General features: G+C 35.9%; 1 long non-coding RNA gene and 11 gene segments (V, D, J or C); all 12 read right to left on the bottom strand.

Annotated features, from left to right (window-relative positions):
* Nucleotides 1-25,491: 25,491 nt before the first annotated feature.
* LOC127501352 (T cell receptor delta variable 3-like) lies at nt 25,492-97,422 on the bottom strand. The segment is given in 2 exon segments: nt 25,492-25,919; nt 97,348-97,422. Coding segments are annotated over 2 exon segments (390 nt in total).
* LOC127501270 (T cell receptor alpha variable 19-like) lies at nt 43,389-44,494 on the bottom strand. The segment is given in 2 exon segments: nt 43,389-44,133; nt 44,426-44,494. Coding segments are annotated over 2 exon segments (438 nt in total).
* LOC127501208 (T cell receptor alpha variable 18-like) lies at nt 57,594-58,506 on the bottom strand. The segment is given in 2 exon segments: nt 57,594-58,200; nt 58,374-58,506. Coding segments are annotated over 2 exon segments (444 nt in total).
* LOC127501385 (T cell receptor alpha variable 12-2-like) lies at nt 77,611-78,214 on the bottom strand. The segment is given in 2 exon segments: nt 77,611-77,974; nt 78,144-78,214. Coding segments are annotated over 2 exon segments (384 nt in total).
* LOC127501245 (T cell receptor alpha variable 9-2-like) lies at nt 80,839-81,935 on the bottom strand. The segment is given in 2 exon segments: nt 80,839-81,530; nt 81,782-81,935. Coding segments are annotated over 2 exon segments (444 nt in total).
* Nucleotides 97,423-112,230: 14,808 nt separating the features above from the next.
* On the bottom strand, nt 112,231-113,487 carry LOC127498960 (T cell receptor alpha variable 9-1-like). The segment is given in 3 exon segments: nt 112,231-112,324; nt 112,931-113,285; nt 113,443-113,487. Coding segments are annotated over 3 exon segments (489 nt in total).
* A 5,641-nt stretch (nt 113,488-119,128) lies between these two features.
* LOC127501460 (uncharacterized) lies at nt 119,129-120,643 on the bottom strand. The gene is made up of 3 exons (XR_007926604.1): nt 120,532-120,643; nt 119,348-120,382; nt 119,129-119,266 (listed from the first exon to the last, which is right to left on the bottom strand). It is a non-coding gene; the product is annotated as an uncharacterized LOC127501460 (long non-coding RNA).
* A 109-nt stretch (nt 120,644-120,752) lies between these two features.
* LOC127501368 (T cell receptor alpha variable 12-2-like) lies at nt 120,753-122,353 on the bottom strand. The segment is given in 2 exon segments: nt 120,753-121,498; nt 121,668-122,353. Coding segments are annotated over 2 exon segments (384 nt in total).
* Nucleotides 122,354-123,370: 1,017 nt separating this feature from the next.
* LOC127498954 (T cell receptor alpha variable 18-like) lies at nt 123,371-123,891 on the bottom strand. The segment is given in 2 exon segments: nt 123,371-123,678; nt 123,787-123,891. Coding segments are annotated over 2 exon segments (348 nt in total).
* A 729-nt stretch (nt 123,892-124,620) lies between these two features.
* LOC127501283 (T cell receptor alpha variable 9-2-like) lies at nt 124,621-125,445 on the bottom strand. The segment is given in 2 exon segments: nt 124,621-125,139; nt 125,391-125,445. Coding segments are annotated over 2 exon segments (438 nt in total).
* A 7,272-nt stretch (nt 125,446-132,717) lies between these two features.
* LOC127501226 (T cell receptor alpha variable 18-like) lies at nt 132,718-134,104 on the bottom strand. The segment is given in 2 exon segments: nt 132,718-133,253; nt 133,427-134,104. Coding segments are annotated over 2 exon segments (444 nt in total).
* An 8,691-nt stretch (nt 134,105-142,795) lies between these two features.
* On the bottom strand, nt 142,796-143,593 carry LOC127501263 (T cell receptor alpha variable 13-2-like). The segment is given in 2 exon segments: nt 142,796-143,349; nt 143,459-143,593. Coding segments are annotated over 2 exon segments (441 nt in total).
* Between the last annotated feature and the right edge of the window lie 586 nt (nt 143,594-144,179).

Here is a 144,179-nt window from a genome sequence, read left to right as displayed (position 1 = left end):
ACAATAATAGAGAGCTGAATCTGACAGACGTACATCAGTAATAGTGAGTTCAGTGGATGTTTGTGATGTAGTCGACTGAAACCGACTATCAGAGGTGTGTTCACCACCCTGTGATCGGGCTCCTTTGCGTAATAAATATTGTGGTTCTTTGTTTGGATATTGTCTGTACCAGTAAAGCAGAACATATTGATTATTTGTACTATATGAGCAGCTCAGCTTGACAGTTTCTGTTTCTTTAGTGTATTTTTCTGTCTCTTTATCTGGCTCAATGTTGTCTCCAGTCACCAAACCTGTAAACAATAAAAATGATTTTTGATTTGTGAAAGCAAGTTAGACAAAATGATATTTCAAGCACAATTTACTTTTTACAAAAAAATGCTGTTTGATGCTTTAAAATTGTAATTGTTTATGTACAGAATTGTATTAATTAATAAATACCTGTTCCCACAATGAGAATAAGTATGAAGCATGTGTCCATGTTGAATCAGATCAGATCAGTTCTCTGTTGAGGCTCTCAGTGCTTGAGCTGTAAGTCACTGCAGATCAGTCACAAACACACACAGGAACTTCCTGCTTTATAAAGGCATGGCTTAAATAGATGTCATTTTTCAGTCTGTCTAATTTCCTCTCATTTCTCATGAACATGAAAATATTAACAGATGGAAATATGAAGAATATTTACTTTATAGTTACACAGATATTTAGCTATTTTTGTATATATAACCATAATTTAGAACAAGCAAGAGCTCCATTTGAATGTGTGTGCTTTATATTACATGAGAATCATTTGAGATATTTTAACTTTTGTTACATTTGACAGTATGTTTAATTAAATTGATTTGTCAGCTAGGACAGTAAGACAATATTGGTTTTAATGTGATTCATCTTTATATTGCCAAACATTCACTCACTTTAGAATATATTTTGTTTATATTTGATCACTTTTACAATAAGCTGATCTTTCTTGTCTCTCATTGTAACAGGTTTTTGTATAGATCTGATGTGTTTCCTGTGACTGTGTCAGCATCCTACCTCCTGTAGTTTGTCTCCGTGCCTCTAGAGGTCCCCTGTGTTCCCTGCTGCCTTAGTTCTTCCTCGTGTGTCCTTGTTAGGATTATCCAGGTCACCTGTGCCTTGTTTCTCCTAGGGTATTTTAGTTGTGTTTTTTCCCCTCGTTCCTCACTTGGTTTTTGAGTCTTGGCTGTGTGCTTCCTGCTTTGTTTCTTCAAGTCCTTCCAAGCTACCTCAAGTAAGGTGTTCTGAGTTATTTGGTTGTTAATGTTCTCTAGTTTTGCTTTCTCCCCTTGTGGAGTTTTTATTTTTCCCATGTGGTTTTTCCATTATCTCTTATGTTATTAATACCTCTGTCTGAGAGGAACTTTTGTTGGACCTTTTTTTTTTTTTTTTTTTTTTTTTTTATAAATCTACATTGCCTGGAGTACTGCCTTGAGTGTTTCGTTTGGGTCCAACATTACAGCCTCTGTGGCCTAGTGGCAGATATCTCAACCACCACACCAGAGACCCAAGTTATAGCCCAGCTTGTGACACTGTGGGCCTCGGAGCACAGTAATACAGAGCAGAGTCTGATACTGCAGCAGAGGAGATCTCCAGATACACATGTTCCCTTCTTGTAATGTTAGCAGAAAATCTTGGATCTACATTAGACACCTGAGCTTCTTTTGCATTACTGTAGGTGAGTACAAGAAATTCAGGTTTTCATCTTCCATACTGACGGTACCAGTGGAGATAATCTGAAGCTCCAGAGGCAGAAAAACTACAGGATAATGTAACACTTGAACCCTCCTCAGCAAAAACATCTGTTTTGTTTGGTTTGATGACATTTTCAAATACAGCAGCTGAAACAGAAAAGATACATTTGTAAGTTTTTAGTGAGATGTTTTTAATAAAAACAAAATTAACAAATATTATAATTAACAGAATAACATACCAGCTGAAGCACAGAACAGAATACGTGAATGAAGATTCATTGTACAAGTGTTCACTCTGAGAAGAGTCAGACTGAATGGTTTCATCCACAGTCTCTTTCAGACACGATTAGATCATGTCAGATCTGTGAACTCTGAGTCCCTCCTCTCTGAGAACATCTGACAATGAATTTCAAGAAGACAAGAAAGATCCAATCACATGAACTGCTATTATGACCATATGATTGTGCCAAAAACAAGCAAGGTTGAATTGATCTGTGTTCCTTATTTGAGTATATGAATGGTTAGAAAGTTATTGTAATGATTTACTACATTTGAGGGGGTGTGACAGCTTTCATTTAAAGGATTTTGAGTATTTAGTGATGATTTTCTTCCATTAGTCACATTTTGAACGTTATTTTGGACTCGTCTCACAACAGCGTACCGTCGTTTAAACAATTTATCTGTCCATCAGTGTTAAGAATAATAAATAATATGCTGTACAATTTTTTTTTTTTTTTTTTTTTTCATGTTCAAGATCAGTTTTACTGTGCACAGCCTTTTAATCAAGAAAACACTATTGGATGATTAAAATGATATTGAAATCATTCAATTAAAATAAATCATGTAATCAATGTAATAATGATTGCATGATCATAATGTAGTTCATGATGATTTTATTACAGTTTTTAAATATCAAAAATGCTTTCATCACAGTCACATATGTTTATGCTTGTGTGTTTTGTATGTGGTTCGACTTCAGTTTTGTCACAGTGGTCCTCAGAGCACAGTAGTACACAGCAGAGTCAGACACACACATCCTTGATCATCAGAGGAACTGAATTTGATGAAAGTTTTCTTCTGAAACTCAGTGTCCTGATCTCCTCCATATTTGTTTTTCCTCAGCATGTATTTAGGAATGTCATTTTCTCTCTGGATGTACCAGAAGAGGTCTGGTGGTGTTGTAGATGCAGTATATTTGCACTGTAATGTGACTGATCCTCCTTCAGGTTTAGTTGCATGTTTATCTGGCTGATCAACTCTATCTGGTCTGCATTCTGAAAATATATTATATTAATGTTAAAAATGGTATTATTCAATAAAAACATAACTTTACATGAAGTATACATACCCTGAATAAATAATGCAAATATTAACGCTTCCAGCCATAGTTGCATTGTTTGATAGTGATATCTAAGCAGTTTGATTCAGTTGGTCTGAGAGAGAAGTCTGTTATTCCACACATCGTATATTAATACTGATAGCTGCTTTCCTTTTGAAAATTATTGGTTTCCAGGGGAATATTTCCAGCACATGGGTCTGAATCTAATACAGTCAGAATATGAACATTACACTTTTCATTGTTTTGTATAAATAAATAATAAACTGAAAACTGTTAATGGATTTCAGGTCAATGATAGGCAGAAACAGAAGTTATTCCTGAATATTATTTGGAAGCATAATATAATTTGTTTCATTATTTTTTTTTTTTTATATTTTTAATGTCTGTTCTTTTTTCATGATCAGTTATTTATTCTTCCTTAATTTACAATTAAAATGTATAACCATTAATGCAGCATAAAACAGTGTTATATATATACTGTAGGTAAACGTATACTGTAGGTACTGAACCATTTTTTGATATTCAACAGGTGTTACCAACAGTCTCTGTGGTTTACAAAAGAGATGTCTGTGGTTTGATACTCATGTGATTGCTGTTGATCAAAGCAGTAATAGTGTGTGTGAGTTTTTGTAAAGCTTCTCAGGCATTTTGTATCACTGGGCTCCTACTCTAAGAGCACAATAATAGAGAGCTGAATCTGACAGAGCTGCTGCTTTAATAATGAGTTCAGTGGATGACTGGGATGTTTTCGACTGAAACCGATTGTCTGGTATATTAGAATATGTGCTGTATGATCGAGCACCTTTATACAGTAAATATTCTGGTTCTCTGTTTGGATACTGTCTGTACCAGTAAAGTCTAACATTATTGCTGCTTGTATCATATGAGCATCTCAGTGTCACAGACTCTCCTTCTCTTCTGATCATATTAGTATCCTTGTCAACTGGACCAATGCTATCAGCAAATGCACCTGCAATAAAATTTGAGAAATCACAATAGAACATTAAACCATCAGCCAGTTTCTCTTGCCAAAAACACCATGAGATTTTAAAAGTGTAAATTATATCCACCTGAAACTGTAATGGCAATCACTAATAGACATCTGTCCATGTTGATTCCTCAGTTTAAACAGGTTTTGATAATGGTTTAAGGTTAGCTGTGTATCTTTCTTTAAGGTTTATACATGTGCACTAAACTGAATGTGATTAATGATAAAAAACATTGAATAGATAAACGACTGCAGTGGGAGGGGCTCTGCTGTTTATGAATAGTGTGGGTGTGGTCAGTTACATCACAATCAATACAAGATCCTTTTTGTTTCATATTTTAAAATATAACAAGGAACAATGTCTGTTTATGAAAATCGCTATTCCTTTTTTAATTCAGAGTTTAATAACTAAATGTAATCAAAACTTTCATGCTCACCATCTGTGTTTTTAAGGCAATAATAACTTCTCATTAAGTGTAATAAGTGTTTAGGTTCTCAGAGACCTTATTACAGTGGAAGTAATCACGTAATATGTGAGTTAAAACAATTAAAATTAACAGAGTTCCTATATGCAGTTTGGAAAACTTGAGTAATTTCCAGGTTTGGATAAGTATGGAAAAAAGAAAGTATGAGTATAGGAAAATATATTTCTGTTTCAAGACTATTGCCCCTATTCAGTTTTCTAAAATATAAAATTAAGAATTTCTAAAATGTATCATACAAGCAGAGTGTTTTCATGACCGAAGTTTAGTGATTATTGAGTGATTGTCAAAAAGGACTGAATGAATTCAAGGCGCACAATTTCATTATATTTCATTATGTGTGTGTGCCACTCAAATGATCATCTGTTACAAAACTGCTCTGAAGCACAGGTTGAAGATCCAAGTGCAGCTTTTGTTTAGTGTAATCCATAAACAGGCACAGGGTCAAAAACATCGACAAATGATGATGGTGCAACATCAAACCACGATTATTAAACCAATGTGTCAGAGGTGAATATGCACATTTAAGGCTTCTTTTCATCATTTTAAGCATGTTATCACTTCGAGAAAACCACTGGAAGAAAAAAAAAAAAAAAAAAAAAATCAAAATTAAAAATATTTTGAGATGACTGTATTATATACCAAAAACAATGCTGTACGAACCAGTACGAACCATGTTAAATATGGTCTGAAAAATCTACAGAGAGGTTTGGAAATTTTAGTGTCGAAAAGTATGGGATTTTGAAATGGAAAATGTGCAGGAAGTTAAACAACATCACTTAAATGCTCACACGAGGTTTTTGTGTTTATGTTGAGTGTGTTTGAGTCACAGTGGGCCTAGTGGGGTCAGACATTTAATTTTTCTTTCAATTTCCCTTTGTAACTTGAATAAATTTTCCTTTGTAACCACACACAGGTGTTTCCACTGGTGTAATTATATTATGTGAATTATAGATTGTGGGTTTGATGTGGCTTGAGATCAAAGGGAAAAGTAAATTTGAGTTTTTGTACAGCTTCACATAGACTTTGTATCACTGGGCTCCAACTCTTAGAGCACAATAATAGAGAGCTGAATCTGACAGAGTCACACTGTTAATAATGAGTTCAGTGGATGTTTGAGATGCAGTCGACTGAAAGCGAGGATCAGAGGGGTTCCCAGTACCACTATATAAACGAGCCTCTTTCCATATTAAATACTGAGGCTCTCCATTAAGATACTGTCTGTACCAGTAAAGTATAACATTATTGCTGTCTGTTTCATATGAGCAGCTGAGGGTCACAGTCTCGTCTTCCTTATTTATAACAGTTTCTTTATTAGGCCAAATCTTGTCTGCAGTCATCACACCTAAAACAAAGAAATAAGAAAATTAAGAGTCAAGTTGCACACAATAATTTCTTACACAGTTTTTCTGCATCACTAGAATAAATAAAGGTAATCATTTTGTACCTGAAGTCAGAAATAAAATCAGAAACAGGTGTTTTTCCATGTTTTCTACAGATCTGTTCATGTTCTCTGTGCTCCGATGCTAATGCTTTAGTTCAGAGCTCACAGAAGAGGTGTGTCTTCAGTGTCTTCATCTTTGGTTCAGATGCAGGTGATTGGTTGGAAGTGACAGTTTTGAACACAAGAGCCTTGAAAGAAAGAAATCAGAAAGTGTGTGATGGGGACCTATATGTGCTGGTTAAAAACCAGACACACCAGCACATTCTGGATTATATAGAACTGCACTCTGTTAAAATTAAAGAGATAAAAATAATGAAAACAATTTAAATACTGTAGATCTGCTCTGCTTGAGTTAAACTTCACAAAGAGCACATTATGTATTGTTTATTACTGACAGGATTCTCACTTCATGAAATATGATTTTTCAGAGTTCTTAACAGTGGAAGTAATCACATCACTTATGAGTTTAAACAACACTACTCAGATGCTCACACAGTGTTTTTGTGTGAGTGTTGAGTGTGTTTGAGTCACAGTGGGCTTCAGAGCACACACTGTAAAAAAGAATTATTGGTTTAACTTAAAAAAGTAAGTTACCTGGTTGCCCTAAAATGTTGAGTTCACTGAAATGAAAAATTTGAGTTAATACAATGAAGGTGATTTGTTTAATCAACAGAAACTCAAAATATTATGTTATCTGAACTACATTAATTATCTAAGTTGATTTGGCAAAAGAACAAATGTTATGATAACAAATCATGAAAATATTTTTTACAGTGCAGTAGCACACAGCAGAGTCAGACACACACACATCCTGGATCATCAGAGGAACTGATCTTGTTAATGTGTTTAGACTTGCGTTAAATCTCTTCTTGAACTCTTCCTCGTTATCTCCATAAGCACTGACTCTGTTCAGCATGTATTTTGGGAATCCGTTCACTTTTTGCTGGTACCAGAAGAGAGTTTGGGATGGATCGGTGGTTGTAAATGTACAATTGATTGTTACAGCTGCACCTTCAACAGCAGTTTGAACTCTCATATTCTGGTGGACGGCATCCTCAGATTTACACCCTGAAATTTAGAAAACCATTTACCAATTTAAATCATTTAATAATTTATTCTCAAATTAAATATGTTTAAAAATCTATTTACCCAAGAAATATGAGATAAACAACACAATATTTTTTCCAGTGTGTCATCATAATACTGTATTTGTACTGTATAAATTAAACTAAATTGAATGAACAGCAGTTTTAACCCCCTTGTTGCTTCAGACTCTCTTTGCTAAAGTTACACTGAAGACATTTACAAACACCTGGAGGAGGAGACGGACTAAACCACAGTATCTGAATGCAGAGAGCTTAAAGGATTTGTGATTCATTTGGACAATTATGTCATAATATTAAATATTTTGCATAAAGTTTGAGAATATGATATTTTAATATTTTTGCATTCCTCAATTATATGGAAAAAGTGCAGATGAATTAAACAGATAAAAAGAAATGGAATAAAGTTATTAGTTGAACAGTTTTGTCATAATTTTTTTGCCTCATGTTTGTTCCAAACCGGCATGACTTTCTTTCCTCTTTTTAACATGAAAGGATATTTTCAGAAATGTCTCAGTGTTTTTTGTCAATGGGAACCGAAACTGTTTGGGTACCAACATATTTCAAAATATCTTATTTTGTGTTCCACAGAAGAAAGTAAGTCATGTAGGTTTAGGACAAGATGAGGGTGAGTAAATCATGGGAGAATTTTCATTTTGGTGTGAACTGTCCCTTTAATATCATGCTTATGAAACTCTTTTTACATTGTAATTTATTTTCTCTTTTTTTATATTTATTGTATTTGGTGTTAGTGAATGTATTATGATGGCAGGATCTGTTTGTGGTTGATCTCAGTGTTCTTGTGTGAGAGTGAAGTGTTCTGTTGTCACAGCGGCTTCAGATCACAGCAGAGTCAGACACACATCCTGGATCATCAGAGGAACTGATCTTGATGTGGAACATAATATGGATTGGTCCAATTTTACAGTTGAGATAATAACTTTAAAACATGACATAAAGAAACTGCATTCACCTTATTTTTAAAGTAAAAAATATGGGTACGGCCATTTGTAACTTGAATGTGTTGGGCTTCCCGTCTCATCTGCTTTGCAAAATGAGGTGGATAAACATCCCATACAACAAGTTCTTCTAGTGTGATGTCATATCCTCTCTTCTCCGCTCTCTTCATGTACTTTGTTCAACAGGTGTTACCACATACAGTCACTGTGGTTTAGAAATATAAATGTAGTGTGATAAACATTTGATAACTGGCTTTTAAAGCAAGAATTGTGTGTGTGAGTTTTTGTAAAGCTTCTCAGGCATTTTGTATCACTGGGCTCCTACTCTTAGAGCACAATAATAGAGAGCTGAATCTGACAGAGCTGCTGCTTTAATAATGAGTTCAGTGGATGACTGGGATGTTTTCGATTGAAACCGGTCTGGTATATCAGAGTATCTATCATCACTCCATGTTCGAGCACCTTTATACAGTAAATATTCTGGTTCTCTGTTTGGATACTGTCTGTACCAGTAAAGCCAAACATCATTGCTGCTAGCATCATATGAGCATCTCAGTGTCACAGACTCTCCTTCTCTTCTGATCATATTAGTATCCTTGTCAACTGGACCAATGCTATCAGCAAATGCACCTGCAATACAATTTGAGAAATCACAATAGAACATTAAACCATCAGCCAGTTTCTCTTGCCAAAAACACCATGAGATTTTAAAAGTGTAAATTATATCCACCTGAAACTGTAATGGCAATCACTAGTAGACATCTGTCCATGTTGATTCCTCAGTTTAAACAGGTTTTGATAATGGTTTAAGGTTAGCTATGTATCTTTCTTTAAGGTTTATACATGTGCACTAAACTGATTGTGATAAATGATAAAAAACATTGAATAGATAAATGACTGCAGTGGGAGGGGCTCTGCAGGAGGAGTCTGACTGAACCACAGTTCCTGAATACTGAACGTCTCTTCCTCCTTAAGGATTCTGGATGTACTTTTAATACTTTTCAATGTTCTGAAGTTTGTTTTATCAGTCTCTTCCAATCTGTGATTCAAGCACTGATTTTTTTTTTTTTCTTTTTTTTTTTAATTTGATGAACTAAACTAATGCTAGAAGATCATTTGGCATAGTTATTGTACTTGGCTATATTATTAGAAGAAGCTTTAAAAGAGAGACTTTTACCATTAAATGATTGTATATTTTATGTTGTTATTCTCAACTACTATATTATTTTATTATTATTTGATTCATTATAGTTATGCATTTTTATCAATGTCTGAGAATTGTTTTTGTGTGAGTGTTGAGTGTGTTTGAGTCACAGTGGGGTTCAGAGCACAGTAGTACACAGCAGAGTCAGACACACGCAGGTCCTTGATTGTCAGTGAAACTGAATTTGAGTCCAAACTGGCATTAAATCTCTCTTCAAATTCAGAACTGCTACTCGATCCAAACTTGTATTTCATCAGTATATATTCAGGAAGGCCATTGAAGCGTTGAATGTACCAGAAAAGATATGGAGCAGACTGAAGTGTTTCATATTCACAGCTCAGGGTAACCTGATGTCCTTCGGTGGCAGTTTTTGTCTCACTTGACTGATTAACAGTGTCTTTCCCAAAGCATCCTGTGAATGCATAATAACATAATTATACAAGCAATATCATTTTAATAATGCAGTTATTTACAGCAATAAAGATTTGATTACTTACCATAGAAATTAAAGACCAAAATGAATAAAACAGGCATTCTGAGAGACATCTTTGTTTATCTATGAAAGGAAATGGGAAAATGTCATTTATAGCAGCGTTCCACAGCTGTAGGAGAAGCTTTGTCTTCTGCTTGTCATGTTGATATAGTGATGATGTTCAACCGCAGATGTTTCTTTTCAATCAAGACTTACAATAATAAAAATGAGGTGGTGTCATGTGTATGTAGATATCGCTATCTTCAGGCTAAAAAATAAAAATAAAAAACTTCTGTGTCCTAACTTCCATTGTAACAAAATCCAAAACCATTTTAAAATAAAATAAAATAAACAGCTGTTGTTGGTATAGATCAGATCACATTATCAGCTAAAAAACAACAACGACTTCTCGGTTGTTTTGTTTTTTGTTGTTTGAAGGTTCAATACAGTCTCTTCTGACTTACACCTGAATATGAATTAAAGAAATGTTTTAAAAAGTAATGTACATTTTTGTTGTTTTAAGAGGTTTTCATAAAGGAAGAAATAAAAGTAGCAATTGGCAAAGCATTTTGATAGCGTTTATGGCAAATGTGAATCTGTTTTTTTTTTAGGTTAATAAGTAATAAGTAGGTTCACAGGGTCCTTATAACAGTGTAAGTAATCACATCACATCAGAGGTTGAACAGGGTTTTTGTGTGAGTGTTGAGTGTGTTTGAGTCACAGTGGGGTTCAGAGCACAGCAGTACACAGCAGAGTCAGACACATGTAGGTTCTTGATTGTCAGAGGAACTGATTTTGATGTGGAGTCCAATGTTGCAGAAAATCTGTCTCTAAATTCATCCTCAGTAGTTCCTTTACCAACTGTAAATTTACTCAGAATGAATGTTGGTGATTTGTTTGGTAGTTGTTTGTACCAGAAGAGATATGCATTTGTAGCTGTGGTAGAATAATTGCACAGGAGAGTAACTTGATCTTGTTCATTTACAGTCATTTCTCTGTAAGGCTGTTCAACTCTGTCTTGTCCCCAGCACACTGAAAAATATATAAAACTATTTATAATTTACACACACACACACACACACACACATATATATATATATATATATATTTACAGATACTGAAGTGTAATTGATTGTCTTTGTCTTTCTTACCAAAGTCCCGTGTTATGAAGAAAAGAGTAATAATAATCAGTTTTTGCATTGCTGAAATGAAGAGATTATTTTAACATATATTGAATGAATGTGTCTCTGTCTCTTTACTGAAGCTCTCTGTTTCCTCTCTGCTGCTCTTCTCTTGATATTTCAAGTCTTCAAGTAGCTCTAGGTCCTCACATGGCACACTGCTGATGACACTTTAAGTGATGCTGCCCCCCAGTGGTGAAATTATGTATTTCTAACACATGACCACATTATGTTTACATGTTGTAGCAGTGGACATACAGAGGACACAATTTTTGATATGAAGCCACAGGGCCAGATTTACTAACAGCTTGCACCAGCACAAACCATGCAACGTGATTTACTAAGGTTTGCAGTAGTCAATTTACTGGCATTTGAACTATTATTTAATGATTGCAGTCTCATGCTAATTTGCCCTGTTTAGTAAATCTGGCCTTATTTCTTTATAACTGCCTTTACCATCCAGAAACTTTTCAAAAGAGCTGCATCTGACAGAGTCACATCATCATTAATGAGGTTATTGGTTGATCGGGATATCGACACCTGAAACATTAAATACTGAAGTTCCCATTCAGTCGGTCACGTTCGACGTACGTCCGACAGACCGACGAATAGGAATCTCGCTAGAGAGGCCAATCTACTTCGAGTGTAACTACAACGAGCCAATGCATATTGGCATGCAATCATATGCATCAGCTGCTCGCCTCGCAGCACGGGTATATAATGAGCAGCAGGTGCGTTGCATCTTCAGCTTTTCGCTTCGGAGCCGAACGGTGTTTGTTCCTGTTCTCTGCAAGCAAGTGTCTGCTAGAAGACGAGTCAAGCTTTTTGGTTGAAATTCTCTTTTTTTTCGAGTGCAGGCGAACAGCACAGCAGCGGGGTCGAAGTCCTCTCTTTATTTTCTGTTTTTTGTTTCGTTTGCCATTATAGAGTAAATAACTGTTTTGACAGCGTCAGAAGGCTGTTCTCACGGCCGGTACGGTGCGCTTCGAGCGCTGAAAGCCGTTTTTACGGCTGGTAAGAGTGAGCGCCTTCAAAGAGAGAAAAGAGCACACGACAGGCTGCACACAATCCCTGTCTGTGTTGCGGCGGCCGTTCCCCTGCGTGCTTCAGCACTCTAAAAGAGTAAAGTCCCTAAAAGAGCTTACACAAATAGAGCTTGCGTCTTTTTAAAGATGACATTCTATTTGTGTGTTTCTGGATGCGGTCGTTTCCTGTCCTCACTGACGGCCACGATCACTGTTTCACATGTCTGGGCGCGTGCTGAAACGATGTTCGTGGGTGGTTCATGTTTTCGTATGAGAACATGATCACGTCGACACGCCGGTCGTGACTCTTCTTTCTCCGGGAAGCTTGAGTCCCCTCTGTTGTTGGCCAGCTGCCGCTTGTGTGTAAAAGCACAGCCGCGGGTCTGCCCGACACTCTGGGAGACCGCGGAGATCAGCGAGAGCAAACCTCTCGCTCCTCTGCGTGTCGTGTGCCGTCGAGCTGTCGGGCTGTAGCGCGGGTTGTCACTGCAACCCAGCGCTCGCTCGGCGCTCTAGATGCGCGGTCTCCTTGCCTAATCTCCATTGTAGCGCCCTCTCTGGTGCACCAGAAGAGGTCTACTTTGGGGAAATGGCTTGGGTGTCTTGAGGTTGAGGGGTTCCTTCGGGGAACCAACCCCCTAGGGCCCCTCCCTCTCTAGCGCATTACATGCTGTGCAGTTTCTGGATTGGATTGCTGGTCCTTTTCATAGGGGAACCTAGCATTTCATTCAGGGCTCCAGCTGAGGGTCAGATGTCAATTGCAGCATCGGAGAGAGGGCTGTTATGCTCTGGAAATGAGGGTGACACTGCCCACTGTAATGATGTGTGCTTATGCTGACTCAGATTCAGAGTTTACAGCCATGCTTTCCCGGGTGTTCCGGATGTGCATGAAAAACTTGGCAGTATGGAGCTATATTGGTGCCGTAAATATGGAATGCCAAAATCTGCATAAGTTTTTACTCTCTCACTACCCTTATGGGTGGGGTGGCTGTTCACAGACCACACCCACCCTGCATGTGAGGCCAAGGCACTCTTTATGCATGAGGGTAGTTCTGAGCCGGGGTTGAGCTGCGCTTGTTGACTAACCGTGATCAAAGTCACGGCGCAGGCCTTCGGCCAGACGATGTCCACCTCAGTGGTCCAGAAGCGCCCCCCTGGCTTACCTTGCTGAGGTGCAAGAGGTCGTCAAGCTAAACGCTTTCTCGATACTCCCATCTCACAAGGTGGCCTTTTCGGTGACACTGTCGGGGACTGAGTCCAGCGGTTCTCCTCAGATGACGCCTCCCGTCTCTGCTACTGTTTAAGTGGTTAGTGAAAAATCACCCCTGAGACGGGTGACCCAGAGATGGGTCCCCCCCCCCGAGGAGGGCCGGGTGGTAAATCCTGTTGGTTGGGTTTGTTTCTGTTCTCCCGCTGGTCCAACAGCCAGCGGTACCCAAATTTTCAAAAAGAGAGCAGTTCCTCCATCTCTGGGTCTGAAGAGGGCTCGGAGAGCAGTGGGAGGAGAAAAGCCTCACCACTCTCATCCCCCTCTTCCTTCGCCAGAGGGCAGCAGCGTGCAGTCGAGAAGGCAGCAAAGCCTATCCTGCGCCCCCTGCCCAACCGTGGAACCAGGTAGGTGTTGCACAGCACACTCTGACCCCGCTTCGGGCCGCCTCGCAGAGAGAGCCTCTCGAGCTGCGTCCCTGTGTTCCACCTCGCTGCCTCACTGCGGGTACGCCTGCGGTCCCTTTGATCCCGCTTGTACAGTCTCTGTGAGCCTGGTTAGCGCTCCCAGTCCGTCTCGCTGGCTCATTCGGACCATCGGGCTCGGCTATGCGATTCAGTTCGCCCGGCGTCCCCCCCCCCCCAAGTTCAGGGGTGTCCACCTCACTGCAGTGAAGGCTGTCGATGCCCGTGTCTTGCGTGCAGAGATCGCGGTCCTACTGGCGAAGGACGCGATAGAGCCGGTCCCTCCAGCTGATATGAGGTCAGGGTTCTACAGTCCCTACTTCATTGTACCCAAGAAAAGCGGTGGGTTACGACCGATCCTGGATCTGCGAGTTTTGAATCGGAGCCTTCACAAGCTACCGTTCAAAATGCTCACGCAGAAATGCATTTTCGAGTGCATCCGTCCCCAGGATTGGTTTGCAGCGATCGACCTGAAGGACGCGTACTTTCATGTTTCGATTCTTCCGCGACACAGGCCATTCCTGCGTTTTGCGTTCAAAGGTCAAGCATATCAGTACAAGTCCTACCCTTCGGGCTGGCCCTGTCTCCCCGCGTCTTCACGAAGGTCGTGGAGGGAGCCCTTGTTCCCATGAGAGAACAGGGTGTTCGCATCCTCAACTATCTCGACGACTGGCTCATTCTGGCACAGTCCCGGGATCAGTTGTGCGAACACAGGGATTTGGTGCTCAGACACCTCAGCCAGTTGGGTCTTCAGGTCAACTGGGAAAAGAGCAAACTTGCCCCGGTGCAGAGGATCTCTTTTCTCGGTATGGAGTTGGATTCGGTCGAACAGATAGCACGCCTCACAGAGGAACGTGCTCGGTCGGTGTTGAACTGCCTGAATACGTTCAACGGCAGGACAGCGGTTCCACTGAAATTTTTTCAGAGGCTCCTGGGGCATATGGCAGCCGCAGCGGCAGTAACCCCGCTCGGTCTGCTTCATATGAGACCGCTTCAACACTGGCTCCACGGCCGGGTCCCGAGATGGGCGTGGCAACGCTGCACGTTCCGGGTGGCAATCACTCAGGAGTGCCGCCAAACCTTCAGCCCATGGTCGGACCCCTTGTTTCTTCGGGCTGGAGTACTCCTAGAGCAGGTGTCCCGGCATGCTGTGGTATTCACAGATGCCTCTGCCACAGGCTGGGGTGCCACGTACAACGGGCATGCAGTGTCAGGGGTTGGACGGGCCCCCATCTGCATTGGCACATCAACTGCCTCGAGTTGCTAGCGGTACGCCTTGCCCTGAGCCGCCTCAAAGGGCCGCTACGGGGCAAGCATGTACTGGTCCGTACGGACAACACTGCGACCGTTGCGTACATCAACCGTCAAGGTGGTCTACGCTCCCGTCGCATGTCGCAACTCGCCCGCCATCTCCTCCTCTGGAGTCGGAAGCATCTGAGGTCGCTTCGTGCCATTCATATTCCCGGTGTGCTCAACCGTGTGGCCGACGAGCTATCACGAGCTGCGCGGCCAGGAGAGTGGCGACTCCACCCCCAGGTGGTCCAGCTGATTTGGAGAGAGTTCAGAGAGGCTCAGGTAGACCTGTTTGCCTCACCAGAAACCTCCCATTGCCGGTTGTTTTACTCCCTGTCCGGGGGAACACTCGGAACAGACGCACTGGCGCACAGCTGGCCCCGGGGCCTTCGCAAATATGCGTTTCCCCCAGTGAGCCTACTGTCAGGGAGGACGAGGAGCAGGTCCTGCTAGTTGCGCCCTATTGGCCCAACCGGACCTGGTTCCCAGAACTCTCACTCCTCGCGATAGCCCCTCCCTGGCCCATTCCTCTGAGGAAGGACCTTCTTTCTCAGAGACGGGGCACTCTCTGGCACCCGCGTCCAGACCTCTGGAAACTCCATGTCTGGTCCCTGGACGGGACGCGGAGGTTCTAGGTGACTTACCCCCCGAGGTACTTAACACCATCACTTCGGCACGTGCACCGTCTACGAGACGGGCTTACGCCTTGAAGTGGAACCTGTTCGTCGAGTGGTGTTCTTCTCGTCGAGAGGACCCCTGAAGATGCTCGATCGGTGTCGTGCTTTCCTTCTTGCAGCAGGGGTTGGAGCGTAGGCTGTCCCCCTCCACCCTCAAAGTCCATACTGCTGCTATCTCCGCATATCATGACCACATAGATGGCAAGTCTGTTGGTCAGCACGACCTGGTCGTCAGGTTCCTTAGGGGGGCGAGGCGGTTGAATCCTCCTCATCCTCCTTCCATACCCTCTTGGGACCTTGCTCTGGTACTGAGAGCACTTCAGATTGCTCCCTTTGAGCCCTTGCAATCAGCAGACTTAAAGATTCTGTCTATGAAGACTTTGCTGCTGGTTGCATTGGCCTCCATCAAGAGGGTAGGGGACCTGCAGTCTTTTTCGGTCGACGAATCGTGCCTAGAGTTCGGGCCGGGTGACGGCCACGTGGTACTGAGACCCCGGCCTGGCTATGTGCCCAAGGTTCCTACCACTCCCTTCAGGGACCAGGTAGTGAACCTGCAAGCGCTGCCCCCGGAGGAGGCAGACCCAGCCCTGGCTTTGCTCTGTCCAGTTCGCGCTTTGCGACTGTACATAGACAGAACTCAAAGCTTCAGGACCTCAGACCAGCTCTTTGTCTGTTACGGACGCCAGCAGAAGGGAAAGGCTGTCTCCAAGCAGAGGATGGCCCACTGGATAGTGGACGCCATCGCCCTGGCTTACCAAGCTCAGGGCGTGCCCTGCCCGCTCAGGTTGCATGCGCACTCCACGAGAGGCGTCGCATCTTCCGGGGCGCTGGCTCCTGGCGCCTCGCTAACAGACATCTGTAGAGCTGCGGGCTGGGCGACACCTAACACGTTCGCTAGATTCTATAGCCTTCGTGTCGAGCCGGTCTCCTCCCGTGTTCTCACCTCAGGTCAGAGGCACGGAGAGGCCCCGGCTTAGTGTCAGCTTGCTGCGCTTACATGCGCTTTTTCTCCAGAGAGTCCCTACAAGGCAGACCCTGTTGAGTCCACCGATCTCCCTTCGGCAGCCGACGTGGCGGAGCGTCTGGCGCTAGGCCTATACTCCGTTGTATCCTTGAGAACCGGGTTTAGGCTGGGTACCATATGTGTGACCCTATTGGGATCCCATATGTCTAGTTCCACGGTTGCTCCTAAACGAAGCCCGTGTCTTTCCCTCTGGGAGAACCCACCTCTCATCGAGTTGGAGTCACCCCAGTTCTTCCATATGTAGTACAGCCTACGGGTTAGTCCATATGTACTTCTGGGGAAGGATGTGGCTTCCGCAGCGTTCCTTTCCCAGCGGAAGGGTACGCTTTCCCAGCGTTATCCAATAGTCTCACTGAATGGGTTTTGGGGAACAGCAGTGATCGACACTCTCTGTGTTAGCCCTGTCCCACCGTCCGTAGGCAAGGGGGTTCAGGTGACTTACAACAGAGCGCTGGAAGGGGGCAGCCCCTGTGGCGCTTTGGTAGGGATTCCTATTCGTCGGTCTGTCCGACGTACGTCGAACGTGACCGACTGAATGGGAACGTCTCGGTTACAAAGGTAACCCTCGTTCCCCTGAAGGAGGGAACGGAGACGTACGTCCCGTCGCCACAGTCGCTGTACCCCGCTGATGCTGCCGCCTATCCGGTTCGGCTCCTCAGCGAAAACCTGAAGATGCAACGCACCTGCTGCTCGTTATATACCCGCGCTGCGAGGCGAGCAGCTGATGCATATGATTGCATGCCAATATGCATTGGCTCGTTGTAGTTACACTCGAAGTAGATTGGCCTCTCTAGCGAGATTCCTATTCGTCGGTCTGTCCGACGTACGTCTCCGTTCCCTCCTTCAGGGAACGAGGGTTACCTTTGTAACCGAGACGTTCTCTGTTTGGATACTGTCTGTACCAATAAAGTCTGACATAACTGCTGCTTGTGTCACATGAGCATCTCAGTGTCACAGACTCTCCTTCTCTAATGATGAGATTTGAACCCATATTTGGCCAAATCAGGTCCTCCGCAATCACACCTGCAAACATGAACAAAGAAATGTGTTACAAACATGTGAGATCATGCACACATTATAAATAAATTGATACACATTACATTTGAATAATCCATATCACTATACTGTCTTCAGTGTCTTCATCTTTGGTTCAGATGCAGGTGATTGTTTGGAAGTGACAGTTTTCAACACAAGAGCCTTGAAAGAAAGAAATCAGAAAGTGTGTGATGGGGACCTATATGTGCTGGTTAAAAACCCAAATACACCAACACCTTCTGGATTAAATAGAACTGTACTCTAAAAAGTTGAAGAAATAAAAATAAACTAAATGAAAATATTGTAGAGATGCTCTGCTTGAGTAGAACTTTGGGGTTTCACATCTTGCAGGTTCATCTTGAACTTTAAATGACATGATTCATCATGGTTCCCCACAAAGAGCACTTTATTGCTTATTACTGATATGCTTCTCACTTCTTCTCACTGATATGTGAAATGTCATTTTATGTTTCCATTTGGTTTATAGTGTTGCTTTGGCAAAGTTGGAGAGTTTTTATTTGTTTTGCATGTTTTTGTGTGAGTGTTGAGTGTGTTTGAGTCACAGTGGGCTGCAGAGCACAGTAGTACACAGCAGAGTCAGACACACACAGATCCTGGATCATCAGAGGAACTGATGTTGATGTGGAGTCCAATGTTGCAGAAAATCTCTTCTTAAAATCAGGCTCAGTATTTCCTTCACCGACTGTGTATTTATTTAGAATGAATGTTGGTGATTTGTTTGGTAGCTGTTTGTACCAGAAGAGATATGGACTTCTATCACTTGTAGTATAATTACACCTTAAAATAACTTGATCTCCTTCACTTGCAGTCATTTCTCTTGAAGACTGTTCAACTCTGTCTTGTCCCAAAGACACTGAAAAAAGTATGTCATTAACATGAATTATTTGCAGAGTAAACTTAAACGTAATAATCTAAATGAAAGTAAACCTTGTTCTGTTAAAATGTTCCGAAAAACAGAAAAAAAATATGCTTACCATCATAATGTGCTGCAATGAGACACAGGGAAATCAAAGCCCAGCTAAACATAGTTGTTCTGTGAGGTAAAATAACTGAAATTCGCTCAACGTTGCTCTTAAAGACTCTCTGTCTGTCTCAGAGCTTAATGATCTACTTATACATGAAGAGAGCAATGCTGACCCCTTGTGGAAAAAAGTTTGAAATGACTTAAAATGTGTTATTTTGAATCATTTCTCGTAAAATTAGGATTAGCCTAAAATGTTTTTGAACACATGCTTGATCCCCTTTACCCATAATTCTGTGTGTATGTCGTGAAGCCATTTACTCACTGCATATACCCATGGGCTTCATGAACCTGTTTTGTTGTTGTTGTTTTTCCTGCAGTGTTAAAGTAAAGTTTATCTGAAGAGGTGCCTTGATTGTGTATTGATCACATTTGTACATGCGAATGAGTAAACTAACACTACAATAATCATGCATTTGTGTTTCATATGGCTCCTTTGAATGGGCAAGATGCTTCTACTGTAGATAGAGGGGTCTGTCTATAATTCAAGATTTAAGGGTCCCATTTCTCCTGAACTGTGGAGCACCATAGTGTCATTTTTAGCACAAGCAGGTTTTTGTACAGTGTTCTTGTGTTTCCTGTGACTGTGGGCCTCAGAGCACAGTAATACAGAGCAGAGTCTGATACTGCAGCAGAGGAGATCTCCAGATCCACACGTTTGATCTCTTTTGTAGCTTTTGAAAACAGACGAAGATCAGGCTCAGATTTGTTTGAATATTCAGTGACAAGAAGTAGGAACTCTGGTTTTGCTCCAGGATACTGCCGATACCACTGGAGAGAGGGACACTGACACCCCCAGTTGTACTGTAGTTACAGAAGAGAATCACATTTTCACCCTGAAAAACATGTTTTTCTGAAGTGAATGGATGTATTGTATCAACCAAAGAAGTTTCTGTGAAAAAGAAAAGGGCATCAATTAACCAAGCAATAAAGTTAAACTATCAGAATCTATACAGTCACAGACAATTGTTATTATTATTTTGACTGACATAATGCTGAAATTATTTCTTACCAATGCAAAGTTGGATTATTATCCAGGTAAAAGGAAACATGTTGTCCTCAGAGAGATGATGATGGCAAAAACAGTAGTTCAGTTTTCACCCAGTCATCATCTCTCACTGTCAGCATCAGTGTGAATCAGCTCCACCCACTGCTGGAGTCTTTTATTCTGAAATACATGAGCCAGATCTTTGTGGAAAGGGGAAATATGATCTATAAATGTCATAACAAAAAATCATAATACATTATAACAAAAATGTTCATAGTAAATGTTTGCATTAGCAGTGAGCAGCACTTTAAAGTGGTATACCATTATATCTTTACTGATGTCACACCGATGCATTCAAAGAAGAGTAAAGCAGTTTTTGTTAATTATTTGTTTATTTATTAAAAAAAATAACATAGAATATGCATATTGAGGGAAACATCATGTTAAAAACTGCACGAGTCCGAGCTCTTGGTTCTTGTCAGGATGTTGAAGTGTTTCAGTCTCAGTGGGCTTCAGAGCACAGTAGTAAACAGCAGAGTCAGACACACACACACATCCTGGATTGACAGAGAAACTGAGCTTGAGGATTTGTTGAGATCTGCATGAAATCTTTCCTCAAATTCTTTTTCACTGCTGCTTGATCCAGTTGAGAGTTTATGGAGCATGTAAACTGGGAATCCATTGGTTTTCTGTTGGTACCAGTAAAGATAAGGGTATTGGTCACTGGTACTGTAAGTGCAGTGAAGTGTGACCACGTCATGTTTAGACGCTGTTTGAACTCTTGTTGGCTGATTAACAGAATCTTGTGTACTGCACTCTGTCAGGAAATATAAAAGGAAAGAAACACATCAGTTTTCAAGAGTATTCTGATGTAAGGATAATAAGGAATAATTCAAAGTTACTTTACCTAGAACTGCAGCCAACAGAAGTAAACTCTTCAGCCAGATTAACATAGTTTACATACAAGCATATAAAACTGCAAACGTGATATTAGTGAGTTATGATGATGATGAACATGAGCCAGCCTGAGTTTAGATTTCACTGTGACTATATGTTTGCACAGGTTAAACACATATAGGAGGAACTTGATAGCATAATAGGCTACAATACTGCCACAGTGTGGCCAGTTTCTGCAATTACATTAAAATAAAAACAGAAACCCCTTAAAGCAGAACTGGTTGCAGTTTTTACTGTTGGACATTTAATATCTTTTAATTTATTTGTAACATACACAATTTTCAACATTTACTGTACGATCTCAAAAGTTTAATTCTAAAGGTTAAAAGGATCAGGCCTACCTTGAATTTAAAGTAGAGGAATTTGCTGACTAAATGTAAGTTAATTTGATGCTGCATTCACGGAAACTAATGAAACAATATTTTTATGCTTTTAATGTTTTGTTTTTTTTTAATGCTTTTAAAGTTGTTATGCCTTTAATGTTTTAATGTTTCTGGCTTTCTTTTATGGCTTATAATCTACTTCACACAGGTGTCACCACATATTTTATTACATTTGGGGCTGGATAGATTGTGGTTTTGATTGTGGTTTTCACTAGATCGGTTCAAAGTGAAAAGAGCTTCAGGTTTTTGTACGACGTGTTTCATGTTTTGTATCACTGGGCTACAACTCTTAGAGCACAATAATAGAGAGCTGAATCTGACAGACGTACATCAGTAATAGTGAGTTCAGTGGATGTTCCTGATGTAGTCGACTGAAACCGACGATCAGATGTTTGTGCATCACTCCATTGCGGAGCTTTGTGTAATAAATACTGAGGTTCTCTGTTTGGATATTGTCTGTACCAGTAAAGCAGAACATTATTGCTGGTTGTACTATATGAGCAGCTCAGCTTGACAGTTCCTCTTTCTTCTGTGATAACATTTTTCTCTTTATCTGGCTCAATATTGTCCCCAGACACCAAACCTGTGAACAATAAGCAGAATAATAAACAATTATTTGTCATAGCAAGGCTGACCAAAAACATTTCAAACACATGACACAATGGAAACAGCAAAAATTGGTAAAATAAGATTGTTAAATCATTGTTTTCCAATCTCCATTGTTTCATCATCATTTACTGAATAATGAATGTACCTGTTCCCATAATTACAATCATCAGAAAGCATCTGTCCATGTTGAATAAGATCAGCAGTTCTTTGTTGAGACTTTCGATGTTCTGCACTGTGTGTGAGACACTGAAGGACGTAAAGACACCCATGAACTTCCTGTTCACTGTCACATGATGTCTGTCTGTCTGTCTAGGCCTTTTACAACAATTTTAGTCAAATCTTTGTCAAAATAATAAGTAAATGCTACCATCTTGTCTGTCCTTCTGAGATACAGACAAAATGAAATATGTGTATTGCCCGAAATGTTGTGAATATTTTATGTCATGTTTTTGTATTTACTTATATTATTATTTATAATAGTGCAGTTTTTCTGGAGCATGTAAACTGGGAATCCATTGGTTTTCTGTTGGTACCAGTAAAGATAAGGGTATGGATCACTGGTACTGTAAGTGCAGTGAAGTGTGACCACGTCATGTTCAGACGCTGTTTGTGTCATGTTTTTGTATTACTTATATTATTATTTATAATAGTGCAGTTTTTCTCATTAAGAAAAAGAAAGAAAGAAAGAAAGAAAGAAACAAACAAACAAACAAACAAACAAACAAAGATCCATGTGTGCAGTTTCTGAAGAACATTTTACAACACTGCAGCCCTGTGGTGGAAATGTGCCTGTACAATTTGATTATCATTTAACACTTTTATGTGTCAGAATTTATTAAATTACTTGGAAAAAGTAGAGTGCATAAGTGAAGGACAGTACTGTATGTTGTATGGATGTAATATCATTGTATAGATCTGATGTGTTTCCTGTGACTGTGGGCCTCAGAGCACAGTAATACAGAGCAGAGTCTGATACTGCAGCAGAGGAGATCTCCAGATCCACATGAGTTTGTTTCCATTTAGTGAGTTTAACAGAAAGTCTTGGATCTACATCAGACGTTTCGGTGGTTGTTTTACCATCAAAGATGAACACAAGAAATTCAGGAGCTGATCCGGGATACTGACGGTACCAGAATAGATAATCTGCAGAGGAATAACTACAGGATAATGTAACATTTGAACCCTCCTCAGCAAAAAGCTCTGTTTTGTTCGGTGTGATGTTTCCAGAGACAGCAGCTGAAAAAGAAAATGGAAAAGGTACATTAGATTTGTTTAATTAAACTCATTATTACCAACAGATAATACATATAACATGATTATACATACATGCCAGACTGTAGAAGAGAATAACTGAATAAATCTCCATTGTGCAGTGCGCTGTGTTCACTTTAAGATGATTCAGACTGAATTGTTTCTAACTGAAGTGATCAGATTGTGTCAGATCTGTGTAGTCCCTCCTCTCTGAGAAACATCATGGCCAAGTTTTACATTTCACACCTGGAGAAGAGAAGAAAGATCCAGTTACAATCACTAATGTTTTTGTCTAATTCATCTATGATTATTATTTGAATATTTGAGAATATATAGCACAATAGTAAAGTGCTGGATGTGAGAGTGACATCTTTAATAATGAGTTCAGTTTTTTTATTGTTTATTATTATTATTATTGCATTATAATCAAACATGTTAGTATGCAGATACCATGACTGTCTTTGAACACAAATAAAACAGAGAGATTTGATCTACTGTAATCAGGGCTCGATTTGAGTGGGGATGTGGGGGGATGGCATCCCCCTTGTTGAAAACAAAAATGACAAAATAGCATCTCCTTTCACATTCAATGTTTGTGTTTTAACAGTATATTGATCACTGTGGATTGTTTTGACATGAAATGCCTGTCTAAATATAATTTATTTTAGGCTAAAGTTAAAATTTTAAAAATTGGCTAATCGATTATAATTTGAAGTGGAATAGTGTGAAATGATAGACTTTCATATAATCCAAAAGTCAGTAATGATTTAATTTAGGGCTCGTGTATTTGCAGTGTTTTTGTGTGAGTGTTGAGTGTGTTTGAGTCACAGTGGGGTTCAGAGCACAGTAGTACACAGCAGAGTCAGACACACGCAGGTCCTGGATTGTCAGAGGAACTGATCTTGAAGAGGTGTTGAGATTAGCATCAAATCTCACTTTAAACTGTTCATCAATCTCACCAGATCCAATATATTTCTTCAGCATATATTTAGGGAGTCCATTTATTTCTTGCTGGTACCAGAAGAGATATGGAAATGAATCAGTGGTTGAATATGTACAGTTGAGTGACTCTTGTTTTCTGTTCAACACTGTCCAGAGAATCACAGCCTAAAATAGAATTTCAAAAACAGTTTATTTTCTAATGAAATGTAAAACACTCACACACACACACACACACACACACACACACACACACACACACACACACACACACAGGGAATAGCCCATAAAAATGAATCTAAATCTACACATATTTCATGATGTCACTTACCCCACAAATATGTGAAGAGAATGAGAACCACCCTTTTCCAGTATGTCATTATGTCTGTTGTGCTTTCCAAATTAAATCACCAAAGTCATAAAAAATAAACTGAGGAGTTTTGAGTCTCTTCTTGTTTTTGCGTCTCTGTGATGTAGTCGACCTACAAAACTTTATAGGAGGAGCTTCTTCTGTTGAGATCATCATCATCATCAGGTTTATAGTTAAAAAATCTGTAGGATTTACATCTGTGTGCTGTAATCATTTGCATTTTTAAAATATTTAAAAATAATTGCTCTTCCCTTTACCTTTGTGGTTTCTGTATTTATTAAGCAGGTTGCAGTGGATCCCAATTCTATTTGAACATCTGCATCATTACTGGTGTGATTTTTACTGTTTACTGGACAGAATATATCAAAATCATTAGTGTCATTAAATAATGATTATCAACATATACATGACTGTCTGTGAGGTCTGTTACCAAATTAGCTTATTTTATTATTATTATTTTTAACATCAATTTCACTTGCTTTCTCATATCTGTTTATCAATTTATGCATTTATTGATGCATTTCTTTATTACTTCTTTTTTCCATGAGATGTTTAGATGCATTACTGCTACTTTTCTTTCTTCATACCACCACTGTCCCCTGCAAGACAACCATTAAACTTTTGATCAAACTTACCCAAAGAAAGAATCGTGCTGATGCATTAGTCAGTTAAATCAGTTTCAAGCAATATAAAAAAAGAGATGAAACTCCAAACATTGTACAAAACAAGAAAGCATGTGATTAAAGGTCTAGAATCAGTAAATTTCTCTTACTTTTCATCAACAATAGCAGAAGCAGAACACAAAGGATCGTCATGTTTGCACTGTAGGAAGAAAGAGAGTTTAGTTTGCTCTATATCAGATCTCCACAGGCTCCTCCTATCTGTCAGTGTAAGAGGATGAGAACAGCATTAAAATTACATCAGTTCATGAACACTGAAAACATATGAAACCATAATATACCATAACCATACTATAATGCTGTGCTGTAAGACTATCAGAGCTCATCTAATCATTAAGATTATTTTCTTCATTATAATTTAACTCCTTAAAGAAGAATGAACATCATTAAATGTCAATGTTGAGTGTATATCGCCCTCTTCTGGTCTTTCATAGCTTTAATACATAATACATCTTCACAAAATCTAGATTTTAATGGCAATAACCAGATTTATGGTGATATATATTATTGTAACAGTATGAGCAATATGAAATCAATTGAAACCAACTGTAAGGGAAAACTGATACAAATGTAAATATAACTGATGTAAATTAGATCATGTAAACTGAGTGTTAACTTTTAAATGAATATATCCATATATATTTTTATCCATATATGTGGATAAAAAGGTTTTTAAAAATGAAATCATAGAATAAGAATAATTATTCTAATACAAACTGAAATTGTATAATGATGTAATTGATGCTGTTGCTGTCAGAGTTTTTGTGTGAGTGTTGAGTGTGTTTGAGTCACAGTGGGGTTCAGAGCACAGTAGTACACAGCAGAGTCAGACACACGCAGGTTCTTGATTGTCAGAGGAACTGAAGTTTTGCTGAGATTTGCTTGAAATCTCTCCTCGAATTCATCCTCATTTTTTCCAGTGTTAGAGAATCTATTCAACATGTACTTGGGGATCCCATTTACTTTCTGCTGGTACCAGAAGAGAGTCGGGTTTGGGTAAGAAGTCTGATATGTACAGTTGATTGTTACATCATCACCTTCAAAAGCAGACTGAATCTTTGTATGCTGATCAACTTTGTCTTCAGATTTACATCCTGAAATAGAATTGAAACAATATGAATAAAAATTTTGCCCATTGGCTGCAAGGAATGTGCACAAAGATATATAAGGAAAATTCATTTTAAATAGTCTATTTGAAAAGAATCATTATTTAATAGTGTTACTCACCCCAGATATATAAAAATATGATCACAATGACACTTATATACATTATATATCATTATATACAACTGAAATCACCAAGGATATATGCAGAGATGTTGTGATCTTCTTCCTCTTTCTGTATCTGTTAAAGCAGCAGTAAATTCAAGTCATTTGGTCTGACTGCTGGGAGGAGCCTGTGCTACAGTAAGTGCCAATGAAGACGAGTATGAGGTCTCTGCGGAACAAAAGTGGGCGTTTCTGAATTTGTGGGTGATTTCAAACTGGTGGGTGTTTATAAATCATGCAATGACAATGATCCCTTTCATCCGACCCCACCCCTAAACCCTACACACACTCTGACGTGGGCAAATCAGGTAACGCTCTCAAAAACGCTATGTTTATGATGGCCTCGTTCACTGATCTGGTAACTCCTATTACTGTCCTGCAGAGACTGATGAAGACTGTAGTATATGTAATATATTGAAGTGCTATATCACTTCATTATACATTTTATATGTATAATAATGAATCTACGTATATATGTATTTAATTAGCTTATATCACTTTTTATTCACTGAAAAACACAGTATCTTATTACACTTTAGAATGCTTGATTCTGATTGGTCAATCGTTGCATTCAGCAGCAGTCTGATATTTCCATATATTTGCCATCATCCATAGCAACATTGTATATGTATTCTGTATGTTGTTGTGAATTTTAAGGTAATATAGCTACAGGTCAGATTATAAACTGAATTTGCAGACTTTAACTGTAAAATCAATTTCATATTCACATACCCTTACAAAAAATAAGTATACTTCAAGTTCATTTTATTAAGTATACATAACATTACATTTAACATGTACATTACATACCAAGATGTGTGTTTGTGCATTGGAGGAACCACATGGGACGTGATATCCTGAACATATTGTTTCTTTGAAGTTTTATAGCAGGCCTAATTCAGCCTCACACAGGTGTTAGCACATATTTTATTACATTTGAGGCTGGATAGATTGTGGTTTTGATTGTGGTTTTCAGAAGATCGGTTCAAAGTGAAAAGAGCTTCAGGTTTTTGTACGACGTGTTTCATGTTTTGTATCACTGGGCTACAACTCTTAGAGCACAATAATAGAGAGCTGAATCTGACAGACGTACATCAGTAATAGTGAGTTCAGTGGATGTTCCTGATGCAGTCGACTGAAATCGATCATCAGAGGTGTGTTCATCAGAACTAAGTGATCCGGCTCCTTTGCGTAATAAATACTGTGGTTCTTTGTTTGGATATTGTCTGTACCAGTAAAGCAGAACAAACTGACTATTTGTAGTATATGAGCAGCTTAGCTTGACAGTTTCTGTTTCTTTACTGTTCTTTTCTCTCTCTTTATCTGGCTCAATGTTGTCTCCAGTCACCAAACCTGTCAACAAGCACATGGATTTTTGATTTGTGAAAGTTGGCAAAATAATACTTAAAGCACATTCACAGCACATTTTACAAAATAAATAAATAAATAAATAAAAATTACATCAATAGGCCATTGGGGTTTGAGGGGTTTACTTTCTTCCTTTTTTCCATTTAAAAATCAATACAATTAAATGTACCTGTTCCCACAATGAGAATAAGTATGAAGCATGTGTCCATGTTGAATCAGATCAGTTCTCTGTTGAGGCTCTCAGTGCTTGAGCTGTAAGTCACTGCAGATCAGTCACAAACACACACAGGAACTTCCTGCTTTATAAAGGCATGGCTTAAATACTAGATGTCTTTGTATTTTTTAGTCTGTATAATTTCCTCTCAATTCTCATGAAAATATTAACTGTTGGAAATATGAAGAATATTTACTTTATAGTTATATAGATATTTAGCTAGTTATTTTAGTATATATACCATAATTTAGGACAAGCAAGAGCTCCATTTGAATGTGTGTGCTTTATATTACATGAGAAACATTTGAGATATTTTAACGTTTGTTACATTTAACTTTTTTTTTTTTTAAATGATTTGTCAAATAGGACAATAAGACAATATTGGTTTCAATGTGATTCAGCTTTATATTGCCAAACATTTACTTTGTTTACATTTTGTTTATATTTGATCACTTTTACATTAAGCTGATCTTTCTTGTCTCTCATTGTAACAGGTTTTTGTATAGATCTGATGTGTTTCCTGTGACTGTGGGGTTCAGAGCACAGTAATACACAGCAGAGTCAGACACACACAGATCCTTGATCATCAGAGGAACTGAGTCTGATGACACATCAGAGTGAAATCTCTCCGGGAACTCAGTGTCCTGATCTCCTACATATTTGTTTTTCCTCAACATGTATTTAGGAATGTTGTTTTCTCTCTGGATGTACCAGAAGAGGTCTGGTGTTGTTGTAGATGCAGTATATTTGCACTGTAATGTGACTGATCCTCCTTCAGGTTTAGTCTGCATTCTGAAAATAAGATATTAATGTTACAAATGGTATTATTCAATAAAAAAATAACTTTACATGAAGTATACATACCATGAATAAATAATGCAAATATTAATGCTTGATTCAGTCGGTCTGAGAGAGAAGTCTGTTATTCCACACATCGCATATTAATACCGATAGCTGCTTTCCTTTTGAAAATTATTGGTTTCCAGGGGAATATTTCCAGCACATGGGTCTGAATCTAATACAGTCAGAATATGAACATTACACTTTTCATTTTTTGTATAAATAAATAATAAACTGAAAATTGTTAATGGATTCCAGGTCAATGATAGTCCATGTAGTTAAAACAGAAGTTATTCCAGAATGTTATTTGGAAGCATAATATAATTTGTTTCATTATTATTTTTTTTTTAATATTTTTAATGTCTGTTCTTTTTTTTTTTTTTTTTAATCAGTTATTTATTCTTCCTTAATTTACATTTAAAATGTATAATCATTAATGCTGCATAAAACATAAACAGTGTTATATATACTGTAGGTAAACGTTTACTGTAGGTACTGAACCACTTTTTGATATTCAACAGGTGTTACCATATCCTCTCATTTATAGTCTCTGTGGTTTACAAAAGAGATGTCTGTGGTTTGATACTCATGTGATTGCTGTTGTTCAAAGCAGTAATAGTGTGTGTGAGTTTTTGTAAAGCTTCTCAGGCATTTTGTATCACTGGGCTCCTACTCTAAGAGCACAATAATAGAGAGCTGAATCTGACAGAGCTGCTGCTTTAATAATGAGTTCAGTGGATGACTGGGATGTTGTTGACTGAAACCGATTGTCTGGTATATCATAATGTGTGCTGTATGATCGAGCACCTTTATACAGTAAATATTCTGGTTCTCTGTTTGGATACTGTCTGTACCAGTAAAGCCAAACATTATTGCTGCTTGTATCATATGAGCATCTCAGTGTCACAGACTCTCCTTCTCTTCTGATCATATCAGTATCCTTGTCAACTGGACCAATGCTATCAGCAAATGCACCTGCAATAAAATTTGAGAAATCACAATAGAACATTAAACCATCAGCCAGTTTCTCTTGCCAAAAACAGCATGAGATTTTAAAAGTGTAAATTATATCCACCTGAAACTGTAATGGCAATCACTAGTAGACATCTGTCCATGTTGATTCCTCAGTTTAAACAGGTTTTGATAATGGTTTAAGGTTAGCTGTGTATCTTTCTTTAAGGTTTATACATGTGCACTAAACTGAATGTGATTAATGATAAAAAACATTGAATAGATAAACGACTGCAGTGGGAGGGGCTCTGCTGTTTATGAATAGTGTGGGTGTGGTCAGTGACATCACAATCAATACGAGATCCTTTTTGTTTCATATTTTAAAATATAACAAGGAACAATGTCTGTTTATGAATATCGCTATTCCTTTTTTAATTCAGAGTTTAATAACTAAATGTAATCAAAACTTTCTTGCTCACCATCTGTGTTTTTAAGGCAATAATAACTTCTCATTAAGTGTAATAAGTGTTTAGGTTCTCAGAGACCTTATTACAGTGGAAGTAATCACGTAATATGTGAGTTAAAACAATTAAAATTAACAGAGTTCCTATATGCAGTTTGGAAAACTTGAGTAATTTCCAGGTTTGGGTAAGTATGGAAAAAAGAAAGTATGAGTAGGAAAATATATTTCTGTTTCCAGACTATTGCCCCTATTCAGTTTTCTAAAATATAAAATTAAGAATTTCTAAAATGTATCATACAAGCAGAGTGTTTTCATGACCGAAGTTTAGTGATTATTTAGTGATTGTCAAAAAGGACTGAATGAATTTAGTGTGCAAAATTTTATTATATTTCATTATGTGTGTGTGCCACTCAAATGATCATCTGTTACAAAACTGCTCTGAAGCACAGGTTGAAGATCCAAGTGCAGATTTTATTTAGTGTAATCCATAAACAGGCACAGGGTCAAAAACATTGGCAAACGATGATGGTGCAACATCAAACCACGATTATTAAACCAATGTGTCAGAGGTGAATATGCACATTTAAGGCTTCTTTTCATCATTTTAAGCATGTTATCACTTCGAGAAAACCACTGGAAGAAAAAAAAAAAAAAAAAATCAAAATTAAAAATATTTTGAGATGACTGTATTATATACCAAAAACAATGCTGTACGAACCAGTACGAACCATGTTAAATATGGTCTGAAAAATCTACAGAGAGGTTTGGAAATTTTAGTGTCGAAAAGTATGGGATTTTGAAATGGAAAATGTGCAGGAAGTTAAACAACACCACTTAAATGCTCACACGAGGTTTTTGTGTTTATGTTGAGTGTGTTTGAGTCACAGTAGTACACAGCAGAGTCAGACACACACACATCCATGTTTTTTGATCCCTTTTTAATTTTTCTTTCAATTTCCCTTTGTAACTTGAATAAAATGTCATTTGTAACCACACACAGGTGTTTCCACTGGTGTAATTATATTATGTGAATTATAGATTGTGGGTTTGATGTGGCTTGAGATCAAAGTGAAAAATGAATTTGAGTTTTTGTACAGCTTCACATAGACTTTGTATCACTGGGCTCCAACTAATAGAGCACAATAATAGAGAGCTGAATCTGACAGAGTCACACTGTTAATAATGAGTTCAGTGGATGTTTGAGATGTAGTCGACTGAAAGCGAGGATCAGAGGGGTTCCCAGTGCCACTATATGAACGAGCCTCTTTCCATATTAAATACTGAGGCTCTCCATTAAGATACTGTCTGTACCAGTAAAGTGTAACTGTATTGCTGTCTGTTTCATATGAGCAGCTGAGGGTCACAGTCTCGTCTTCCTTCTTTATAACAGTTTCTTTATTTGGCCAAATCTTGTCTGCAGTCATCACACCTAAAACAAAGAAATAAGAAAATTAAGAGTCAAGTTGCACACAATCATTTCTTATACAGTTTTTCTGCATCACTAGAATGAATAAAGTGAATCATTTTGTACCTGAAGTCAGAAATAAAATCAGAAACAGGTGTTTTTCCATGTTTTCTACAGATCTGTTCATGTTCTCTGTGCTCCGATGCTAATGCTTTAGTTCAGAGCTCACAGAAGAGGTGTGTCTTCAGTGTCTTCATCTTTGGTTCAGATGCAGGTGATTGGTTGGAAGTGACAGTTTTCAACACAAGAGCCTTGAAAGAAAGAAATCAGAAAGTGTGTGATGGGGACCTATATGTGCTGGTTAAAAAACCAAATACACCAATACATTCTGGATCATATAGAATTATACTCTGTTAAAACTGAAGAAATAAAAATAATGAAAACAATTTAAATACTGTAGATCTGCTCTGCTTGAGTTAAACTTCACAAAAAACACATATGAGTTTAAACAACACTACTCAGATGCTCACACAGTCTTTTTGTGTGAGTGTTGTGTGTGTTTGAGTCACAGTGGGCCTCAGAGCACAGTAGTACACAGCAGAGTCAGACACACACACATCCTGGATCATCAGAGGAACTGATCTTGTTAATGTGTTTAGACTTGCGTTAAATCTCTTCTTGAACTCTTCCTCGTTATCTCCATAAGCACTGACTCTGTTCAGCATGTATTTTGGGAATCCGTTCACTTTTTGCTGGTACCAGAAGAGAGTTTGGGATGGATCGGTGGTTGTAAATGTACAATTGATTGTTACAGCTGCACCTTCAACAGCAGTTTGAACTCTCATATTCTGGTGGACGGCTTCCTCAGATTTACACCCTGAAATTTAGAAAACCATTTACCAATTTAAATCATTTAATAATTTATTCTCAAATTAAATATGTTTAAAAATCTACTTACCCAAGAAATATGAGATAAACAACGTAAAATATTTTTTCCAGTGTGTCATCATAATACTGTATTTGTACTGTATAAATTAAACTAAATTGAATGAACAGCAGTTTTAACCCCCTTGTTGATTCAGACTCTCTTTGCTAAAGTTACACTGAAGACATTTAAAACACCTGGAGGAGGAGACGGACTAAACCACAGTATCTGAATGCAGAGAGCATAAAGGATTTGTGATTCATTTGGACAATTATGTCATAATATTAAATATTTTGCATAAAGTTTGAGAATATGATATTTTAATATTTTTGCATTCCTCAATTATATGGAAAAAGTGCAGATGAATTAAACAGATAAAAAGAAATGGAATAAAGTTATTAGTTGAACAGTTTTGTCATCATTTTTTTGCCTCATGTTTGTTCCAAACCGGCATGACTTTCTTTCCTCTGTTTAACACGAAAGGATATTTTCAGAAATGTCTCAGTGTTTTTTGTCAATGGGAACCGAAACTGTTTGGGTACCAACATATTTCAAAATATCTTATTTTGTGTTCCACAGAAGAAAGTAAGTCATGTAGGTTTAGGACAAGATGAGGGTGAGTAAATCATGGGAGAATTTTCATTTTGGTGTGAACTGTCCCTTTAATATCATGCTTATGAAACTCTTTTTACATTGTAATTTATTTTCTCTTTTTTATATTTATTGTATTTGGTGTTAGTGAATGTATTATGATGGCAGGATCTGTTTGTGGTTGATCTCAGTGTTCTTGTGTGAGAGTGAAGTGTTCTGTTGTCACAGCGGCTTCAGATCACAGCAGAGTCAGACACACATCCTGGATCATCAGAGGAACTGATCTTGATGTGGAACATAAGATGGATTGGCCCAATTTTACAGTTGAGATAATAACTTTAAAACATGACATAAAGAAACTGCATTCACCTTATTTTTAAAGTAAAAAATATGGGTATGGCCATTTGTAACTTGAATGTGTTGGGCTTCTGGTCTCATCTGCTTTGCAAAATAAGATGGATAAACATCCCATACAACAAGTTCTTCTAGTGTGATGTCATATCCTCTCTTCTCCGCTCTCTTCATTACTCCAGAATTGTTCAACAGGTGTTACCACATACAGTCACTGTGGTTTAGAAATATAAATGTGGTGTGATAAACATTTGATAACTGGCTTTTAAAGCAGTAATAGTGTGTGTGAGTTTTTGTAAAGCTTCTCAGGCATTTTGTATCACTGGGGTAACTATTCTAAGAGCACAATAATAGAGAGCTGAATCTGACAGAGCTGCTGCTTTAATAATGAGTTCAGTGGATGATTGGGATTGTAAATATTCTGGTTCTCTGTTTGGATACTGTCTGTACCAGTAAAGTCTATAACTGCTGCTTGTATCATGTGAGCATCTCAGTGTCACAGACTCTCCTTCTCTTCTGATCATATTAGTATCCTTGTCAACTGGACCAATGCTATCAGCAAATGCACCTGCAATACAATTTGAGAAATCACAATAGAACATTAAACCATCAGCCAGTTTCGCTTGCCAAAAACAGCATGAGATTTTAAAAGTGTAAATTATATCCACCTGAAACTGTAATGGCAATCACTAGTAGACATCTGTCCATGTTGATTCCTCAGTTTAAACAGGTTTTGATAATGGTTTAAGGTTAGCTGTGTATCTTTCTTTAAGGTTTATACATGTGCACTAAACTAATTGTGATAAATGATTAAAAAAAAAACATTGAATAGATAAATGACTGCAGTGGGAGGGGCGCTGCAGGAGGAGTCTGACTGAACCACAGTTCCTGAATACTGAACGTCTCTTCCTCCTTAAGGATTCTGGATGTACTTTTAATACTTTTCAATGTTCTGAAGTTTGTTTTATCAGTCTCTTCAAATACATTGATTCAAGCACTGCCAACAAAATTAGTTTGATGAACTAAACTAATGCTAGTAGATCATTTGGCATAGTTATTGTACTTGGCTATATTATTAGAAGAAGCTTTAAAAAAGAGACTTTTACCATTAAATGATTGTATATTTTATGTTGTTATTCTCAAATTATTTTATTATTATTTGATTCATTATAGTTATGCATTTTTATCAGTGTCAGAGAATTGTTTTTGTGTGAGTGTTGAGTGTGTTTGAGTCACAGTGGGGTTCAGAGCACAGTAGTACACAGCAGAGTCAGACACACGCAGGTTCTTGATTGTCAGTGAAACTGAATTTGAGTCCAAACTGGCATTAAATCTCTCTTCAAATTCAGAACTGCTACTCGATCCAAACTTGTATTTCATCAGTATATATTCAGGAAGGTCATTAAAGCGTTGAATGTACCAGAAAAGATATGGATCAGACCGAAGTGTTTCATATTCACAGCTCAGGGTAACCTGATGTCCTTCAGTGGCAGTTTTTGTCTCACTTGACTGATTAACAGTGTCTTTCCCAAAGCACCCTGTGAATGCATAATAACATAATTATACAAGCAATATCATTTTAATAATGCAGTTATTTACAGCAATAAAGATTTGATTACTTACCATAGAAATTAAAGGCCAAAATGAATAAAACAGGCATTCTGAGAGACATCTTTGTTTATCTATGAAAGGAAATAGGAAAATGTAATTCATAGCAGCGTTCCACAGCTGTAGGAGAAGCTTTGTCTTCTGCTTGTCATGTTGATATAGTGATGATGTTCAACCGCAGATGTTTCTTTTCAATCAAGACTTACAATAATAAACATGAGGTGGTGTCATGTGTATGTAGATATCGCCATCTTCAGGCTAAAAAATAAAAATAAAAAACTTCTGTGTCCTAACTTCCACTGTAACAAAATCCAAAACCATTTTAAAATAAAATAAAATAAACAGCTGTTGTTGGTATAGATCAGATCACATTATCACCTAAAAAACAACAACGACTTCTCGATTGTTTTGTTTTTTGTTTTGTTTGACGGTTCAATACAGTCTCTTCTGACTTACACCTGAATATGAATTAAAGAAATGTTTTAAAAAGTAATGTACATTCATGTTGTTTTAAGAGGTTTTCATAAAAGAAGAAATAAAAGTAGCAATTGGCAAAGCATTTTCATAGTGTTTATGGCAAATGTGAATCTGTTTTTTTTTTAGGTTAATAAGTAATAAGTAGGTTCACAGGGTCCTTATAACAGTGTAAGTAATCACATCACATCAGAGGTTGAACAGGGTTTTTGTGTGAGTGTTGAGTGTGTTTGAGTCACAGTGGGCCTCAGAGCACAGTAGTACACAGCAGAGTCAGACACACACACATCCTGGATCATCAGAGGAACTGATCTTGATGTGGGGTCCAATGTTGCAGAAAATCTGTCTCTAAATTCATCCTCAGTAGTTCCTTTACCAACTGTAAATTTACTCAGAATAAATATTGGTGATTTGTTTGGTAGTTGTTTGTACCAGAAGAGATATGCAGTTGTAGCTGTGGTAGAATAATTGCACAGGAGAGTAACTTGATCTTGTTCATTTGCAGTCATTTTTCTGTAAGGCTGTTCAACTCTGTCTTGTCCCCAGCACACTGAAAAATATATATAAAACTATTTATAATTTACACACACACACACACACACACACACACATATATATATATATATATATATATATATTTACAGACACTGAAGTGTAATTGATTGTCTTTCTTACCAAAGTCCCGTGTTATGAAGAAAAGAGTAATAATAATCAGTTTTTGCATTGCTGAAATGAAGAGATTATTTTAACATATGTTCAATGAATGTGTCTCTGTATCTTTACTGAAGCTCTCTGTTTCCTCTCTGCTGCTCTTCTCTTGATATTCAAGTCTTCAAATAGCTCTAGGTCCTCACATGGCACACTGCTGATGACACTTTAAGTGATGCTGCCCCCCAGTGGTGAAATTATGTATTTCTAACACATGACCACATTATGTTTACATTTTGTAGCAGTGGACATACAGAGGACACACTTTTTGATATGAAGACTCAGGGCCAGATTTACTAACAGCTTGCACCAGCACAAACCATGCAACGTGATTTACTAAGGTTTGCAGTAGTCAGTTTACTGGCATTTGAACTATTATTTAATGATTGCAGTCTCATGCTAATTTGCCCTGTTTAGTAAATCTGGCCTTATTTCTTTATAACTGCCTTTACCATCCAGAAACTTTTCAAAAGAGCTGCATCTGACAGAGTCACATCATCATTAATGAGGTTATTGGTTGATCGGGATATCGACACCTGAAACATTAAATACTGAAGTTCTCTGTTTGGATACTGCCTGTACCAGTAAAGTCTGACATAACTGCTGCTTGTGTCACATGAGCATCTCAGTGTCACAGACTCTCCTTCTCTAATGATGAGATTTGAACCCATATTTGGCCAAATCAGGTCCTCAGCTATCACACCTGCAAACATGAACAAAGAAATGTGTTACAAACATGTGAGATCATGCACACATTATAAATAAATTGATACACATTACATTTGAATAATCCATATCACTATACTGTAGTGGAAAAAACGTGTGGTTGCTTACCATAGGACATAATTAAAATCAAACTTAGATGTTTCTCCATGTTTAAAAGCTGATATGAGTTTGTTAGTGCTCTCAGCGCTCTGTTCTGCAGTTTCTCACAGTGACTCTCTGATATTCAGTCTTTGACACTTGGTTGTGAGAAGAAGGAGAATAAAATCAATAAAAAACATTTAATAATAATCTTAAAAAAAACAAAAAAACAATGATAAATATGACGCTATTAGCTGAAATGACTGAATTTATTATGTAGTCTGTGAATGTCAAAATTGCTCACAAACTTATCTTTTGTGAATTGTTTCACTTCTATTGCTACCTCTTTTTTAAAGGAACACTCCACTTTTTTTGATAATAGGCTCATTTTCCAACTCCCCTAGAGTTAAACAGTTGAGTTTTAAAACTTGACTCTTCTGTAGTTACATCGTGTACGAAGACCAACGGAAAATTAAAAGTTGCGATTTTCTAGGCCGATATGGCTAGGAACTATACTCTCATTCCGGCGTAATAATCAAGGAACTTTGCTGGCGTACCATGGGTGCAGCAGGCGCAATGATATTATGCAGCGCCTCTCACAAATGTCTCCATGGTTGCAAGGCACGCTCCCTGTTCAAGCAGGTGATCACAGGCGCTGCGTAATATCATTGCGCCTGCTTTTCATTTTCCGTCGGTCTTAATACACAATGTAACTACAGAAGAGTCAAGTTTTAAATAGGAAAAATATTGAAACTCTTTGGTCATTTTTTAACGAGATGCTAACGGTCTAATCAGATTCAATGAACTATGCTAAGCTATGCTAAAAGTGGTACCGCCAGACCCGGAGATCGGCTGAATGGATTCGAAAATGGAAAAAAACTCAACTGTTTAACTCTAGGGGAGTTGGAAAATTAGCCTATTTTCAAAAAAAGTGGAGTGTTCCTTTAACATATACTGTATATCTGGATAAAATTTCTTATTACACTCACATGCAGGTGTTTCCACTTTTTTTAAAAAAATTCTGTGTATAATAGATTGTGGTTTTGATGTGGTTTAGTTTCAAAGAGTAAAATGAATTTGAGTTTTTGTACAGCTTCACATAGACTTTGTATCACTGGGCTCCAACTCTTAGAGCACAATAATAGAGAGCTGAATCTGACAGAGTTACTCCATTAATCTTGAGTTCAGTGGTTGTACGTGATGTAGTCGACTGAAAGCGAGGATCAGAGGGGTTCCCAGTACCACTATATGAACGAGCATATTTCCATATTAAATACTGAGGTTCACTATTAGGATACTGTCTGTACCAGTAAAGTGTAACTTGATTGCTGTCTGTTTCATATGAGCAGCTCAATGTCACAGACTCTCCTTCTGTATGGATGAAATCTGCACCCTTATTTGGCCCAATCTGATCTGCAGCCATTATACCTGCAAACATAAACATAAACATAAAAAATGTGCATATGTTTTAAAACACATGTGGGTTTCAGTCACATTACACTTGATTATCTATTGTCCATACCTCTGGAATCAAATGATATTTTACCTGAAGTCATGATTAAAATCAGAACCAAGTGTCTGTCCATGTTCACTAAGTCAGATCAGTTGTGTTGATGCTCTGAGTTTCTACAGTTACTCAGGAGGAACTGAGTCATAAAGTCACTCAGAAACTTCCTGCTCTCTGTTGAGATGATGCTGTTCGTCAGTTTACAATTGAGCAAAAACATCAATGTAATATAGAAACAAAATGTTCAAAAATATTTGAAGAGTAAAAACTATTCAAAAAATATTTGCAAATACTGATAAAACCGAAGACTCGTTTTTATTGTATAGACAAATAAATGAACGAACGAGTGAACAAGAGCTGTAAATGAGATATCTGTTATTTTGTAAATAGAAAAGGAGGAGCTAATGATCCTGTAATGAGGCGTGATAATATGAATATGTGGTGCATATTGCCATCTTATGGTTACCAAAAAGCATTATAAACTGATTAATTTTAGTAGTTTCCTCCAAAATAAAAAAAATAAAAAAGTCTGCATTCTGTTTCTTTTCTCCTTGTATATTTTAATTTGTTTTATTCTTTATAAATGCTTCTAGCAGTTACACTGTGAAACTCACCTTTCATTACAGCACATATAATACCTTTAATGTTGGGTTTGTACAAAGTTATTATATCTCATTGTAAACGTGTCTTTGTGTTTCATCAGACTTTTGTTCTGTGTCTGAATTGGCAGTTTGGGAATGTAATTATTTCTATTGTTATGTGCTTCAATCTGTTTAGAAGGCATAATTATATGCCTTTTCAGCTGTGTCAGGTTTTTGTACAGTGTTCTTGTGTTTCCTGTGACTGTGGGCTGTAGAGCACAGTAATACAGAGCAGAGTCTGATACTGCAGCAGAGGAGATCTCCAGATACACAGAGTTTTCTTTGACTTTAGTGACTTTGGCAGTGAATCTGGAATCTACATAAGACTCCTGAGCTTGTTTTGAACCGTCTGAGATGAGCACAAGGAATTAAGGAGCTGATCCAGGATACTGACGGTACCAGTGAAGAGTATTTGCAGTTGAATAACTGCAGGATAATTTAACATTTGAACCCTCAACAGCGAACTCCTCTGTTTTGGTTGGTTTAATTTCATTTCCATGTGTTGCATCTGCAAAAGTATCAAATCTTTTATTAACTTGTGTTTGAATTGAATTTATTTTAGATGTATCAGCATAAAATGCAATATACAAAATACACTTTATACATATTCTGACTGCTCAGAATAGTTACTGTAAATGCAAAACACAAAACACTTCAATACTTACATGCAAAAGCAGAAAGCAGAATGACAGATTGGAGCATCATTGTGTTTGTTCCTTATGATCTGTCTGAAGTTTAACAATATCTCACCAGATATCAATGTTTTAAACCCTCCCTGTTCCAGAGAGCAGATCAGTTTCATCTTCATATAGTCCACAGTGTCATCTCTATTGCTATAGTTCATAGCTCCCTCTTGTGGTTACTTACTATCTCTGTCAAATGATATAAATCATCAGATATCAACATATAAAATATGATAAATTGCTCATACTTTGGTTGTTATAGTATTTTAGAAACATAAACCAGATTATCATCAGATATTCTCTGTTTAGATGCATGAATTTCAGTGCTACTAAAACAGGAATTCATCTGGTTCTGTACAGTTCACACAGCTTAGACAAAAAAAAAGCAAGTCGAACTATATATAAATTAACATTTAGTCAGTGATTTACATCCTAGAGTACAGTGTGAATAAATATCGTTATTAGTATTCAGAAAGATAAGCATACTTTATCATACCACTGCTGCAACTATAGTGTTCACCTTCACATATTTATATATTATGAATTCATAATCTAACTTTAATTCAAATAGATTTTTATGGAAGGAAATTAGTTGTACATCTTCAGTTTTGTCAGGTTTTTGTACAGTGTTCTTGTGTTTCCTGTGACTGTGGGCCTCAGAGCACAGTAATACAGAGCAGAGTCTGACACACGCAGATCCTGGATTGTCAATGGAAATGATTTTGTAGTTGTGTTGAGATTGCTGCTAAATCTATCTTCGAACTGTTTATCATTCGTACTGAATTTGCCCAGCACGTATTCTGGAAATCCATTCACTTTTTTCTGGTACCATAAGAGATTTGGTGATAAATCAGTGGTTTCATATTGACAGTTGATTGTTACAGCTGCACCTTCAACAGCAGTTTGAACTCCTGGATTTTGTTCAACGCTGTCCAGAGAATCACATCCTGTAATGTATAACATCACTGATGAGGATCTCATATTCATATTAGAAGAATATTACAGCATGAATACTTACAGAATCTGACTTACCCCAGAAATATGTGATAAAGAAGACTACAATTCTTTGCCAGTTTGCCATCACAGAAATTGTTAAAATAATACTTTAGATAAAATGAAGTTGTTGAAATCTACAGTAGACTCTTGTTTCAGCCTCTCTTTGATAAAGTTGTACTAACACTGTCACATATCAGAGACCTGCAGGAGGAGTCTGACTGAACCACAGTTCCTCAATACTGAATGTCTCCTCTTCCTTAAGGATTCATTATGGTTATGTATCTGTCATCAATGTCAGAGAAATGTGTTTTTGTGTGAGTGTTGAGTGTGTTTGAGTCACAGTGGTCCTCAGAGCACAGTAGTACACAGCGGAGTCAGACACACACACATCCTGGATCATCAGAGGAACTGTTCCTAATGTGGAATCCAGTTTTGCATGATATCTCTCCTCAAATTCAGGCTCTGTCTTTCCTTTCCCAATGGAAAAGACACTCAGAATGAATGTTGGTGATCTGTTTGGTAGCTGTTTGTACCAGAAGAGATAAGCATTTGCAGCGCTCATGAGGGTATAATTACACAATAAAGTCACTTGATTTCCCTCAGCAGAAGTCTTTTCTCTTGAAGGCTGATCAACACTGTCCTGTCCCCAGCACACTGGAAGAGATGGGACAAAAATTAACAATCATTTACAGATACTCAAATAAATAAAGTGTAAATAATGAAAGATTGTCCTTACCTAAATCATGTGCCGTGAAGAAAAGAGCAATAATCACCCATTTTGTCATTGTTGCTCTGAGTTGAAGAGAGTGAGAGAAAAACTACTAATGTGAGTCTCTCCTTATGGTGAATCTCTCTTTAGTAGCTTCTCTTGATCATTTTCAGCAACTGCGCGAGAATTTAAGTGATGCTTCCCCCTGGTGGTGAATTTATTGAATTAAACACCTCACGTTTGAAGTTCATTTGTAACCTTTGAAATCATTTGTGATTTTTTAAAGTATATAAATGATATAGTGTCCTATGACTGATTGATTGTGTAACATGTTATTACATATAATCATCTCTGTGTATCTCAATCAAGACGAGTAGTCAGGTGAGAGGATAATGTGATTTTTCTAGTCGTTTTAGATTCTTCATAAGGTTCAGCCTTATATAATAATTTGAGGAATGATACTTTCTTCTTAATACATTTGCTGAGCTGGACATTACACAACATTACATATTTTCATGCCACCAGCATCTAAATCAGGTTTCAAAGTTTATTTAATTTTAAAATATGTATGTTATATTGTTTTTGATATATGTCCACATGTATTTTGGTTAATGGTTTTGCATATGATTTGCATATTAATAACAATCCACAAAATGCAACATTAGCCTATGTTGTGAAATAATTAAATACTGTAACTAAAGTCAGAATTAATTAATCAAAAGTAAAATGACATTTATTGGATTGATCAGACTTTTTCAGGCAGACTCAAGCAGAGGAGATATCAGATGATAATGTAATGTTTAATCAAATGTATCAAGCTGTGATGTACTAAAGTCATGTTATATATCTAATAGAATATGTATTGTTTATCTGTTATTTTGATCTCTTTCACTTTCTTTCATTTAGCTTTATAACTTGAACTTTCTAACTTGTAACCACACACAGGTGTTTCCACTGGTGTAATTATATTATGTGAATTATAGATTGTGGGTTTGATGTGGCTTGAGATCAAAGTGAAAAATGAATTTGAGTTTTTGTACAGCTTCACATAGACTTTGTATCACTGGGCTCCAACTCTTAGAGCACAATAATAGAGAGCTGAATCTGACAGAGTTACTCCATTAATCTTGAGTTCAGTGGTTGTACGTGATGTGGTCGACTGAAAGCGAGGATCAGAGGGGTTCCCAGTACCACTCAATGACCGAGCATTTTTCCATATTAAATACTGAGGCTCTCCATTAAGATACTGTCTGTACCAGTAAAGTCTAACATTATTGCTGTCTGTTTCATATGAGCAGCTGAGGGTCACAGTCTCGCCTTCCTTCTTTATAACAGTTTTTTCATTTGGCCCAATCTTGTCTGCAGTCATCACACCTAAAACAAAGAAACAACATAATTTGAGAGTCAAGTTGCACAAAATTTCTCAAATAGCATTTAGATGTTTCTGACCACAGTAATAATAAAAAATCATATTGTACCTGAAATCAGAAATAAAATCAGAAACAGGTGTTTTTCCATGTTTACTCGGTCATATGAATTGTGTATTAATGTTCTCCGTGCTCTGAGCTGTAGCTCTGTGTTACTGTGAGTCTCTGCAGTTTCACACATAAACACGCTGGAACTTCCTGCTTTCAATGTGATGCTCCGCTTCTCATGATTTTGCTCTGCCATTGCCTAGAGGACAACTTTTGCAACTGCAAGAAATTATAGATATAAATATTTATTTATTTAGCAGATGATTTTGCCTAAGAAAAATATGAATGAGCCAATAATATGAATAGTGCTATGATATGGGAAAATTATGTCATTATGTGAAATTATGTTGTGCCAATTAAAATGGCTTTGAGAAATGTGGGATCTGTAACAAACAAAACTTTTCTGTTGAATGACTTTTTTTCACATCAAATAACTTGGACTTTCTGTTTATCACTGAAACATGACTTGCACCAGATGAATAAGTTCTCTATATCTGAACTCACCCCTATGAACTGCAACTATCTTAGCTGCTCTAGACTTTCAGTCATTTATATTAAATAATAAATGAACAAACGAGTAATCTGTAAATGAGATATATATTTTATTATGCAAATAGAAAAGAAGGAGCTAGTGATCCTGTAATAAGGCTTGACAATAAATATGTGGTTCAAACGGCATTACAAAATGAAAACCAAGAAAATAAAGTCTGCATACTGTTTTTTTGTTCTCCTTGCACATTTTATTTTCTTTATGTAAATGCTGGTAGCAGTTACATCACATATAATGACTTTAATTTGGGGGTTTTACAAGTTATTATATCTAATTTCAAACATGGGTCTTTGAATGTGTTCCATCAAACTTGTTCTCAGTGTCTGAATTGGCAGTTTGGGAATCTGATTGTTTCGATTGTTATGTGCTTCAGTCTGTTTAGTAGAAGGCATAATTATAGCTATGCCTTTTCAGTTGTGTCAGGTTTTTGTACAGAGTTACAGTGTTTCCTGTGACTGTGGGCCTCAGAGCACAGTAATACAGAGCAGAGTCTGATACTGCAGCAGAGGAGATGATCAGATCCACACGTTTGATCTCTTTTGTGGCTTGTTTTTCTTTTCTGATCTTAGAAGAGAACCTGCCATCTACCTCTGATGTCTTAGTGTCTTTCACACTCTCTATTTTAAGCACAAGAAATTGAGGAGCTGATCCAGGATACTGACGGTACCAGAGAAGTGAATCTGCAGATGAATAACTGCAGGATAATGTAACAGTTGAACCCTCTGCAGCAGACTCTTCAGTGCTGTCTGGTGTGATTTCATCTCCAAAACTCACACCTGAAAAGAGCAAAATATCAACTTTTAATGTTCAAATAGTTTTAGTTTTGAATTGATTATAGTGATCAGTGATTTGAGATTGTATACATACAGAAAATCAAAAGCTAGTTAACAATTACATTTTAATGTTTTATTTGTTGTTGTGAAAAAGTCTATATTTAGGATGCAATAAATACTTTCAATTAAATAAAAAGCTCATTTAGCATTTAAGAGAAAATTATTAAAAAAAAAAAAAAGTATATTCTCAAATTAGAAATGCAAATGCATGAAAAACATACACAAATGCACTTACATGTCAAAGCAGAGAGCAGAATGACTGAATGAAGTATCATTGTACATGTGTGTGTTCACTGCAGCAGGACTGAGCTTTGTGACAGTCAAATGTAACAAGATCATGTTAAAGATCATGTGAGATGTTAAACTCCTCCTCTTTCATCATGATGCCATAAAAAATCTTCACATACACAGTTTAAAACCAAGCATTACCTTTAATCTAATAAATGTGATATCTGCTCATGCATGTCAAGAAATAATCATTTTTATACAAGCTCACAAAAGAATATGAAGACAATTTTTCGGCACATTAAGTAAATCTAAAATGTATAGTAATGAGTGGATGTACTTTAACAAAATTGCAGTGCTTTGATGTTTTATCATATGTTGGTTCAAGCACTGACCCCTTATTTCAATTCGATGAACTAAACTAATTCGAGACAGAGCACTTGACATTGTTATTGTACTTGGGTATATTATTAGAAGAAACTTTCAAAAATAAGACATTTTTTCAAATGTATTTTTTGTTATTTATTCTTAAAATATGTTTTATTGTTTGTGATATACAGTCTGTCCACATCTATTAGGATTGGTTTTGCATGCTTTGCATATTAATAGCAATCCACAAAATGTTAATTTCCCTTTATAACTTGAACTAAATTTCATTCGTAACCACACACAGGTGTTTCCACTGGTGTAATTGTATTATGTGAATTATAGATTGTGGGTTTGATGTGGCTTGAGATCAAAGTGAAAAATGAATTTGAGTTTTTGTACAGCTTCACATAGACTTTGTATCACTGGGCTCCAACTAATAGAGCACAATAATAGAGAGCTGAATCTGACAGAGTTACTCCATTAATCTTGAGTTCAGTGGATGTTTGAGATGTAGTCGACTGAAAGCGAGGATCAGAGGGGTTCCCAGTTGTAGTACCTGATCGGGCAGGTTTAAATATTAAATACTGAGGTTCACTATTAGGATACTGTCTGTACCAGTAAAGATAAACATAATTGCTGTCTGTTTCATATGAGCAGCTGAGGGTCACAGTCTTGTCTTCCTTCTTTATAACGCTAGTTTCTTTATTTGGCCAAATCTTGTCTGCAGTCATCACACCTAAATCAAGGAAATAAGAAAATTACTGAGTCAAATTGCATAAAAAATATTTCTTACACTGTTTTTCTGCATCATTAGAATGAATAAAGTGAATCATTTTGTACCTGAAGTCAGAAATAAAATCAGAAACAGGTGTTTTTCCATGTTTTCTACAGATGTGTTCATGTTCTCTGTGCTCCGATGCTAATGCTTTAGTTCAGAGCTCACAGAAGAGGCGTGTCTTCAGTGTCTTCATCTTTGGTTCAGATGCAGGTGATTGGTTGGAAGTGACAGTTTTGAACACAAGAGCCTTGAAAGAAAGAAATCAGAAAGTGTGTGATGGGGACCTATATGTGCTGGTTAAAAACCCAGACACACCGGCACATTCTGGATCATATAAAACTCTACTCCAAAAAGCTGAAGAAATAAAAATAAACTAAACGAAAATATATGCTCTGCTTGAGTAGAACTTTGCAGCTTCATAACTTGCAGGTTCATCTTGAACTTTAAATGATGTGATTCTTCATGGTTCCCCAGAAAGAGCATTTATTGCATATTACTGATATGCTTCTCACTTCTTCTCACTGATATGTGAAATGTTATTTTATAATATGTTTCTACTTGGTTTATAGTGTTGCTTTGGCAAAGTTGGAGAGTTTTTATTTATTTAGCATGTTTTTGTGTGAGTGTTGAGTGTGTTTGAGTCACAGTGGTCCTCAGAGCACAGTAGTACACAGCAGAGTCAGACACACACACATCCTGGATCATCAGAGGAACTGATCTTGATGTGGAGTCCAATGTTGCAGAAAATCTCTTCTTAAAATCAGGCTCAATAGTTTCTTCACCATATATATATTTATTCAGAATAAATGTTGGTGATTTGTTTGGTAGCTGTTTGTACCAGAAAAGATAAACATTATTATCTGCAGCTTTGGTAGAGTAATTACACATTAAAGTTATTTGATCCTCTTCATTTGCAGTCATTTCTCTTGAAGGCTGTTCAACTCTGTCTTGCCCCCAGCACACTGAAAAATAGATTTAACTATTGCTCATTTACATATATTAATTAACTCACATATAAACTAAAATAATAAAGTGTAAATTCTTACCAAAAATCTGTGCTGTGAGGAAAAGAGTACTAATCAGCCATTTTTCCATTGCTGAGATAAAGATATTAATATTTTAACATGTATTCTGTCTCTCTGTCTTAGATCTGACTGAAGCTCTCTGTTTCATCTGTGCTTCTCTTCTCTAGATATTTCAAGTCTTCAAGCGTTCACATGACTCATGTCTCTTTGATGACACTTTGAGGAATGCTGCCTCCCTGTGGTGAATTTGGGTATTTCTAACATTTTTAACCAAAGTGACTTACAAATATGAAATAAAATCAGAAACAGTAAACCAAAGCAGTAACACAATACACCTATCATGCAGAACCTGATTTCACCAAGTGCAACATGTTCCTGGATCAACATTCCAATCAACCAATCAGATTTGAAGGTTTACAGTTTATGTCAAGTTTAGGCTTAGAAGTAGGGTTAGTTGCTTGCAGCAGAGGAGATCTCCAGATACACACGTTTGATCTCTTTTGTGGCTTGTTTTTCTTTTCTGGTCTTAGTAGAGAACCTGCCATCTACCTCAGAAGCCTCTTTCACACTCTCTTTTTTAAGCACAAGTAATTGAGGAGCTGATCCGAGATACTGACGGTACCAGAGAAGTGAATCTGCAGATGAATAACTGCAGGATAATGTAACAGTTGAACCCTCTGCAGCAGACTCTTCAGTGCTGTCTGGTGTGATTTCATCTCCAAAACTCACACCTGAAAAGAGCAAAATATCAACTTTTAATGTTCAAATAGTTTTAGTTTTGAAATTGATTATAGTGATCAGTGATTTGAGATTGTATGCATACAGAACATCAAAAGCTATATTACATTTTAATGTTTTATTTGTCGTGAAAAAAGTCTACATTTAGGATGTAATAAATATTTTCAATTAAATAAAAAGCTCATTTAGCATTTAAGAGAAAATTATTTGAAAAAAAAAAAAGTATATGTATATTCTCAAATTAGAAATGCACATACGTACAAAACATACGCAAATACACTTACATGCCAAAGAAAATCTTCACATACACAGTTTAAAACCAAGCATTACCTTTAATCTAATAAATGTGATATCTGCTCATGCATGTCAAGAAATAATCATTTTTATACAAGCTCACAAAAGAATATGAAGACAATTTTTCGGCACATTAAGTAAATCTAAAATGTATAGTGATGAGTGGATGTACTTTAACAAAATTGCAGTGCTCTGATGTTTTATCATATATTGGTTCAAGCACTGACCCCTTATTTCAATTCGATGAACTAAACTAATTCTAGCAGAGCACTTGACATTGTTATTGTACTTGGGTGTATTATTAGAAGAAACTTTCAAAAATAAGACACTCAAAGAAATGTTTTTAAAATTATTTTTTTTGTTATTTATTCCTAAAATATGTTTAATTGTTTGTGATATACAGTCTGTCCACATCTATTAGGATTGGTTTTCATGCTTTGCATATTAATAGCAATCAACAAAATGTTATTTTGATCTCTTTCACTTTTTCTTTCAATTTCCCTTTATAACTTGAACTAAATGTCATTCGTAACCACACACAGGTGTTTCCACTGGTGTAATTATATTATGTGAATTATAGATTGTGGATTTAATGTGGCTTGAGATCAAAGTGAAAAATGAATTTGAGTTTTTGTACAGCTTCACATAGACTTTGTATCACTGGGCTTCTACTTCAAGAGCACAATAATAGAGAGCTGAATCTGACAGAGTTACTCCATTAATCTTGAGTTCAGTGGATGTTTGTAATGCAGTCGACTGAAAGCGAGGATCAGAGGGGTTCCCAGTTACAGTAGCTGATCGGGCAGGTTTAAATATTAAATGCTGAGGTTCACTATTAGGATACTGTCTGTACCAGTGAAGATAAACATAACTGCCATCTGTTTCATATGAGCAGCTGAGGGTCACAGTCTCGTCTTCCTTCTTTATAACGCTAGTTTCTTTATTTGGCCAAATCTTGTCTGCAGTCATCACACCTAAAACTGAGTCAAATTGCATAAAAAATATTTCTTACACTGTTTTTCTGCATCACTAGAATGAATAAAGTGAATCATTTTGTACCTGAAGTCAGAAATAAAATCAGAAACAGGTGTTTTTCCATGTTTTCTACAGATGTGTTCATGTTCTCTGTGCTCCGATGCTAATGCTTTAGTTCAGAGCTCACAGAAGAGGTGTGTCTTCAGTGTCTTCATCTTTGGTTCAGATGCAGGTGATTGGTTGGAAGTGACAGTTTTGAACACAAGAGCCTTGAAAGAAAGAAATCAGAAAGTGTGTGATGGGGACCTATATGTGCTGGTTAAAAACCCAGACACACCGGCACATTCTGGATCATATAAAACTGTACTCTAAAAAGCTGAAGAAATTAAAATAAACTAAACGAAAATATATGCTCTGCTTGAGTAGAACTTTGCAGTTTCAAATCTTGCAGGTTCATCTTGAACTTTAAATGACGTGATTCTTCATGGTTCCCCACAAAGAGCATTTATTGCATATTACTGATATGCTTCTCACTTCTTCTCACTGATATGTGAAATGTCATTTTATTGTAAGAATTGAAAATATCTAAAGATATTTTAAAATGAACAAAGACATTTGCTTTACTGTCTCAACCCCCTCTGTCTTGCTACAAGGGCCATTTGGAAGGCTCAAAAGGTGTTGACAGTGATCAAGCCCTGTAGGCCAAGATGTGTGTACATCGGGGGTCTACAAATGGTCACACCTTTAGTACAGTGGGGGAAGTTTTAATTTCCTGATTGGTCAGTTTGAATGTCTCATATTTTGGTTTCAGTCACATGGTCAAGGAAGGGATAAAAGAGGATTGTAACTGTTGCTCTGGGTCTTTGATTCTTGGCTTTTCTTGGGCACTCTCTCTGGCCCCCTCTCTCTCTTTCTCTCTCTTTCTCTTTCACTCTCTGTCTCTCTATTTCTCTGGTAACTTTTGACATACATGCTGGGTACGATTAATGGTATATGATTTTATCATCTCATACATCTATTTTGTAACTATGTTAAGTGTAACCATAACCAGATATTGTCATTAAACTCTTTCATTTACAAATGATGCGCTAACTAGTTTTGATTTAGTATTAACATTAATGTGCTCCATATTGCAATACAATATTGTCACACTATAGCAACGCTCTCCCACATATTTTGCTATTGTAACTGCGCTTATTTCTGTCGTTGGTATAAGTTGCAGTGGGTGGTAATTGAAAAGAAATGTACGGTTTTCTACCATCTTGCTGATAACGTTTCTTTAGTCGCTCGGCAACCCTACAGCCTGAACCCCTGTAGGAGGTCCACCCTTACATTATAATATGTTTCCATTTGGTTTATAGTGTTGCTTTGGCAAAGTTGGAGAGTTTTTATTTGTTTTGCATGTTTTTGTATGAGTGTTGAGTGTGTTTGAGTCACAGTGGGCCTCAGAGCACAGTAGTACACAGCAGAGTCAGACACACACACATCCTGGATCATCAGAGAAACTGATCTTGATGTGGAGTCCAGTGTTGCAGAAAATCTCTTCTTAAAATCAGGCTCAGTAGTTCCTTCACCGACTGTGTATTTATTTAGAATGAATGTTGGTGATTTGTTTGGTAGCTGTTTGTACCAGAAGAGATACGGACTTGTAGCAGTTGTAGTATAATTACACCTTAAAATAACTTGATCTCCTTCACTTGCAGTCATTTCTCTTGAAGACTGTTCAACTCTGTCCTGTCCAAAAGACACTGAAAAAAAGTATGTCATTAACGTGAATTATTTGCAGAGTAAACTTAAACATTTAATAATCTAAATGAAAGTAAACATTGTTCTGTTAAAATGTTCTGAAAAACAGAAAAAAAAAATGTGCTTACCATCATAATGTGCTGCTATGAGACACAGGGAAATCAAAGCCCAGCTAAACATAGTTGTTCTGTGAGGTAAAATAACTGAAATTCACTCAGAGGTGCTCTTAGAGACTCTCTGTCTGTCTCAGAGCTTGATGATCTACTCATACATGAAGAGAGCAATGCTGACCCCTTGTGGAAAAAAGTTAGAAATGACTTAAAATGTGTTATTTTGAATAATTTCTCGTAAAATTAGGATTAGCCTAAAATGTTTTTGAACACATGCTTGATCCCCTCTACCCATAATTCTGTGTGTATGTCGTGAAGCCATTTACTCACTGCATATACCCATGGGCTTCATGCACCTGTTTTGTTGTTGTTGTTTTTCCTGCAGTGTTAAAGTAAAGTTTATCTGAAGGTGTGCCTTGATTGTGTATTGATCGCATTTGTACATGTGTATGAGTAAACTAACACTACACTAATCATGCATTTGTGTTTCATATGGCTCCTTTGAATGGCAAGATGCTTCTACTGTAGGTAGAGGGGTCTGTCTATAATTCAAGATTTAAGGGTCCCATTTCTCCTGAACTGTGGAACACCATAGTGTCATTTTTAGCACAAGCAGGTTTTTGTACAGTGTTCTTGTGTTTCCTGTGACTGTGGGCTCCAGAGCACAGTAATACAGAGCAGAGTCTGATACTGCAGCAGAGGAGATCTCCAGATCCACAGAGTTTTGTTTTTCTTTTCTGATCTTACTAGAGAATCGTTGATCTACAGCAGATGTCTGAACTTGTTTTTCACTGTCTGAGATGAGCACAAGGAATTCAGGAGCTGATCCAGGATACTGACGGTACCAAAGTAAAGACCATGCAGAAGAATAACTGCAGGATAACGTAACATTTGAACCTTCGGCAGCAAACTCCTGTGTTTTGTCTGGTGTAATCGTATCTCCATTACTGGCACCTGCAAAGAAAAGTGAAATGTTAGTTTTCACTCTCAAAAGGCGCAAATATTACGAGACTATGCTGATAAAATGTGAGCATTTCAGTTTTTCAGTCACTTATAGTGCACTTTTATATATTAAGCCCACAAACAAGACCATATATTTAATTATAAAAAAAAATTACATGGCATCTGTATTGTAATAATAAAGGACAGCATTGAATTGATGGTACTTACATGCTAAAGCAGAGATCAGAATAACTGAATGGACTATCATTGTATGTGTGCTTACAGCCTCAGCTTGAATGATCTTATGAAAGTCTCTGTCAGGTTCAGCAAAATACCCTCAGATATACATTAAGCTCCTCCTTCCTCACCATCTGGGAAAAGGAGTGCATCTAAAAATCATTTCATCACTGTCATCTTTTTGAACATGGTTTCCTCATAAAATGTCCCAAAGACTGAGTACCATCTTTTGTTTTAATTTTGTAGTGAAATTAATCTTAGAGTGAAATTGACTAACAGACAGAGGAGCCGAATACGTGTAATGTACTGTATAGATGCAATATTGTGTGTCAGGTTTTTGTACAGTGTTCTTGTGTTTCCTGTGACTGTGGGCCTCAGAGCACAGTAATACAGAGCAGAGTCTGATACTGCAGCAGAGGAGATCTCCAGATACACACGTTTGATCTCTTTTGTAGCTTTTGAAAACAGATGAAGATCAGGCTCAGATTTGTTTGAATATTCAGTGACAAGAAGTAGGAACTCTGGTTTTGCTCCAGGATACTGCCGATACCACTGGAGAGAGTTAACACTGACACCACCAGTTGTACTGTAGTTACAGAAGAGAGTCACATTTTCACCCTGAAAAACATGTTTTTCTGATGTGAATGGTTGTTTATTCTGGAATACATGAGCCAGATCTTTGTGGAAATATGATCTATGAATGTCATAACAACAATTCATAATACATTATAACAAAAATGTTCATAGTAAATGTTTGCATTAGCAGTGAGCAGCACTTTAAAGTGGTATACCATTATATCTTTACTGATGTCACACCGATGCATTCAAAGAAGAGTAAAGCAGTTTTTGTTAATTATTTGTTTATTTATAAAAAAAAATTTAAAAAAATAACATAGAATATGCATATTGAGGGAAACATCATGTTAAAAACTGCACGAGTCCGAGCTCTTGGTTCTTGTCAGGATGTTGAAGTGTTTCAGTCTCAGTGGGCTTCAGAGCACAGTAGTAAACAGCAGAGTCAGACACACACACATCCTGGATTGACAGAGAAACTGAGCTTGAGGATTTGTTGAGATCTGCATGAAATCTTTCCTCAAATTCTTTTTCACTGCTGCTTGATCCAGTTGAGAGCATGTAAACTGGGAATCCATTGGTTTTCTGTTGGTACCAGTAAAGATAAGGGTATTGGTCACTGGTACTGTAAGTGCAGTGAAGTGTGACCACGTCATGTTCAGACGCTGTTTGAACTCTTGTTGGCTGATCAACAGAATCTTGTGTACTGCACTCTGTCAGGAAATATAAAAGGAAAGAAACACATCAGTTTTCAAGAGTATTCTGATGTGAAGATAATAAGGAATAATTCAATTTAAAAGTAAAGTTACTTTACCTAGAACTGCAGGGAATATAAACTCTTCAGCCACATTAACATAGTTTACATACAAACATATAAAACTGCAAACGTGATATTAGTGAGTTATGATGATGATGAACATGAGCCAGCCTGAGTTTAGATTTCACTGTGACTATATGTTTGCACAGGTTAAACACATATAGGAGGAGCTTGAATGCATAGTAGGCTACAATCCTGCCACAGTGTGGCCAGTTTCTGCAATTACATTAAAATAAAAACAGAAACCCCTTAAAGCAGAACTGGTTGCAGTTTTTACTGTTGGACTTTTAATATCTTTTAATTTATTTGTAACATACACAATTTTCAACATTTACTGTACGATCTCAAAAGTTTAATTCTAAAGGTTAAAAGGATCAGGCCTACCTTTAATTTAAAGTAGAGGAATTTGCTGACTAAATGTAAGTTAATTTGATGCTGCATTCATGGAATGAAACAATATTTTTATGCTTTTAATGTTTTTTATGCTTTTAAAGTCTTTATGCCTTTAATGTTTTAATGTTTATGGTTTTCTTTTATGCCTTAACTCTACTTCACACAGGTGTTACCACATATTTTATTACATTTAGAGCTGGATAGATTGTGGTTTTGATTGTGGTTTTCACTAGATCGGTTCAAAGTGAAAAGAGCTTCAGGTTTTTGTACGACATGTTTCATGTTTTGTATCACTGGGCTCCAACTCTTAGAGCACAATAATAGAGAGCTGAATCTGACAGACGTACATCAGTAATAGTGAGTTCAGTGGATGTTTGTGATGTAGTCGACTGAAACCGACGATCAGAGCTGTCTGCAGCACTCAGTGATCGTGCTCCTCTATATGTTAAAAACAAGGGTTCTGCATGTGGATATTGTCTGTACCAGTAAAGCCGAACTTCATCACTGGTTGTACTATATGAGCAGCTCAGCTTGACAGTTCCTCTTTCTTCTGTGATAACATTTTTCTCTTTATCTGGCCAAATATTGTCCCCAGACACCAAACCTGTGAACAATAAAGCAAGGCTGACCAAAAACATTGCAAACACTGAAAATGCAAACAGTAAGAATTTGTCAAATAAGATTGTTAAATCATTGTTTTTTTTTTAGGTTTTCCAATCTCTACTGTTTCATCATTTACTGAATAATGAATGTACCTGTTCCCATAATTACAATCATCAGAAAGCATCTGTCCATGTTGAATCAGATCAGCAGTTCTTTGTTGAGTCTTTCGATGTTCTGCACTGTGTGTGAGACACCAAAGGACGTAAAGACACCCATGAACTTCCTGCTCACTGTCACATGATGTCTGTCTATCTGTCTAGGCCTTTAACAACAATTTTAGTAAAAAAAACTTTCTTTATCAAAATTGCCAGAAAATTCTACCGTCTTTTCTGTCCTTCTGAGATATAGACAACATGACATATGTGTATTGCCTGAAATGTTGTTAATATTTTATATTCTATTATGTCATGTTTGTACTATTTACATTATATCATCCGTGCAGCTGCTGTTTTTCTCCTTAAAGGAAAGAAAGAAAGAAAGAAAGAAAGAAAGAAAGAAAGAAAGAAAGAAAGAAAGATCCAGTTACAATCACTAATGTTTTTTTCTAATTGATCTATGATTATTATTTGAATATTTGAGAATATACAGGTGCTGGTCATATAATTAGAATATCATCAAAAAGTTGATTTATTTCACTAATTCCATTCAAAAAGTGAAACTTGTATATTATATTCATTCATTACACACAGACTGATATGTTTCAAATGTTTATTTCTTTTAATTTTGATGATTATAACTGACAACTAAGGAAAATCCCAAATTCAGTATCTCAGAAAATTAGAATATTGTGAAAAGGTTCAATATTGAAGACACCTGGTGCCACACTCTAATCAGCTAATTAACTCAAAACACCTGCAAAGTCTAGTTCTGTAGGCTACACAATCATGGGGAAGACTGCTGACTTGACAGTTGTCCAAAAGACGACCACTGACACCTTGCACAAGGAGGGCAAGACACAAAAGGTCATTGCAAAATAGGCTGGCTGTTCACAGAGCTCTGTGTCCAAGCACATTAATAGAGAGGCGAAGGGAAGGAAAAGATGTGGTCGAAAAAAGCGTACAAGCAATAGGGATAACCGCACCCTGGAGAGGATTGTGAAACAAAACCCATTCAAAAATGTGGGGGAGATTCACAAAGAGTGGACTGCAGCTGGAGTCAGTGCTTCAAGAACCACTATGCACAGACGTATGCAAGACATGGGTTTCAGCTGTCGCATTCCTTGTGTCAAGCCACTCTTGAACAACAGACAGCGTCAGAAGCGTCTCGCCTGGGCTAAAGACAAAAAGGACTGGACTGCTGCTGAGTGGTCCAAAGTTATGTTCTCTGATGAAAGTAAATTTTGCATTTCCTTTGGAAATCAGGGTCCCAGAGTCTGGAGGAAGAGAGGAGAGGCACACAATCCACGTTGCTTGAGGTCCAGTGTAAAGTTTCCACAGTCAGTGATGGTTTGGGGTGCCATGTCATCTGCTGGTGTTGGTCCACTGTGTTTTCTGAGGTCCAAGATCAACGTAGCCGTATACCAGGAAGTTTTAGAGCACTTCATGCTTCCTGCTGCTGACCAACTTTATGGAGATGCAGATTTGACTTTCCAACAGGACTTGGCACCTGCACACAGTGCCAAAGCTACCAGTACCTGGTTTAAGGACCATGGTATCCCTGTTCTTAGTTGGCCAGCAAACTCGCCTGACCTTAACCCCATAGAAAATCTATGGGGTATTGTAAAGAGGAAGATGCGATAAGCCAGACCCAACAATGCAGAAGAGCTGAAGGCCACTATCAGAGCAACCTGGGCTCTTATAACACCTGAGCAGTGCCACAGACTGATCGACTCCATGCCACGCCGCATTGCTGCAGTAATTCATGCAAAAGGAGCCCCAACTAAGTATTGAGTGCTGTACATGCTCATACTTTTCATGTTCATACTTTTCAGTTGGCCAAGATTTCTAAAAATCCTTTCTTTGTATTGGTCTTAAGTAATATTCTAATTTTCTGACATACTGAATTTGGGATTTTCCTTAGTTGTCAGTTATAATCATCAAAATTAAAAGAAATAAACATTTAAAATATATATGTCTCTGTGTAATGAATGAATATAATATACAAGTTTCACTTTTTGAATGGAATTAGTGAAATAAATCAACTTTTTGATGATATTCTAATTATATGACCAGCACCTGTATAGCACAATAGTAAAGTGCTGGATGTGAGAGTGACATCTTTAATAATGAGTTCAGTTTTTTATTGTTTATTATTATTATTATTATTGCATTATAATCAAACATGTTAGTATGCAGATACCATGACTGTCTTTGAACAGAGAGATTTGATCTACTGTAATCAGGGCTCGATTTGAGGGTGAATGCAGGGGGATTGCGTCCCCCTTGTTGAAAACAAAAATGACAAAATAGCATCTCCTTTCACATTCAATGTATGTGTTTTACCAGCATATTGATCACTGAGGATTGTTTTGACATGAAATGCCTGTCTAAATATAATTTATTATAGGCTAAAGTTAATGTCAAATTTAAAAATTGGGTAATTGATTATAATATGAAGTGGAATAGTGTGAAATGATAGACTTTCATGTAATCCAAAGACAAGTCAGTAATTATTTAATTTAGGGCTCATGTATTTGCAGTGTTTTTGTGTGAGTGTTGAGTGTGTTTGAGTCACAGTGGGCCTCAGAGCACAGTAGTACACAGCAGAGTCAGACACACACACATCCTGGATCATCAGAGGAACTGATCTTGAAGAGGTGTTGAGATTAGCATCAAATCTCACTTTAAACTGTTCATCAATCTCACCAGATCCGGGAAATGAATCAGTGGTTGAATATGTACAGTTGATTGTTACTGATTCACCTTCAAAAGCAATCTGAACTCTTGTTTTCTGTTCAACACTCTCCAGAGAATCACAGCCTAAAATAGAATTATAAAAACAGTATATTTTCTAATGAAATGTAAAACACACACACACACACACACACACACACACACACACACACACACACACACACACACAGGGAATAGCCTATAAAAATTAATCTAAACCCACACATATTTCATGATGTCACTTACCCCACAAATATGTGAAGAGAATGAGAACCACCCTTTTCCAGTATGTCATTATGTCTGTTGTGCTTTCCAAATGAAATCACTAAAGTCATAAAAAATAAACTGAGGAGTTTTGAGTCTCTTCTTGTTTTTGCGTCTCTGTGATGTAGTCGACCTACAAAACTTTATAGGAGGAGCTTCTTCTGTTGAGATCATCACCATCATCAGGTTTATAGTTAGAAAAGACCTTTATGATTTACATCTGTGTGCTGTAATCATATACATTTTTAAAATATTTCAGAATAATTGCTCTTCCCTTTACCTTTGTGGTTTCTGTATTTGTTAAGCAGGTTGCAGTGGATCCCAGGTCCATTTGAACATCTGCATCATTACTGGTGTGTTTTTTACTGTTTACTGGAGGGAATATATCAAAATCATTAGCGTCATTAAATAATAACATATACATGACTGTCTGTGAGGTCTGTTACCAAATTAGCTTATTTTATTATTATTTTTAACATCACTTTCACTTGCTTTCTCATATCTGTTTATCAATTCATGCATTTATTGATGCATTTCTTTATTACTTCTTTTGTCCATGAGATGTTTAGATGCATTACTGCTACTTTTCTTTCTTTATACCACCACTGTCTGAACTGCTGTATGATATTTTAAGTGTTTTGTGATGCACTGGCCCTTTTCTGAATCTTTAGTTTATGAGGAGATTTATTGTTGAGGATGTTTTTGTACAGTGAGGATGAGTTTCCTGTCACTGTGGGCGTCAGTGCGCAGTAATACAGAGCAGAGTCTGATACTTCAGCAGAGGAGATCTCCAGGCTCACAAGATTGTTGTTTTTATCCACTTTAGGTAAAAGACGAGGAGGAAGAGGGTTACTTGTGGCTCCATGTGGATAAATGAATGCGAGGAACTCTGGTTTGGATCCCGGATACTGACGATACCAGTGCAGGTTACTTACAGCTCCATCATATTTACAGGACAGAGTGACTTCGTCTCCTGCAGATTTAAGCACCTTGTTTTCCAGCGGTGTTATTGACTGTCCAAATGTCTCCCCTGCAGGACAACCATTAAACTTTTGATCAAACTTACCCAAAGAAAGAATCGTGCTGATGCATTAGTCAGTTAAATCAGTTTCAAGCAATATAAAAAAAGAGATGAAACTCCAAACATTGTACAAAACAAGAAAGCATGTGATTAAAGGTCTAGAATCAGTACATTTCTCTTACTTTTCATCAACAATAGCAGAAGCAGAACACAAAGGATCGTCATGTTTGCACTGTAGGAAGAAAAAGAGTTTAGTTTGCTCTATATCAGATCTCCACAGGCTCCTCCTATCTGTCAGTGTAAGAGGATGAGAACAACATTAAAATTACATAAGTTCATGAACACTGAAAACATATGAAACCATAATATACCATAACCATACTATAATGCTGTGCTGTAAGACTATCAGAGCTCATCTAATCATTAAGATTATTTTCTTAATTATAATTTAACTCCTTAAAGAAGAATGAACATCATTAAATGTCAATGTTGAGTGTATATCGCCCTCTTCTGGTCTTTCATAGCTTTCTGCACATAATACATCTTCACAAAATCTAGATTTTAATGGCAATAACCAGATTTATGGTGATATATATTATTGTAACGGTATGAGCAATATGAAATCAGTTGAAACCAACTGTAAGGCAAAACTGATACAAATGTAAATATAACTGATGTAAATCAGATAATGTAAACTGAGTGTTAACATTTAAATGAATATATCCATATATATTTTATCCATATATATATATATATATATATATACATGGATAAAAAGGTTTTTAAAAATGAAATCATAGAATAAGAATAATTATTCTAATACAAATTGAAATTGTATAATGGTGTAATTGATGCTGTTGCACTGTCAGAGTTTTTGTGTGAGTGTTGAGTGTGTTTGAGTCACAGTGGGGTTCAGAGCACAGTAGTACACAGCAGAGTCAGACACACACAGGTTCTTGATTGTCAGAGGAACTGAAGTTTTGCTGAGATTTGCTTGAAATCTCTCCTTGAATTCATCCTCATTTTCTCCAGTGTTAGAGAATTTTTTCAGCATGTACTTGGGGATCCCATTTACTTTCTGCTGGTACCAGAAGAGAGTCGGGTTTGTGTAAGAAGTCTGATATGTACAGTTGATTGTTACATCATCACCTTCAAAAGCAGACTGAATCTTTGTATGCTGATCAACTTTGTCTTGAGATTTACATTCTAAAAAGGAATTGAAATATGAATAAAAATTTTGTCCATTAGCCGCAAGGAATATACACATAGACACGTAAGGAAAATTCATTTTAAATAAGCTATTTGAAAAGAATCATTATTTAATAGCACTACTCACCCCAGATATATAAAAATATGATCACAATGACACTTTTCCAGAGTGTCATTATATACAACTGAAATCACCAAGGATATATTCAGAGATGTTGTGATCTTCTTCCTCTTTCTGTATCTGTTAAAGCAGCAGTAAATTCAAGTCATTTGGTCTGACTGCTGGGAGGAGCCTGTGCTACAGTAAGTGCCAATGAAGACTGTAGTTTATGTAATATATAGTGCTGTATCACTTTATTTTACTTATATGTATAATAATGAATCTTAAGATGTATGTATACATGTATTTGATTAGCTTATATCACTTTTTATTCACTGAAAAACACAGTATCTTATTACACTTTAGAACGCTTGATTCTGATTGGTCATTCGTGGCATTCAGCAGCAGTCTGATATTTCCTTATATTTGCCATCATTCATAGCAACATTGTATATCAGTCCGCTTATCTGAGTAACTGAAACTGGATCTACTTTCATGTCTCTCTTTTATCACAACTCTTGCTCTCTTGTTCCAAACAAACACAACTTGCATCTCAGGCCCTGTTTCCACCTCGTATTGTAAATCATCTTGCAAATGACCTCAGATGATTTTTGTCTTGTTGCTCGGCCAATTGTTCTTGTTGTTGTGGACTTTAAGATAACATAGCTACAGGTCAGATCATAAACTAAATTTGCTAACTTGAACTGTAAAATCGATAACACTTTACAATACACTAATATGCATTAATTCATGCTTAACTAATGCACAGATAATCATGAGTTAATGTATGACTCATGAAGAACTAAACCATTAATTAATGATTACTGCATCAGCAACTAATGAAGTTTCTATATGATTAATAGATTAAGTAATATATGAATTGTTATTAATTAAATGTGTCATACTGTATTAATTCCTTAATAACATATTTTATTAATTAAAAGTGTAAATGAATGTGTTCATTAATTAATTCTTAGTTATTATTAATTAATCATTAACTAATGATTTGTAAATGTATTATTATGACTTTACTTGTTGAGGCACATGACTATTAACTAACTGTTAAGTAATATGTCATTAATGGGTTTTGACAGTTGCACATGCAGTGAGTGTAATGACAGAGAATGTGTTTGAAGGATGGGTAAGTTGGGCTGCACACAAATATCAGCACACCAGAATCTGAACTGCAGATTGATGTTGTACTGTGTTTGAACTGGATGTGACCATTATCGAGTCATGCCGCAATAGCTGTCTACACTGGACATGACAGATCATTGCAAGTCCATTTGTCCTTCATAACAGAAGTGATGTTTTGATGTGTTGTGTTGCGTTGTGCCGCATCCAGTGTAGAATCACTATCACTAATAATAATGGGTTCTATTCTCTTTGTCTGGTCTTGACACAGTGTTATGAAATAGCAGTGCCATGGCTGCATGTTCTCAGTGTTCTGCCTTTGAATCCTAGACCTCAAGCTTAACCTGACACAATCCTGTGCCATGAACAACAGGGTTCTGGATGCAGCAGTTCATCTGGTACAGTGGAATCATGGTTGTAAATGGCTGGAAAATGAAATCCATGGCTTAGTGTTGATGTCAAAACCATAATGACATATTACTTAACAATTAGTTAATAGTCATGTGCCTCAATAAGTAAAGTCATAACATAATGATACATTTTCAAATCATTAGTTAATGATTAATTAAAGCAGACAACTGGAAGTTGAAGTACATGGCTTCAAACCATTGTGGTAATTAACACATTAACTTACACTATTAGTTAATAAACTATGTTATTAAGGAATTAATACATTATGACACATTTAATTAATAACAATTCATATATTACTTAATCTATTAATCATATAGACTCTTTATTAGTTGCTGATGCAGTTATCATTAATTAATGAGTGATACATTAACTCATGATTATCTGTGCATTAGTTAAGCATGAATTAATGCATATTAGTGCACCAGTATATAAAATCCATTTCATATCCACATACCCTTACAAAAAATAAGTATACTTCATGTTCATTTTATTAAGCATACACAACAGTACATTTAACAGTTAAGTTGAATACCAAGAACTGCAACCATTAAAAGTAAATTCCTCAGCCAGATTAACAGATTATAAGAGGCTAATAAGTATTCCAGAGCAGTTTAAGAATATTTAATGTAAAATCTGATATAAAATGTAAACAATTGATATGAACAGCTGCTGTATTGTCAAAGGTAATATTGAGTAACTACTGCCCTCTTATGGTTAACTGCAAGTATTGCACAACTGAAACAGCGCCATCTCATTGTGTAACAAATTAAAAAAATATGACTCACTTTTAGAATGTTGCTTTGTTTTACGTTGTATCATTTTTGTATTTGATTGTGTAATTATTTGTACACTAGGTTCTTTCTCACATTTTTTTCTCTCTGTCTCTCTGTCTCGTCTCTCACTGTAATGGGTTTTTTGTACAGTGTTCTTGTGTTTTCTGTGACTGTGGGCCTCAGAGCACAGTAATACAGAGCAGAGTCTGATACTGCAGCAGACGAGATCTCCAGATCCACGTGGATTTGTTCCTTTTTTGTTACTTTAACAGAGAATCTTGAATCTACTTCAGATACTTTAGGCTTTTTTTCAGTACTGAAGGTGAGGACAAGAAATTCAGGTTTTGATCTTCCATACTGACGGTACCAGAAGAGATCATCTGAACCTCCAGTGGAGGAATAACTACAGGACAACTTAACATTTTGTCCCTCATCAGCACCAACATCTGTTGTGTCTGGTTTGATGGTATTTCCAAAGACAGCAGCTGAAACAGAAGAGGAATGGGTTGATTTATAGAAAGATTTCTTTGTAATCAGGCAATGAATGAATCAATCAATCAATCAATTAATCAATCAATCAGAGAAATACACACCTGCTGAGACACAGAACAGAATAAGTGAATGAAGATTCATTGTACAAGTGTTCACTCTGAGAAGAGTCAGACTGAATGGTTTCATCCACAGTCTCTTTCATCCACGATTAGATCATGTCAGATCTGTGAACTCTGAGTCCCTCCTCTCTGAGAACATCATGTCTATATTTCACACTTGGGGAACTGAAGAAAGAGTCAATCACACTCACTGTTTTCTCTTGTTTTCTCTGTGCTGTGTTTTGTGTGTGATTTTGAAAGATTTTATATAGGAAATATATTAATGTCCTGCAAATTAAAATTCTAAAATTTGCCTTTCAGTTTCCACTGCATTTACAAGAAATGCTATATTTGAAAAGAAATTTCAACTTTCAAATTTCAAATTTCACTTTGTTTATTTAATTTTCCATTCCCAACATGATATTAGATATATAAAAATTTGGTGTGTATTAAGTCAAATTATATCAAGCAGCATTAGGAAAAATTCTGAATTTAAAAAACTGGCTCCCTTTTGTCACAGACACGCCAGGCTCCACCACTCACCAATCACAGCGCACCGATTCCCCAGAGTACTGATCACCTGCACCTGCACCTCATCAGCACCGCAATCACCCACAGTATATAACACCCACACTCACACACAGTCTTCGTCCGGTCTCATTTGCATCAAGACTTACCTGTATGCTTACCTCAAGGACTCCTACAAACCTACTTACCTGTCTCCGGCGTCTCCTGTTTTCCTCGTGTGAATCCCATCTGTGTGCGAGTGTTCTCCTTCTCCAACGTCAAGTTTCTCCAACGTCATTCAAGTTTCCCCGCTTCTACAATCAACAAGGACAGTATTACTTATCTGCACTCTCTCCATCTTCAATTACTTCACGTTATATTCACCTGCACTGCTGTTTCACGATTGCTGGTATCAATAAACATCCTTGCTAGTTATATCTGCCTCAGTCCCTTCTGTGTTGTAACATCTTTCATGAATTTGAATTGAATTGTTCACATCCCACTGGAAACTGAATTGGAATTTGAATTAGAACATCTTAATATATGACAATCCATACAATTAATGTTACACTTTTTTTTTTTTCTTTTTTTTTTTAGGTATCTTTGTTACTGTGTAATTATACATTTAAGTACAGAGTAATATTTATTTAACTAAATGTACTTAATATAGGGTAAGATTAGGGTTTGGTTTAGGCTAGTTGTGTGTAAATGAAATTATTCCTAATTTACAGTTATTACTAGAGTAACATGTGTAACAAGGACACTAAAATAAAGTGTTACCAAAGTTAATATATTAATTTTAAAGGAATTATAAAAACTGTATTACATCTAAGAAAGAGAGAAAGTTTCTGAGAGAGAATGCAGATTAAATGGCCATAAAAAAGTGGTCATGTGGTTTGAACATGTGGAATATGATATGTGGTCATGTTGTTAATGCTTCTTTTCTGAAATTTCTAATTTATGCCTTATAACAATCATCTAATTCAGCCTCACACAGGTGTTACCACATATTTTATTACATTTGGAGCTGGATAGATTGTGGTTTTGATTGTGGTTTTCACTAGATCGGTTCAAAGTGAAAAGAGCTTCAGGTTTGTGTACGACGTGTTTCATGTTTTGTATCACTGGGCTCCAACTCTTAGAGCACAATAATAGAGAGCTGAATCTGACAGACGTACATCAGTAATAGTGAGTTCAGTGGATGATCGTGATGTAGTCGACTGAAACCGACTATCAGAGGTGTGTTCACCACCCTGTGATCGGGCTCCTTTGCGTAATAAATATTGTGGTTCTTTGTTTGGATATTGTCTGTACCAGTAAAGCAGAACATATTGATTATTTGTACTATATGAGCAGCTCAGCTTGACAGTTTCTGTTTCTTTAGTGTATTTTTCTGTCTCTTTATCTGGCTCAATGTTGTCTCCAGTCACCAAACCTGTAAACAATAAAAATGATTTTTGATTTGTGAAAGCAAGTTAGACAAAATGATATTTCAAGCACAATTTACTTTTTACAAAAAAATGCTGTTTGATGCTTTAAAATTGTAATTGTTTATGTACAGAATTGTATTAATTAATAAATACCTGTTCCCACAATGAGAATAAGTATGAAGCATGTGTCCATGTTGAATCAGATCAGATCAGTTCTCTGTTGAGGCTCTCAGTGCTTGAGCTGTAAGTCACTGCAGATCAGTCACAAACACACACAGGAACTTCCTGCTTTATAAAGGCATGGCTTAAATAGTAGATGTCATTTTTCGGTCTGTCTAATTTCCTCTCATTTCTCATGAACATGAAAATATTAACAGATGGAAATATGAAGAATATTTACTTTATAGTTACACAGATATTTAGCTATTTTTGTATATATAACCATAATTTAGAACAAGCAAGAGCTCCATTTGAATGTGTGTGCTTTATATTACATGAGAATCATGTGAGATATTTTAACTTTTGTTACATTTGACAGTATGTTTAATTAAATTGATTTGTCAGCTAGGACAGTAAGACAATATTGGTTTTAATGTGATTCATCTTTATATTGCCAAACATTCACTCACTTTAGAATATATTTTGTTTATATTTGATCACTTTTACAATAAGCTGATCTTTCTTGTCTCTCATTGTAACAGGTTTTTGTATAGATCTGATGTGTTTCCTGTGACTGTGTCAGCATCCTACCTCCTGTAGTTTGTCTCCGTGCCTCTAGAGGTCCCCTGTGTTCCCCGCTGCCTTAGTTCTTCCTTGTGTGTCCTTGTTAGGATTATCCAGGTCACCTGTGCCTTGTTTCTCCTAGGGTATTTTAGTTGTGTTTTTTCCCCTTGTTCCTCACTTGGTTTTTGAGTCTTGGCTGCATGCTTCCTACTTTGTTTCTTCAAGTCCTTCCAAGCGACCTCAAGTAAGGTGTTCTGAGTTATTTGGTTGTTAATGTTCTCTAGTTTTGCTTTCTCTCCTCGTGGAGTTTTTATTTTTCCCATGTGGTTTTTCCATTATCTCTTATGTTATTAATACCTCTGTTTGAGAGGAACTTTTGTTGGACCTTTTTTTTTTTTTTTTTTTTTTTTTTTTTTTTAATAAATCTACATTGCCTGGAGTACTGCCTTGAGTGTTTCGTTTGGGTCCAGCATTACAGCCTCTGTGGCCTAGTGGCAGGTATCTCAACCACCACACCAGAGACCCAAGTTATAGCCCAGCTTGTGACACTGTGGGCCTCAGAGCACAGTAATACAGAGCAGAGTCTGATACTGCAGCAGAGGAGATCTCCAGATCCACATGTTCCCTTCTTGTAATGTTAGCAGAAAATCTTTGATCTACATTAGATGGCTGAGCTTCTTTTACTGAAGATGAGTACAAGAAATTCAGGTTTTGATCTTCCATACTGACGGTACCAGTGGAGATAATCTTGAGCTCCAGAGGCAGAAAAACTACAGGATAATGTAACACTTGAACCCTCCTCAGCAAAAACATCTGTTTTGTTTGGTTTGATGACATTTCCAAATACAGCAGCTGAAACAGAAAAGATACATTTGTACATTTTTAGTGAGATGTTTTTAATAAAAACTAAATTTTAACAGAAATATTATAATAATTAACAGAATAACATACCAGCTGAAGCACAGAGTAGAATAATTGAATGAAGATTCATTGTACAAGTGTTCACTCGGAGAAGAGTCAGACTGAATGGTTTCATCCACAGTCTCTTTCAGACACGATTAGATCATGTCAGATCTGTGAACTCTGAGTCCCTCCTCTCTGAGAACATCTGACAATGAATTTCAAGAAGACAAAGATCCAATCACATGAACTGCTATTATGACTATATGATTGTGCCAAAAACAAGTAAGGCTGAATTGATCTGTGTTCCTTATTTGAGTATATGAATGGTTAGAAAGTTATTGTAATGATTTATTGCATTTGAGGGGGTGTGACAGCTTTCATTTAAAGGATTTTGAGTATTTAGTGATGATTTTCTTCCATTACAGTCACCTTTTAAACATTATTTTGGACTCTTCTCACAACAGCATACCATAATTTAAACAATTTATCTGTCCATCGGTGTTAAGAATAATAAATAATATGCTGTACAATTATGTCACAAGATCTGTGCACAGCCTTTTAATCAAGAAAACACTATTGGATGATTAAAATGATATTGAAATCATTCAATTAAAATAAATCATGTAATCAATGTAATAATGATTGCATGATCATAATGTAGTTCATGATGATTTTATTACAGTTTTTAAATATCAAAAATGCTTTAATCACAGTCACATATATGTTTATGCTTGTGTGTTTTGTATGTGGTTTGACTTCGGTTTTGTCACAGTGGTCCTCAGAGCACAGTAGTACACAGCAGAGTCAGACACACGCAGGTCCTGGATCATCAGAGGAACTGAGTCTGATGACACTTCAGAGTGAAATCTCTCCTGGAACTCAGTGTCCTGATCTCCTCCATATTTGTTTTTCCTCAGCATGTATTTAGGAATGTCATTTTCTCTCTGGATGTACCAGAAGAGGTCTGGTGTTTTTGTTGTAGATGCAGTATATTTGCACTGTAATGTGACTGATCCTCCTTCAGGTTTAGTTACATGTTTATCTGGCTGATCAACTCTATCTGGTCTGCATTCTGAAAATATATTATATTAATGATAAAAATGGTATTATTCAATAAGAAAATAACTTTACATGAAGTATACATACCCTGAATAAATAATGCAAATATTAATGCTTCCAGCCATAGTTGCATTGTTTGATAGAGTGATATCTAAGCAGTTTGATTCAGTCGGTCTGAGAGAGAAGTCTGTTATTCCACACATCGCATATTAATACCGATAGCTGCTTTCCTTTTGAAAATTATTGGTTTCCAGGGGAATATTTCCAGCACATGGGTCTGAATCTAATACAGTCAGATAATATGAACATTACACTTTTCATTGTTTTGTATAAATAAATAATAAACTGAAAACTGTTAATGGATTCCAGGTCAATGATAGGCAGAAACAGAAGTTATTCCTGAATGTTATTTGGAAGCATAATATAATTTGTTTCATTATTTTTTTTAAATGTCTGTTCTTGTTTTTTCATAATCAGTTATTTATTCTTCCTTAATTTACAATTAAAATGTATAACCATTATTGCAGCATAAAGCATAAACAGTGTTATATATACTGTAGGTAAACGTTTACTGTAGGTACTGAACCACTTTTTGATATTCAACAGGTGTTACCATATCCTCTCATTTATAGTCTCTGTGGTTTACAAAAGAGATGTCTGTGGTTTGATACTCATGTGATTGCTGTTGTTCAAAGCAGTAATAGTGTGTGTGAGTTTTTGTAAAGCTTCTCAGGCATTTTGTATCACTGGGCTCCTACTCTAAGAGCACAATAATAGAGAGCTGAATCTGACAGAGCTGCTGCTTTAATAATGAGTTCAGTGGATGACTGGGATGTTGTTGACTGAAACCGATTGTCTGGTATATCATAATGTGTGCTGTATGATCGAGCACCTTTATACAGTAAATATTCTGGTTCTCTGTTTGGATACTGTCTGTACCAGTAAAGTCTAACATAATTGCTGCTAGCATCATATGAACATCTCAGTGTCACAGACTCTCCTTCTCTTCTGATCATATTAGTATCCTTGTCAACTGGACCAATGCTATCAGCAAATGCACCTGCAATAAAATTTGAGAAATCACAATAAACCATCAGCCAGTTTCTCTTGCCAAAAACAGCATGAGATTTTAAAAGTGTAAATTATATCCACCTGAAACTGTAATGGCAATCACTAGTAGACATCTGTCCATGTTGATTCCTCAGTTTAAACAGGTTTTGATAATGGTTTAAGGTTAGCTGTGTATCTTTAAGGTTTATACATGTGCACTAAACTGAATGTGATTAATGATAAAAAACGTTGAATAGATAAACGACTGCAGTGGGAGGGGCTCTGCTGTTTATGAATAGTGTGGGTGTGGTCAGTGACATCACAATCAATGCAAGATCCTTTTTGTTTCACATTGTAAAATATAACAAGGAACAATGTCTGTTTAACTTACATGAATATAGTTATTTCTTTTTTAATTCAGAATTTAATAACTAAATGTAATCAAAACTTTCTTGCTCACCATCTGTGTTTTTAAGGCAATAATAACTTCTCATTAAGTGTAATAAGTGTTTAGGTTCTCAGAGACCTTATTACAGTGGAAGTAATCACGTAATATGTGAGTTAAAACAATTAAAATTAACAGAGTTCCTATATGCAGTTTGGAAAACTTGAGTAATTTCCAGGTTTGGGTAAGTATTGAAAAAAGAAAGTATGAGTCGGAAAATATATTTCTGTTTCCAGACTATTAACCCTATTCAGTTTTCTAAAATATAAAATTAAGAATTTCTAAAAATAAATGTATCATACAAGCAGAGTGTTTTCATGACTGAAGTTTAGTGATTATTTAGTGATTGTCAAAAAGGACTGAATGAATTTAAGGCGCACAATTTCATTATATTTCATTATGTGTGTGTGCCACTCAAACGATCATCTGTTACAAAACTGCTCTGAAGCACAGGTTGAAGATCCAAGTGCAGATTTTATTTAGTGTAATCCATAAACAGGCACAGGGTCAAAAACATTGGCAAACGATGATGGTGCAACATCAAACCACGATTATTAAACCAATGTGTCAGAGGTGAATATGTACATTTAAGGCTTCTTTTCATCATTTTAAGCATGTTATCACTTCAAGAAAACCACTGGAAAAAAACAAAAAAAAAAACTGAAAATTAAAAATATTTTGAGATGACTGAGAATATAATTCAGTTTTGATTATCTACATCACCGTATGGAGTTATGCTGAGGAATAACTTTAAAACATGACAAAGAAACTGCGTTCACCTTATTTTTAACATAAAAGAAACATCCCATACAACAAGTTCTTCTAGTGTGATGTCAAATCCTCTCTTCTCTGCTCTCTTCATGTATTGTTCAGCAGGTGTTACCACATACAGTCGCAGTGGTTTAGAAATATAAATGTGGTGTGATAAATATTTGATAACTGGCTTTTAAAGCAAGAATTTGAGATGTGAGTTTTTGTAAAGCCTCTCAGGCACTTTGTATCACTGGGCGTCAACTCTTAGAGCACAATAATAGAGAGCTGAATCTGACAGAGTCACACTGTTAATAGTGAGTTCAGTGGATGATTGGGATGAAGTTGGCTGAAAACGCTGGTCTGTTTTATCCAGCTCTCCTTCATTTGATCGAGCACCTTGCCTCAGTAAATATGTCGGTTCTGTATCAGGATACTGTCTGTACCAGTAAAGATAGACATAACTGCTGCTAGCATCATATGAGCATCTCAGTGTCACAGACTCTCCTTCTCTAATAATCATATTAGTGTCCTTGTCATTTGGTCCAATGCTGTCAGAAAACACACCTGCAATAAAATGTAGCAATTGCACACTAAACATCAGCCTTTTCCATAAATCAAAACATCATAAAACATAATTTGATCTTTAAAGCATAAAATATATTCACCTGAAATTGTGAGAATCACTATCAGACATGCCTCCATGTTAATAGCTTAGATTAAATATGTTTTAATTGGGTTTTGATCACAGCTTTAGGAGGTTTTGCTGTTTATTATTTTTGAGATTCATACATATGCACAGCTATAAACTTTTGATAAATGAAATCAATGATGTAGATGATGCATGGATTTATTCTGCAGTGGGAGGGGCTCTGCTGTTCATGAATAGTGTGGGTGTGGTCAGTGACATCACAGCCAATCCTCTATCCCTTTTTCTTTCATAATGTAAATATACAGAGGAACAGTGTATATCAATTTAACTGATGTGAATTACTGTAAATGTAATCAATGCTTATCAACATTGTTATGATAAGTTGACTTTTTATGCAATTTATTGTTACTGTGGCTCTTAGAATAATCTACAAGGCAAATTGTTTTCTGATTTGTATTAAACAATCATTGTTCTCCCTTACAGTTCATATTAAATCCATTTGGAACAACTAGTTTATGATTCCCCTTTCTTATTGGATATATTTCAGTTCACATGAGAAGTCAGATAACAGAGTGTTAGTTTTGTGTATCTATAGATTAAGATTTTTTGCCTGATTATAATTTAAACTTTAAACAAAAGTAAAGGTTTCACTTTTTTTATATAAAATGTCACATTTATTTAGCTGTAAAACACATGTACAGCAACTTGTTTTAGTTCATTATCATATCACCCCTCTCTACTCTCTTCTTGCATTGTTCAGCAGGTGTCACCACATTCTGTTATTTACAGTCTCAGTGGTACATGTGGTATTATACACATTTGATTACTGACTTTTAAAGCAAGAATTGTTTGTGTGAGTTTTTGTAAAGCCTCTCAGGCACCTTGTATCACTGGGCGTCAACTCTTAGAGCACAATAATAGAGAGCTGAATCTGACAGAGTCACACTGTTAATAATGAGTTCAGTGGATGTTTGGGATGTAGTCGACTGAAAGTGAGGATCTGGTATATTGTCAAGTCTGCTGTATGATCGAGCACCTTTATATAGTAAATATTTTGGTTCACTATTAAGATACTGTCTGTACCAGTAAAGCAAAATATTATTGCTGCTTGTTTCATATGAGCATCTCAGTGTCACAGACTCTCCTTCTCTCCTGGTTATATTCGTATCTTCTTCTTTTGGTCCAATGCTGTCAGAAAACACACCTGGAAGTAATATAAGACACTTCACAAATACAATCCTTTCAATGAAACTAAAAAGGAGACATAAAAAACACACATGCATATAATTGATGTAAAATGTACTCTGTACTCATACAGATATGATGCACTCCTTAACATGTGTTTAAGAATTGCTAATAATGTGTGATTTACCTGATATAATTATGAGGATCAATAAATACCTCTCCATGTTGATATTTCAGACCTGAAATGTTTTAAAAATTGCACTATGCTGTTTTGAATGATAAATTATACCATAATTAATAGTGTACATAAATCATAGGTAAATGAATGCCCTAGAGAACTGATATGCTTTATATTAATAATGTGGGTGTTAACTGTGATAACAAAACCTGCCCCCTTTCCTGCCAATACACATCAGGCATCACTTTTGATCTGCTGACAGTCATTGAACGTTTTTCTATTTTTTGTTGGTAATACAGTATATGGTAAATATCAAAACAATGATAAAATAAATCTTTTGTATATATACATGACTGTCAATTAATGAAATAAAAAATGAATGAATGTGTCAGAATGGGGATCAACACTGATGAAGGTTTCTGTCTAAGAGCTGAGTGTGTTTGAGTCACAGTGGTCCTCAGAGCACAGTAGTACACAGCAGAGTCAGACACACACACATCCTGGATTGTCAGTGGAAATGATTTTGAAATTGTGTTGAGATCGCTGCTAAATCGATCCTTGAACCGCATGTCATTATTATCAAATCTTTCAAGTCAAGTTGCATAAAAAAATATTTCTTACACTATTTTTCTACATCACTAGAATGAATAAAGTGAAACATTTTGTACCTGTAGTCAGAAATAAAATCAGAAACAGGTGTTTTTCCATGTTTTCTACAGATCTGTTTATGTTCTCTGTGCTCTGATGCTAATGCTTTAGTTCAGAGCTCACAGAAGAGGCGTGTCTTCAGTGTCTTCATCTTTGGTTCAGATACAGGTGATTGGTTGGAAGTGACAGTTTTGAACACAAGAGCCTTGAAAGAAAGAAATCAGAAAGTGTGTGATGGGGACCTATATGTGCTGGTTAAAAACCAAATACACCAACACATTCTGGATCATATAAAACTGTACTCTAAAAAGCTGAAGAAATTAAAATAAACTAAACGAAAATATATGCTCTGCTTGAGTAGAACTTTGCAGTTTCAAATCTTGCAGGTTCATCTTGAACTTTAAATGACGTGATTCTTCATGGTTCCCCAGAAAGAGCATTTATTGCATATTACTGATATGCTTCTCACTTCTTCTCACTGATATGTGAAATATTATTTTATAATATGTTTCCACTTAGTTTATAGTGTTGCTTTGGCAAAGTTGGAGAGTTTTTATTTATTTTGCATGTTTTTGTGTGAGTGTTGAGTGTGTTTGAGTCACAGTGGGCCTCAGAGCACAGTAGTACACAGCAGAGTCAGACACACACACATCCTGGATCATCAGAGGAACTGATCTTGATGTGGAGTCCAATGTTGCAGAAAATCTCTTCTTAAAATCAGGCTCAGTAGTTCCTTCACCGACTGTGTATTTATTTAGAATGAATGTTGGTGATTTGTTTGGTAGCTGTTTGTACCAGAAGAGATACGGACTTGTAGCAGTTGTAGTATAATTACACCTTAAAATAACTTGATCTCCTTCACTTGCAGTCATTTCTCTTGAAGACTGTTCAACTTTGTCCTGTCCCAAAGACACTGAAAAAAGTATGTCATTAACATGAATTATTTGCAGAGTAAACTTAAACATTTAATAATCTAAATGAAAGTAAACCTTGTTCTGTTAAAATGTTCAGAAAAAAAACAGAAAAAAATGTGCTTACCATCATAATGTGCTGCTATGAGACACAGGGAAATCAAAGCCCAGCTAAACATAGTTGTTCTGTGAGGTAAAATAACTGAAATTCACTCAAGTTGCTCTTAAAGACTCTAAATGTTTGTATCATGTCACATGATCTACTCATACATGAAGAGAGCAATGCTGACCCCTTGTGGAAAAAAGTTTGAAATGACTTAAAATGTGTTATTTTGAATAATTTCTCGTAAAATTAGGATTAGCCTAAAATGTTTTTGAACACATGCTTGATCCCCTCTACTCATAATTCTGTGTGTATGTCGTGAAGCCATTTACTCACTGCATATACCCATGGGCTTCATGCACCTGTTTTGTTGTTGTTGTTTTTCCATTGCAGTGTTAAAGTAAAGTTTATATGAAGGTGTGCCTTGATTGTGTATTGATCACATTTGTACATGCGAATGAGTAAACTAACACTACAATAATCATGCATTTGTGTTTCATATGGCTCCTTTGAATGGGCAAGATGCTTCTACTGTAGATAGAGGGGTCTGTGTATAATTCAAGATTTAAGGGTCCCATTTCTCCCGAACTGTGGAGCACCATAGTGTCATTTTTAGCACAAGCAGGTTTTTGTACAGTGTTCTTGTGTTTCCTGTGACTGTGGGCTCCAGAGCACAGTAATACAGAGCAGAGTCTGATACTGCAGCAGAGGAGATCTCCAGATACACAGAGTTTTGTTTTTCTTTCCTGATCTTGGTAGAGAATCATTGATCTACAGCAGATGTATGAACTTGTTTTTCACTGTCTGAGATGAGCACAAGGAATTCAGGAGCTGATCCGGGATACTGACGGCACCAAAGTAAAGACCATGCAGAAGAATAACTGCAGGATAACGTAACATTTGAACCCTCGGCAGCAAACTCCTGTGTTTTGTCTGGTGTAATCGTATCTCCATTACTGGCACCTGCAAAGAAAAGTGAAATGTTAGTTTTCAGTCTCAAAAGGCGCAAATATTACGAGACTATGCTGATAAAATGTGAGCATTTCAGTTTTTCAGTCACTTATAGTGCACTTTTATATATTAAGCCCACAAACAAGACCATATATTTAATTATAAAAAAATTACATGGCATCTGTATTGTAATAATAAAGGACAGCATTGAATTGATGGTACTTACATGCTAAAGCAGAGATCAGAATAACTGAATGGAGGATCATTGTATGTGTGCTTACAGCCTCAGCTTGAATGTTCTTATGAAAATCTCTGTCAGGTTCAGCAAAAATACCGTCAGATATACATTAAGCTCCTCCTTCCTCACCATCTGGGAAAAGGGAGTGCATATAAAAATTATTTCATCACTGTCATCTTTTTGAACATAGTTTCCTCATAAAATGTCCCAAAGACTGAGTACCATCTTTTGTTTCAATTTTGTAGTGAAATTAATCTTAGAGTGAAATTGACTAATAGACAGAGGAGCCGAATATGTGTAATGTACTGTATAGATGCAATATTGTGTGTCAGGTTTTTGTACAGTGTTCTTGTGTTTCCTGTGACTGTGGGCTCCAGAGCACAGTAATACAGAGCAGAGTCTGATACTGCAGCAGAGGAGATCTCCAGATACACACGTTTGATCTCTTTTGTAGCTTTTGAAAACAGACGAAGATCAGGCTCAGATTTGTTTGAATATTCAGTGACAAGAAGTAGGAACTCTGGTTTTGCTCCAGGATACTGCCGATACCACTGGAGAGAGTTAACACTGACACCCCCAGTTGTACTGTAGTTACAGGAGAGAATCACATTTTCACCCTGAAAAACATGTTTTTCTGAAGTGAATGGATGTATTGTATCAGCCAAAGAAGTTTCTGTGAAAAAGAAAAGGGTATCGATTAACCAAGCAATAAAGTTAAACTATCAGAATCTATACAGTCACAGACATTTTTTATTATTATTTTGACTGACATAATGCTGAAATTATTTCTTACCAATGCAAAGTTGGATTATTATCCAGGTAAAAGGAAACATGTTGTCCTCAGAGAGATGATGATGGCAAAAACAGTAGTTCAGTTTTCACCCAGTCATCATCTCTCACTGTCAGCATCAGTGTGAATCAGCTCCACCCACTGCTGGAGTCTTTTATTCTGGAATACATGAGCCAGATCTTTGTGGAAATATGATCTATGAATGTCATAACAACAATTCATAATACAGTATAACAAAAATGTTCATAGTAAATGTTTGCATTAGCAGTGAGTAGAACTTTAAAGTGGTATACCATTATATCTTTACTGATGTCACAGCGATGCATTCAAAGAAGAGTAAAGCAGTTTTTGTTAATTATTTGTTTATTTATTTAAAAAAAATAACATAGAATATGCATATTGAGGGAAACATCATGTTAAAAACTGCACGAGTCCGAGCTCTTGGTTCTTGTCAGGATGTTGAAGTGTTTCAGTCTCAGTGGGCTTCAGAGCACAGTAGTAAACAGCAGAGTCAGACACACACACATCCTGGATTGACAGAGAAACTGAGCTTGAGGATTTGTTGAGATCTGCATGAAATCTTTCCTCAAATTCTTTTTCACTGCTGCTTGATCCAGTTGAGAGTTTATGGAGCATGTAAACTGGGAATCCATTGGTTTTCTGTTGGTACCAGTAAAGATAAGGGTATTGGTCACTGGTACTGTAAGTGCAGTGAAGTGTGACCACGTCATGTTCAGACGCTGTTTGAACTCTTGTTGGCTGATTAACAGAATCTTGTGTACTGCACTCTGTCAGGAAATATAAAAGGAAAGACACATATCAGTTTTCAAATGTATTCTGAATTCAATTTAAAAGCAAAGTTACTTTACCTAGAACTGCAGCCAATAGAAGTAAACTCTTCAGCCAGATTAACATAGTTTACATACAAGCATATAAAACTGCAAACGTGATATTAGTGAGTTAATATGATGATGAACATGAGCCAGCCTGAGTTTAGATTTCACTGTGACTATATGTTTGCACAGGTTAAACACATATAGGAGGAGATTGAATGCATAATAGGCTACAATACTGCCACAGTGTGGCCAGTTTCTGCAATTACATTAAAATAAAAACAGAAACCCCTTAAAGCAGAACTGGTTGCAGTTTTTACTGTTGGGGGCAGATGTATTAAAGACATTTAATATCTTTTAATTTATTTGTAACATACACAATTTTCAACATTTACTGTACGATCTCAAAAGTTTAATTCTAAAGGTTAAAAGGATCAGGCCTACCTTTAATTTAAAGTAGAGGAATTTGCTGACTAAATGTAAGTTAATTTGATGCTGCATTCATGGAATGAAACAATATTTTTATGCTTTTAATGTTTTTTTTTTTATGCTTTTAAAGTCTTTATGCCTTTAATGTTTTAATATTTCTGGCTTTCTTTTATGGCTTATAATCTACTTCACACAGGTGTTAGCACATATTTTATTACATTTGGAGCTGGATAGATTGTGGTTTTGATTGTGGTTTTCACTAGATCGGTTCAAAGTGAAAAGAGCTTCAGGTTTTTGTACGACGTGTTTCATGTTTTGTATCACTGGGCTTCAACTCTTAGAGCACAATAATAGAGAGCTGAATCTGACAGACGTACATCAGTAATAGTGAGTTCAGTGGATGTTCGTGATGTAGTCGACTGAAACCGATCATCAGAGCTGTCTGCAGAACTCCATGATGGAGCTTTGTGTAATAAATACTGAGGTTCTCTGTTTGGATATTGTCTGTACCAGTAAAGCGGAACATTATTGCTGGTTGTACTATATGAGCAGCTCAGCTTTACGGTTTCTCTTTCTTGTGTGGAAACATTTTCTTTATCTGGCTCAATATTGTCCCCAGACACCAAACCTGAGAACAATAAGCAGAATAATAAACAAGTATTTGTCATAGCAATGCTGACCAAAAACATTTCAAACACATGACACAATGGAAACAGCAAAAATTGGTAAAATAAGATTGTTAAATCATTGTTTTTTTTAGGTTTTCCAATCTCTACTGTTTCATCATTTACTGAATAATTAATGTACCTGTTCCCATAATTACAATTATCAGAAAGTATCTGTCCATGTTGAATCAGATCAGCAGTTCTTTTTTGAGCCTTTCGATGTTCTGCACTATGAGACACTGAAGGATGTAAAGACACCCATGAACTTCCTGCTCACTGTCACATGATGTCTGTCCGTCTAGGCCTTTTACAACAATTTTAGTCAAATCTTTGTCAAAATAATAAGTAAATGCTACCATCTTTTCTGTCCTTCTGAGATACAGACAACATGAAATATGTGTATTGCCTGAAATGTTGTGAATATTTTATATTCTATTATTTGATGTCATGTTTTTGTATTACTTATATTATTATTTATAATAGTGCAGTTTTTCTCATTAAGAAAAAGAAAGAAAGAAAGAAAGAAAGAAAGATCCATGTGTGCAGTTTCTGAAGAACATTTTACAACACTGCAGCCCTGTGGTGGAAATGTTTCTGCACAATGTGATTATCATTTAACACTTTTATGTGTCAGAATTTATTAAATTACTTGGAAAAAGCAGAGTGCATAAGTGAAGGACGGTACTGTATGTTGTATGGATGTAATATCATTGTCAGTTTAAGACTGTTTGACTCTCTGTATCAGCTCTTCTTGTTCTCTCTCACTGTGTCACAGGTTTTTGTACAGTGTTACAGTGTTTTCTGTGACTGTGGGCCTCAGAGCACAGTAATACAGAGCAGAGTCTGATACTGCAGCAGAGGAGATCTCCAGATCCACATGGTTTTTCTTTTCTTTGTTGTGTTTAGCAGTGAATCTGGGATTTACATCAGAATTCTTGTCTTCTTTTGCACCATATACGATAACTACAAGGAATTCAGGAGCTGATCCGGGATACTGACGGTACCAGAATAAAGTTTGTGCAGAAGAATAACTGCAGGATAATGTAACATTTGAACCCTCAACAGCAAACTCTTCAGTTTTGGTTGGTCTAATTTCATTTCCACACGTAGCACCTGCAAAAGTAAAACAGCTTTTAATCCTTTATGATTTTTTTATTTAGAATGAATCACGAAAAGTGTGATTTGCAGTTTTTCAATGTCATGAATACTGCCTTAATTAAAATTCCTCACATTGTGGTTGTTTAGAATATTTATATGCTGTACAATAAAATGAAATACTTACATGCAAAGACAAAGAGCAGAATAACAGAGCGGAGCACCATTGTCTGTGTTCACTGATGCAGCTGAACTGAGCTCTGTAACAGACTCTGAAGAGTTCGACAGGATCACAGTAGAGCCACACCTCTACCCAACATTACAATGATTGTGTGTTTTGAAACAGTGATTATGTAGAAATATGTACAACTAGAATGAAAGCATGAGATCAGGTTTTAAAAGAATGACTGTTACAAGTGTGTGAAGTTTGGATTTTTGTACTAAGAGTTTTGAAAATGTACACCTTACTTGTGAAAATAGTACCAAAAAAAAAAAAAAAAACCTATTCATAAACCAAAGAGTGCAGTGTCCTTTTTTTGTCCAAATTATGGATAATATGACATTACTGTGTAAAAAGATGTTGCATAGAATACTCCTCTCTGTATTTGAATTGAGATGTAGTCAGATGAGATGAGAGGATAATGTGATTTTCAATCAAATGTCTCTGTTTCTCTGAGTCCTTTTTGATTCTTCATAAGGTTCAGCATTATATAAGAATTTGAGGAATGATGCATTCTTCTTAAATTCTCTGAGCTGGACAGTCTACATTACATATTTTCATGATACCAGCAACTAATGTTTACAAATGTCCATGTCCACGTCTATGATAAAAACTTTTACACAGTGGGCCTCAGAGCACAGTAGTACACAGCAGAGTCAGACACACACACATCCTGGATCATCAGAGAAACATGTTGATGTGGAGTCCAATGTTGCAGAAAAATTTTCCTTAAATTCAGGCTCCTTAGTTCCTTTCCCAAAGGAAAATTCCCTCAGAATGAATGTTGGTGATTTGTTTGGTAGTTGTTTGTACCAGTAAAGATATGCAGTTGTAGTTGTGGTAGAATAATTGCACAGGAGAGTAACTTGATCTTGTTCATTTGCAGTCATTTCTCTGTAAGGCTGTTCAACTCTGTCTTGTCCCCAGCACATTGAAAAATATATATAAAACTATTTATAATTTACATACATTGAGTACTGTAATAATAATAATAATCAGTTTTTGCATTGCTGAGATGAATAGATTATTTTAAAATATATTCAATGAATGTGTCTCTGTATCTTTACTAAAGCTCTCTGTTTCCTCTCTGTTGCTCTTCTCTTGATATTTCACCTGGCACACTGCTGATGACACTTTAAGGGATGCTGCCCCCAAGTGGTGAAATTATGTATTTCTAACACATGACCACATCATTAAAACACAACCTAATGCAAACCTTAATTCAAAATACAGGTAAATCACCTGTAAAATACAAATACGGAAAATGTCTTCATATTTATACAGTACATTGTGCCTTATTTTTAATGACTTTTTAAGAGTGTACAGAGAACACACTTTTTGATATAAAGCCTCAGGGCCAGATTTACTAACAGCATGCACCAGCGCAAAAACCTTGCAACATTAGCCGATGTTGTGAAATAATTCAACACTGTAACTAAAGTCAGAATTTGTAACCACACACAGGTGTTTCCACTGGTGTAATTATATTATGTGAATTATAGATTGTGGGTTTGATGTGGCTTGAGATCAAAGTGAAAAATGAATTTGAGTTTTTGTACAGCTTCACATAAACTTTGTATCACTGGGCTCCACAGAGCACAATAATAGAGAGCTGAATCTGACAGAGTCACACTGTTAATAATGAGTTCAGTGGTTGTACGTGATGTAGTCGACTGAAAGCGAGGATCAGAGGGGCTTCCAGTATTACTATATGAACGAGCATTTTTCCATATTAAATACTGAGGCTCTCCATTAAGATACTGTCTGTACCAGTAAAGTCTAACATTACTGCTGTCTGTATCATATGAGCAGCTGAGGGTCACAGTCTCGCCTTCCTTCTTTATAACAGTTTCTTCATTTGGCCCAATCTTGTCTGCAGTCATCACACCTAAAACAAAGAAACAAAATAATTTGAGAATCAAGTTGCACAAAATTTCTCAAATCTCATTTAGATGTTTCTGACCACAGTAATAAAAAAAAAAATCATATTGTACCTGAAGTCAGAAATAAAATCAGAAACAGGTGTTTTTCCATGTTTACTCGGTCATATGAATTGTGTATTAATGTTCTCCGTGCTCTGAGCTGTAGCTCTGTGTTACTGTGAGTCTCTGCAGTTTCACACATAAACACACTGGAACTTCCTGCTTTCAATGCGATGTTCCACTTCTCATGTTTTTGCTCTGCCATTGCCTAGAGGACAACTTTTGCAACTGCAAGAAATGACAGATATACTTATTTATTTATTTATTTAGCAGATGATTTTGCCTAAGAAAAAATATGAATGATTAATGAGGCAATAATATTAACAGCGCTATATGGGAAGATTATGTCATTATGTGAAATTATGGTGCCAATTAAAATGGCTTTGATAAATGTGAGATCTGTAACAAACAAAACTTTTCTGTTGAATGACTTTTCAGGTCAAATAACTTTCTGTTTATCACTGAAACATGACTTGCACCAGATGAACTAAGTTCTCTATATCTGAACTCACCCCTATGAATTGCAACTATCTTAGCTGCTCTAGACTTTCAGTCATTTATATTAAATAATAAATGAACAAACGAGTAATCTGTAAATGAGATAAATTTTATTATGCAAATAGAAAAGAAGGAGCTAGTGATCCTGTAATAAGGCTTGACAATAAATATGTGGTGCAAATGGTTACCTAAAAGCATTACAAAATGAAAACCAAGTTTAATTTTAGTAGTTTCCTCCACAGAAAATAAAGTCTGCATACTGGTTTTCATTCCTCATTGCACATTTTATTTTCTTTATGTAAATGCTGGTAGCAGTTACATCACATATAATGACTTTAATTTTGGGTTTGTACAAAGTTATTGTAATTATAAACATGGGTCTTTGAATGTGTTCCATCAGACTTTTGTTCTGTGTCTGAATTGGCAGTTTGGGAATGTGATTCTTTCGATTGTTATGTGCTTCAGTCTGTTTAGTAGAAGGCATAATTATAGCTATGCCTTTTCAGCTGTGTCAGGTTTTTGTACAGAGTTACAGTGTTTCCTGTGACTGTGGGCCTCAGAGCACAGTAATACAGAGCAGAGTCTGATACTACAGCAGAGGAGATGATCAGATCCACATGTTTGATCTCTTTTTGGGCTTGTTTTTCTTTTCTGGTCTTAGTAGAGAATCTGGGATCTACCTCCGATGTCTTTATCTTGGTCTCTTTCACACTCTCTATTTTAAGCACAAGAAATTGAGGAGCTGATCCAGGATACTGACGGTACCAGAGAAGTGAATCTGCAGATGAATAACTGCAGGATAATGTAACAGTTGAACCCTCTGCAGCAGACTCTTCAGTGCTGTCTGGTGTGATTTCATCTCCAAAACTCACACCTGAAAAGAGCAAAATAACAACTTTTAATGTTCAAATAGTTTTAGTTTTAGAAATTGATTACTGTGATTTGAATCAATTCATAGTTTAATTATATTAACAATTATATTAAATTTTAATGTTACTTTGTTGTTGCATTTTCAATTAAATAAAAAAATTCATTTAGCATTTAAGAAGAGAAAATTATTTGAAAAATTATATATTCTCACATTAGAAATACAAATGCATGCAAAACATACACAAATGCACTTACATGTCAAGGCAGAGAGCAGAATGACTGAATGAAGTATCATTGTACATGTGTGTGTTCACTGCAGCAGGACTGAGCTTTGTGACAGTCAAATGTAACAAGATCATCTGAGATGTTAAACTCCTCCTCTTTCATCCTCTGTAAGTTTGATGACAAAAAAAAACCTCATATATACACACAATTTAAATGGTTAGTTCACCCAAAAATGAAAATAATATAATTTATTACTCACCCTCATGTCGTTCTACACCTGTATCTTTGTTCATCTTCAGCACACAAGTTAAGATGTAGTGATTAAATCCGATGGCTCAGTGAGGCCTATATACAGCAATGCCATTGAAAATCTCAAGATCCATAATAAAAACATATTTAAAACAGTTAATGTGAGTTCAGTGGTTCTACCTTAATATTATAAAGCAACAAGAAACAAAATAATGACTTTTCAACAATATAGTGATGGGCCGATTTCAAAACACTGCTTCGGAGCTTTACAAATTGAATCAGTGATTCGGATCTCCTATCAAACGGCTAAACTGCTGAAATCACGTGACTTCGGTGCTCTGAATCACTGACATTATTTTCATTTTTGGGTGAACTAACCCTTTAAAACCAAACACTATATTTAGTCTAATAAATGTTAGATCTGCACATGCAGGTCAAAAAAAACAAAAACATTTTTATGCAGATTCAAGATAATTTTAACACATAGATATGTAAATCTGAAATACAGGGTGACATGCACTTTGCACAGTTAAATTATACAGTATGCATGTTATTGTCATGGGACAAAAGTCAATAGCATGTGGATTTACACCTTTTCATATAACTGAGCACTTCCTCTGTTTTTGTGTGAGTGTTGAGTGTGTTTGAGTCACAGTGGGCTTCAGAGCACAGTAGTACACAGCAGAGTCAGACACACGCAGGTCCTGGATTGTCAGAGGAACTGAATCTGATGACACTTTAGAGTGAAATCTCTCCAGAAACTGAGGATCATTATCTTCTCCTCCATATTTGTTTCTCCTCAGGATATATTTAGGAAAGTCATTTGCTCTCTGGATGTACCAGAAAAGTTCTGGTTGCGGTGAAGCTGTTTTAAATTTGCATTGTATTGTTACTGATCTTCCTTCAAATTCGGCGATGTGTTTATCTGGCTGATCAACACTCTCTTCTCCACGACACTCTGTAAACACGTTAAAATGTAATGATAAACTGTAAAAATTAAGGTTTAAAACTGTTTGAATAAGAAAATTCCCCCACTTACCATGATAAACTGATGCAAAAATGAACAAGTTCAACAACCTAAGAATTATCATATTTTATGTGGTGACTGAAACAGGAGAAAAAGAGAGTAATTCAGTCAGTTGTGTCAGTAAGAATAAGGATGGTGTATAACAGGGAGGGGAGGTTAAACAGATTTAAAATAAGAAAATAACAGATTTTAAGTGTCTACACTGCCCTCTTCAGGATATTATTGTAAATAGATTTTACAATTGGAAGTCAATTTTTCAGTTATTATTCATGAAGCACATGACAGAATACTGTAGTGTCAATATTTGAAGTTACTGATAATCTTTACTTCAGACACTTAAACATGTATGATTGTATTTAAAATATTTTCACCATTTATTTTAGTGTGTATCAGGATTAACAACATACACCCTAATTAATGTAACATTGATGTATATGGAAATACCATATCGGGTAACACTTTAGTATAGAGAACACATATAAACTATTAACTATGACGTTTCCCTCAATAAACTCCTAACAGCACATGCATGAGCAAATGTAACTGCTGTATCACTGCATCAGCAACTACACAGTTACTGTCTTTAAATAAAGCAACATGCAGCAGAACATCAGTGTTTCTGGATCATCACTGACTGAAGCACAGGCTCTACTCTCCAGCACGATGGTAACATCACAAAACTCAGATAACAGAAAGAGAACATTAAACACTAACAGATCTCTCTAGATCTCAGCATCTTCACTTATTACAAACCGCTCTGATTTTATTTCTTTCATTCAAAACTTCTTAACGAGGTGTTGATGTTTTATCAAAATGTATAAATGTCACCATTACGGAGGAAAGCGCTTGTTTTAGTTGGGCTCCTGACACTTGATGTTTTAACTTTACTTGTTCTCCAATTGTTATAACTCTGTGTTCCTAAAGCACATTTGTTACCAAAAAAAAACCGAAAATCTGATCGAAAGGCGTTGGTTGTTCATTGGGGATTTTATCATCATACTGTTGCTTTATTCACTGATCTCTGAGTGATGTGCTCCATTCATGTCATTGTAGTCCTATGAAAATGCGTAAAATCCCGTCCTGCTGCGATATTTGGAAAGTTTTTATCATTGTGCAGAAATTATTCAGACAGGATCATGTAGACTCACACAGACATCAAGATTCTGCGTATGAACCTCAACAATGGTGACAAAATTTTCAGATAAACAGATCAGTTCTGAGCATCACAAAACAAGCTACTAAAGTCACAAAAAATTTTTTTTTTTTTTATCGTCACCATTGTTGAGGTTCATACGCAGAATCTTGATGTCTGTGTGAGTCTAAGAGACACTGCTCAAAACTCTTTTTTTTTTTTTTTTTAAATGTTACAAAAGAAAAAAAGCTAACCATTAATTATCGCAAAACAAACAATTAACACACTCAGAGTTCAGACCCTAGAGCAGATCAGTGAATCACCATCACTAAATAACCAAATTCATCTGATCAGAAATTCTCTTGCAATTAAAGCAGCCAGAGAAAATCTAATGTTAAAATGTCAAGAATCAAGAGCCCATCTAAAGCAAACGCTCACCTCCATAACGGTGACTTCAAACTTTATTATTTTCTATAAAACACCCACATAGAAAGCAACGTTCTCGTGACCTTGGGCATTTGGGAAGTTAACAGAACGTCCTATAGTAATAGTCCCCTAAACATTCCCAGAACGTCCTGAATGTTCCCTGAAGGTCCACCAAATAACGTCCCCCAAACCTTAAAAGAACTCCACATCGTGACCGTCTCGGAACGTACTGGGAACGTTACTAGACAACGTCCTTAACACCAGTGGGGACATTCTGAGAATGTTCTGGGAACGTAAAATTTCTAGCAGGGTAACCTGTCACCTAGTAACGTTCCCAGAACGTTCAGAGACGGTCACGATGTGGAGTTCTTTTAAGGGTTGGAGGACGTTATTTGGTGGACCTTCACATAACATTCAGGACGTTCTGGGAATGTTTAGGCAACTATTACTATAGAACGTTCTGTTAACTTCCCAAATGTCCTCTTTGTAACGTTCTTTTTTGACCATAAAATAACCAAAATGGAACGTCCCCCTAAAGTCATATAAGGAACCTTGAACTGCAGCACTTTCATTACCAAAAGAGGACGTTTTAGGAACGTCCCAAATGTTCTGTAAAGATCCGGAATTTTAATCACCTTTAGAGAACTTTTACGGAACGTTGCGCAAGGTCCCGAGAACGTCGCCTTCTACGTGGGTAGAAGTAAATGCCTCATCCAGATTAACATAGTTTACATACAAGCATATGAAACTGCACACGTGATATTAGTGAGTTATGATGATGATGAACATGAGCCAGCCTGAGTTTAGATTTCACTGTGACTATATGTTTGCACAGGTTAAACACATATAGGAGGAGCTTGAATGCATAATAGGCTACAATTCTGCCACAGTGTGGCCAGTTTCTGCAATTACATTAAAATATAAACAGAAAACAATATTTTTATGCTTCTTTTATGCCCTATAATCTACTTCACACAGGTGTTAGCACATATTTTATTACATTTGGGGCTGGATAGATTGTGGTTTTGATTGTGGTTTTCACTAGATCGGTTCAAAGTGAAAAGAGCTTCAGGTTTTTGTACGATGTGTTTCATGTTTTGTATCACTGGGCTTCAACTCTTAGAGCACAATAATAGAGAGCTGAATCTGACAGACGTGCATCAGTAATAGTGAGTTCAGTGGATGTTTCTGATGTAGTCGACTGAAACCGACGATCAGAGCTGTCTGCAGCACTCAGTGATCGTGCTCCTCTATATGTTAAAAACAAGGGTTCTGCATGTGGATATTGTCTGTACCAGTAAAGCCGAACATTATTGCTCGTTGTACTATATGAGCAGCTCAGCTTGACAGTTTCTGTTTCTTTAGTGGTAACATATTTCTCTTTATCTGGCTCAATATTGTCCCCAGACACCAAACCTGTGAACAATAAGCAGAGTAACAATAAAGCAAGGCTGATCAAAAACATTGCCGACATTAACTACAATGCAAACAGTAAAATAAGATTGTTAAATTTTTTTAGGTTTTCCACTCTCTACTGTTTAATCATTTTTTGAATAATGAATGTACCTGTTCCCATAATTACAATCATCAGAAAGCATCTGTCCATGTTGAATAAGATCAGCAGTTCTTTGTTGAGACTTTCGATGTTCTGCACTATGAGACACTGAAGGACGTAAAGACACCCATGAACTTCCTGCTCACTGTCACATGATGTCTGTCTGTCTGTCTAGGCCTTTTACAACAATTTCGGTAAAAAAAAATTCTTTGTCAAAATTGACAGTAAATGCTACCATCTTTTCTGTCCTTCTGAGATATGGACAACATGACATATGTGTATTGCCTGAAATGTTGTTAATATTTTATATTCTATTATGTCATGTTTTGTTCTATTTACATTACATCATCCATGCAGCTGCTTTTTTTCGCCTTAAAGGAAAGAAAGAAAGAAAGAAAGAAAGAAAGACTAATGTTTGCATTTTCTTACACTGCAGCCCTGTGGTGAAAATGTGTCTGCACAATATGATTATCATTTAATCATTTTTATAGCATATTTGTGTCAGAATCTACTAAAGTACTTGGAAAAAGAAAAGTGAAGGACAGTACTGTATGTTGTATGGATGTAATGTCAATTTAAGACTGTTTGACTCTCTGTATCAGCTCTTCTTGCTCTCTCTCACTGTGTCACAGGTTTTTGTATAGATCTGATGTGTTTCCTGTGACTGTGGGCCTCAGAGCACAGTAATACAGAGCAGAGTCTGATACTGCAGCAGAGGAGATCTCCAGATACACATGAGTTTGTTCCCATTTAGTGAGTTTAACAGACAGTCTTGGATCTACATCAGACGTTTCGGTGGTTGTTGTACCATCATAGATGAGCACAAGAAATTCAGGAGCTGATCCGGGATACTGACGGTACCAGAATAGATAATCTGCAGAGGAATAACTACAGGATAATGTAACATTTGAACCCTCCTCAGCAAAAAGCTCTGTTTTGTTCGGTGTGATGTTTCCAGAGACAGCAGCTGAAAAAGAAAACGGAAAAGGTACATTAGATTTGTTTAATTAAACTCATTATTAACAACAGATAATACATATAACAATCACACATACATGCCAGACTGTAGAAGAGAATAACTGAATAAATCTCCATTGTGCAGTGCGCTGTGTTCACTTTAAGATGATTCAGACTGAATTGTTTCTAACTGAAGTGATCAGATTGTGTCAGATCTGTGTAGTCCCTCCTCTCTGAGAAACATCATGGCCAAGTTTTACATTTCACACCTGGAAAAGAGAAGAAAGATCCAGTTACAATCACTAATGTTTTTTTCTAATTGATCTATGATTACTATTTGAATATTTGAGAATATATAGCACAATAGTAAAGTGCTGGATGTGAGAGTGACATCTTTAATAATGAGTTCAGTTTTTTTATTGTTTATTATTATTATTATTGCATTATAATCAAACATGTTAGTATGCAGATACCATGACTGTCTTTGAACACAAATAAAACAGAGAGATTTGATCTACTGTAATCAGGGCTCGATTTGAGTGGGGATGCGGGGGGGTGGCGTCCCCCTTGTTGAAAACAAAAATGACAAAATAGCATCTCCTTTCACATTCAATGTTTGTGTTTTAACAGCATATTGATCACTGTGGATTGTTTTGACATGAAATGCCTGTCTAAATATTATTTATTGTAGGCTAAAGTTACAATTTTAAAAATTGGTTAATCGATTATAATATGAAGTGGAATAGTGTGAAATGATAGACTTTCATGTAATCCAAAGATAAGTCAGTAATGATTTAGTTTAGGGCTCGTGTATTTGCAGTGTTTTTGTGTGAGTGTTGAGTGTGTTTGAGTCACAGTGGGCCTCAGAGCACAGTAGTACACAGCAGAGTCAGACACACACACATCCTGGATCATCAGAGGAACTGATCTTGAAGAGGTGTTGAGATCAGCATCAAATCTCACTTTAAACTGTTCATCAATCTCACCAGATCCGGGATATTTCTTCAGCATATATTTAGAGAGTCCATTTATTTCTTGCTGGTACCAAAAGAGATATGGAAATGAATCAGTGGTTGAATATGTACAGTTGATTGTTACTGATTCACCTTCAAAAGCAATCTGAACTCTTGTTTTCTGCTCAACACTGTCCAGAGAATCACAGCCTAAAATAGAATTTCAAAAACAGTATATTTTCTAATGAAATGTAAAACACACACACACACACACACACACACAGGGAATAGCCTATAAAAATGAATCTAAATCCACACATATTTCATGATGTCACTTACCCCACAAATATGTGAAGAGAATGAGAACCACCCTTTTCCAGTATGTCATTATGTCTGTTGTGCTTTCCAAATGAAATCAACAAAGTCATAAAAAATAAACTGAGGAGTTTTGAGTCTCTTCTTGTTTTTGCGTCTCTGTGATGTAGTCGACCTACAAAACTTTATAGGAGGAGCTTCTTCTGTTGAGATCATCACCATCATCAGGTTTATAGTTAAAAAATCTGTAGGATTTACATCTGTGTGCTGTAATCATTTGCATTTTTAAAATATTTAAAAATAATTGCTCTTCCCTTTACCTTTGTGGTTTCTGTATTTGTTAAGCAGGTTGCAGTGGATCCCATTTCTATTTGAACATCTGCATCATTACTGGTGTGATTTTTACTGTTTACTGGACAGAATATATCAAAATCATTAGTGTCATTAAATAATGATTATCAACATATACATGACTGTCTGTGAGGTCTGTTACCAAATTAGCTTATTTTATTATTATTATTTTTAACATCAATTTCACTTGCTTTCTCATATCTGTTTATCAATTCATGCATTTATTGATGCATTTCTTTATTACTTCTTTTTTCCATGAGATGTTTAGATGCATTACTGCTACGTTTCTTTCTTCATACCACCACTGTCTGAACTGCTGTATGATATTTTAAGTGTTTTGTGATGCACTGGCCCTTTTCTGAAACTTTAGTTTATGAGGAGATTTATTGTTGAGGATGTTTTTGTACAGTGAGGATGAGTTTCCTGTGACTGTGGGCCTCAGAGCACAGTAATACAGAGCAGAGTCTGATACTTCAGCAGAGGAGATCTCCAGGAGATCTCACAAGATTGTTGTTTTTATCCACTTTAGGTAAAAGACGAGGAGGAAGAGGGTTACTTGTGGCTCCATGTGGATAAATTAATGCGAGGAACTCTGGTTTGGATCCCAGATACTGACGATACCAGTGCAGGTTATTTACAGATCCATTATATTTACAGGACAGAGTGACTTCGTCTCCTGCAGATTTAAGCACCTTGTTTTCCAGCGGTGTTATTGACTGTGCAAATGTCTCCCCTGCAAGACAACCATTAAACTTTTGATCAAACTTACCCAAAGAAAGAATCGTGCTGATGCATTAGTCAGTTAAATCAGTTTCAAGCAATATAAAAAAAGAGATGAAACTCCAAACATTGTACAAAACAAGAAAGCATGTGATTAAAGGTCTAGAATCAGTAAATTTCTCTTACTTTTCATCAACAATAGCAGAAGCAGAACACAAAGGATCGTCATGTTTGCACTGTAGGAAGAAAAAGAGTTCAGTTTGCTCTATATCAGATCTCCACAGGCTCCTCCTATCTGTCAGTGTAAGAGGATGAGAACAGCATTAAAATTACATCAGTTCATGAACACTGAAAACATATGAAACCATAATATACCATAACCATACTATAATGCTGTGCTGTAAGACTATCAGAGCTCATCTAATCATTAAGATTATTTTCTTCATTATGGTGGATGTTTATGGCTTCCTGCTGGTTATTGCAATAAAACCCTGATTGGGTTTCACCTGTACAGTACATTAGAGTCCTCATTCATTACAGCTGCAGTTTAGTTTAATTTGATGAAATAATTAAAACTTTAATGCAACTCATAATAACTTAACTCCTTAAAAAAGAATGAACATCATTAAATGTCAATGTTGAGTGTATATCACCCTCTTCTGGTCTTTCATAGCTTTCTGCACATAATACATCTTCACAAAATTTAGATTTTAATGGCAATAACCAGATTTATGGTGATATGTATTATTGTACTGGTATGAGCAATATGAAATTAATTGAAACCAAATGTAAGGGAAAACTGATACAAATGTAAATATAAATAATGTAAAATTATATATATATACATGTGGATGGATAAAAAGGTTTTTAAAAATGAAATCATAAAGTAGGTGAATTATTCTAATACAAACTGAAATTGTATAATGATGTAATTGATGCTGTTGCTGTCAGAGTTTTTGTGTGAGTGTTGAGTGTGTTTGAGTCACAGTGGGGTTCAGAGCACAGTAGTACACAGCAGAGTCTGACACACGCAGGTTCTTGATTGTCAAAGGAACTGAAGTTTTGCTGAGATTTGCTTGAAATCTCTCCTTGAATTCATCCTCATTTTCTCCAGTGTTAGAGAATTTTTTCAGCATGTACTTGGGGATCCCATTTACTTTCTGCTGGTACCAGAAGAGAGTCGGGTTTGTGTAAGAAGCCTGATATGTACAGTTGATTGTTACATCATCACCTTCAAAAGCAGACTGAATCTTTGAATGCTGATCAACTTTATCTTGAGATTTACATCCTGAAATAGAATTGAAACAATATGAATAAAAACTTCACCTACTGGCTGCAAGGAATATACACAAATATATAAGGAAAATTCATTTTAAATAGGCTATTTGAAAATAATCATTATTTAATAGCGCTACTCACCCCAGATATATAAAAATATGATCACAATGACACTTTTCCAGAGTGCCATTATATACAACTGAAATTACCAAGGATATATTCAGAGATGTTGTGATCTTCTTCCTCTTTCTGTATCTGTTAAAGCAGCAGTAAATTCAAGTCATTTGGTCTGACTGCTGGGAGGAGCCTGTGCTACAGTAAGTGCCAATGAAGACTGTAGTTTATATAATATATAGTGCTATATCACTTCATTCACTTATCTGAGTAACTCAAACCGGCACTACTTTCATATCTCTCATATCACAGAGTATCATTCAAGTATACATGACAGACAGTACAGTTAACAGTTAAGTTACATACCAAGAACTAAAACCATTAAAAGTAAATTCATCAGCCAGATTAACAGATTATAACAGTCTAATAAGTATTCCAGAGCACAAATGTTTGCAGATGTTACAAGGGACAAATACATTTAACATACAGTGGGATCTTAAATGAGTATTTCCCACATCACAGATTCTGCCACACTGTGGCCAACTTCTGAAATTACATTGTTTTGTCAGAATAAAAAAGGTGTTCAAAGACAAAGTCACAGTAGCTCCTGTTTGACTTCTAAGTTTTTTTCAAACCTTTTTTCTTTTTCTTTTGAACTGTACTAAAAATATGTAAATATTACTTTTATTTATTTATTTATTTATTTATTTATTTATTTATTTATTTAAATATGGCCATGTATGAATGTAGCAAACACATTTGGTTTTGCATTTGCTGAGGAGTAGTTTGGATTATATTCGAGCAAGACAATCTTGTTAGTTTGTCAGTGTGAGATGTTTAAGAACAGTATTGATTATGTAAACTAACTATAAACTAAAAGTTTTGCCAAAGTAATCTCTTTAGTCATAATGATAATGATTGAAATGAAGTAATTAAAGAAGTAGAAATTAAGATGTGTATTTGTGCACTGAAGGAACCACATGAAACATATATTGTATCTTTGTAGTTTTTTAACAGGCCTAATTCAGCCTCACACAGGTGTTACCACATATTTTATTACATTTGGAGCTGGATAGATTGTGGTTTTGATTGTGGTTTTCACTAGATCGGTTCAAAGTGAAAAGAGCTTCAGGTTTTTGTACGACGTGTTTCATGTTTTGTATCACTGGGCTCCAACTCTTAGAGCACAATAATAGAGAGCTGAATCTGACAGACGTACATCAGTAATAGTGAGTTCAGTGGATGTTTGTGATGTAGTCGACTGAAACCGATCATCAGAGGTGTGTGCTGCAGCACTTGATGATCGTGCAGGTTTGCGTAATAAATACTGAGGTTCTTTGTTTGGATATTGTCTGTACCAGTAAAGCAGAACATATTGACTACTTGCAGTATATGAGCAGCTCAGCTTGACAGTTTCTGTTTCTTTAGTGCTTTTTTCTGTTTTATCTGGCTCAATGTTGTCTCCAGTCACCGAAACTGTGAACAATAAAAAGTGATTTTTGATTTGTGAAAGCAAGTTTGACAAAATGATATTGCAAGCACAATTTATTTTTTCTTTAAAATAAAGAAAAAAAAATGCTGTTTGATGCTTTAAAGTTGTAATTGTTTATGTACAGAATTGTATTAATTAATAAATATTGTACCTGTTCCCACAATGAGAATAAGTATGAAGCATGTGTCCATGTTGAATCAGATCAGATCAGTTCTCTGTTGAGGCTCTCAGTGCTTGAGCTGTAAGTCACTGCAGATCAGTCACAAACACACACAGGAACTTCCTCCTCGCTCAACTTCCTGCTGCTGTTTATGATTATCATTTAACTGTGTTAGATAACTATTTAAATCTGTTCATATAAAGCAATCAAGTCTCTTCAGAAAATTTGGACTAAACCACTCAATTAATATGTTTTACAATCTCTTAATGAACTATTTGAAGCATCAAAGTGTCAATTGCGTAGCTGTCTAGAAACAGAAAGCTCTCAGATTTCATCAAAAATATCTTCATTTGTGTTCCAAAGATGAACAAAGGTCTCACAGGTTTGGAACGACATGACGGTGAGTAATTAATGACAGAATTTTCATTTATGGTTGAACTAACCCTTTAACAGGTGAACAACAACAGCATAGAACAACAAGTGAGGGAAATCAATAAATAAGGGAACTCCTCCTCGCTGAACTTCCTGCTACTGTTTATGATTGTCATTTAACTGTGTTAGATAACTATGCAAATTTTATTTATTTTAATTATTAGAGAATTTTGTATATAATATGCAACATGAGAAGCATGATAATTAAACTGTCTTGATGGAGTTCAGCTGTCTTAATGTGTGCAAAACATGATAGTGCTGCTGATGATGAATAGAGTAGATGCAGTGGAGTATTTCTAAAAAAAAAATAAAATACATAATATTGTAATATGACCAGTGATGGGAATAACGTCGTTATAAATAAACGGCGTTACTAACGGCGTTACTTTTTTCAGTAACGAGTAATCAAACGAATTACTTTTGCTCCCGTTACAACGCCGTTACCGTTACTGACAATAAAATAATTAAAAATAATTGAGCTCACTGAAGCGGTTTTCATCCGAGTAGGCTCTCAGCCATAGGACCTGCAAAGGTTTTTCTCTGGTGTGTGTGTTGTGGTGGGACACATGCTAACTGATGATGATTGGTGTGTGATGATAGACCTGCAAAGCGTTTTGTTGTAAAGAAATAGTACAGGTTAGTCATACACAAATATAATTTTAAACTGATAATAATACGACGCTCTCTCTCTCTCTCTCTCTCTCTCTCTCTCTCTCTCTCTCTCTCTCTCTGTGTGTGTGTGTGTGTGTGTGTGTGTGTGTGTGTGTGTGTGTGTGTGTGTGTGTGTGTGTGTCAAAGCATGCGGGCGGAGCGCGAGCTCAAACCAGAATACCCTTTGTGACATGCTGGATCGAAAATATGTGAAATATTTTTTTTTTCTAGTCGACTAGTAGTTGTTCATTTAAGTCATTAGTTGACTAATCACATTTATATTAATTTAATTTCTTAAATACTGGAGAGAATAAACCATAATAATGAGCGTTTACATAGGCTATATAGCACTCAAGCGCACGCATAAATCTTGCCATAAAGAACCGGCAAAAACAGGAGACCTTATAATTGTTTTTTTTTTTAATAAACTACCCTAATGTTTTCTGAATCAGTGTCGTCTGCGAAGATGAAGTTGACATTGCTGACTCTCATCATCTCTGCATAGTGGACGCGCCTATAGAGAGAAAATGCACATTTCTTTCGGATTACATAATCAGAGAGTAGGCTAGCCTATTTCTATTTGTTTTGAATTATTTAGTTTAAAAGTAGACATTTCTATAGATATATTTCTCATGTCTGTGAGGCAAGCAGCTGCTGAGTTTCGATTCATTTAGCCTATAAGACGCGCTCCAGTTCACGCGCAAGTCATCGTGCCGGCGCTTCCATGCCATAATTATATTGTCTGCTATATTTGTTTCTCATTTATTAAATCCAGGCAATTGGTTGATGAAACATTGATTAAAACTAAGATACAATTTTTACAAAACGAAATTCACTTAAAAAAAAAAAAGTCTTTCTACAAAACAAAACTTAATGAAGTGGTCAAAATCATGTCACTCCATGTCTCCCGATATATTGCGCATCTTATGCTGTATTCTATCATGCTGTTCACTTTTCATAATCAAACAGATACATAACATAGGCCTATTTAAAGATAAATATGAAACTACGTTTTCTTTAATGCTACCAACACGTATAATACAGTACAGAGAAATTTCATGTCGTGAGCAAGAGCGGATCACGAGTTAACGATCAAGAATTATTTATTTTTAGACTTATATTTAATATTAGGGAGATCCAAGTTATTTGATATATTTGATTTTTTTTTTTTTTTTTTTAAAGTAATGCAATAGTTACTTTCCCTGGTGATTAGTTACTTTTATAATGATGTAACTATTTGTGAGAAGTAACTAGTAACTATAACTAATTACTTTTTTTTAAAGTAACGTGCCCAACACTAAATATATGACCATATCTTATATAAGATTTGAAACAGCAGTATTTCCATGTGAATGTGTGTAAACACTGCCATCCTGTGGCATACATGTGCCAGTAGTGGCCAAACGTGATGTCCAGCCTAGGACAATTGATATTCACACTATTTATTTAAATATGTAAAAAAAAAAAAAAATTGTTAAAGATTTTGTAAACATAATGCATAGTTGTGCTTGAAGTCTTATTTGTGATAACGCAATGAAACATGCCAAAATGTGTGAACATAATTTTTGGCCAGGTCTGTTATACAAAGAAATTATGAACACATGCAAAAACAAGAGAAAACCAACAAAATATTAATTATGTTGTAGTCAATGTTTGCTTTTTCCTGTGAGATTTTTGTTTTTCTATTTTTTTTTTTTTTTTTTTTTTGCATAGTAGAAATAAATCCTGTAGCTGTAGTTTACCGTTTAACAAATAACTTTGTCAGATAAATACCTTAACCAAGTTTAGTGTTCAATCAAACTAATCTTATTAATAACTAATAAAACAACAGGTGAACAAAATCAGTAATTAAGGGAACAAACTGGAACACACTAGAGAACTAGATCAGAGAACACGACAGAACAACACAATGAACAAAACATAATCCTGACACTTGTAGGATCATTAATATATATATATATATATATATATATATATATATATATATATGTATATATTTTTGTATAGATCAGATGAGTTTCCTGTCACTGTGGGCTTCAGAGCACAGTAATACAGAGCAGAGTCTGATACTTCAGCAGAGGAGATCTCCAGGCTCACAACATTGTTGTTTTTATCCACTTTAGGTAAAAGACGAGGAGGAAGAGGGTCACTTTTGGTTCCTTGTGGATAAATGTATGCGAGGAACTCTGGTTTGGATCCCGGATACTGACGATACCAGTGCAGGTTTTCTACAGATCCATCATATTCACAGGACAGAGTGACTTCGTCTCCTGCAGATTTAAGCACCTTGTTTTCCAGCGGTGTTATTGACTGTGCAAATGTCTCCCCTGCAAGACAACCATTAAACTTTTGATCAAACTTACCCAAAGAAAGAATCGTGCTGATGCATTAGTCAGTTAAATCAGTTTCAAGCAATATAAAAAAAAGAGATGAAACTCCAAACATTGTACAAAACAAGAAAGCATGTGATTAAAGGTCTAGAATCAGTAAATTTCTCTTACTTTTCATCAACAAGAGCAGAAGCAGAACACAAAGGATCGTCATGTTTGCACTGTAGGAAGAAAAAGAGTTCAGTTTGCTCTATATCAGATCTCCACAGGCTCCTCCTATCTGTCAGTGTAAGAGGATGAGAACAGCATTAAAATTACATCAGTTCATGAACACTGAAAACATATGAAACCATAATATACCATAACCATACTATAATGCTGTGCTGTAAGACTATCAGAGCTCATCTAATCATTAAGATTATTTTCTTCATTATGGTGGATGTTTATGGCTTCCTGCTGGTTATTGCAATAAAACCCTGATTGGGTTTCACCTGTACAGTACATTAGAGTCCTCATTCATTACAGCTGCAGTTTAGTTTAATTTGATGAAATAATTAAAACTTTAATGCAACTCATAATAACTTAACTCCTTAAAGAAGAATGAACATCATTAAATGTCAATGTTGAGTGTATATCGCCCTCTTCTGGTCTTTCATAGCTTTCTGCACATAATACATCTTCACAAAATCTAGATTTTAATGGCAATAACCAGATTTATGGTGATATATATTATTGTAACGGTATGAGCAATATGAAATCAATTGAAACCAACTGTAAGGGAAAACTGGTACAAATGTAAATATAACTGATGTAAATTAGATTATGTAAACTGAGTGTAAACTTTTAAATGAGTATATCCATATATATTTTTATCCATATATGTGGATAAAAAGGTTTTTAAAAATGAAATCATAGAATAAGAATAATTATTCTAATACAAACTGAAATTGTATAATGATGTAATTGATGCTGTTACACTGTCAGAGTTTTTGTGTGAGTGTTGAGTGTGTTTGAGTCACAGTGGGGTTCAGAGCACAGTAGTACACAGCAGAGTCAGACACACACAGGTCCTGGATTGTCAGAGGAACTGAAGTTTTGCTGAGATTTGCTTGAAATCTCTCCTTGAATTCATCCTCATTTTCTCCAGTGTTAGAGAATTTTTTCAGCATGTACTTGGGGATCCCATTTACTTTCTGCTGGTACCAGAAGAGAGTCGGGTTTGTGTAAGAAGTCTGATATGTACAGTTGATTGTTACATCATCACCTTCAAAAGCAGACTGAATCTTTGTATGCTGATCAACTTTGTCTTCAGATTTACATCCTGAAATAGAATTGAAACAATATGAATAAAAATTTTGTCCATTGGCTGCAAAGAATATACACATAGACACGTAAGGAAAATTAATTTTAAATAGGCTATTTGAAAAGAATCATTATTTAATAGCGCTACTCACCCCAGATATATAAAAATATGATCACAATGATACTTTTCCAGAGTGCCATTATATACAACTGAAATCACCAAGGATATATGCAGAGATGTTGTGATCTTCTTCCTCTTTCTGTATCTGTTAAAGCAGCAGTAAATTCAAGTCATTTGGTCTGACTGCTGGGAGGAGCCTGTGCTACAGTAAGTGCCAATGAAGATGAGTATGAGGTCTCTGCGGAACAAAAGTGGGTGTTTCTGAATTTGTGGGTGATTTCAAACTGGTGAGTGTTTATAAATCATGCAATGAAAATGATCCCTTTCATCCGACCCCACCCCTAAACCCTACCCACACTGACCAGGTAACGCTCTCAAAAACGCTATGTTTATGATGGCCTCGTTCACTGATCTGGTAACTCCTATTACTGTCCTGCAGAGACTGATGAAGACTGTAGTATATGTAATATATTGAAGTGCTATATCACTTCATTTTGCTAATATGTATAATAATGAATCTACGTATACATGTATTTGATTAGCTTATATCACTTTTTATTCACTGAAAAACACAGTATCTTATTACACTTTAGAATGCTTGATTCTGATTGGTCAATCGTGGCATTCAGCAGCAGTCTATTTCCATATATTTGCCATCATCCATAGCAACATTGTATATGTATTCTGTATGTTGTTGTGAATTTTAAGGTAATATAGCTACAGGTCAGATTATAAACTGAAGTCGCAAACTTTAACTGTAAAATCAATTTCATATTCATATACCCTCACAAAAACTAAGTATACTTCATGTTCATTTTATTAAGTATACATAACAGTACATTTAACAGTTAAATTACATACCAAGATGTGTATTTGTGCATTGGAGGAACCACATGGGACGTGATATCCTGAACATATTGTTTCTTTGAAGTTTTATAGCAGGCCTAATTCAGGCTCACACAGGTGTTAGCACATATTTTATTACATTTGAGGCTGGATAGATTGTGGTTTTGATTGTGGTTTTCACTAGTTCGGTTCAAAGTGAAAAGATCTTCAGGTTTTTGTACGACGTGTTTCATGTTTTGTATCACTGGGCTCCAACTAGCAGAGCACAATAATAGAGAGCTGAATCTGACAGACGTACATCAGTAATAGTGAGTTCAGTGGATGTTCGTGATGTAGTCGACTGAAACCGATCATCAGAGGTGTGTGCTGCAGCACCTGATGATCGTGCAGGTTTGCGTAATAAATACTGAGGTTCTTTGTTTGGATATTGTCTGTACCAGTAAAGCAGAACAAATTCACTATTTGTACTATATGAGCAGCTCAGCTTGACAGTTTCTGTTTCTTTACTGTTCTTTTCTCTCTCTTTATCTGGCTCAATGTTGTCTCCAGTCACCAAACCTGTCAACAAGCACATGGATTTTTGATTTGTGAAAGTTGGCAAAATAATACTTAAAACACATTCACAGCACATTTTACAAAAATACAAAATCAAAATCAATAGATCTTTTTTTTTTTTTTTTTTTTTTTTTCATTTAAAAATCAATACAATTAAAAGTACCTGTTCCCACAATGAGAATAAGTATGAAGCATGTGTCCATGTTGAATCACATCAGATCAGTTCTCTGTTGAGGCTCTCAGTGCTTGAGCTGTAAGTCACTGCAGATCAGTCACAAACACACACAGGAACTTCCTGCTTTATAAAGGCATGGCTTAAATACTAGATGTCTTTGCATTTTTCAGTCTGTCTAATTTCCTCTCAATTCTCATGAAAATATTAACTGTTGGAAATATGAAGAATATTTACTTTATAGTTATATAGATATTTAGCTAGTTATTTTAGTATATTTACCATAATTTAGAACAAGCAAGAGCTCCATTTGAATTTGTGTGCTTTATATTACATGAGAATCATTTGAGATATTTTAAAGTTTGTTACATTTAACTTTTTTTTTATTAAATTGATTTGTCAACTAGGACCAGGGTTGGGCAAAAATACATCAAAATGTATTTTAAAATAAAATACCAAATACCTTAATTTTAAGTGTATCAAAATAAACTACAAAATACAGCAATACAGCAAAATACTAAAAAAAATACTTTTACAAGGGAGCATGAAATTTTTTTGCAAACCTTCCATTGGCCTATTTGATGCAATAAAGTCATGCAATAAATCTGACATATGCAACCAGTTAAAGGCACAATATGTACAGTAGGATTTTTGAACAATGTTATATACAATCAAACCTAAATTTATTCAGACACCTTAAACATTTCATTCATTAATACAGTTTATTCACTATAGTTTAAATAAAATGGTAATACAATATGACAATCTCAAAGTGTAACTGTGTCAGAAAAAAATTATCTTAATTATGTCAGATAACACTTAAGCAAAACATGGTCAAGTCAAAGTGTCTGAATTATTAATTTGGTTCCAAATTTTTATCAATTTTACTGGTAGTCCACTGTATGAAGAATTTTTGGGTATAATATGTCACAGTTTACTGTATTTTGCTATCCTCACTTACATAACTGAATTATAGTGTCCTATAGTTTATTTTGTAGAAACCATGGAAACACTAAAGACGCATTATATTCCTCATCTGCTTAATGAAATACATTATATTTTTTATTAAACAGATGACGAACTGTTTGGATTCATTCATTGACAGAAAACTAATCATGTTATGTAGCTTTTTGTTTAAATCTCGTTTTCTTGATTTACCGTGAGTACCATGTTTTACCATGACTAATATCGATCTAGTTTACAACAAGTGTCTCATAGCCGAATGAACGCAGAGTAGCACTATAACAACTTTCAACATGCTCATCATGCTAGACTGAAAAAAGCGGAAGCGGTGACTGTGGCGTAATAAAAGCTCTGCTGTTCTCAAGACATGGGTTGTGTTCGTCTCTCATTATCAATTGCTCCAGCGGTCTCATTCAGCTCCAACATCACTGCTCTGCTTCATACTACAGTAAGGTTAATAATCACATCCATGAACATGATTTTTGCCCGAGTCCCGTCCCGATTCTTTTCCACTGGCTGTAGACGTAAAGACAACACATCCCATGATTCCACAAAATCAAGGATAAGCGACTAAATAAGGGACCTCTAGTGATGAAAATTAACATATTGTGGCTTTAACAGATCAAATATTCACATATCCCTGTGATCTCCCAGATAAAGGTTAGTTTTAAAGTAACCAACAGTTTAATGTTTGACAGTCTATGAATGACTCATAATTGTATCCTGATTGCTGTTTGGTAATGAAGGGCCTACTTTGCATCAGCAACACTGACTCAATGACAAAGTCATTCATAAGAAGACAACTGATGGCACCTGTATACATAGCAACTAGTTTCTAACTAGTTAATCATTTGATTGTTAATCATAAATATAGGGGGCTGCTGTTCGGTTTAATAGTTTTCACGAACATTATGAAAATTGGTAAACTATTTAGCCTAGGCTACTAAAACAAACAACAAAACTTAACATCTGTTCTGAGCTCAACAAGTCTGGGCAAGTCTGAGCACCAATCAGAGGCCGCATTTTTATGATGTCATCATGTAGACTTCTTACAAAGAATTTTACAGTGTTTTAAAAAAACAAAAATACAAAACACTAAAGTATTTTGATACAAAATACAAAACAATTTTCATCAACCCTATCAAATACAAATTACAAAATACTGTTTTGTATTTGAACTACGTATTTGAAATACATGTATCATAAATACTGCCCATCCCTGACTAGGACAGTATAAGACAATATTGGTTTTAATGTGATTCATCTTTATATTGCTAAACATTTACTTTGTTTACATTTTGTTTATATTTGATCACTTTTACAATAAGCTGATCTTTCTTGTCTCTCACTGTAACAGGTTTTTGTATAGATCTGATGTGTTTCCTGTGACTGTGGGCCTCAGAGCACAGTAATACACAGCAGAGTCAGACACACGCAGATCCTTGATCATCAGAGGAACTGAATTTGATGAAAGTTCAGAGTGAAATCTCTCCTGGAACTCAGTGCCATTTTCTCCATCATATTTGCTTCTCCTCAGGATGTATTTAGGAAAGTCATTTGCTCTCTGGATGTACCAAAATAAATTTTCTTGAACTGAATCTGTTTTATATTTACACTGTAATGTCACTGATCTTCCTTCAGCTTCAGTCACATGTTTGTCTGGCTGATCAACTGTGTCCTCTGATCTGCACTCTGTAAAGGTTTAACAATATTTAATGTACAGTAAAATACAAAACATGACCAACTTGCATGAATATGAAGCTGTATTAAATGAAAATTCATACCAAGAATGAATAGTGCGAAGAGAAATATGTTCCTCAACCTGTGTGACATGACTGTTGAATAAACCTTGAAGTTCAGATAAATCAGTAATGGGAGAATTTTACTTTTAGTATTATAATAATGATGATCCAAGGAGGAGCTTGTGGATACCCAATAAAGGTTCAGTATTGTCAAAGGTAATATTGAGTAACTACTGCCCTCTAATGGTTACCTGCAAGTATTGTATAACTGAAACAGTGACATCTCATAGAGTTCAATGTACATTAATAAAGATATTTATTTTCTGAATTATTGGATATTCTAAAGAGAACTGGTGAACTAAAGGACTGTATTGTAGGGATTTAATGTAATTTATCTTTCATATCCCAAATTCTTTGTGTTTTATATGTGATTGTTTTTGCATTAGATTAATTACATATTTTTATAATAGCTTTCTTTTCACTATCTCTGTGTTTCTCTCATTGTAACAGGTTTTTGTATAGATCTGATGTGTTTCCTGTCACTGTGGGCCTCAGAGCACAGTAATACAGAGCAGAGTCTGATACTGCAGCAGAGGAGATGATCAGATCCACATGTTCCCTTCTTGTAATGTTAGCAGAAAATCTTGGATCTACGTTAGACACCTGAGCTTGTTTTGCACTACTGAGGATGAGTACAAGAAATTCAGGTTTTGATCTTCCATACTGACGGTACCAGTGGAGATAATCTGAACCTCCAGAGGCAGAAAAACTACAGGATAATGTAACACTTGAACCCTCCTCAGCAAAAACATCCGTTTTGTTTGGTTTGATGACATTTCCAAATACAGCAGCTGAAATAGAAAAGAGACATTTGTACATTTTTAGTGAGATGTTTTTAATAAAAAGGAAATTTTAAACAAAAAATTAAAATAATTATCCAAATAACATACCAGCTGAAGCACAGAACAGAATAAGTGAATGAAGATTCATTGTACAAGTGTTCACTCTGAGAAGAGTCAGACTGAATGGTTTCATCCACAGTCTCTTTCAGACACGATTAGATCATGTCAGATCTGTGAACTCTGAGTCCCTCCTCTCTGAGAACATCTGACAATGAATTTCAAGAAGACAAGAAAGATCTAGTCACATGAACTAATGTTACGACTATATGATTGTGCCAAAGACAAGTAAGGCTGAATTGATCTGTGTTCCTTATTTGAGTATATGATTGGTTACAAAGCTATTGTGATGATATATTGCATTTGAGGGGGTGTGACACTTTTCATTTAAAATATTTTGAGTATTTAGTGATGATTTTCTTCCATTACAGTCGCACTTTGAACGTTATTTTGGACTCGGCTCACAACAGCGTACCATCATTTAAACAATTTATCTGTCCATCAGTGTTAAGAATAATAAATAATATGCTGTACAATTGTTCATGTTCAAGATCAGTTTTACTGTGCACAGCCTTTTAATCAGGAAAACACTATTGGATGATTAAAATAATATTAAAATCATTCAATTAAAATAAATCATGCAATCAATATAATAATGATTGCATGATCATAATGTAGTTCATTGAAGTTCATGATGATTTTATTACAGTTTTTAAATGTCAAAAATGCTTTCATCACATTCACATATATGTTTATGCTTGTATGTTTTTGTATGTGGTTTGACTTCAGTTTTGTCACAGTGGTCCTCAGAGCACAGTAGTACACAGCAGAGTCAGACACACACACATCCTTGATCATCAGAGGAACTGAATTTGATGAAAGTTCAGAGTGAAATCTCTTCTGAAACTCAGTGTCCTGATCTCCTCCATATTTGTTTTTCCTCAGCATGTATTTAGGAATGTCGTTTTCTCTCTGGATGTACCAGAAGAGGTCTGGTGTTGTTGTAGATGCAGTATATTTGCACTGTAATGTGACTGATCCTCCTTCAGGTTTAGTTACATGTTTATCTGGCTGATCAACTGTATCCTCTGGTCTGCATTCTGAAAATAAGATATTAATGTTACAAATGGTATTATTCAATAAGAAAATAACTTTACATGAAGTATACATACCATGAATAAATAATGCAAATATTAATGCTTCCAGCCATAGTTGCATTGTTTGATAGTGATATCTAAGCAGTTTGATTCAGTCGGTCTGAGAGAGAAGTCTGTTATTCCACACATCACATATTAATACTGATAGCTGCTTTCCTTTTGAAGATTAATGGTTTCCAGGGGAATATTTCCAGCACATGGGTCTGAATCTAATACAGTCAGAATATGAACATTACACTTTTCATTGTTTTGTATAAATAAATAATAAACTGAAAACTGTTAATGGATTCCAGGTCAATGATAGGCAGAAACAGAAGTTATTCCTGAATGTTATTTGGAAGCATAATATAATTTGTTTCATTATTATTATTATTATTATTATTATTTTTTTTTTTTAATGTCTGTTCTTGTTTTTTCATAATCAGTTATTTATTCTTCCTTAATTTACAATTAAAATGTATAACCATTAATGCAGCATAAAACATAAACAGTGTTATATATACTGTAGGTAAACGTATACTGTAGGTACTGAACCACTTTTTGATATTCAACAGGTGTTACCATATCCTCTCATTTATAGTCTCTGTGGTTTACAAAAGAGATGTCTGTGGTTTGATACTCATGTGATTGCTGTTGTTCAAAGCAGTAATAGTGTGTGTGAGTTTTTGTAAAGCTTCTCAGGCATTTTGTATCACTGGGCTCCTACTCTAAGAGCACAATAATAGAGAGCTGAATCTGACAGAGCTGCTGCTTTAATAATGAGTTCAGTGGATGATTGGGATGTTTTCGACTGAAACTGGTCTGGTATATCAGAATATGTATCAGAGCTGTATGTTCGAGCACCTTTATACAGTAAATATTCTGGTTCTCTGTTTGGATACTGTCTGTACCAGTAAAGCCAAACATAATTGCTGCTTGTATCATATGAGCATCTCAGTGTCACAGACTCTCCTTCTCTTCTGATCATATTAGTATCCTTGTCAACTGGACCAATGCTATCAGCAAATGCACCTGCAATACAATTTGAGAAATCACAATAGAACATTAAACCATCAGCCAGTTTCTCTTGCCAAAAACAGCATGAGATTTTAAAAGTGTAAATTATATCCACCTGAAACTGTAATGGCAATCACTAGTAGACATCTGTCCATGTTGATTCCTCAGTTTAAACAGGTTTTAATAATGGTTTAAGGTTAGTTGTGTATCTTTCTTTAAGGTTTATACATGTGCACTAAACTAAATGTGATTAATGATAAAAAAAACATTGAATAGATAAACGACTGCAGTGGGAGGGGCTCTGCTGTTTATGAATAGTGTGGGTGTGGTCAGTGACATCACAATCAATACAAGATCCTTTTTGTTTCATATTTTAAAATATAACAAGGAACAATGTCTGTTTATGAATATCGCTATTCCTTTTTTAATTCAGAGTTTAATAACTAAATGTAATCAAAACTTTCAGGCTCACCATCTGTGTTTTTAAGGCAATAATAACTTCTCATTAAGTGTAATAAGTGTTTAGGTTCTCAGAGACCTTATTACAGTGGAAGTAATCACGTAATATGTGAGTTAAAACAATTAAAATTAACAGAGTTCCTATATGCAGTTTGGAAAACTTGAGTAATTTCCAGGTTTGAGTAAGTATGGAAAAAAGAAAGTATGAGTAGGAAAATATATTTCTGTTTCCAGACTATTGCCCCTATTCAGTTTTCTAAAATATAACATTAAGAATTTCCAAAATGTATCATACAAGCAGAGTGTTTTCATGACCGAAGTTCAGTGATTATTTAGTGATTGTAAAAAAGGACTGAATGAATTCAAGGCGCACAATTTCATTACATTTCATTATGTGTGTGTGCCACTCAAATGATCATCTGTTACAAAACTGCTCTGAAGCACAGGTTGAAGATCCAAGTGCAGCTTTTATTTAGTGTAATCCATAAACAGGCACAGGGTCAAAAACATTGGTAAACGATGATGGTGCAACATCAAACCACGATTATTAAACCAATGTGTCAGAGGTGAATATGCACATTTAAGGCTTCTTTTCATCATTTTAAGCACATGTTATCACTTTGAGAAAACCACTGGAAGAAAAAAAAAAAAAAAATCAAAATTAAAAATATTTTGATGACTGTATTATATACCAAAAACAATGCTATACGAACCAGTACGAACCATGTTAAATATGGTCTGAAAAATCTACAGAGAGGTTTGGAAATTTTAGTGTCGAAAAGTATGGGATTTTGAAATGAAAAATGTGCAGGAAGTTAAACAACACCACTTAAATGCTCACACGGGTTTTTGTGTTTATGTTGAGTGTGTTTGAGTCACAGTAGTACACAGCAGAGTCAGACACACACACACATCCATGTTTTTTGATCCCTTTTTAATTTTTCTTTCATTTTCCCTTTGTAACTTGAATAAAATTTCCTTTGTAACCACACACAGGTGTTTCCACTGGTGTAATAATATTATGTGAATTATAGATTGTGGGTTTGATGTGGCTTGAGATCAAAAAGAAAAATGAGTTTGAGTTTTTGTACAGCTTCACATAGACTTTGTATCACTGGGCTCCATAGAGCACAATAATAGAGAGCTGAATCTGACAGAGTCACACTGTTAATAATGAGTTCAGTGGATGTTTGAGATGTAGTCGACTGAAAGCGAGGATCAGAGGGGTTCCCAGTACTACTAGATAAACGAGCATCTTTCCAAATTAAATACTGAGGTTCTCCATTAAGATACTGTCTGTACCAGAAAAGTGTAACATAATTGCTGTCTGTTTCATATGAGCAGCTGAGGGTCACAGTCTCGTCTTCCTTCTTTATAACAATTTCGTTATTTGGCCCAATCTTATCTGCAGTCATCACACCTAAAACAAAGAAATAAGAAAATTACTGAGTCAAGTTGCACACAATAATTTCTTACACTGTTTTTCTAAATCACTAAAATGAATAAAGTGAATCATTTTGTACCTGAAGTCAGAAATAAAATCAGAAACAGGTGTTTTTCCATGTTTTCTACAGATCTGTTCATGTTCTCTGTGCTCCGATGCTAATGCTTTAGTTCAGAGCTCACAGAAGAGGTGTGTCTTCAGTGTCTTCATCTTTGGTTCAGATGCAGGTGATTGGTTGGAAGTGACAGTTTTGAACACAAACTCAAGAGCTTTGAAATAAAGAAATCAGAAAGTGTGTGATGGGGACCTATATGTGCTGGTCAAAAAACCAAATACACCAACACATTCTGGATCATATAGAACTATACTCTGTTAAAATTAAAGAGATAAAAATAATGAAAACAATTTAAATACTGTAGATCTGCTCTGCTTGAGTAGAACTTCACAAAAAACACATATGAGTTTAAACAACACTACTCAGATGCTCACACAGGGTTTTTGTGTGAGTGTTGAGTGTGTTTGAGTCACAGTGGGCCTCAGAGCACAGTAGTACACAGCAGAGTCAGACACACACACATCCTGGATCATCAGAGGAACTGATCTTGTTAATGTGTTTAGACTTGCGTTAAATCTCTTCTTGAACTCTTCCTCATTATCTCCATAAGTACCGACTCTGTTCAGCATATATTTTGGGAATCCATTCACTTTTTGCTGGTACCAGAAGAGAGTTTGGGATGGATCGGTGGTTGTAAATGTACAATTGATTGTTACAGCTGCACCTTCAACAGCAGTTTGAACTCTCATATTCTGGTGGACGGCTTCCTCAGATTTACACCCTGAAATTTAGAAAACCATTTACCAATTTAAATCATTCAATAATTTATTCTCAAATTAAATATGTTTAAAAATCTACTTACCCAAGAAATATGAGATAAACAACACAAAATATTTTTTCCAGTGTGTCATCATAATACTGTATTTGTACTGTATAAATTAAACTAAATTGAATGAACAGCAGTTTTAACCCCCTTGTTGCTTCAGACTCTCTTTGCTAAAGTTACACTGAAGACATTTACAAACACCTGAAGGAGGAGACGGACTAAACCACAGTATCTGAATGCAGAGAGCTTAAAGGATTTGTGATTCATTTGGACAATTATGTCATAATATTAAATATTTTGCATAAAATTTGAGAATATGATATTTTAATATTTTTGCATTCCTCAATTATATGGAAAAAGTGCAGATGAATTAAACAGATAAAAAGAAATGGAATAAAGTTATTAGTTGAACAGTTTTGTCATCATTTTTTTGCCTCATGTTTGTTCCAAACCGGCATGACTTTCTTTCCTCTGTTTAACACGAAAGGATTTTTCAGAAATGTCTCAGTGTTTTTTGTCATTGGGAACCGAAACTGTTTGGGTACCAACATATTTCAAAATATCTTATTTTGTGTTCCACAGAAGAAAGTAAGTCATGTAGGTTTAGGACAAGATGAGGGTGAGTAAATCATGGGAGAATTTTAATTTTGGTGTGAACTGTCCCTTTAATATCATGCTCATGAAACTCTTTTTACATTGTAATTTATTTTCTCTTTTTTATATTTATTGTATTTGGAGTTAGTGAATGTATTATGATGGCAGGATCAGTTTAAACAGGTTTTGATAATGGTTTAAGGTTAGCTGTGTATCTTTCTTTAAGGTTTATACATGTGCACTAAACTAATTGCGATAAATGATAAAAAAAACATTGAATAGATAAATGACTGCAGTGGGCGGGGCTCTGCAGGAGGAGTCTGACTGATTATTTGATTCATTATAGTTATGCATTTTTATAGTGTCAGAGAATTGTTTTTGTGTGAGTGTTGAGTGTGTTTGAGTCACAGTGGGGTTCAGAGTACAGTAGTACACAGCAGAGTCAGACACACGCAGGTTCTTGATTGTCAGTGAAACTGAATTTGAGTCCAAACTGGCATTAAATCTCTCTTCAAATTCAGAACTGCTACTCGATCCAAACTTGTATTTCATCAGTATATATTCAGGAAGGTCATTAAAGCGTTGAATGTACCAGAAAAGATATGGAGCAGACTGAAGTGTTTCATATTCACAGCTCAGGGTAACCTGATGTCCTTCAGTGGCAGTTTTTGTCTCACTTGACTGATTAACAGTGTCTTTCCCAAAGCACCCTGTGAATGCATAATAACATAATTATACAAGCAATATAATTTTAATAATGCCGTTATTTACAGCAATGATTACTTACCATAGAAATTAAAGGCCAAAATGAATAAAACAGGCATTCTGAGAGACATCTTTGTTTATCTATGAAAGGAAATGGGAAAATGTCATTCATAGCAGCGTTCCACAGCTGTAGGAGAAGCTTTGTCTTCTGCTTGTCATGTTGATATAGTGATGATGTTCAACCGTAGATGTTTCTTTTCAATCAAGACTTACAATAATAAAAATGAGGTGGTGTCATGTGTATGTAGATATCGCCATCTTCAGGCTAAAAAATAAAAAAACTTCTGTGTCCTAACTTCCATTGTAACAAAATCCAAAACCATTTTAAAATAAAATAAAATTAAAAGCTGTTGTTGTTATAGATCAGATCACATTATCACCTAAAAAACAACAACGACTTCATGATTGTTTTGTTTTGTTTGAAGGTTCAATACAGTCTCTTCTGACTTACACCTGAATATGAATTAAAGAAATGTTTTAAAAAGTAATAATTTATGTTGTTTTAAGAGGTTTTCATAAAGGAAGGAATGAAAGTAGCAATTGGCAAAGCATTTTGATAGCGTTTATGGCAAATGTGAATCTGTTTTTTTAGGTTAATAAGTAATAAGGTTCACAGGATCCTTATAACAGTGTAAGTAATCACATCACATCAGAGGTTGAACAGGGTTTTTGTGTGAGTGTTGAGTGTGTTTGAGTCACAGTGGGCCTCAGAGCACAGTAGTACACAGCAGAGTCAGACACACACACATCCTGGATCATCAGAGGAACTGATTTTGATGTGGAGTCCAATGTTGCAGAAAATCTGTCTCTAAATTCATCCTCAGTATTTCCTTTACCAACTGTAAATTTACTCAGAATGAATGTTGGTGATTTGTTTGGTAGTTGTTTGTACCAGAAGAGATATGCATTTGTAGTTGTGGTAGAATAATTGCACAGGAGAGTAACCTGATCTTGTTCATTTGCAGTCATTTCTCTGTAAGGCTGTTCAACTCTGTCTTGTCCCCAGCACACTGAAAAATATATATAACTATTTATAATTTTTATATATATATATATATTTACAGATACTGAAGTGTAATTGATTGTCTTTCTTACCAAAGTCCCGTGTTATGAAGAAAAGAGTAATAATAATCAGTTTTTGCATTGCTGAGATAAAGAGATTATTATATATATTCAATGAATGTGTCTCTGTCTCTTTACTGAAGCTCTCTGTTTCCTCTCTGCTGCACTTCTCTTGATATTTCAAGTCTTCAAGTAGCTCTAGGTCCTCACATGGCACACCACTGATGACACTTTAAGTGATGCTGCCCCCCAGTGGTGAAATTATGTATTTCTAACACATGACCACATTATGTTTACATTTTGTAGCAGTGGACATACAGAGGACACACTTTTTGATATGAAGACTCAGGGCCAGATTTACTAACAGCTTGCATCAGTGCAAACCATGCAACGTGATTTACTAAGGTTTGCAGTAGTCAATTTACTGGCATTTGCACTATTATTTAATGATTGCAGTCTCATGCTAATTTGCCCTGTTTAGTAAATCTGGCCTTATTTCTTTATAACTGCCTTTACCATCCAGAAACTTTTCAAAAGAGCTGCATCTGACAGAATCACATCATCATTAATGAGGTTATTGGTTGATCGGGATATCGACACCTGAAACATTAAATACTGAAGTTCTCTATTAGGATACTGCTTGTACCAGTAAAGTCTGACATAACTGCTGCTTGTGTCACATGAGCATCTCAGTGTCACAGACTCTCCTTCTCTAATGATGAGATTTGAACCCATATTTGGCCAAATCAGGTCCTCAGCTATCACACCTGCAAACATGAACAGAAAGAAATGTGTTACAAACATGTGAGATCATGCACACATTATAAATAAATTGATACACATTACATTTGAATAATCCATATCACTATACTGTAGTGGAAAAAACGTGTGGTTGCTTACCATAGGACATAATTAAAATCAAACTTAGATGTTTCTCCATGTTTAAAAGCTGATATGAGTTTGTTAGTGCTCTCAGCGCTCTGTTCTACAGTTTCTCACAGTGACTCTCTGATATTCAGTCTTTGACACTTGGTTGTGAGAAGAAGGAGAATAAAATCAATAAAAAACATTTAATAATAATCTTAAAAAAAACAAAAAAAACAATGATAAATATGACGCTATTAGCTGAAATGACTGAATTTACTATGTAGTCTGTGAATGTCAAAATTGCTCACAAACTTGTTTATCTTTTGTGAATTGTTTCACTTCTATTGCTACCTCTTTTTTAAAGGAACACTCCACAACAGTTGAGTTTTAAAACTTGACTCTTCTGTAGTTACATCGTGTACTTAGACCAACGGAAAATTAAAAGTTGCGATTTTCTAGGCCGATATGGCTAGGAACTATACTCTCATTCCGGCGTAATAATCAAGGAACTTTGCTGGCGTACCATGGGTGCAGCAGGCGCAATGATATTACGCAGCGTCTCTCACAAATGTCTCCATGGTTGCAAGGCACGCTCCCTGTTCAAGCAGGGGGTCACAGGCGCTGCGTAATATCATTGCGCCTGCTTTTCATTTTCCGTCGGTCTTAGTACACAATGTAACTACAGAAGAGTCAAGTTTTAAATAGGAAAAATATTGAAACTCTTTGGTCATTTTTTAACGAGATGCTAACGGTCTAATCAGATTCAATGAACTATGCTAAGCTATGCTAAAAGTGGTACCGCCAGACCCGGACATCGGCTGAATGGATTCGAAAACGGTAAAACTCAACTGTTTAACTCTAGGGGAGTTGGAAAATGAAAATTGGAAAATATATCTGGATAAAATTTCTTATTACACTCACATGCAGGTGTTTCCACTTTTTAAAAAAAAATTCTGTGTATAATAGATTGTGGTTTTGATGTGGTTTAGTTTCAAAGAGTAAAATGAATTTGAGTTTTTGTACAGCTTCACATAGACTCTTAGAGCACAATAATAGAGAGCTGAATCTGACACAGTCACACCATTAATCTTGAGTTCAGTGGATGTTTGAGATGTAGTCGACTGAAAGCGAGGATCAGAGGGGTTCCCAGTACCACTATATGAACGAGCATATTTCCAAATTAAATACTGAGGTTCACTATTAGGATACTGTCTGTACCAGTAAAGTGTAACTTGATTGCTGTCTGTTTCATATGAGCAGCTCAATGTCACAGACTCTCCTTCTGTATGGATGAAATCTGCACCCTTATTTGGCCCAATCTGATCTGCAGCCATTATACCTGCAAACATAAACATAAACATAAAAAATGCACATATGTTTTAAAACACATGTGGGTTTCAGTAACATTACACTTGATTATCTATTTTCCATACCTCTGGAATCAAATTATATTTTACCTGAAGTCATGATTAAAATCAGAACCAAGTGTCTGTCCATGTTCACTAAGTCAGATCAGTTGTGTTGATGCTCTGAGTTTCTGCAGTTACTCAGGAGGAACTGAGTCATAAAGTCACTCAGAAACTTCCTGCTCTCTGTTGAGATGATGCTGTTCAACAGTTTACAATTGAGCAAAAACATCAATGTAATATAGAAACAAAATGTTCAAAAATATTTGAAGAGTAAAAACTATTCAAAAAATATTTGCAAATACTGATAAAACCGAAGACTCGTTTTTATTGTATAGACAAATAAATGAACGAACGAGCGAACGAACAAGAGCTGTAAATGAGATATCTGTTACTTTGTAAATAGAAAAGGAGGAGCTAATGATCCTGTAATGAGGCTTGATAATATGAATATGTGGTGCATATCGCCATCTTATGGTTACCAAAAAGCATTATAAACTGAGAATCAAGATTAATTTTAGTAGTTTCCTCCAAAAAAAGTCTGCATTCTGTTTCTTTTCTCCTTGTATATTTTAATTTGTTTTATTCTTTATAAATGCTTCTAGCAGTTACACTGTGAAATTCACCTTTCATTACAGCACATATAATGCCTTTAATGTTGGGTTTGTACAAAGTTATTATATCTCATTATAAATGTGTCTTTTTGTTTCATCAGACTTTTGTTCTGTGTCTGAATTGGCAGTTTGGGAATGTGATTCTTTCTATTGTTATGTGCTTCAATCTGTTTAGAAGGCATAATTATATGCCTTTTCATCTGTGTCAGGTTTTTGTACAGTGTTACAGTGTTTCCTGTGACTGTGGGCTCCAGAGCACAGTAATACAGAGCAGAGTCTGATACTGCAGCAGAGGAGATCTCCAGATCCACAGAGTTTTCTTTGACTTTAGTGACTTTGGCAGTGAATCTGGAATCTACATAAGACTCCCGAGCTTGTTTTGTACCGTCTGAGATGAGCACAAGGAATTCAGGAGCTGATCCGGGATACTGACGGTACCAGTGAAGAGTATTTGCAGATGAATAACTGCAGGATAATTTAACATTTGAACCCTCAACAGCGAACTCCTCTGTTTTGGTTGGTTTAATTTCATTTCCATGTGTTGCATCTGCAAAAGTATCAAATCTTTTATTAACTTGTGTTTAAATTGAATTTATTTTAGATGTATCAGCATAAAATGCAATATACAAAATACACTTTATACATATTCTGACTGCTCAGAATAGTTACTGTAAATGCAAAACACAAAACACTTCAATACTTACATGCAAAGGCAGAAAGCAGAATGACAGATTGGAGCATCATTGTGTTTGTTCCTTATGATCTGTCTGAAGTTTAACAATATCTCACCAGATATCAATGTTTTAAACCCTCCCTCTTCCAGAGAGCAGATCAGTTTCATCTTCATATAGTCCACAGTGTCATCTCTATTGCTATAGTTCATAGCTCCCTCTTGTGGTTACTTACTATCTCTGTCATGATATAAATCATCAGATATCAACATATAAAATATGATAAATTGCTCATACTTTGGTTGTTATAGTATTTTAGAAACATAAACCAGATTATGCAGATTAGATGCATGAATTTCAGTGCTACTAAAACAGGAATTCATCTGGTTCTGTACCGTTCACACAGCTTAGACAAAAAAAAGCAAGTCGAACTATATATAAATTAACATTTAGTCAGTGATTTACATCCTAGAGTACAGTGTGAATAAATATCATTATTAGTATTCAGAAAGATAAGCATACTTTATCATACCACTGCTGCAACTATAGTGTTCACCTTCACATATTTATATATTATGAATTCATAATCTAACTTTAATTCAAATAGATTTTTATGGAAGGAAATTAGTTGTACATCTTCAGTTTTGTCAGGTTTTTGTACAGTGTTCTTGTGTTTCCTGTGACTGTGGGCCTCAGAGCACAGTAATACAGAGCAGAGTCTGACACACGCAGATCCTGGATTGTCAATGGAAATGATTTTGTAGTTGTGTTGAGATTGCTGCTGAATCTATCTTCGAACTGTTTATCATTCGTACTGAATTTGCCCAGCATGTATTCTGGAAATCCATTCACTTTTTTCTGGTACCAGAAGAGATTTGCTGATAAATCAGTGGTTTCATATTGACAGTTGATTGTTACAGCTGCACCTTCAACAGCAGTTTGAACTCCTGGATTTTGTTCAACGCTGTCCAGAGAATCACATCCTGTAATGTATAACATCACTGATGAGGATCTCATATTCATATTAGAAGAATATTACAGCATGAATACTTACAGAATCTGACTTACCCCAGAAATATGTGATAAAGAAGACTAGAATTCTTTGCCAGTTTGCCATCACAGAAATTGTTAAAATAATACTTTAGATAAAATGAAGTTGTTGAAATCTACAGTAGACTCTTGTTTCAGCCTCTCTTTGATAAAGTTGTACTAACACTGTCACATATCAGAGACCTGCAGGAGGAGTCTGACTGAACCACAGTTCCTCAATACTGAACGTCTCCTCCTCCTCAAGGATTCTGGATGTACTTTAACAAAATACACTTGATATTCTTCTCAACATATACGTTACATATAATCATGCTGCCAGCATCTAACAGGTTTTTAAAATGTAATTTTTGTTTTTTAATTTTAAAATATTTTTTATTGTCTGATGTACAGTATGTACACATCTATTAGGATTGCATGCTTTGCATATTAATAGCAATCCACAAAATGTTATTTTGATCTCTTTTCACTTTTTCTTTCAATTTCCCTTTATAACTTGAACTAAATGTCATTCGTAACCACATACAGGTGTTTCCACAAGTGCAATAATATTATGTGAATTATAGATTGTGGGTTTGATGTGGCTTGAGATCAAAGGGAAAAATGAATTTGAGTTTTTGTACAGCTTCACATAGACTTTGTATCACTGGGCTCCAACTCTTAGAGCACAATAATAGAGAGCTGAATCTGACAGAGTTACTCCATTAATCTTGAGTTCAGTGGATGTTTGAGATGTAGTCGACTGAAAGCGAGGATCAGAGGGGTTCCCACTTGTAGAAGCTGATCGGGCAGGTTTAAATATTAAATACTGAGGTTCACTATTAGGATACTGTCTGTACCAGTAAAGATAAACATAACTGCCATCTGTTTCATATGAGCAGCTGAGGGTCACAGTCTCGTCTTCCTTCTTTATAACAGTTTCTTTATTTGGCCAAATCTTGTCTGCAGTCATCACACCTAAATCAAAGAAATAAGAAAATTCAAATTGCATAAAAAATATTTCTTACACTGTTTTTCTGCATCACTAGAATGAATAAGGTGAATCATTTTGTACCTGAAGTCAGAAATAAAATCAGAAACAGGTGTTTTTCCATGTTTTCTACAGATCTGTTCATGTTCTCTGTGCTCCGATGCTAATGCTTTAGTTCAGAGCTCACAGAAGAGGTGTGTCTTCAGTGTCTTCATCTTTGGTTCAGATGCAGGTGATTGGTTGGAAGTGACAGTTTTGAACACAAGAGCCGTGAAAGAAAGAAATCAGAAAGTGTGTGATTGGGACCTATATGTGCTGGTTAAAAACCCAAATACACCAACACCTTCTTGATCATATAGAACTGTACTCTGAAGAAATAAAAATAAACTAAATGAAAATATTGTAGAGATGCTCTGCTTGAGTAGAACTTTGCAGTTTCACATCTTTCAGGTTCATCTTGAACTTTAAATGACGTGATTCTTCATGGTTCCCCAGAAAGAGCATTTATTGCATATTACTGATATGCTTCTCACTTCTTCTCACTGATATGTGAAATGTTATTTTATAATATGTTTCCACTTGGTTTATAGTGTTGCTTTGGCAAAGTTGGAGAGTTTTTATTTATTTTGCATGTTTTTGTGTGAGTGTTGAGTGTGTTTGAGTCACAGTGGGCTGCAGAGCACAGTAGTACACAGCAGAATCAGACACACACACATCCTGGATCATCAGAGGAACTGATCTTGATGTGGAGTCCAATGTTGCAGAAAATCTCTTCTTAAAATCAGGCTCAGTAGTTCCTTCACCGACTGTGTATTTATTTAGAATGAATGTTGGTGATTTGTTTGGTAGCTGTTTGTACCAGAAGAGATACGGACTTGTAGCAGTTGTAGTATAATTACACCTTAAAATAACTTGATCTCCTTCACTTGCAGTCATTTCTCTTGAAGACTGTTCAACTTTGTCCTGTCCCAAAGACACTGAAAAAAGTATGTCATTAACATGAATTATTTGCAGAGTAAACTTAAACATTTAATAATCTAAATGAAAGTAAACCTTGTTCTGTTAAAATGTTCCGAAAAACAGAAAAAAATGTGCTTACCATCATAATGTGCTGCTATGAGACACAGGGAAATCAAAGCCCAGCTAAACATAGTTGTTCTGTGAGGTAAAGAACTGAAATTCACTCAAGTTGCTCTTAAAGACTCTAAATGTTTGTATCATGTCACATGATCTACTCATACATGAAGAGAGCAATGCTGACCCCTTGTGGAAAAAAGTTTGAAATGACTTAAAATGTGTTATTTTGAATAATTTCTCGTAAAATTAGGATTAGCCTAAAATGTTTTTGAACACATGCTTGATCCCCTCTACTCATAATTCTGTGTGTATGTCGTGAAGCCATTTACTCACTGCATATACCCATGGGCTTCATGCACCTGTTTTGTTGTTGTTGTTTTTCCATTGCAGTGTTAAAGTAAAGTTTATATGAAGGTGTGCCTTGATTGTGTATTGATCACATTTGTACATGCGAATGAGTAAACTAACACTACAATAATCATGCATTTGTGTTTCATATGGCTCCTTTGAATGGGCAAGATGCTTCTACTGTAGGTAGAGGGGTCTGTGTATAATTCAAGATTTAAGGGTCCCATTTCTCCCGAACTGTGGAGCACCATAGTGTCATTTTTAGCACAAGCAGGTTTTTGTACAGTGTTCTTGTGTTTCCTGTGACTGTGGGCTGCAGAGCACAGTAATACAGAGCAGAGTCTGATACTGCAGCAGAGGAGATCTCCAGATACACAGAGTTTTGTTTTTCTTTCCTGATGTTGGTAGAGAATCGTTGATCTACAGCAGATGTATGAACTTGTTTTTCACTGTCTGAGATGAGCACAAGGAATTCAGGAGCTGATCCGGGATACTGACGGTACCAAAGTAAAGACCATGCAGAAGAATAACTGCAGGATAACGTAACATTTGAACCCTCGGCAGCAAACTCCTGTGTTTTGTCTGGTGTAATCGTATCTCCATTACTGGCACCTGCAAAGAAAAGTGAAATGTTAGTTTTCAGTCTCAAAAAGCACAAATATTACGAGACTATGCTGATAAAATGTGAGCATTTCAGTTTTTCAGTCACTTATAGTGCACTTTTATATATTAAGCCCACAAACAAGACCATATATTTAATTATAAAAAAATTACATGGCATCTGTATTGTAATAATAAAGGACAGCATTGAATTGATGGTACTTACATGCTAAAGCAGAGAACAGAATAACTGAATGGAGGATCATTGTATGTGTGCTTACAGCCTCAGCTTGAATGTTCTTATGAAAATCTCTGTCAGGTTCAGCAAAAATACCCTCAGATATACATTAAGCTCCTCCTTCCTCACCATCTGGGAAAAGGGAGTGCATATAAAAATTATTTCATCACTGTCATCTTTTTGAACATAGTTTCCTCATAAAATGTCCCAAAGACTGAGTACCATCTTTTGTTTTAATTTTGTAGTGAAATTAATCTTAGAGTGAAATTGACTAATAGACAGAGGAGCCGAATATGTGTAATGTACTGTATAGATGCAATATTGTGTGTCAGGTTTTTGTACAGTGTTCTTGTGTTTCCTGTGACTGTGGGCTGCAGAGCACAGTAATACAGAGCAGAGTCTGATACTGCAGCAGAGGAGATCTCCAGATCCACACGTTTGATCTCTTTTGTAGCTTTTGAAAACAGACGAAGATCAGGCTCAGATTTGTTTGAATATTCAGTGACAAGAAGTAGGAACTCTGGTTTTGCTCCAGGATACTGCCGATACCACTGGAGAGAGTTAACACTGACACCCCCAGTTGTACTGTAGTTACAGGAGAGAATCACATTTTCACCCTGAAAAACATGTTTTTCTGAAGTGAATGGATGTATTGTATCAGCCAAAGAAGTTTCTGTGAAAAAGAAAAGGGTATCGATTAACCAAGCAATAAAGTTAAACTATCAGAATCTATACAGTCACAGACATTTTTTATTATTATTTTGACTGACATAATGCTGAAATTATTTCTTACCAATGCAAAGTTGGATTATTATCCAGGTAAAAGGAAACATGTTGTCCTCAGAGAGATGATGATGGCAAAAACAGTAGTTCAGTTTTCACCCAGTCATCATCTCTCACTGTCAGCATCAGTGTGAATCAGCTCCACCCACTGCTGGAGTCTTTTATTCTGGAATACATGAGCCAGATCTTTGTGGAAATATGATCTATGAATGTCATAACAACAATTCATAATACAGTATAACAAAAATGTTCATAGTAAATGTTTGCATTAGCAGTGAGTAGAACTTTAAAGTGGTATACCATTATATCTTTACTGATGTCACAGCGATGCATTCAAAGAAGAGTAAAGCAGTTTTGTTAATTATTTGTTTATTTATTAAAAAAAAATAACATAGAATATGCATATTGAGGGAAACATCATGTTAAAAACTGCACGAGTCAGAGCTCTTGGTTCTTGTCAGGATGTTGAAGTGTTTCAGTCTCAGTGGGCTTCAGAGCACAGTAGTAAACAGCAGAGTCAGACACACACACATCCTGGATTGACAGAGAAACTGAGCTTGAGGATTTGTTGAGATCTGCATGAAATCTTTCCTCAAATTCTTTTTCACTGCTGCTTGATCCAGTTGAGAGTTTATGGAGCATGTAAACTGGGAATCCATTGGTTTTCTGTTGGTACCAGTAAAGATAAGGGTATTGGTCACTGGTACTGTAAGTGCAGTGAAGTGTGACCACGTCATGTTCAGACGCTGTTTGAACTCTTGTTGGCTGATTAACAGAATCTTGTGTACTGCACTCTGTCAGGAAATATAAAAGGAAAGACACACATCAGTTTTCAAGTGTATTCTGAATTCAATTTAAAAGCAAAGTTACTTTACCTAGAACTGCAGCCAATAGAAGTAAACTCTTCAGCCACATTAACATAGTTTACATACAAGCATATAAAACTGCAAACGTGATATTAGTGAGTTATGATGATGATGAACATGAGCCAGCCTGAGTTTAGATTTCACTGTGACTATATGTTTGCACAGGTTAAACACATATAGGAGGAGATTGAATGCATAATAGGCTACAATACTGCCACAGTGTGGCCAGTTTCTGCAATTACATTAAAATAAAAACAGAAACCCCTTAAAGCAGAACTGGTTGCAGTTTTTACTGTTGGGGGCAGATGTATTAAAGACATTTAATATCTTTTAATTTATTTGTAACATACACAATTTTCAACATTTACTGTACGATCTCAAAAGTTTAATTCTAAAGGTTAAAAGGATCAGGCCTACCTTTAATTTAAAGTAGAGGAATTTGCTGACTAAATGTAAGTTAATTTGATGCTGCATTCACGGAAACTAATGAAACAATATTTTTATGCTTTTAATGTTTTTTTTTTTTTTATGCTTTTAAAGTCTTTATGCCTTTAATGTTTTAATATTTCTGGCTTTCTTTTATGGCTTATAATCTACTTCACACAGGTGTTACCACATATTTTATTACATTTGGAGCTGGATAGATTGTGGTTTTGATTGTGGTTTTCACTAGATCGGTTCAAAGTGAAAAGAGCTTCAGGTTTTTGTACGACGTGTTTCATGTTTTGTATCACTGGGCTTCAACTCTTAGAGCACAATAATAGAGAGCTGAATCTGACAGACGTACATCAGTAATAGTGAGTTCAGTGGATGTTCGTGATGTAGTCGACTGAAACCGACGATCAGAGCTGTCTGCAGCACTCAGTGATCGTGCTCCTTTATATGTTAAAAACAAGGGTTCTGCATGTGGATATTGTCTGTACCAGTAAAGCCGAACTTCATCACTGGTTGTACTATATGAGCAGCTCAGCTTGACAGTTCCTCTTTCTTCTGTGATAACATTTTTCTCTTTATCTGGCCAAATATTGTCTCCAGACACCAAACCTGTGAACAATAAAGCAAGGCTGACAAAAAACATTGCAAACACTGAAAATGCAAACAGTAAGAATTAGTCAAATAAGATTGTTAAATCATTGTTTTTTTTAGGTTTTCCAATCTCTACTGTTTCATCATTTACTGAATAATTAATGTACCTGTTCCCATAATTACAATTATCAGAAAGTATCTGTCCATGTTGAATCAGATCAGCAGTTCTTTGTTGAGCCTTTCGATGTTCTGCACTATGAGACACTGAAGGATGTAAAGACACCCATGAACTTCCTGCTCACTGTCACATGATGTCTGTCCGTCTAGGCCTTTTACAACAATTTTAGTCAAATCTTTGTCAAAATAATAAGTAAATGCTACCATCTTTTCTGTCCTTCTGAGATACAGACAACATGAAATATGTGTATTGCCTGAAATGTTGTGAATATTTTATATTCTATTATTTGATGTCATGTTTTTGTATTACTTATATTATTATTTATAATAGTGCAGTTTTTCTCATTAAGAAAAAGAAAGAAAGAAAGAAAGAAAGATCCATGTGTGCAGTTTCTGAAGAACATTTGACAACACTGCAGCCCTGTGGTGGAAATGTTTCTGCACAATGTGATTATCATTTAACACTTTTATGTGTCAGAATTTATTAAATTACTTGGAAAAAGCAGAGTGCATAAGTGAAGGACGGTACTGTATGTTGTATGGATGTAATATCATTGTCAGTTTAAGACTGTTTGACTCTCTGTATCAGCTCTTCTTGTTCTCTCTCACTGTGTCACAGGTTTTTGTACAGTGTTACAGTGTTTCCTGTGACTGTGGGCCTCAGAGCACAGTAATACAGAGCAGAGTCTGATACTGCAGCAGAGGAGATCTCCAGATCCACATGGTTTTTCTTTTCTTTGTTGTGTTTAGCAGTGAATCTGGGATTTACATCAGAATTCTTGTCTTCTTTTGCACCATATACGATAACTACAAGGAATTCAGGAGCTGATCCGGGATACTGACGGTACCAGAATAAAGTTTGTGCAGATGAATAACTGCAGGATAATGTAACATTTGAACCCTCAACAGCAAACTCTTCAGTTTTGGTTGGTTTAATTTCATTTCCATACGCAGCACCTGCAAAAGTAAAACAGCTTTTAATCCTTTATGATTTTTTTATTTAGAATGAATCACGAAAAGTGTGATTTGCAGTTTTTCAATGTCATGAATACTGCCTTAATTAAAATTCCTGACATTGTGGTTGTTTGGAATATTTATATGCAGTACAATAAAATGAAATACTTACATGCAAAGACAAAGAGCAGAATAACAGAGAGGAGCACCATTGTCTGTGTTCACTGATGCAGCTGAACTGAGCTCTGTAAGACTCTGAAGAGTTCGACAGGATCACAGTAGAGCCACACCTCTACCCAACATTACAATGATTGTATGTTTTGAAACAGTGATTATGTAGAAATATGTACAACTAGAATGAAAGCATGAGATCAGGTTTTGAAAGAATGACTGTTACAAGTGTGTGAAGTTTGGATTTTTGTACTTTTTGTACAAAAATCCAAACTTTTGAACACTTTTTGTACTAAGAGTTTACACCTTACTTGTGAAAATAGTACCAAAGCAAAAAAAAAAAAAAAAAAAAACCTATTCATAAACCAAAGAGTGCAGTGTCCTTTTTTTGTCCAAATTATGGATAATATGACATTACTGTGTAAAAAGATGTTGCATAGAACACTTTGTAATTTGAATAATTTGAATTGAGATGTAGTCAGATGAGATGAGAGGATAATGTGATTTTCAATCAAATGTCTCTGTTTCTCTGAGTCCTTTTTAATTCTTCATAAGGTTCAGCATTATATAAGAATTTGAGGAATGATGCATTCTTCTTAAATTCTCTGAGCTGGACAGTCTACATTACATATTTTCATGGTACCAGCAACTAATGTTTACAAATGTCCATGTCCACGTCTATGATAAAAACTTTTACACAGTGGGCCTCAGAGCACAGTAGTACACAGCAGAGTCAGACACACACACATCCTGGATCATCAGAGGAACTGTTCTTGATGTGGAGTCCAATGTTGCAGAAAAATTTTCCTTAAATTCAGGCTCCTTAGTTCCTTTCCCAAAGGAAAATTCCCTCAGAATGAATGTTGGTGATTTGTTTGGTAGTTGTTTGTACCAGTAAAGATATGCAGTTGTAGCTGTGGTAGAATAATTGCACAGGAGAGTAACTTGATCTTGTTCATTTGCAGTCATTTCTCTGTAAGGCTGTTCAACTCTGTCTTGTCCCCAGCACACTGAAAAAAAATATTTAACTATTTATAATTTGCATACATTGAATGAGTACTGTAACTAAAACAGATACTGAAGTGTAATTGTTTGTCTTTCTTACCAAAGTCCTGTGTTGTTAAGAAAAGAGTAATAATAATCAGTTTTTGCATTGCTGAGATGAAGAGATTATTTTAAAATATATTCAATGAATGTGTCTCTGTATCTTTACTGAAGCTCTGTTTCCTCTCTGCTGCTCTTCTCTTGATGTTTCACCTGGCACACTGCTGATGACACTTTAAGTGATGCTGCCCCCAAGTGGTGAAATTATGTATTTCTAACACATGACCACATCATTAAAACACAACCTAATGCAAACCTTAATTCAAAATACAGGTAAATCACCTGTAAAATACAAATACGGAAAATTTCTTCATATTTATACAGTACATTGTGCCTTATTTTTAATGACTTTTTAAGAGTGTACAGAGAGCCTCAGGGCCAGATTTACTAACAGCATGCACCAGCGCAAAAACCTTGCAACATTAGCCGATGTTGTGAAATAATTCAACACTGTAACTAAAGTCAGAATTTGTAACCACACACAGGTGTTTCCACTGGTGTAATTGTATTATGTGAATTATAGATTGTGGGTTTGATGTGGCTTGAGATCAAAGGGAAAAATGAATTTGAGTTTTTGTACAGCTTCACATAGACTTTGTATCACTGGGCTCCAACTCTTAGAGCACAGTAATAGAGAGCTGAATCTGACAGAGTTACTCCATTAATCTTGAGTTCAGTGGATGTTTGAGATGTAGTCGACTGAAAGCGAGGATCAGAGGGGCTTCCACTTCCACCACTTGCCATCTTATATATTAAATACTGAGGCTCTCCATTAAGATACTGTCTGTACCAGTAAAGTCTAACATAACTGCTGTCTGTTTCATATGAGCAGCTGAGGGTCACAGTCTCGTCTTCCTTCTTTATAACAGTTTCTTCATTTGGCCCAATCTTGTCTGCAGTCATCACACCTAAAACAAAGAAACAAAATAATTTGAGAGTCAAGTTGCACAAAATTTCTCAAATCTCATTTGGATGTTTCTGACCAGTTATAAATTAAAAAAAAAATCATATTGTACCTGAAGTCAGATATAAAATCAGAAACAGGTGTTTTTCCATGTTTACTCGGTCATATGAATTGTGTATTAATGTTCTCCGTGCTCTGAGCTGTAGCTCTGTGTTACTGTGAGTCTCTGCAGTTTAACACATAAACACGCTGGAACTTCCTGCTTTCAATGTGATGCTCCGCTTCTCATGATTTCGCTCTGCCATTGTCTAGAGGACAACTTTTGCAACTGCAAGAAATGACAGATATATTTATTTATTTATTTAGCAGATGATTTTGCCTAAGAAAAAATATGAATGATTAATGAGCCAATAATATTAACAGCGCTATATGGGAAGATTATGTCATTATGTGAAATTATGGTGCCAATTAAAATGGCTTTGAGAAATGTGAGATCTGTAACAAACAAAACTTTTCTGTTGAATGACTTTTCAGGTCAAATAACTTTCTGTTTATCACTGAAACATGACTTGCACCAGATGAACTAAGTTCTCTATATCTGAACTCACCCCTATGAATTGCAACTATCTTAGCTGCTCTAGACTTTCAGTCATTTATATTAAATAATAAATGAACAAACGAGTAATCTGTAAATGAGATATCTGTTATTTTGTAAATAGAAAAGAAGGAGCTAGTGATCTTGTAACAAGGCTTGACAATAAATACGTGGTGCAAATGGTTACCTAAAAGCATTACAAAATGAAAACCAAGTTTAATTTTAGTAGTTTCCTCCACAGAAAATATAGTCTGCATACTGTTTTTTTGTTCTCCTTGCACATTTTATTTTCTTTATGTAAATGCTGGTAGCAGTTACATCACATATAATGACTTTAATTTGGGGGTTTTACAAGTTATTATATCTAATTTCAAACATGGGTCTTTGAATGTGTTCCATCAAACTTGTTCTCAGTGTCTGAATTGGCAGTTTGGGAATGTGATTCTTTCGATTGTTATGTGCTTCAGTCTGTTTAGTAGAAGGCATAATTATAGCTATGCCTTTTCAGTTGTGTCAGGTTTTTGTAAAGAGTTACAGTGTTTCCTGTGACTGTGGGCCTCAGAGCACAGTAATACAGAGCAGAGTCTGATACTGCAGCAGAGGAGATCTCCAGATCCACACGGTTGATCTCTTTTGTGGCTTGTTTTTCTTTTCTGATCTTAGAAGAGAACCTGCCATCTACCTCTGATGTCTTAGTGTCTTTCACACTCTCTATTTTAAGCACAAGAAATTGAGGAGCTGATCCAGGATACTGACGGTACCAGAGAAGTGAATGTGCAGATGAATAACTGCAGGATAATGTAACAGTTGAACCCTCTGCAGCAGACTCTTCAGTGCTGTCTGGTGTGATTTCATCTCCAAAACTCACACCTGAAAAGAGCAAAATAACAACTTTTAATGTTCAAATAGTTTTAGTTTTAGAAATTGATTACTGTGATTTGAATCAATTCATAGTTTAATTATATTAACAATTATATTAAATTTTAATGTTACTTTGTTGTTGCATTTTCAATTAAATAAAAAAATTCATTTAGCATTTAAGATGAGAAAATTATTTGAAAAATTATATATTCTCAAATTAGAAATGCACATGCATGAAAAACATACACAAATGCACTTACATGCTAAGGCAGAGAGCAGAATGACTGAATGAAGTATCATTGTACATGTGTGTGTTCACTGCAGCAGGACTGAGCTTTGTGACAGTCTAGCAAATGTATCTGAGATGATAAATCCCTCCTCTTTCATCCTCTGTAAGTTTGATGACAAAAAAACCCTCATATATACACACAATTTAAAGGGTTAGTTCACCCAAAAATGAAAATTATTACTCACCCTCATGTCGTTCTACACCTGTATCTTCGTTCATCTTCGGCACACAAGTTAAGATATAGTGATTAAATCCGATGGCTCAGTGAGGCCTATATACAGCAATGCCATTGAAAATCTCAAGATCCATACTAAAAACATATTTAAAACGGTTAATGTGAGTTCAGTGGTTCTACCTTAATATTGTAAAGCGACAAGAATACTTTTTGTGTGGCAAAAAACAAAATAATGACTTTTCAACAATATAGTGATGGGCCAATTTCAAAACACTGCTTCGGAGCTTTACGAATCGAATCAGTGATTCGGATCTCCTATCAAACGGCTAAACTGCTGAAATCATGTGACTTTGGTGCTCTAATTCACTGACATTATTTTCATTTTTGGGTGAACTAACCCTTTAAAACCAAACACTATATTTAGTCTAATAAATGTTAGATCTGCACATGCAGGTAAAAAAAAAAAAAAAAAAAAAAAAAAAACATTTTTATGCAGATTCAAGATAATTTTAACACATAGATATGTAAATCTGAAATATAAGGTGACATGCACTTTGCACAGTTAAATTATATAGTATGCATGTTATTGTCATGGGACAGAAGTCAATAGCATGTGGATTTACACCTTTTCATATAATTGTGCACTTCCTCTGTTTTTGTGTGAGTGTTGAGTGTGTTTGAGTCACAGTGGGGTTCAGAGCACAGTAGTACACAGCAGAGTCAGACACACGCAGGTCCTGGACTGTCAGAGGAACTGAATCTGATGACACTTTAGAGTGAAATCTCTCCAGAAACTGAGGATCATTATCTTCTCCTCCATATTTGTTTCTCCTCAGGATATATTTTGGAAAGTCATTTGCTCTCTGGATGTACCAGAAAAGTTCTGGTTGCGGTGAAGCTGTTTTAAATTTGCATTGTATTGTTACTGATCTTCCTTCAAATACGGCCATGTGTTTATCTGGCTGATCAACACTCTCTTCTCCACGACACTCTGTAAACACGTTAAAATGTAATGATAAACTGTAAAAATTAAGGTTTAAAACTGTTTGAATTAGGAAATTCCCGCACTTACCATGATAAACTGATGCAAAAATGAACAAGTTCAACAACCTAAGAATTATCATATTTTATGTGGTGACTGAAACAGGAGAAAAAGAGAGTAATTCAGTCAGTTGTGTCAGTAAGAATGAGGATGGTGTATAACAGCGAGGGGAGGTTAAACAGATTTAAAATAAGAAAATAACATATTTTAAGTGTCTACACTGCCCTCTTCAGGATATTATTGTAAATAGATTTCAGTCAATTTTTCAGTTATTATTCATGAAGCACATGACAGAATACTGTAGTGTCAATATTTGAAGTTACTGATAATCTACACTTCAGACACTTAAACATGTATGATTGTATTTAAAATATTTTCATTCTGTACAAAGTGACAGGAATATTTTCACCATTTATTTTAGTGTGTATCAGGATTAACAACATACACCCTAATTAATGTAACATTGATGTATATGGAAATATAGGAAATACCATATTGGGTAACACTTTAGTATAGAGAACACATATAAACTACTAACTATGACGTTTCCCTCAATAAACTCCTAACAGCACATACATGAGTAAATGTAACTGCTGTATCACTGCATCAGCAACTACACAGTTACTGTGTTTAAATAAAGCAACATGCAGCAGAACATCAGTGTTTCTGGATCATCACTGACTGAAGCACAGGCTCTACTCTCCAGCACGATGGTAACATCACAAAACTCAGATAACAAACAGAACATTAAACACTTACAGATCTCTCTAGATCTCAGCATCTTCACTTATTACAAACCGTTCTGACTTTATTTCTTTCATTCAAAACTTCTTAATGAGGTGTTGATGTTTTATCAAAATGTATAAATGTCACCATTACGGAGGTAAGCGCTTGCTTTAGTTGGGCTCCTGACCCTTGATGGTTTAACTTTACTTGTTTTCCAGTTGTTGTATCTATGTGTTCCTAAAGCACATTTGTTACAAAAATTTTTTTTAAGAAATTTAAAAAAAAAAAAAAACAGGTCTGATCAAAAGACATTGGTTGTTCATTGGTGATTTTATCGTCATACAGTTGCTTTATTCACTGATCTCTGAGTAATGTGCTCCATTCATGTCATTGTAGTCCTATAAAAATGCGTAAAATCCCGTCATGCTGCGATATTTGGAAAGTTTTTATCATTGTGCAGAAATTATTCAGACAGGATCATGTAGACTCACACAGACATCAAGATTCTGCGTATGAACCTCAACAATGCTGACAAAATTTTCAGATAAACAGATCAGTTCTGAGCATCACAAAACAAGCTACTAAAGTCACAAAAAATATATATATATTTTTTTTTATTGTCACCATTGTTGAGGTTCATACGCAGAATCTTGATGTCTGTGTGAATCTAAGAGACATTGCTCAAAACTCTCTGTATAATAATTTTTTTTTTTTAAATTGCTACAAAAGAAAAAAAAAAGCTAACCATTAATTATTGCAAAACAAACAACTAACGCACTCAGAGTTCAGACACTAGAGCAGATCAGCAAATCAGGACACTTCATGATGATTGAATCACCATCACTAAATAACCAAATTCATCTGATCAGAAATTCTCTTATAATTAAGGCAGCCAGAGAAAATCTAATGTTAAAATGTCAAGAATCAAGAGCCCATCTAAAGCAAACGCTCACCTCCATAACGGTGACTTCAAACTTTATTATTTTCTATAAAACACCCACATAGAAGGCGACGTTCTCGTGACCTTGGGCATTTGGGAAGTTAACAGAACGTCCTATAGTAATAGTCCCCTAAACATTCCCAGAACGTCCTGAATGTTCCCTGAAGGTCCACCAAATAACGTCCCCCATCCCTTAAAAGAACTCCACATCGTGACCGTCTCTGAACGTACTGGGAACGTTACTAGACAACGTCTTTAACACCAGTGGGGACATTCTAAGAATGTTCTGGGAACGTAACATTTCTAGCGGGGTAACCTGTCACCTAGTAACGTTCCCAGAACGTTCAGAGACGGTCACGATGTGGAGTTCTTTTAAGGGTTGGAGGACGTTATTTGGTGGACCTTCACAGAACATTCAGGACGTTCTGGGAATGTTTAGGCGACTATTACTATAGGACGTTCTGTTAACTTCCCAAATGTCCTCTTTGTATTGTTCTCGCACGACCATAAAATAACCAAAATAGAACGTCCCCCTAAACTCATATCGGGAACGTTATTAAATGACCAACAGAGGACCGTGTGGGAACGTTCAGATAATGTCCCAAATGTCCTCTTTGTAACGTTCTTTTTTGACCATAAAATAACCAAAATGGAACGCCCCCCTAAAGTCATATAAGGAACCTTGAACTGCAGCACTTTCATTACCAAAAGAGGATGTTTTAGGAACGTCCCAAATGTTCTGTAAAGATCCGGAATTTTAATCACCTTTAGAGAACTTTTACGGAACGTTGCGCAAGGTCCCGAGAACGTCGCCTTCTACGTGGGTAGAAGTAAATGCCTCATCCAGATTAACATAGTTTACATACAAGCATATAAAACTGCACACGATATATTAGTGAGTTATGATGATGATGAACATGAGCCAGCCTGAGTTTAGATTTCACTGTGACTATATGTTTGCACAGGTTAAACACATATAGGAGGAGCTTGAATGCATAATAGGCTACAATTCTGCCACAGTGTGGCCAGTTTCTGCAATTACATTAAAATATAAACAGAAAACAATATTTTTATGCTTCTTTTATGCCCTATAATCTACTTCACACAAGTGTTAGCACATATTTTATTACATTTGGGGCTGGATAGATTGTGGTTTTGATTGTGGTTTTCACTAGATCGGTTCAAAGTGAAAAGAGCTTCAGGTTTTTGTACGACGTGTTTCATGTTTTGTATCACTGGGCTCCAACTCTTAGAGCACAATAATAGAGAGCGGAATCTGACAGACGTACATCAGTAATAGTGAGTTCAGTGGATGTTCGTGATGTAGTCGACTGAAACCGACGATCAGAGCTGTCTGCAGCACTCAGTGATCGTGCTCCTCTATATGTTAAAAACAAAGGTTCTGCATGTGGATATTGTCTGTACCAGTAAAGCCGAACATTATTGCTCGTTGTACTATATGAGCAGCTCAGCTTGACAGTTTCTGTTTCTTTAGTGGTAACATATTTCTCTTTATCTGGCTCAATATTGTCCCCAGACACCAAACCTGTGAACAATAAGCAGAGTAACAATAAAGCAAGGCTGATCAAAAACATTGCCGACATTAACTACAATGCAAACAGTAAAATAAGATTGTTAAATTTTTTTAGGTTTTCCACTCTCTACTGTTTAATCATTTTTTGAATAATGAATGTACCTGTTCCCATAATTACAATCATCAGAAAGCATCTGTCCATGTTGAATAAGATCAGCAGTTCTTTGTTGAGACTTTCGATGTTCTGCACTATGAGACACTGAAGGACGTAAAGACACCCATGAACTTCCTGTTCACTGTCACATGATGTCTGTCTGTCTGTCTAGGCCTTTTACAACAATTTCGGTAAAAAAAAATTCTTTGTCAAAATTGACAGTAAATGCTACCATCTTTTCTGTCCTTCTGAGATATGGACAACATGACATATGTGTATTGCCTGAAATGTTGTTAATATTTTATATTCTATTATGTCATGTTTTGTTCTATTTACATTACATCATCCATGCAGCTGCTTTTTTTTTCGCCTTAAAGGAAAGAAAGAAAGAAAGAAAGAAAGAAAGACTAATGTTTGCATTTTCTTACACTGCAGCCCTGTGGTGAAAATGTGTCTGCACAATATGATTATCATTTAATCATTTTTATAGCATATTTGTGTCAGAATCTACTAAAGTACTTGGAAAAAGAAAAGTGAAGGACAGTACTGTATGTTGTATGGATGTAATGTCAATTTAAGACTGTTTGACTCTCTGTATCAGCTCTTCTTGCTCTCTCTCACTGTGTCACAGGTTTTTGTATAGATCTGATGTGTTTCCTGTGACTGTGGGCCTCAGAGCACAGTAATACAGAGCAGAGTCTGATACTGCAGCAGAGGAGATCTCCAGATCCACGTGAGTTTGTTCCCATTTAGTGAGTTTAACAGACAGTCTTGGATCTACATCAGATGTTTCGGTGGTTGTTGTACCATCAAAGATGAACACAAGAAATTCAGGAGCTGATCCGGGATACTGACGGTACCAGAATAGATAATCTGCAGAGGAATAACTACAGGATAATGTAACATTTGAACCCTCCTCAGCAAAAAGCTCTGTTTTGTTCGGTGTGATGTTTCCAGAGACAGCAGCTGAAAAAGAAAATGGAAAAGGTACATTAGATTTGTTTAATTAAACTCATTATTAACAACAGATAATACATATAACATGATTATACATACATGCCAGACTGTAGAAGAGAATAACTGAATAAATCTCCATTGTGCAGTGTGCTGTGTTCACTTTAAGATGATTCAGACTGAATTGTTTCTAACTGAAGTGATCAGATTGTGTCAGATCTGTGTAGTCCCTCCTCTCTGAGAAACATCATGGCCAAGTTTTACATTTCACACCTGGAAAACAGAAGAAAGATCCAGTTACAATCACTAATGTTTTTTTCTAATTGATCTATGATTATTATTTGAATATTTGAGAATATATAGCACAATAGTAAAGTGCTGGATGTGAGAGTGACATCTTTAATAATGAGTTCAGTTTTTTATTGTTTATTATTATTATTGCATTATAATCAAACATGTTAGTATGCAGATACCATGACTGTCTTTGAACACAAATAAAACAGAGAGATTTGATCTACTGTAATCAGGGCTCGATTTGAAGGGGATGCGGGGGGGTGGCGTCCCCCTTGTTGAAAACAAAAATGACAAAATAGCATCTCCTTTCACATTCAATGTTTGTGTTTTAACAGCATATTGATCACTGAGGATTGTTTTGACATGAAATGCCTGTCTAAATATTATTTATTGTAGGCTAAAGTTACAATTTTAAAAATTGGTTAATCGATTATAATATGAAGTGGAATAGTGTGAAATGATAGACTTTCATGTAATCCAAAGATAAGTCAGTAATGATTTAGTTTAGGGCTCATTTATTTGCAGTGTTTTTGTGTGAGTGTTGAGTGTGTTTGAGTCACAGTGGGCTTCAGAGCACAGTAGTACACAGCAGAGTCAGACACACACACATCCTGGATCATCAGAGGAACTGATCTTGAAGAGGTGTTGAGATCAGCATCAAATCTCACTTTAAACTGTTCATCAATCTCACCAGATCCGGGATATTTCTTCAGCATATATTTAGGGAGTCCATTTATTTCTTGCTGGTACCAGAAGAGATATGGAAATGAATCAGTGGTTGAATATGTACAATTGATTGTTACTGATTCACCTTCAAAAGCAATCTGAACTCTTGTTTTCTGTTCAACACTGTCCAGAGAATCACAGCCTAAAATAGAATTTCAAAAACAGTATATTTTCTAATGAAATGTAAAACACACACACACACACACACACACACACAGGGAATAGCCTATAAAAATGAAGAGAAAATATGTGAAGAGAATGAGAACCACCCTTTTCCAGTATGTCATTATGTCTGTTGTGCTTTCCAAATGAAATCAACAAAGTCATAAAATAAACTGAGGAGTTTTGAGTCTCTTCTTGTTTTTGCGTCTCTGTGATGTAGTCGACCTACAAAACTTTATAGGAGGAGCTTCTTCTGTTGAGATCATCACCATCATCAGGTTTATAGTTAAAAAATCTGTAGGATTTACATCTGTGTGCTGTAATCATTTGCATTTTTAAAATATTTAAAAAATAATTGCTCTTCCCTTTACCTTTGTGGTTTCTGTATTTGTTAAGCAGGTTGCAGTGGATCCCATTTCTATTTGAACATCTGCATCATTACTGGTGTGTTTTTTACTGTTTACTGGAAGGAATACATCAAAATTATTAGCGTCATTAAATAATGATTATCAACATATACATGACTGTGAGGTCTGTTACCAAATTAGCTTATTTTATTATTATTATTTTTAACATCAATTTCACTTCCTTTCTTATATCCGTTTATCAATTTATGCATTTATTGATGCATTTCTTTATTACTTCTTTTTTCCATGAGATGTTTAGCTGCATTACTGCTACTTTTCTTTCTTCATACCACCACTGTCTGAACTGCTGTATGATATTTTAAGTGTTTTGTGATGCACTGGCCCTTTTCTGAATCTTTAGTTTATGAGGAGATTTATTGTTGAGGATGTTTTTGTACAGTGAGGATGAGTTTCCTGTCACTGTGGGCGTCAGTGCGCAGTAGTACAGCGCAGAGTCTGATACTTCAGCAGAGGAGATCTCCAGGCTCACAAGATTGTTGTTTTTATCCACTTTAGGTAAAAGACGAGGAGGAAGAGGGTTACTTGTGGCTCCATGTGGATAAATTATTGCGAGGAACTCTGGTTTGGATCCCGGATACTGACGATACCAGTGCAGGTTATTTACAGATCCATTATATTTACAGGACAGAGTGACTTCGTCTCCTGCAGATTTAAGCACCTTGTTTTCCAGCGGTGTTATTGACTGTGCAAATGTCTCCCCTGCAAGACAACCATTAAACTTTTGATCAAACTTACCCAAAGAAAGAATCGTGCTGATGCATTAGTCAGTTAAATAAGTTTCAAGCAATATAAAAAAAGAGATGAAACTCCAAACATTGTACAAAACAAGAAAGCATGTGATTAAAGGTCTAGAATCAGTAAATTTCTCTTACTTTTCATCAACAATAGCAGAAGCAGAACACAAAGGATCGTCATGTTTGCACTGTAGGAAGAAAAAGAGTTCAGTTTGCTCTATATCAGATCTCCACAGGCTCCTCCTATCTGTCAGTGTAAGAGGATGAGAACAGCATTAAAATTACATCAGTTCATGAACACTGAAAACATATGAAACCATAATATACCATAACCATACTATAATGCTGTGCTGTAAGACTATCAGAGCTCATCTAATCATTAGGATTATTTTCTTCATTATGGTGGATGTTTATGGCTTCCTGCTGGTTATTGCAATAAAACCCTGATTGGGTTTCACCTGTACAGTACATTAGAGTCCTCATTCATTACAGCTGCAGTTTAGTTTAATTTGATGAAATAATTAAAACTTTAATGCAACTCATAATAACTTAACTCCTTAAAGAAGAATGAACATCATTAAATGTCAATGTTGAGTGTATATCGCCCTCTTCTGGTCTTTCATAGCTTTCTGCACATAATACATCTTCACAAAATCTAGATTTTAATGGCAATAACCAGATTTATGGTGATATATATTATTGTAACGGTATGAGCAATATGAAATTAATTGAAACCAAATGTAAGAGAAAACTGATACAAATGTAAATATAAATAATGTAAAATTATATATATACATGTGGATGGATAAAAAGTTTTTTTTTTTAAAGAAATCATAAAGTAGGTGATTTATTCTATACAAATTGAAATTGTATAATGATGTAATTGATGCTGTTGCTGTCAGAGTTTTTGTGTGAGTGTTGAGTGTGTTTGAGTCACAGTGGGGTTCAGAGCACAGTAGTACACAGCAGAGTCAGACACACGCAGGTTCTTGATTGTCAGAGGAACTGAAGTTTTGCTGAGATTTGCTTGAAATCTCTCCTCGAATTCATCCTCATTTTTTCCACTGTTAGAGAATCTATTCAACATGTACTTGGGGATCCCATTTACTTTCTGCTGGTACCAGAAGAGAGTCGGGTTTGGGTAAGAAGTCTGATATGTACAGTTGATTGTTACATCATCACCTTCAAAAGCAGACTGAATCTTTGTATGCTGATCAACTTTATCTTGAGATTTACATCCTGAAATAGAATTGAAACAATATGAATAAAAATTTCACCTACTGGCTGCAAGGAATACACAAAGATATATAAGGAAAATTCATTTTAAATATCTATTTAAAAATAATCATTATTTGATAGTGTTACTCACCCCAGATATATAAAAATATGATCACAATGACACTTTTCCAGAGTGTCATTATATACAACTGAAATCACCAAGGATATATTCAGAGATGTTGTGACCTTCTTCCTCTTTCTGTATCTGTTAAAGCAGCAGTAAATTCAAGTCATTTGGTCTGACTGCTGGGAGGAGCCTGTGCTACAGTAAGTGCCAATGAAGACTGTAGTTTATGTAATATATAGTGCTATATCACTTCATTTTGCTTATATGTATAAAAATGAATCTTAGGATGTACGTATTTGATTAGCTTATATCACTTTTTATTCACTGAAAAACACAGTATCTTATTACACTTTAGAACGCTTGATTCTGATTGGTCAATCATGGCATTCAGCAGCAGTCTGATATTTCCTTATATTTGCCATCATCCATAGCAACATTGTATATCAGTCCGCTTATCTGAGTAACTGAAACCGGATCTACTTTCATGTCTCTCGTATCACAGCTCTTGCTCTCTTGTTCCAAACAAACACAACTTGCATCTCAGGCCCTGTTTCCACCTCGTATATAAGTATACTTCAAGTTCATTTTAAGTATACATAACAGTACATTTAACAGTTAAGTTGAATATCAAGAACTGCAACCATTAAAAGTAAATTCCTCAGCCAGATTAACAGATTATAAGAAGCTAATAAGTATTCCAGAGCAGTTTAAGAATATTTAATGTAAAATCTGATATAAAATGTAAACAATTGATATGAACAGCTGCTGTATTGTCAAAGGAAATGTTGAGTAACTACTGCCCTCTTATGGTTAACTGCAAGTATTGCACAACTGAAACAGCACCATCTCATTGTGTAACAAATTAAAATAATATGACTCACTTTTAGAATGTTGCTTTGTTTTATATTTTATCATTTTTGCATTAGATTGTCATTATTTGTATACTAGGTTCTTTCTCACATTTTTTCATCTCTCATCTCTCACTGTAACAGGTTTTTGTACAGTGTTCTTGTGTTTCCTGTGACTGTGGGCCTCAGAGCACAGTAATACAGAGCAGAGTCTGATACTGCAGCAGAGGAGATCTCCAGATACACATGAGTTTGTTCCTTTTTTGTTCCTTTAACAGAGAATCTTGAATCTACTTTAGATACTTCAGGATCTGTTGCAGTACTGAAGGTGGAAACAAGAAATTCAGGTTTTGATCTTCCATACTGACGGTACCAGAAGAGAGTATCTGTACCTCCAGTGGAGGAATAACTACAGGACAACTTAACATTTTGTCCCTCATCAGCACCAGCATCTGTTGTGTCTGGTTTGATGGTATTTCCAAAGACAGCAGCTGAAACAGAAGAGGAATGGTTTGATTTATAGAAAGACTTCTTTGTAATCAGGCAATGAATGAATCAATCAAATAAATACACACCTGCTGAGACACAGAGCAGAATAAGTGAATGAAGATTCATTGTACAAGTGTTCACTCTGAGAAGAGTCAGACTGAATGGTTTCATCCACAGTCTCTTTCAGACACGATTAAATCATGTCAGATCTGTGAACTCTGAGTCCCTCCTCTCTGAGAACATCATGTCTATATTTCACACTTGGGGAACTGAAGAAAGAGTCAATCACACTCACTGTTTTCTCTTGTGTGTGAATTTGAAATATGTTTTTGAAGCAATATGTTTTTGAAATAACTTTTTGAAGCATCAAAGTGTCAGTTGCGTAGCTGTCTATGGAGGAACAGAAATCTCTCAGATTTCATCAGAAATATCTTCATTTGTGTTCCAAAGATGAACAAAGGTATCACAGGTTTGGAACAACATGACGGTGAGTACATGATGACAGAATTTTCATTTATGGTTGAACTAACCCTTTAACAGGTGAACAACAACAGCATAGTGTGCGAAATCAGTAAATAAGGGAACAAACTAGCACACACTAGTAAAATAGAGCTGTGTCCGAAAACTTAAAAATGCTGCTTTCAGAGGATGCATTCCAAGGTAGGAAGGCATCAAGGCACGTCTGAATCCAATGTTAGCTTCACTTCCTGTCTCCTGAGATACCGTCATCTGATCAATTTTTGAAGGCAGCAGATGTATCCTTCGCTGCCTTTGATATCCCACAATCCTGTGCTTTCCATTCTGTGACAGCTGAGCTAGAAAAATTAAGATGGTGTCTGAATGTTGTGGTTGCTGCAAAGTCATTGACTATAAGGTGAGGCAACAAATCGGCTGCCTAAGTTTTCAGATGCAGCCTTAGGTCAGGGAACACATGGCAGAACAACACAGTGAACAAAACATAATCCTGACACTTGTAGGATAATTAAAAAATTTTTTGCTGCTACTGTATGTTGTACACAAGAATCATTTGAGGTGTTTTATTGTTTGTTGTATTAAAGGGAAGTATTATAGGGATTTAATAACTCTAATTGAATGTAATGTAAATCTTTCACATTGCACACAAATTCACACCTTATAATTATGTAAGACTGATGCTGGACTGTCTGGACTAAGAGAGGGCTACTCTTTGAGAAAACAAAGGAAATTAACATTTGAACTCTCTCTTGCAAAATTAGCATCCCCATCCAAGACTCAATCACACTGAGTCGATCACACCTCAGCATTGCCTTAATCTACATTTGTTACATTTGATTTTATTCTGACTTACTCTAAAATTATTGACTTCAGTAGATTACGATGTATCCATTACCGCAAATCTGTGTCAGGTTATTAACAGACTAAAGTCCAGTTTTGAGTGGAGCATTGGGGCACGCCAACTGAGATTTTAGAGCTCCGACTAACGCTTGGCATTAGTTCAAGTGTACTTAGACAGTAAAGGCTAAAAAGGGAATTTCCGTTCAGGACAACAAAATGTTGATCGACCAACCTAAATAGGGTGAGCCTTACCTCTGTTTAATGTAATGTTACTCTAGCTAAGTGTACATGGGAAACCATGGCATAACCAAACCAAAGCTACTATCAGATAAGTAATATTGGTTGGTGTAACGCAGTTCGTAAATACGGGAAGAAGGAGGCGGGAACCGGCGAACGTTCAACACAGCTTTAATATATAAAATAAACAAATACAAAACAAAAGTAATGCCGGCAGACCATCACGGACGTCTGCCGGCCACACAAACATAATAAAACCATAAAATAAAGTCCAGGCCTGGTCCTCTCTCATCCTTCACTGTCGTCGCTCCCCTTTTATGCTTCCGGAGCTCCTCCGTGAGAGACTCGAGACCGGTGCAACGCACAGCAACCTCGCGCCGTTCCCTCACGGCTCTCGTCCGCCCTGCTCGTCACAGTTGGATTAACTGTAGTAGTGGTTGTGACCTCTGACTAGAGATAGTATTACTTTATTCAAGTGTACACAGATCTATGGGAACTAAACAAAATACTTTTAGATAGAGCAAGCATGAAAGCGGCCTTCTAAACAGTATAGTCAATTACCTCTGTCTAGTGACCAAGACTGGCTAGCTTGTGATCGTGGCCCCGCATAATAAATGGACGGCCGGTGCGAGGACCCTGTGCGACTCTGGGAACCGAATGAACAAGTAAAATAAGAGTTAAATAGAATAATCAAATGACTAGATAAATTATAAATATAAATGTAAATGGTCAATAATCAATTGGCATTCTAACCTAAATTCGAGGTCATAATAAAATGGAGTCAGATAATAGTTTAATTGGAAATAAACTACTTTGCCACACTGAAAAGACCGAACACGGAAGAAACATTCCCCGTCCTATGGGAAAACCGCCGTTGGGCTGATTGGGCGGGCCTTACAATTAAAAAAAAAAGAAATCTGTGTCTACCTTTTGATTTGGTACCTGTGATTTATTCATTAGTTCCATTACTTTTCTGACATACATGATACTGTAATTGTCAGTTACAGTTTCTTTCTATCTGTGTTCGTCTGTGTCTCTGTGTAACAGGTTTTTGTATAGATCTGATGTGTTTCCTGTGACTGTGGGCCTCAGAGCACAGTAGTACACAGCAGAGTCAGACACATTCAGATCCTTGATCATCAGAGGAACTGAATTTGATGAAAGTTCAGAGTGAAATCTCTCCTGGAACTCAGTGCCATTTTCTCCATCATATTTGCTTCTCCTCAGGATGTATTTAGGAAAGTCATTTGCTCTCTGGATGTACCAGAATAAATGTTCTCGTGCTGAATCTGTTTTATATTTACACTGTAATGTCACTGATCTTCCTTCAGCTTCAGCTACAAAAGCCAAATGTATGGGCTTTTTCAGATCTTTCGATCTAATGGACAAAATGAGCCTGCATCAATTTACAAATGAACACTACCGGAGACACGGAAAAACATACAGAGAGCAGCTTTCTTTTCTCCTCTGACAGCCGCAAGACCGGCCGAACGTGGTGACTGAGTGTGTGTTAGAAATCAGGAATGGAGAGAACATTGTGCTTGGTATGTTTTTCGTCTTCAGCCGACAAAGTTTAAATCCCATCTGGCCAGAGCGATTCCCGTAATGTTTGAACACGTTCAGTAGGTGAAGAGTAGGCATCTTTTGTGCTGTTCGAACACATTTGACTATATGAGTGTTTCCACTACGAAAGCAATCCGATCGATTGAGTTTTCGACTACCTCTGGAAGTGGTCAAAAGTGGACAAGCTCAAAACGTTTTACACCCCATTTACACCTGTATTTAGCATCGTCCACTTGTGATCCGATCGACCAAAACACATCTTAATATCAGGTGGAAACAGGGCCATAGATTTTATTGTAAATAAAGATACTTGTTTTCTGAATTATGGGATATTCTAAAGGGACTGGTGAACTAAAGGACCATATTGTAGGGATTAATGTAATTTATTCTTCATACTGCCACACAAATTCACATTGTAATTGCCTGTTTGAATCACTTTAGAATTTTTATGTTTTAATAATTTTTGCATCTATGACTGCACGACGACGGAGGACCCAGAAGAAACACTTTATTATAAAAGTGGGAGTTCACAGGAGAAATAACAGAGGAACACAAGCACTCTACCATAAACAATACAGGACAAAGAACTAAGGAGAACTCAGGGCTTATATACAGACTGGGTCATCAAGGTAGAAACAGAACAGGTGTGGGGAACTAATTAACAACCATAGAAACAAACTAGAGGCGGGAAATGAGGACAAAGGAAACAGGAAATAGAACAGAACCAAAACAGAATACACATGACAGCATTAGATTCATTACATATTTTTATACTGCTTCATTTTCACTATCTCTGTGTTTCTCTCATTGTAACAGGTTTTTGTATAGATCTGATGTGTTTCCTGTGACTGTGGGCCTCAGAGCACAGTAATACAGAGCAGAGTCTGATACTGCAGCAGAGGAGATCTCCAGATACACATGTTCCCTTCTTGTAATGTTAGCAGAAAATCTTGGCTCTACTTTAGATGGCTGAGCTTCTTTTGCATTACTGAAGATGAGTACAAGAAATTCAGGTTTTGATCTTCCATACTGACGGTACCAGTGGAGATAATCTGAAGCTCCAGAGGCAGAAAAACTACAGGATAATGTAACACTTGAACCCTCCTCAGCAAAAACATCTGTTTTGTTTGGTTTGATGACATTTCCAAATACAGCAGCTGAAACAGAAAATAATATATTTATACATTTTTAGTGAGATGTTTTTAATAAAAAAAGGAAATTTAATCAAAAAATTATAATAATTATCCAAATAACATACCTGCTGAAGCACAGAGCAGAATAAGTGAATGAAGAGTCATTGTACAAGTGTTCACTCTGAGAAGAGTCAGACTGAATGGTTTCATCCACAGTCTCTTTCAGACACGATTAGATCATGTCAGATCTGTGAACTCTGAGTCACTCCTCTCTGAGAACATCATGTCTATATTTCACACTTGGGGAACTGAAGAAAGAGTCAATCACACTCACTGTTTTCTCTTGTTTTCTCTGTGCTGTGTTTTGTGTGTGATTTTGAAATATGTTTTATATAGGAAATATATTATTGTCCTGCAAATTAAAATTCTAAAATTTGCCTTTCAGTTTCCACTGCATTTACAAGAAATGCTATATTTGAAAAGAAATTTCAACTTTCAAATTTCAAATTTCACTTTGTTTATTTAATTTTCCATTCCCAACATGATATTATGAATTTGGTCTGTATTAAGTCAAATTATATCAAGCAGCATTAGGCAAAATTCAGAATTTAAAAAACTGTCTCTCTTTCATGAATTTGAATTGAATTGGTCTCATCCCACTGGAAACTGAATTTGAATTTGAATTAGAATATCAGGAAGTGTAATGACAATCCATACAATTAATGTTAATGTTACACTTTATTTTTAGGTGTCCTTGTTACTGTGTAATTATACATTTAAGTACAGAGTAATATTAATTAACTAAATGTACTTAATATAGGGTAAGATTAGAGTTTGGTTTAGGCTAGTTGTGTGTAAATTAAATCATTCCTAATTTATAGTTATTACTAGAGTAACATGTAACATGTAACAAGGACAGTAAAATAAAGTGTTACCAAAGTTAATATATTAATTTTAAAGGAATTATAAAAACTACATTACGTCTAAGAAAGAGAGAAGGTTTCTGAGAGAGAATGCAGATTATATGGCCACAAAAAAAGTGGTCATGTGGTTTGAACATGTGGAATATGATATCTGGTCATGTTGTTAATGTTTCTTTTCTGAAATTTCTAATTCAGCCTCACACAGGTGTTAGCACATATTTTATTACATTTGGGGCTGGATAGATTGTGGTTTTGATTGTGGTTTTCACTAGATCGGTTCAAAGTGAAAAGAGCTTCAGGTTTTTGTACGACGTGTTTCATGTTTTGTATCACTGGGCTCCAACTCTTAGAGCACAATAATAGAGAGCTGAATCTGACAGACGTACATCAGTAATAGTGAGTTCAGTGGATGTTCGTGATGTAGTCGACTGAAACCGACTATCAGAAGTGTGTTCACCACTCGTTGAACGTGCACCTTTGACTAATAAATATTGAGGTTCTTTGTTTGGATATTGTCTGTACCAGTAAAGTCCAACATTTTCACTGTTTGTACTATATGAGCAGCTCAGCTTGACAGTTTCTGTTTCTTTAGTGTTTAGTGTCTCTTTATCTGGCTCAATGTTGTCTCCAGTCACCAAACCTGTGAACAATAAAAAGTGATTTTTTCATTTGTGAAAGCAAGGTTGACAAAATATTGCAAGCATAATTTACTTTTTACAAAAAAACAAACAACAACAACAAAAAAATCCTGTTTGATGCTTTAAAATTGTAATTGTTTATATATACAAAATTTCACTAATTACTCAGTAAATAACGCACCTGTTCCCACAATGAGAATAAGTATGAAGCATGTGTCCATGTTGAATCAGATCAGATCAGTTCTCTGTTGAGGCTCTCAGTGCTTGAGCTGTAAGTCACTGCAGATCAGTCACAAACACACACAGGAACTTCCTCCTCGCTCAACTTCCTGCTGCTGTTTATGATTGTCATATAACTGCGTTAGATAACTACGCAATTTATTTTATTTATTTTATTTTTATTATTAAAGAATAAAATGTACATACATGTACCAGTAGTGATGTCCAGCCTAGGACAATTGATATCCACACCCTTTATTTAAATATTATTAAAAATTTGTTAAAGATTTTGTAAACATAATGCATAGTTGTGCTTGGAGTCTTATTTGTGATAACGCAATGAAACATGCCAAAATGTCAGGACATAATGTTTGACCAGGCTGTCATACAAAGAAATTATGAACACATGCAAAAACAAGAGAAAACCAACAAAATATTAATTATGTTGTAGTCAGTGTTTGTTTGTTCAGATATTTTTGTTTTTCTATGCATTGTTTTGCATAGTAAAAATAAATCCTGTAGCTGTAGTTTGCACTTTGGCAAATAATTTTGTCAGAGAAATACCATATCCAAATATAGTGTTCAATCAAACTAATCAAACTTGTTGTAATGTTGGTGGCTGTAGAGAAGAGCACAATGACGGAGATTTAAACATTCTTTAAATCCACAAAGGAAAACTTAGGAGATCATAGGAGACGAACGTGGATAACAACCACGTTAGACATTCACGCAAATAATACTGGAGAAACCAGAGGAGACACAGGGCTTAAATAACAGGGAGAATTATGAGTTAACTAATAGAACAACAGGTGAACGAAATCAGTAATTAAGGGAACAAATTCACACCTTATAATTAAAAGAAAAGAAATCTGTATCTAACTTTTGATTTGTTGCCTATGATTTAGCCTCATTGATTCTATTACTTTCTGACATAATGCTGTAATTATCAGTTACAGTTTCTTTCTGTCTGTGTTCATCTCTATCTCTGTGTTTCTCTCATTGTAACAGGTTTTTGTACAGAGTTACAGTGTTTCCTGTGACTGTGGGCCTCAGAGCACAGTAATACAGAGCAGAGTCTGATACTGCAGCAGAGGAGATCTCCAGATCCATGTGGATTTTTTCCTTTTTTTCAACTCTAACAGAGAATCTTGGATCTATATCAGACACCTGAGCTTTTTCTGAACTTCCAAATGCGAGTACAAGAAATTCAGGTTTTGATCTTCCATACTGACGGTACCAGTGGAGATAATCTGTAGCTCCAGGAGAAAGACTACAGAATAATGTAACATTTGAATCCTCCTCAGAAACAACATCTGTGTTGTTTGGTTTGATGACATTTCCAAATACAGCAGCTGAAAAAGAAAACATTTGTAAAAGTATACTTGTAACTTTTTACTGAGATGTTTTAAATAAAACACATTGTTATCAAAAAATAATATAATTAACCAAATAAATACACACCTGCTGAGACACAGAACAGAATAAGTGAATGAAGATTCATTGTACAAGTGTTCACTCTGAGAAGAGTCAGACTGAATGGTTTCATCCACAGTCTCTTTCAGACACGATTAGATCATGTCAGATCTGTGAACTCTCCTCTCTGAGCAACATTGTAAGTTCTGTTCTGTAAGTTCAATATGTTGTTCATTGCTGCAGTTCCTAGTGAATATCTGAGAACACTGCCATCTTGTGGCATGATATACCTACACAGTCCCCTGGATTCACAGACAAAGCTTAAGATAGTCCTAGACTAAAATGCATGTTTTAGCTGTTTTAACTAAAAGCAACTTGTACTGACATATCTTAAAATATGTCTCAAGATGCACACCAGTAATGTTTTTTTCTACGGCACATTTATAAAAGCTACTTAAATATCCTAATTGAACTAAATCCTAATCCTGGCTTAATCTGAACCCTGTCAGTGAAACCGGACCAATGTGTGACACATAATAATGCATTGAAACGCAACTTTTTTTGTGTGGATTTGATATAATTAACAATATTAGAACACTTAATACACTATTCAGTGTCACATTGATTTAACTTTTTATCACCTTTAGCAGTTTTGCACCTCATTAAATATTTATCACATTATTCTACTTAATGCACTATATTAATCACAGCTCTTTTAGTCTTTGTGTATCTTTCTTCTTTCACTAATTAAGATAAGGAAAGGTTTTTG

Source organism: Ctenopharyngodon idella, chromosome 2 (genome assembly GCF_019924925.1).
Source record: "Ctenopharyngodon idella isolate HZGC_01 chromosome 2, HZGC01, whole genome shotgun sequence".
Taxonomy (NCBI): Eukaryota; Metazoa; Chordata; class Actinopteri; order Cypriniformes; family Xenocyprididae; genus Ctenopharyngodon; species Ctenopharyngodon idella.
The sequence above is the reverse complement of the archived record's forward strand: the minus strand, read 5'-3'. Positions and strand labels throughout refer to the sequence as shown.